The sequence below is a fragment of the Amphiura filiformis genome, chromosome 4 (assembly GCF_039555335.1).
Source record: "Amphiura filiformis chromosome 4, Afil_fr2py, whole genome shotgun sequence".
Lineage (NCBI taxonomy): Eukaryota > Metazoa > Echinodermata > Ophiuroidea > Amphilepidida > Amphiuridae > Amphiura > Amphiura filiformis.
Genome location: NC_092631.1, coordinates 79,706,060 through 79,827,955, shown reverse-complemented (window position 1 = coordinate 79,827,955; position 121,896 = coordinate 79,706,060). Strand labels below are relative to the sequence as shown.

The 121,896-nt window shown below is 34.9% G+C and overlaps 3 protein-coding genes and 2 long non-coding RNA genes across 5 annotated transcripts; all 5 read left to right on the top strand.

Annotated features, from left to right (window-relative positions):
• Positions 1-252: 252 nt before the first annotated feature.
• Positions 253-41,988, top strand: LOC140151483 (gamma-aminobutyric acid type B receptor subunit 1-like). The gene is made up of 17 exons (XM_072173834.1): positions 253-523; positions 14,180-14,320; positions 15,459-15,629; positions 15,739-15,840; positions 16,576-16,690; positions 16,980-17,122; positions 19,201-19,357; positions 30,110-30,207; positions 30,367-30,430; positions 31,299-31,391; positions 31,636-31,786; positions 33,284-33,416; positions 34,703-34,810; positions 35,084-35,206; positions 36,256-36,436; positions 37,436-37,584; positions 41,387-41,988. Exons 1-17 carry the CDS (start codon positions 287-289, stop codon positions 41,471-41,473), a joined length of 2,253 nt encoding a protein of 750 aa, XP_072029935.1. The 5' UTR covers positions 253-286; the 3' UTR covers positions 41,474-41,988.
• Positions 41,989-44,700: 2,712 nt separating this feature from the next.
• On the top strand, positions 44,701-66,601 carry LOC140149591 (gamma-aminobutyric acid type B receptor subunit 1-like). The gene is made up of 10 exons (XM_072171668.1): positions 44,701-44,949; positions 48,150-48,290; positions 51,096-51,266; positions 52,008-52,109; positions 55,836-55,950; positions 57,087-57,238; positions 58,194-58,344; positions 63,873-63,970; positions 65,963-66,026; positions 66,492-66,601. The coding sequence occupies exons 1-10, from the start codon at positions 44,701-44,703 to the stop codon at positions 66,599-66,601; spliced, it is 1,353 nt and encodes a 450-aa protein (XP_072027769.1).
• A 2,481-nt stretch (positions 66,602-69,082) lies between these two features.
• LOC140149950 (gamma-aminobutyric acid type B receptor subunit 2-like) lies at positions 69,083-73,455 on the top strand. The gene is made up of 7 exons (XM_072171959.1): positions 69,083-69,211; positions 69,384-69,494; positions 69,691-69,810; positions 70,415-70,595; positions 71,678-71,826; positions 72,018-72,200; positions 73,075-73,455. The coding sequence occupies exons 1-7, from the start codon at positions 69,089-69,091 to the stop codon at positions 73,264-73,266; spliced, it is 1,059 nt and encodes a 352-aa protein (XP_072028060.1). The 5' UTR covers positions 69,083-69,088; the 3' UTR covers positions 73,267-73,455.
• Positions 73,456-89,361: 15,906 nt separating this feature from the next.
• LOC140149949 (uncharacterized) lies at positions 89,362-92,096 on the top strand. The gene is made up of 3 exons (XR_011858782.1): positions 89,362-89,486; positions 91,556-91,726; positions 92,020-92,096. It is a non-coding gene; the product is annotated as an uncharacterized lncRNA (long non-coding RNA).
• Positions 92,097-106,345: 14,249 nt separating this feature from the next.
• On the top strand, positions 106,346-112,174 carry LOC140149948 (uncharacterized). Its single transcript, XR_011858781.1, has 3 exons — positions 106,346-106,505; positions 111,157-111,305; positions 112,062-112,174. It is a non-coding gene; the product is annotated as an uncharacterized lncRNA (long non-coding RNA).
• The last annotated feature ends 9,722 nt before the right edge of the window (positions 112,175-121,896 follow it).

Sequence of the window (121,896 nt, the reverse complement as noted above, 5' to 3'; positions counted from 1 at the left end):
CCAAATATCTCGTATCTGTTCTTGTTCATTTTGGTTTACAATTACCATCTCAAATCAATTAAAAAACATCAACAGATTTAACTATCATAATAGAATATCTCGTAATTAGTGTCAGTTTACCAGCACCTGAAGGTCATTCATTGCGTATTGTCATCACAGTGAGTTGCAACTATTATTAATTTAATATTGTCCCTTTCTGCAATGCTGTCGCATCTCATCGCTTCATTATTTTAACTTAGTGGCTCAACGACACACACGCAAAAATTGAACGAGCCGTTCTTTGAAAATGCGTACTTTTTCGTGCAATATGTACTTCATTATTTCTGGGCTATTTTGGTTTGGTCAAGTGCCTAGGATATTTTGCCGAACACCTATATATCTGTTGGGATTATACCCTATGTCTGGTAATTGGCCCGGTGGACAAGCGTATCTCCCAGCTTCACAACTTGCCATTCAACATATCAATGCAAATACAAGTGTATTGCCAGATTATGAACTTGTGCTTTTAGATCGAGATACACAGGTGAGTTGTCATAATTTCTATTCTATTTTCACATATTGCTGTACGAGGCTTAACAAAGTGCAATTAAAACAAAAATATAATATAACACCTCATGTCACCTTATCGTTTGCTTCACGATCATAATAGTATTATCGATGTATTCCATAAAGTTTATGTGGAATTAAATCAGGGAATTTGGCTCCTACAATGTATATACAGGGTGAGTCAAAAAAAGTGCAATAGAGCACAGAATCGATATTTATGTAAGAACCACGTTGAACTTTCCAATTATTGAAAGTTTCTATAAATGCCACACTCAATACACACCCGTTGTGAAAAAATGAAGTCAATCACATCTACCGTTTAATTTTTATGAGTCCTTTTGTTACGATAACCAATTTCATTATCTGTCCACGAGGTACCATGTATTTTGAATGAGAGCACACAATGCACGATAAAGGCACCAGCTCTAAAACTGACATTAACTTAAATAAAGTTGATTTTTGCGTTATTTCAATTTCTTTTTTCTGTTCAAACAAACTTTCTAACATTACATTAAGTCCTTCATACCTCACTCGACTTCAACGCCAGTTTTTTTAAATCCCAATATGTCCAACTTACTGGATATTTTATAATTCACACCACTTCAATTTGCGCTCATTTCATTTCGACATTTGAAAAACAATCCGCCTACAAATGTGCATGTTTTTGATAGAGAATAAACATCTTTAAAGTAAAGGTAAAATGAAAATAACAACAAATAATGTTTCTTTTCCTTAAACAAGACCAAGGAAAATAAAAATTTGGGTGCTCCATTTTATTTCAATGCCAATGAGGTTAAGAAAATAGCAGTTGTTCCAAATCTACCTTACACAGAGTGGGATGACATTCAAATTTTAGATGTTTCTTGGACAAATTGGGTATCGCTATAAAATGTGTCATAAAAACAAAACGGTAAATGCTAATTCCTTGTTTTTTTCACACAAGGTCACTAATGGATATATCATTTATAAAATGTTTTAAAACCTAAAAGGTTCAAATCGGTTCTTAAATAAAAATGGATTCTTTTCTCTATTGCACTTTTTTTTTTTGACTCACCCTGTACATGGTGTATATTCACCAGTTTTGGAAACATACATTTGTTAACAGTTTTACCATTTTAAATTGTGGGATAGGCTTTTACGACGGGAATTCATAACAATTAGTGAGTTTTTAGCGGGTTGGCCGTCGGACAAGTTTAGAACTGTCAAGCTTTCGTCAGGAGTAGCTCTGACTTCTTCAGGACAAAGTACCTAATGAGACATGTAGACCGCCCCTTGCCTACGGGGATTTGCCATTTGGTCTAATACCATTTCGTCTAATACCCATTTCGTCTGTATCCATTTAATCTAAACCCATTAGGTCTATATCCAGTACGTCCAATAATCATTTAGTCCTATAACCATTTGGTCCGATTACCATTTGGTCCGATAACCATTTGGTCTAATAACCAATAAGTCTAAAACCATTTAGTCTAACAACCATTTAGTCTAATACCCATTTGGTCTATAGCCAATAAGTCTAATATCCATTTGGTCTAATAACCATTTGGTCTACAAATCATTTGGTCTAACAAGCCATTTAGTCTACTAGCCAATTGGTCTACTAACCGATTGGTCTAATAGCACGTGTGAGGCTGCATAGGCGCAATAACGCTATTACACATACTGTGAGGTCATAGTTCAGGGTCCCCAGCAAACACAAAACGTTTTCGACATCATTCGCAAAAGGTTAGAAAAGGTTGTCAGAAAACGTTTAAATGTCGGGTTATATAAAGGGTTCATTAATGGTTTAAACGTTTTCATAACATTAAATAACATTTGTTGGTAATTTACTGCACAGCAAACACAAATGATTTACAGAAAACATTTAAATGTCGGGTTATATAAAAGGTATAAAAACATTTTAATAACATTCCAAAAACATTTTTGAAAACTTGGTAAAAATCATTCTAAACAGAATGTTATTTTGGGGTTGAAAAATATTTTGTAAAAAAACATTTTAAGAACATTTATGTGTTTGCTGGGTGCAAATATTTTATCATAATGTTATTTAAGTGTTGATGAAATATTTGGCCAAAAATTTTTGTAAAAATAGTTTACAATGACATTTCAAAAACATTTTAAAAATATTGTTGTAGTGTGTTTTCATACAAAACGTTTTAAAACGATTTCATGACCTTTATATAACCCGACATTTTAATGTTATTAAAACGTTTTGCCCTAACCAAAACCCAAAATATAACTTATTTAAACGTTTTAAAAACGTTTTTTGTGTTTGCTGGGTCACCGTGGTCTTAAAGGAGCGCGTTTCATAAACAGTGTAAACAGGTCTATATGCCTACATGTATTATCTACACATAACTCCATATGCAAATGACAAAAACATAAAACCTAATTTGTTTTAATGTTGGAATGGCAATACCGGCAAATGCCCTGCACCCGTGGTACCCCAGTGATGCGTATTGAGCCTATATGATCATATTAACCTTAAAAGACCGAGGAAAGAAGGATAAATAGTCCGGTAAAATGTCACTTTCACTCGAGTAGGCAATACATACAGGCTACGTGTATTAGTCTTCATTTTTGGATATATCAATAAACAATAACAATTATTCTACTAAGAATGCATACGATTTGATACATGTAGTACCTTTGTTTACATGTGCTTATCTCATAACACATGCTCGTATCATTACATGTATTTTCAGTCCGTAACCACTAACCAGTAGTAGACGAAATGGCAATTTTTTTAGACGAATTGGCAAATAGACGAAATGGTATTAGACTAACTGGTTATTAGACCACAAGAGTATTGGACCTAACGGTTATTAGACCAAATGGTTATTAGACCAAATGGGTATTGACAAAATATTAGACCAAATGGTCATTAGACTATATGGTTAGTAGACATACTGGATATTAGACCAAATAATATTAGACCAAATGGACATTAGACTATATGATTATTAGACTAAATGGCAATTAGCCTTTCTGGTAATAGACCAATTGAATATAGACGAAACGGGAATTAGACCAAATGGTATTAGACCAAATGGCAATAGACCTTGCCTACTGATGGCTCTGAAAAGAGCAGTTCACTGAAGACTGCCCCTTGTCAACAAGTCAACATAGAACAAGCAGATCTCGCCTATCTGCTAAATTTAAAGGTTTGGTGGCTCTGAAAAGAGCCGTTCACTGAAAACTGCCCCATGTCAACAGAAAAACAAGCAGACTTCGCCTATCTGCTAAATTGTAAGGTTTGTTGGCTCTGAAAAAAGAGCTGTTCACTGAAGACTGCCCCTTGTCAAGAGAGAACATGTAGACTGCATAATACTGTAATAGAAGTATACGGCTTACCAGGAACCGTTTGGTCACTCATGAACCGATCGGTCCATGAGTGACCAAACGGTTCCTGGTTAGAATGTTAGAATACAGCATTCCTCGCTGGTTTAGTGGTAACGGTCGCTCTATAATTGTTACGGGTTGATTGTTTCTTGAAGATTGTCTAAGATGATAGGTGTTTGATTGTTATTTTTCGTAGATTACTTGAAGTGGTAAGTTATAACAGATTTGATATCACATTAGACGTTGTGAAAGGGTAAAAAATCATTGGATCTCAACCATTATTTTAAATAGGTAACAGAAATAATGATTACCGATCTCTCATGATGCAGTCATGTCTACAGTAGAATTCATCTCGACCTTTGCAGGACTTAAACCCCATTAAAAGCTATTAAACCAAGATAACACTCATTGAAGCAGCTCAACTGATTAAATCAGATCTTCTCTGGTTGTGCACAAGTGTCTGTTTTACATGTGCGACATCGCAATAAAGCTGGTATTATAAACTCCTCAAAAAAAGTTTGGAAACTTACCAAAACGGCTTTATATCAGAACAATTTGAAATCTATTTCCATATTAATATTTCATATCAATACAAGCGTTGTTCTTTCCTGTCAAAATGACACCAAATTTGTGACCATAACTTATTTTATTGTTGAGTAACTGTCTTTGAAAGACAAGGAGGTCTCAAACAAAATGTGCCAAATCTGCCATTGTCTGCGACATTTGCATCAGTAAACATGAATAAGGAATACCACACTGTTTCATTAAGAACGGTTTTTGTACTGTCAGTCTCACGTACCGGTCTTCTGCAGCCGTTGTTTTTCTTGGATGGCCACTTCTGGGTCTGTCTTTGACATCTCCGGTCTGACGAAACTTGACTTTTAGCTTGGAGATCATACTGCAGGAAAATCCCAATGTTGCCGTGATTCTGAGGTATGCCAGCCTCAGATCTTCTCTGGTTGTGCACAAGTGTCTGTTTTACATGTGCGACATCGCAATAAAGCTGGTATTATTTAGCTTCAGTTGGGTAACCGATTATAAAGGAAACGAAAGGAAACAATGGTATGTGTACCTTTGTTCACGAAATGAGACAATGACCTGCTTTTTGTTAACCAGCATTCTTCAAAATGAGCAACATAATGATTGTTGACTTAACACGGTTTGGAAACGATTTCTTCATATTTTTGGTGTTATCTGTCGTTTACATATCCTTCCTAAAACACAAAAGTGCGACCCTCTCCAAACATCTAAATTAGCTAAAAATTTAGGACATGTTACAAAACTATATTTTCTAGAACCTATTTAGAATAGTTTAAATGTAGCTTGTACCGTTTTTTTGTGGCATCCTTCAGAACGGAGCGGTCCGTTACCAATATAGCTCAATATTTTCGGTCAAATCTCCATTCAATTAACACGGGGAGTTGGCTAGCTATGAGCTAGCTATGCTTTGCCCTCACTCATATTCTACGAAAGTGCGACCCCTTCTGAACATCTAACCTAGCTGTAATTTTAGGTCATGTTAGAGAAATATATTTGCTAGAAGTTTGGAGAATAGTTAAAATATTGGCCGGTTATTTTTCACACAGTGATGTTAACTAGGCAATGCCCATATACCTATAACATACACTGTTTGTAGAGGTCACGCGTCAATGGTGAGAGCACTGTGTATTGTGTATAGGAAAACGGACAGTAACTGCAGTATGTTCCTACTGCATAGTGTGGAGTCAGTGAGCATGTCAATCGAGCAAAATACCTGTGCATGCAGCATTTAAACACTTCGTAATTTATACAAAGTAGAATGCACAAATATTTCAGACGACAAGATGATTAAAACATTTTATGATTAAAATGCATCAATACTGATCATGCTGATCGCTTGATTGAAATTAATATACAATATCATGCATGTTGCGAGATTATCTATATATAGTACTAGTACAGTATAAATAATTAATCGTGAGCATATCATGAAATAATTTAATGTTGAATAGAATGAAAACACTCATATTGAGTTATAACTTCAATGTTTACATAATACGTACATTTTAATTCGCGTAAATTTTGATCAAGGTTTTTCATTTTATGTCTGATTATCTTTTGAAAAAAATAATTAAGACACGACGGTCATTCAAAAAGTTCTGTCTTCAACCTGCAAACACTCACTTAGACTTACGTGCAATTGAATGTTTCTCTTATCTTGTGCTCGCTTTTCGCTTATCTTTTTTATCCTTCTCCATTTTCTCCGCTTTTTCCTTCTTTTCTTTCCCCCTTGGGGACAGCCCCTATATCCCCGCCTTGTCTAAGGTAGCGGTTCCCAAAGAAAAAAGTAACAAAATATCCAATATTTCATTTCCTGAATGTATATAAACAACATTGTGTATTTACAAGCCAGGAAATGAAACATAATACACATTATGTAAACACAAGTGTTGTTCACAAGATGTAAACACAATTGTTGTTCACAAGATGTAAACACAAATATTGTTCACAAGAAGAATAACAATTCAGAAAAAGGGGGTCGATTTTATGTAAAGCAAATAAACATAAGACGCTATAATGTAGAACAATATATGACTCCATCTAAATAGCGGTTCTATGAAGTAATTAAGCCGTGTCCTCCTAGAAGATAACTATAATATAGATATATTATGCAGAAATCTTTGTTTGTTTAAACCGACAAGTTAAAATAGGTGTAAATATTCAGACAGCTAGCTAATGTATACCATTGCATATTTTGTACATGATATTCCAGAAATTTGGTTAAACAACGATGGCTTTACTCTAAGGTTTATTAAAAAAACCCACGGTAAGACTAATTAATCTGAAGTGTTTCATGATAATTACGTTGAGGTGTTACGAGCCGCAATGACTCAAGGCCAAAATCACCTTTTCCCCAAATTCACACGAATGCACAACACTAATCATGCTAATGCAATGTTTGAAGTTAACACAATCTAAGTCTTTAATTGAGAGTAAAATATGCTAGATACATGACAATATAATCAAAATCTAATCACTCTTTTAAGTAATTACTTCTTAGCCATCAGTCTTCTTGGTGATCATAGACTTCTATTGCAATGTTCTGGATGGCCGATGTGTATATCCTTATTCATTTGTCCTACGAAAATCACTATACAGCGAAGTCCACTGTACACTTGCATTTATAACCATTCTCGTATAAAATATCGCACAGAAATGACGCTGCTTTCTCCAATCACTTAACCCCTTGAGCAGTTCTCCAAATACGTAACTCCTCACAATTCTCCAAATACGTAACTCCTCGGGTAGTTCTCAAATCACTTAACTCCTTGTGCAGTTCTCCACACTTAACTCCTTTTTTCCGGAAACAGGCTTCTTTCTGCACTGCTCCACTTTATTGACAGATGTGTTGTTTTAGAAACCAGACTCTAGCAAGTCTTTCATACATTCAAAATTCTCCTTCGTTGCTGTATTAAAATAGCACATCATTTGCTATGCAAACTGGTTCCAAAGTACCTCCTTTTGAAGCACAGCGACAACCAACACCTAGAGCTTACAAACTCTCTTCATATTCCGCAAAGAGCAAACTCAGTTGCTTTCACCTTTATACTTATCAAAAAAACCCATGATCTGTTATTAGACCATTCTGTCACATTACATCACTTCCTGTGGGTATTCCATATGATGTCATATCCATGCAATTTATATTATCAGGAATTCCCCTAATGATGCAATACATAGTGAACGTTCTGGAAAAGGGAATTCCCATTTATCCAAAATTAGAAATGATTCAATTTGTTTTGATCAACTTGATGGATGAGAGGAAATTTCTCCAAATGTCTCATGAAATAGATTTTAATTGTAAACAAAGAAAAATAATCAAATTAAATTACTCATCACAGAGGTAATTAAAATTTTTGTGAGATGTTATTTACACTATTTTGGCTGTGATGTTAAACGGCGCAAGAAGATGCACCGGGCAATTTTGGTCGATTCTGCCCGATAGATGAAGCTGGCTTGTCCAGTGAAAGCTAACGCTCTGCCCCTATCACCCTCCCGCTCCTAATATGCTAATTACGGTAAAGGTCCTTGACCTGATCGACAGCCTCATTCCCCATTTTTCTTCATCAAGACAGAGATTCTGGTATCAGAAGAAAGTTCGTATTTTTCTCATTACCCCAGTAAAATTTAGCGCCCAAGATGTGTTTCGTACAGATGGCTTGAACAAAAAAATAATGAATTGTGGTTACCACACCGCACAGTGTCATCGCCCCGATATCTTCATGGCAGAAATCGCCATGGTAGATTGAATCCACCGCCACGCATGGCCATTATACATATCGACCTGTTTAATAGTTCAGTAGTCGCATAATAGGCTGAAGGACATCTGACTAAGGCTACTGACAATAGCCCTGATAAGCTCGGTGACTAACCTCGCTGTGTGTCAGTCAAGCATGGTATGCCATAGGTCATATTCTTTTAGACAACCTTCACGATTGGCCTATACACTGCGCTATATAATTCGGCACATATAAATCAGAATTATTGGGGAATTATCGTCAGTTTTTGACTCAAGACGCAAGCTACTGTCTCAAAGCGCACGCCAACGACTATCATATCTGTTCAAAATATATATTCATGTTCAAGGAACCACATCTGGTTTCTTTATACGAAATCATTTACGGGAGATAGTCATCATTTTCTACACCGGTATCCAAAGATTTTCTTCTCATATTAAACTCGTGCATAGCAAATTCACGTGTATCGATCCCGGGTATTTATTTTAGCATCCCTGCTGTACCAAGTAATTATTAGCCAGGCGATGTCGGTGTGCACCGGCAGGCCACAATCCAAGATCTAATACAAAATCGGACCACGCCCCTTTAATGTTATAAAACCGTTACACTTCTGCAGCTTGGCGAGGAATTACTATACAAGCCAACCAACAACAAATACCAGGTTATTACAGCTTTTAATGGGATTTGGGTTAAGGCAGTAGGGCTGTGTTAGGATTTACCGTGTCGAAAGCTAACACACATGTACAGGCAGTTATGAGTTAATCAAATATGGCGTAGATTTTACACGATTTTATTGGAGATATTGGAGGAAAATTAAATTTCATGATTAATACATTGCAATTGTAAGGAATTTGCTATAACACGAGGCTCCTACGGGCTCTATGAACCTGATAATATATAGGTGACCTTGTCCCACGTACTTTATTGAATAAATAACGATATATTAACAAAGTTGTACCAAAATTGACGTGTAATGATCTGACAAGTATATGTACTAGGAGTAAGTCAGGAAATCTTTATGGGCCGATTTATCGAAGCATGGCTAGTGGTCAGGCTACCTAAGCCATCAGGCTTACGCCCAACTTAGTACTATATTCCAGTGCTTATAATTTCACATCATACATGTACATCACCTAGAAAGATCAATCAATAAAATGGAGCTTTGTTGCAAAATCCCTTACATCCACTTTTGGCTGAAATTAAAATGTTGACAAGACATTATAGTGTGGGTAACAATACATATTTTGGTGGTTGTTTGACCTTCATACCACCTTCCCTTCCGGAAATATCGTATATTTCCCGTTTGGAAAATCTTCCGGAAATCTGAACTTAAAATGAATATAAAATTTTAGGAAAATTTTGCATTATAGTCATCCTTGTTTTAACCTGTTAAACCAAATTGTTCAAAAGAAAATGTGTTGATTTAAACAGATATTGCTTAAAATCGTAAACTATTTGTTGTATACAGCGCAATCTTAACTGAAATAAGAGTGTAGCAAAGAAGTACAGGAAGGATGAATAAAGAATATCTGAAAAATTGACATTGTTTTGTTTTACCATTACAAAATACGGTTAATTTTCTAAATAGCGAGAGAGGTTAGACACTGATAAAACCAAGACACTCCCACATGTTGAGGGGCCTATGAGGGCCAAAACAGATGACAAAATAATAATGTGTGGACCTTGATTTTTCAGATGCACTTTAACGTTTCTGTTAAAAACACAATGTTTTGAGGAATCCAAGTGGGGGAGAATATTGGATCCAAAACATAATAATGATAAAATTGGATGCTTTATGCCCAATATTTATTGGTCTCGCTATGAGTTTAAAAGTAGGGCTCGACTATGTCTCACTCAATTATAATTTTTGTAAACTCATAGCTGACAACAAATATGGGTCCGCCCTATATGTGAAGGGGGAAGTTCGCCCTGTGATTTCCCCAGGCGAACTCCCGGGCTGATTCAAACCATCGGCGTATTATGCAAAATATTGATAACAATACCTTTAAACAGGGTAAAACTACAGGCAGACATATTTTTTTAACTTAAGTGGTATCAGTATTACTCATACCACCCTTTATGTCCTAAAACCATAATCCTCATTGTAAATCAAGTATGAGATTTTTAACACAAATAAATAAAGCTTTTGCTCATTTTGGACCCCTACATTATTCCCCTCCAATAAATTTTGCTCCCGGAGGAGAATAAGTACCCAATATACCCTTTAACGTTTGCATTAAGTATATTATTGTTATGCAATATTATAACCTTTTCTTTTTATTAGGGCGAACTTACCCCACCCAGCGAATTATCTTACCCCACCCAGAACGGGCAAGTCCGCCATTGCGTGGTGATTTTTATTGGGTGGTGGACAACATGGCTGTATGCTTTGTTTCAAATTATCAAATTGTGGAATTTAATAGTGCGGTCAAGTGGATCAAAATTATCGCAAATTAATAAATCAAAATAAGAATGATTTGCATTGCTTTTGATGGTTTGTTACATAGCTAACATCCCAAAATACACCAGGCACAAAAAGAAACGCGCCAGTTATAGTCATCTTTGCTGTTCAACAACCTGATAATTTTTGGATTACTTTGAAATATATATTTTGGTAATTGGACTTTGCTTTCTCATTTGACACCCTGTTCGTGAAAATCGAGCAAGAATTGACCATCATGTGCGCTTCCAAACCCTCCATAATAAGTTGCAATTTTAACAATTCAATATTGTGCCTGTTACATTGTGTGCTTTATTAATTGGCCCGTGGTGCTTGTGTGCCATACAACGATGCGTTCCACTGAAAATCGTTGAAGTTGCAACTTTGATTTTGGAATTTGACGGTTTAGAGGTGCATATCTTGGTCAATTCTTTTTTGCTTTAAACAAACAGGATGTCAAATGAGAAAGCAAAGTCCAATTAACAAAATGTTTTTTTTCAGAATAGTCCAAAATTATCAGGTTGTTGACCAGCAAGGATGACTATAACTGACGAGTTTCATTTTGTGCCTGGTGTAGATAAATGTCAACATTCTTAAAAGGGATTTGAACTTTTTTGTCCGGTTATTTAATTAACAAAGTCCCTGGTAAACTATTCTTTGTTATTGCAAGTAAAATAATGTGAGAGCAATGTTATCAAATTATCAAAAAGCGCCTGCAAGACTTCCAATTAACTGTCAATGTAATAAAATACGTCCATCGAATTTGATTATTTCTCACCATCTTTATCATTAGGTAGAAACAATAACAAATATTAAAAGAGTACATTAAGGGGTCTGTTACCCAAGAAGGCATTTTGTGTTATTTTGTATTTTTTTGGATAGTCAATCATCACTGGTGTATACCTGTAACAATTCTCAATTCAAAAATCTATTTTTTGTCGCCGCATCCACCATTGCCATGGTAACGGCGGCCATATTGGATTTTTACACACTTTGTTATTCCGGTTTTTTACAACAACAATTTACTGAAGCCACTAATATTTACCTGTTAGAAGCAAAGAGAAATACATAGCCTTTTTTCACAAAATTTGCTCCGTTTGTGTTTTTCAGACGTTTTTAGATCGTGTTTATTGACAAAGTTCAAAATTTTGCAATTTTTGGGGGAAAAATCACCATATTTCAAATTTGGAGGGGTTTTGTTTAAAAAGGGCTCTGTATCTACTTTAAATACACCTTTCTGCCAAGTTTCAAGTCATTGGGACATATAATGGCTGAAAAATCCTGGAATTACTGATAAAATTACCATTTTGAAATAAACATGACTAAAAATGACTAATAATAGCCATGTGAGAAACTATGAAATATATTATAAATATACTAGAATATAAATAGTAATAAAGTAAAAATAATAATAAAGTAAATAAATGTAAATTATGATTGTAATTGTCAGGTAAATATTTTTTGTTAGTAATTCTTTTACATATCGCTTGAAAAACAATAAAATACATTAAAATTCAATTGCGTATAAGAATAGGAAACGAGCGAATGTTTCCATATTTCTCGACACATGTTCACTTCAAATAGCCCACACTTTGCAATGCAACATCCGATTTTAATGGGGTAAAAAATATTTTAAAGCTAAAACTCTGCTGAATTTACTAAGTTGAAAAATGTAAATTACCCATATATACTCATTATAGTCATTTTCTTGGGTAACAGTCCCCTTAAAAGCCGACATATTGGGCAGTCAATGATGCATTTTAAATGTTATCACAATGTCAAACATTAGATTTCGAAATATAATTTTCCCAATACTAAAATTAATATTAAAAGCGTGATTTCTGCTGTCAAATGTCCTGTCAATGATCAATTTAACAGGTGCACAGTGACAATGACCGTGCTTAATCTGATATTTTTAGTCAGTGGACGTGTTTTAGCTTGTGCGCGCTGAATTTCATTGGTTCCTGCATGTTCTGTATGAGGCTGTATCACACGTTAGACGGCAGTGTCTGAGTCGTCGTGGAGCACGCTTGTCGAGGTACGCACTAGCTACGCGTATATAGTGCGTTGTAAGCGTAGTATTACGCCACATAGTACGCGCAATTGAATCTGTACACAGGTTTTGTTCAATAATACTGCACCTGGCACAAAAAGAAACTCGTCAGTTATAGTCATCCTTGCTGTTCAACAATCTGATAATTTTGGATTTTTCTGAAATATACATTTTTTAATTGGACTTTGCTTTCTCATTTGACACAAAAATCAAAAGTTGTAATTTTAACGATTTTCAATGGGAACGCATCGTTGTATTGGACACAAGCACCACGGGCCACTCAAAAAAGCACACAATGTAACGGGGGCAATAATATTGTATCGTCAAAAATTGCAACTTTTGATTTTGGGGTTTGAGGGTTTGGAGGCGCATGTCAATTCTTGCTCGATTTTCACGAACTGGGTGTGAAATGAGAAAGCAAAGTCTAATTAACATGATGACTATAACTGACGAGTTTCTTTTTGCGGTTCTAATTATCAAAATAATATTTAACTGATTAAGAATGAGAATAAACGATATTAATTATGATAGACGACAGACAGGTCCATGAGGAATATCATCAAATTACGCACGGTCAATATCATGTGCGCATTTTAAACATGATAAATTTTTCAGTTTATTAAGAGGAAATTTGACAGCACAAATCTCGCTTTTGATATGGTTGAACTTGTTTTTGAAAAATATACTTCCAGAATTCCAGAACTATATAAATCACTTACAATGGAGGCCCATTTTAAAGTGATTTATTTAGTTCGATATTATGGGTTCCGACAAGAACCGCGTTATCTATATTTTGCCCTTTTTTCTGCTTTTTTTTTTTTGCATATTTGCTGGCAAATTATTAAAATAATCCAGGATTATTTTATTAAAATAAGTCAATTTTTCGCATATATCTGTTTAAAATGTGGCAATAAGACAAAGGTTTCAAGCTTCGTTGGTCTTTTAAATCCTTTACATAATATTATTATAATTATATAACTCATACAAAGAATCTTGTCATTTGATTGGCCAATTACATTTTAGATTATTTTTGTTATTTGTAGAAAAAGATTCCGCGCGGGTGCAATAAGTCCATTTTCCATTGCACTCACTCGCAGCTACTCTGGCAACGCCGACATACGTGCGTATAGCGATCGTGATGACCATTTCGACTTACCAATAATAGAGGTCTGGGTATCGCTTCTAAAATAAATACACCTTATATATTTTTAATTTATTTACTTTTCCTGGTGATTTATAAAAATTAATTAAGTGGAAGAAAAGGAATTTATATCAAAAATATTTTTTATTCGTTCAATGGACAGAATATTTTCATTCGGTGAAATATAAACAGTCCATATTTCACCTCTTGAAAATATACTTATCATTTTTTTTGTACTAAAACATTCAATATTTGTCTAATATGTTTTCAGCAAGTGAATAATAACGTATGTGCATTGAAAGAAACTGTTTTCTGACATTATACCAATCAGAAACACGTGTACAAAGAATCCAATATTGCCTTCCATTATGTCCATCTAGTGTCACACGGGTCGTGGTATGAATGCTATGTATGAAGAACTCTACAACATGTCTACCACCAAACTGATGATATATGGAGCTGGTTGTGCTGTAGTGACCGATGCTACTGCCCAAGCTTCACATTTATGGAACCTAATTCAAGTAAGTAGCCTAAACACAGAGAGAGATTGCGACGCTCTTTACGCATGGCGCCATTGAAATCGCAACGCTCCTTCGCCTCCGAAGGAGACGCTTTAAATATCTATGCATGGCGCGGTACGTGCGTTCATACATGCGGACATACAGAATGTATCAAAATGATTGGTACCCATCAGTTTTCAGTGATTATGGACAAGGCTACCACATGAAATGCAACCCAGGAGCTACCTTATTCATAGATGAATGTTATGAAAGGTCATAAAACTATAAATCCTGGGCATTTCTAGAGGATCCAATGTTGCATATTGAAGAAGTAAGCTTGCCAATAAACACCAAAACTGATGGGTACCAAACATTTTGATACACCCTGTATCGCTAGTCTCGGCTCCGATTTTTTTTTGTGTATTTACTTTTGATTTGACTCTAAAGCAGGGCTAACATGCGGCATAAAATTTATTTTATTTCAGTGCTTCCCGGAAATGATTGTTGCCAAAAAACTAAATATTTCCGTAATATTAAATAACACTTTTTTTTTTTTCAAAGTGGTACTTTTTTGTGGGGAAAATGTAGTCGCGTTGCATTATCCACGTAACGCAGAACAAAACTGTAAATTTCAACGTCCTCCGTGCGTTACACGTGGAAGTTTGTATCTAAAGATGCAAATCGCAATCTCTGTTTAGTACGGCCGATCTCACACGCATTTCAATCATAGACAGTAGAAGCTGCACATATTAATGAAGTCACGTTTTCACACCTCAATGTTGCTTTATTACAATGACATCTTTCAAACAAAATGGATCATTATTAATAGTTAGACTTTCTGTCGTAGGTTAAATATCATTGTCTTTAATATAGTGTAAAACGGATATATTTTGTGCATATCTACCTTGTCCGCACGTTTATTTCGTGCGTGCAGAATTTTCAATACTGGTTTTTAAAAAAAGCGTCATTCCTCAGTCACAGGAGTGGGCTTTTGAATATAAATTAGACGAGTGTACAATCACGGGGAATGGGAATTGCAACATGCTTACTATCATGACACGACAAGTTTTTTTTGTTTTTGTACAACTATGTGTTTGATTCTTCTTCATCTCTTCACTTCTTTATTGCACTATAATGAAATCACATATTTACTCCATAGATTTCTCATTCATCTGCATCCCCAAAACTGTCGGATAGAACCCTTTTCCCGAGATTGTTCCGTATGTTTCCGTCCTTATCCACACTGAATCCTGCAAAATACGCCCTGGTTAAACATTATGGATGGCGTAAGGTTGCTACACTTCATCACGCTCTAGACGGTTTTGCTCAGGTAAGATGAAGACAATTATTATTAAGCTTTCAAAATATGTAGTTAAATGTTTTTAAATAGCAATATATGTAGTTAAATAGCAAGTTCCTTTTCTATGTACTATATACAGCCTATTACCGATTTTGTTGCTGATGCCGATAAGTATGGGGTAGAAATTATAAGCTCAGAAAGTTTTGCGGATAATCCAGCATTGCAGGTTTCAAATCTCAAGGTAATGTACATGTAGCCTATACAATAATGTTAAGCAATTATATAAAAGTAATTTAAATCACAGGTCTACATCATCGTTGGGCTGGAAAAATCTCATGTAATGCTAAATGTCGAATGCAAAACTTGTCATATGTAACAAAAGGTCCCCATTTTTTATGTCAACTTGACCTTTAAATGTAAACTACACAAGTGTATGTAAATGACCGGCAAATAACCACACAATTTTCTATGTAAAGCCTGTTAATTCTGAGCACTTTTTTATGTGTCAGCCAAAATGACAAAATCATCACATAATTAGGTTTTTGTAATTGGGCTAACTTGTTACATATGAAGTTTTACTTTTGACCTTTGGAATTACATAATTATGCGGAATTTCCCGCCCAGTGACGTAATGCTGTATCAAAATGATTATCTCCCATTTGTTGAAAATCCCGCAATATTACACATGCATGCAAATACAATCAAAGGAAATAACCTGAATTGCAGAATTCATAATTTCATGACCTGTCCTAACATTAATCTACATGATCTTGTGTGATATTTTACGAGGTAGTTCTGCATTATAATCACTGAAAACGCTTGGGTGGCAATTCCTGCAATATTCGTAAAAACGTTTAAAGTGACACCCAATCATAACTTTATAATTCAAAAATGTCAAGTGCTCTCCGTTTTATCTATTGTATTGTTTACAAGCTAATTGTAAAATACTTTTTATGAATATAACTTTACATGATAGAAACAAGGAGCGAGAATAATACTTGGTAGTTTTTATGAAACCAAAGCCCGTCAGGTTTTCTGTGAAGCTTACAAGGAAGGGATGTATGGAGACAAGTATGTGTGGATTATATACGGTAAGACTATTATAAATATAAATATTCTATTCTCGCAACAAAATATTTGTAACTACATTTAAAAAAAGTTGTCATAAAGATGATTACGATAATTATTCATTTAAAATTTGTTAAATTATATTTGCTGATATAATCACATTATGTTTTGAGTCAGTTTCACGATTTCACCTGGTCCAAAACATATACATGTATAATGTGCATAATGGACTTTTATATAAGTGTCAAGTGCCGTTTTCGATACCCTGGTCAAAACCTCAATGCTATTTACCCATATTTGCCATTTATACAGGATGGTACACAGATGGATGGTGGAAGATACGTGATGAAGACATTGATTGTACATTGGAAGAAATGGAGGCAGCGGTAGAAGGGTATCTTACTGTAGATGTCTTGTCTTATGGCATCGGGTCTGACACAGGACCTGCCGGTATCGTAAGTACAAATAGGCAAATAATATACTTATTTCATATTTTGCAGCACATACCTTACTAGGACAAGTAATATAGTAGCATATTTATCTCATTATACTAATAAGTAAGATAATTTGATAATGCAGGTTGAGGGTCAATCATAATTTAAATTAATTTATCTAATTATTTACATTATAGCAAAAGGTATTATTGTTTCTCCCACCCGTTCTCCCGTTGCACACGTTATCGTATTACGGTATATACCTAATACATGTACATCCAGTAAGTATACTCAGTTTATAAGTCGCCATTGTTCGTAAGGGGCCGTCCATAATTTTTCACTTACGTACAAAGTGCTTACGTACGAGGGTGAAGGGGTTAACATTCTGGGTATGTGTATTTTAATTGGCGGCCATCTTGGATTTGAAGGTGTCAAGTTTCAAAACAGTCTATGGACCCATGGAAATGAGCTAGGAACTTTGAGATGAAAGCAAGAAATCTGACTCCAATATTTTTTGACAAATGACCTAACGTACATTTTAAACAAATTTCATAGAAATCCATTAAAAAAACGGGGTCCACTGACTATTTTAAAGGTTAAAAATCATCATTTTGGGAACAAATGTGTTGATATCTAGAACACTTTTTAATTTTTTTTTAATGCAAATTAGATCAAAATTTAGTACATGCAACTTCAAAAAATCAGGTACTTGATTTATGAATGAAATTTGTTTTGAAGATAACATGATAATAGCTTATTTGCTTTTTGAGATACAATTTTTTACTGTCCTGTCAAAATATTGTATAGGCCAATCGCCACTTGAACAACAATAAAATACATGATAAATATCACTGCTTGAAAAACAATAAAATACATAAATAATTCATTATTTTGATAGCGCAAGATGCTTTACTTCAAATTGTAATTTTTGTGAAATAAAAAGTATCTGAAAGAAAAGTCTGCTCTTTTACCATATTAACCCGGAATGACAATAAAAATGACTATAGACGAATCCAACGAGCCAAGTGATGGTCAGATTTCAGTCGGCCATTACTGGGTCCCGTCTGCACCAAACTGGTGTTATTACTGCCCAATTTGGTGTATTAAATCCCCTTAAAATCGATGTTGAATTGAATACCTGAGTGAAAAAAGGGCCCAATTCCATTTTTTTTACAAAAATGAGTTAGACCCAGCATGTTATTGCCAGCATACTTTTCTTCCTTGTGTGTCAAATATGAGCCAAAATTCACTCTCTAAATAGTCTTCCACGTACACTTAATCATAGTTTTTATGGAAGAAAGGCCCAACTCCATGGAGTTGGGCCCTTATTCTTCCACAAATATTGGATGAAAGAGGAATTTTGTTCATCCATGAAATCTGCTTTTCACTGCAATAAACTTTCTTGCTAACATATTACATGCTTCTACTTCTGTAATTAATAGATAATTAATAAATTTCTGTAGCTATTTATAACACATCTGCTTACGGAACGGGTACTTGCAGTATATTAGTGGAAGAAGGGCCCAACTCCAGCTCGCATTAAGACCTATACCGTTGCCATGGAAACATCATATATAATTTCGAATGTATGTAATACTGTGTGTTCATGTGTTAAAGGTCCCCTGAAGATGAAAACATTCTGTCTGTAAAACTTTTCCCAATATTAAGATTTTTCTTAATATCTCAAAAACAGTTTTGACGGAGGCCCTTCTTCCACTCGGGTATTCAATTGTATTGTGTTGTAAACTTTCACGGGTGAAGGAATGCAGTTTAATATCCCCGCCAAGGCCACATCATTTCACATTTTAGGTGGGATAGACCTAAGGGGGACCCAGCTATGGCTGCCATTGAGGTATATGAATGCGTGAAATTAGATCCGTCTATAAATGGGTGTTTTTCATGAGGGTCTTGTGTTAGCATCTCGTTGAAGGGGTAAGCAACCAAATGACATGGGTTAATCGTATCACCTTCTTTTGTTGTCGGGCGAAGATAAAGAAGTAAACAGAAATCCATTAAGAAGAAAGAAAATTTATATTTTACCATTAAAACATCAACTTTATTATAGGCTATTTATAAATTCGATGATACAAACATTTCAGACGCCATCGGAATTTCTCAAGAAATATCAAGAATTTGTCGGTGGGCAAGAAAAAATGTTGAAATTGACGGCGTATCAGGAAGCACCCAATGGCTACGATGGTATATGGACTATTGCTTTAGCATTGAAGGAAGCACAAAGACGAATGACAGCGAAATGTGAGTACGACTGTTTATCTTTATTACTGCTCCATTAGCGTTAGCAACTATTTTAAACTGTTGCGAGTTGGTAGTTCACAGCATCTTGCGAATTGTAGTGAGCTTTGGCAAAATTGCATTGATCATTTCATAGCGAGTGTGTAGAAGAATTCAAACATCACAGATATACTTTTGTAGGTCCCGTGGTTCTTGAGTTATGTTTTAAAGAGGTTTGAAACAACAACACTTTTGTAAAACGTACATAACTCATTAACAACAATAAATCAAGCAAGTTATCAAAGTATATGATTTGTAGAATGAACTTTTGCAAAACATCAAAGTGTAATTTTTCAATAATATATTGATTTAGATAATGAAATTTTGGCTGCTTTGACCAACAATAACTAGTCTACCATTAAATGATCCAGGCATAGTGATTTTGATCATAATAGCTAATGTATATTTTATAACAAATTACGAATAACTCGCGTAAGTATTTGAAGAGCTTGTTTACAGAACATGAAAGAAATTTACATAATATACAATTTACCTTTTGTTACACTTATGTATAATGTTCGGGTCCAAAGTTATGGCCCTCGGTATTCTCCGGACATATCTGAAAATAGTCGTTAATTTCAATAAAATCCACACTTTTTAAGCCAAATTATATTCCCTCAAGACCCATTATTCAAAATCCCACACTATGATTTGTTAAAACACATCAATTGCGAACTCTTTATTTGATTAGGACGCACATATGGTGCAATACGCGAAGGTTATGAATTAGAGAATAAACGATGTGATTTTGTTTTTGTTTTGTTTTTACTATTCTTAACCGTACAAGTCCAATATTTTGAGTAGTGAATGTTAACGAATTCGGTATCTACTATATTGTAACTGTCTGTCATCTATAACACAGTAGAGGATAGTAAACGAATGTTAACAAATTCGGTATAAAATATTGCAACTGTCTGCCGTCTATAACACATAAAAATGTATAGTTTGATATGTCTACGGGGACCTATAACCTGTCAATGTTGCATAAATTATACTCTACTGGGTTGTTGAACTTGGGCTCATGATTTTAGAATAAAGAAGACCTCTCATAATTATAGCAAATTATAAATTTCTTGTATTCATCATAATTAAATAATAATTTATTCGATTTTTCTAACATTTATTACAAAACCTAAGGTAATTTTAATCATATTAGTCTCTGTATTTCTATTATTTAGTACAGACGAATAATTTGACACCTTTTTCATTCCGGTTGAAGCATTTCGAAAATTTGACCTATGACATTGTTATTGTACCCTTTGACCCAAAACCTGATTATGCATCCCAGAGAGACACGACCATTGCCTTGTTTTATTTCCCGGGACCAGAAGAACAACTTGCGATATTTTATAACATGATCAAAGCATTTTCTAATTTTATCCCTCACGTGACCTTTGACCTCAATAACTCAATTTACTCAAGATTGCCTTTTTTTGGCAGATTCGGAATCTACATATCCTTCTATAATACTTGGAGAAGAAAAATGCCATTAGTACGCAACTTCATGCATGGTTAATGGTTATACTGAGTCTTCAATGAGCTCTATCCTCTATAGTTATAGCAGTTATTCACTTTAGCCTTCAAGCAGGAAAATGATATTGTATATATATTTTACTAGATTGAATTTCACAATAATGTAAAATGAATTGATTTGTTTGCTTACTATGTTTGTTGTTAACAATGGGCAATTTAAAATGGTTTATTTTATAATGAAACATTTTATTGCAATGAAATGCTTTCACCATTATATGGCTTCTCGTACGCAAACCATTATAGTCGAAACGTTACTATCTTTCTTTCTTTATTATTTATTTATTTATTTAGTAAATTTATTTATTTATTTATTTATTTATTCTTTCATAATAATAAATGAATATAAATTTCAGCGATTCAGGTTCAGTTACTAAGTTAATTTAAAAGTAATTAACTAAGTAATTACTAAAACGTATTTATTAGCTTAGTAATGACTTTGTAATTAACTAAGTGATTACATTTTTAAGTAATTACTAGGGAAGAGGTGTGTATAGTACATGTAAATCAATGATAGCTGAGGTTGATGAGTCTAATGGACTCCCCCCTTCGGGCTCGTGCATTAGACGCATCAACATCAGCGCGTGTGCATTATTTTGTCTAATTTCTCTCCCAACAAGTAATACGCGTTCATTAACCTATAATTGTGCAATAATAATTATGTTTGTCTTTTAACATGTCTGGAGTGACATGCACATTGTATTTAATTTTACAGCAGAATGTGAAATATTTACTTATCTTTTAATCTGTTTTAAGTGGGAAAAGAGAATCATTATAACTGTATCATTATAAAACAGTAAAAACAGTAACTTATTATTTTGTATTGTTGTGTAATTGATGCATTCGTTTGATTTCACGAAGGAACTCTTGAAAAACTTGATGCTATCAATGATTTACATGTACAGCCCTCTTCCCTAGTAAAACTTGTTTTACCATTACGTTGTTAACTAAACATATCTCGAGATTGAAACAAGCAAATTGAACAGAACAAACGGATGAGAGCTACGATTACGCCCTTGACGTTGATGTAAGCATTATGTTACAACGGTATTTTCTAAATGCCAAAGAGGGCGCTTTTCGCTTGCACAATTTTTTTGTATTTTTCTAACGCTTGCTCTGATTGGTTCTCGCTATCAAAGAGTGTATGAATATTTACAGACTTGACATTTAATATGGAATATTTTTTCGTAACATTCCAAGACTGGACTGTAAGGGGTCTGCATAAACCGCGCGGGCTAAATTTAATTGGTGTGTATCGGGAGACGATGTAAAATAATTGTTTGATAGAAAATGTGCTTTCCATAAGTTTACATTATGGTGCTCACAGTGTAGCGAATTTGCCAAAAATGGCGGATTTAGGGAGGCCGAATCTGAGCTTTGTGGGGAACACAATTTCGGACTTAAAACAACATTGTTCTGTTATTATCAAATTTATAGGGGTTTGAAGTGGTATTTCGTAAACTTCGTTAACAATTGGCATTCATCACAGCTGAAATGCACTTGCAATGTACCAATTATTTGAACATGGGAGGAGCTTAAAATGTGGCTCATAAGAGTTTTACGTACTCAGAAAGTTTGAATGGCCCCCCTGAGGTCAAATATTATAAACTTACAGTACAAAACAACTGCGTGGATTTTTGGTTGTCCAGTGAACTCACGCTGTTTCTTTGTGTACAGTAAGTTAATAACATTTGACCCCAGGTGGCCATTCAAAATTTCTGAGTGCGTAACACTTTTCAGAGCCATATTTTTAAAAGCTCCTCTCACTTTTAAAACTGGTAGATTACAAGTGCATTTCAGGTCTGACGAACACTTATTGTATTTAGGTTCAGTAAATATCACCTCAAACCTCAATAAATTTGATAATATCAGAATAATGTTCCTCAAATTCAGATATTTTACCCCCACAAAAATCAAATTCAGTATCCTTAAACCCGCCATTTTAGGCTAATTCAGTACATTATGAGCTCCATTATGTAAACTAATGGAAAGTACATTTTCTGTCAAACAATTACTTTACAGCATCTCCCGACACACCCCAATTAATATTTACCCCGTGCGGTTTATGCAGACCCCTTCCTTGAAATTTTGCGAAAAAATATTCCATATTAAATGTCAAGTCTGTAATATTATTATTGGCCGCTTAGACATATTGAGAGAGTTATCATGGGGACTTTAGTTGAGATTGCACAAGAACCGACTATGAATCTTGTGACCGGGGTTCAATTTCCGCTGAGTCCTCATTTTTTCTCTCTAATTATTAATTTGTCCGTTTGCTCGAGCCCCCAAAACGTCATTTAAATCATTATTTCTTGGGCTTGCATCGTTTATTTCCGATCCTCGCATATAAATTGTGTCTCACATTGTCTCACGCCCTGCTAGGGTGAAGCATATATGCCACCTCGTTCTTCATTATTTAATATTATAATTGGCCGTTCAGACACAGTGAGAGAGTTATCATGAGGACTTTGGTTGAGATTTCCCGAGTACCGACTGTGAACTCAGGTAGTGCAGTGATTAAGACTCTGGATCGGCAATCCAGCGACCGGAGACCGAGTTCAATGCCCGCTGAGTCCGGATTTTTTTCTCAATTTGCTCGAGCCCCCAAATCGTCATTATGTTACATATCAGTCACCGCATTAAAACGTGGATATCAAGAAATTACCTCAAAGTTCCATTTGCCGACATCCGCCTCGTTGACACAAACTATTCTGGTATCGGACCCTGCAAATTACCTTTGCTGTGCCAAGTCAATATAAACTCCTCAACGAAAGTTTGGAAAGTTTTTTCAAGCATCTATATCTCAGATTATTTGTGACCTGTTCATATCATGTTGCATATCAATGGATACCTACATTGCTCCCCTTTACAATGACATTAAAATTTGAAACAATCACTTCTTTTACGGCTGAATACACGTCTTGTGAATGCAGTGGGGTCTCAAACCGAATGTGCCAAATTGACCATTATTCTGTGCACCAAGCTGCAATTCCATATCTTCACAATTTGGGACCTAAGGCAATCATCCCAGATAACAAGGTTGCCCCCACAGAGCCAGGGTAGTCAATGACTACCTGCAGAATATGGGAGTAGAGAGAATGGAATGGGTTGCCATCAGCCCAGACTTCAACCCGATTGAACCCTTGTGTGACCAGCTTAGACGTGTTGTGCGTAACAGAGTAGCCAATGCAACCATATTGAATGACCTATGACGAATCCTGGTTGAAGAATGGAGTGCCATCCCACAGCAATGTGTGAGCAGGCTGGTGAGCAACATGAGGAGGAGGTGATGGCTGTTCTGGCTGCGTATGGCTTTACCAACCGCTATTGAGCACATTCTGTTTGAGACCTCACTACATTCACAAGACGTCTACTCAGCCGTGAAAAAAGAGATCGTTTCAAATGTGTTGTCATTGTAAAGGGAAATAATGTAGCTATCCATTGATATGCAACATGATATGAAAATGTCACAAATAATCTGAGATATAGATGCTTGAAAAAACTTTCCAAACTTTCGTTGAGGAGTTTATTATGAGTAATTACTTTTACCCTTGCTTAGAATGTAAACAGATCGTTATTTTTACTTCATCAAAATCAGAAACTGGTATAAATAGAGCAGAATCTTAGAATTGTGTTTTGACACTGACGAGTCATCAGTGAGGAACCATGTACAACAATAAGGTCTGAAAAATCAAAACATGATTCAAAGGGAAATATTATGGACATATTTTTAATGACCCAGAATTTTACTAATATCAAATGTTCGTATTGGTTTAATGCTGTTTGTGTCAATTTTATTTACAAAAAATTAAAACAAAACAGTGAAATGGTGCAACTGAGTGGTGAGCGGATACTTTATATTTCAAAGAACGAGCACTGAGTAATGAACTAATAAATGATATACCTGTATGTTTGAAAAAGTTATGTGTAAATGCATAGGCCTTTGAAGGCCTATGGTAAATGTAAGTAATCAAGATGCATTTGTTATAAGCCGACGACGGAACGTCGGCTTGTTCTGTATTCTTACAAGCCGACGTCTAACGTCGGCTTGTTCTGTCTTTTCCCAATTCTTTCTTTCTTTCTTCTTTCTTCTGGCAACACATGATTAACTGCATCTAGCTCCGCAAGAGATTGACAGATTTCAACCAAACTTGACCCAAATGACCACTGGGCTAGGCCAAACCTTTCATTTGACTTTGACTTTGGTCAAAAATGTGATTTCACAAAAAATGCTACTGCTTCCACAGATTTCATGCGATGAGGACATGGTTATGTCACGTGACTCGACTTTAGTCGGTGTCTATAGTGGGTGCTCAGATAAGGGGTCAAAGGTCATTAAGGGGTCATTTCCGGTCAAAGTCTAAAAAAATCAAAAAATCACTGTCTTTACAAATTACATAGCAGAGAGTCGCCATTAGCACACATGCATCGCTACTAGCCAGGGTCTTTAAGATGCCTACAGTTTTGGGGTCAAATGACATTAAGGGGTTACTTCCGGTCAAAAACCAAAATTATCAAAAATGTTCAAAAATATTTTATCTCAAAATATAAACAGACCAGAGTAATATAACCATCATACATAAATCAGTGTTACCTGATGTATGCATGGTATTTTTATTTTGGGGTCAAAGGTCATTAAGGGTCACTTCCTGTTTTTAGGTAAATAACTTCAATAATTTTTATCTCGACAACTGAACATAGTAGACTTTTTTAATTAAAATTGGAACGATGCATTTTGTTGGTGTACATAAGGGTTTTTTCATTGAGGTCAAAGGTCAATAAGGGGGTAATAAGGTCAATCAAAAATTTTTTAAAAATCAAATCCATGTATAAGTTCCGATTAAGCTGAAATTCACCAGGAATATTTCCTATGACATCCTAAGCACAATGCAAGCGCAGTTGACCCCATCCGTGACCCAGTGTTTAAGTTATAAGGTCAAATGTCAAATTTCGAAAATTGGCCCAATCGAGCTCAAATTCAACAGGAATGATTTTTACGAAATTCTAAACGTGTTAAAAATATTTATAACCCCAAAGATTTAGGGATCGAAGGTCAAATTGACCCGTTAACCTTATTTCCTGTGCGGGAGTCGGCTTGTACCCGTTCTATGGAACGGCGGTTTCTAGTTATTTGTTACCTTTTGTATTGAAAAAAGCATAAAGAATAGATTCCTATTTAAATGTAATGTCAGCTTTCACTGATCATATTGCCCATTTCAATTTCGAGCCAAACAAATGAGGTAAAGCGAAATTTCATTCCAACACCTACAATGCGTGTATTAGGTCGCCAATCGTATTATTATCATGAATTTTGGCGTTGCTTTACACAGCTAGGACGAACAAACAAGACGTAAGACGAATAGCGATAGGCACACAGTTTATACGTCACTGGTTCAATGATTCAATAATACACACAAACGCAACGTGTTTAGCCACCACTCGACCTGCGAACTCTGAATAAAACAGAAGATCTCCGACTTTATTATAAAAAACTTAATTTTACTGTAATTAAAGCACTTCATACTTATAGTCTTCCATATGGTATTTTAATACAACAAAAAGTAGAAATTCAACAATTCAGGGCGTCGCTGTGGACCAAATTATACATTATGGCTTTAAACGGTGCAGGGTGCTTACCAGTTGTGATTATCATGACACTCTGGGATATAGGGGTCGAGCCTCGAGTCTGGTCGAGTTACATGGGATTAGAGATTCGCGTCTTTGAGGGTCCAGTCGAGTCCGAATTGAGTCGCGTCATTCGATACGAGTCAAGTCAAATCTGGACTATGGCCTTAATGTTGAACTGCATAAATATTCCGACATGCAGATGAATTTAATACAAGTTGTGCTTAGTATGTGAAATTGCAAACAATTATTTTCATAATGTAACAACAACAATAAAAAGTTCACGTTAAATCATTGATACATCATGAGCAGAACGTTATTGTCGTGTTGTGTTGTGACCTACCCTTAGAAATGAATTAAATGTATAGTTATGTCAATAGCTAGAGGAATCATAAACAAAGACAATCATGTCAATAGCTAGAGGAATCATAAACAAAGACAATCAAATACATTTTGATGAAAGTTTATTCGATTTTTTAACATTTATCACAAAAACGGAATGTAATTTTAACTAGAGTCAACAGACGCTGAATACAAGCCGCAATTTGACCCCTATAACTTGACCCCTGGGTTACGGATGGGGTCAACTGCTCTTGCATTGTGCTTAGGATGTCATAAGAAATATTCCTGGTGAATTTCAGCTTAATCGGAACTTATACATGGATTTTGATTTTTGAAAATTTTGATTGACCTTTTGACCCCCTTATTGACCTTTGACCTCAATGAAAAAAAACCTTATGTACACCGACAAAATGCATTGTTCCAATTTTCCAAAAAATTCTAACATGTTCAGTTCTTGAGATAAAAATTCTTGAAGTTATTCAGCTAAAAACAGGAAGTGACCCCTTAATGACCTTTGACCCCCAAAATAAAAATACCATGCATACATCAGGGAACACTAATTTATGTATGTTGGTTATATTATTCTGGTCTGTTTACATTTTGAGATAAAAATTTTTTAAAGATTTTTGATCATTTTGGTTTTTGACCGGAAGTAACCCCTTAATGACCTTTGACCCCAAAACTGTAGGCATCCTAAAGACCCTGGCTAGTAGCAATGCATGTGCTAATGGCGACTCTCTGCTATGTAATTTGTAAAGACAGTGATTTTTTGAATATTTTTTACAAATTTTTCAGATTTTGACCGGAAATGACCCCTTAATGACCTTTGACCTCAATTCTTTTTAGAAAGTTTTAAGCACTGCCACATGTTGATTCATATGCATGAGTCAGATGATCATTGCATGTAATTTGTGGAAGGAGTCAGATGACCATTATAGCTAGGTCAAAGGTCACAGCGAGATCAAAGTCAAATGGAAGGTTTGGCCTAGCCCAATGGTCATTTGGGTCAACTTTGGTTGAAATCTGTCAATCCCTTGCGGAGCTACATGCAGTTGATTGCGGTTGCCAGAAGAAAGAAGAAAGAAGAAAGAAGAAAGAAGAATTGAGAAGAGACAGCACAAGCCGACGTTTGACGTCGGCTTGTAATCATATTCATTTGCGTAATTTATATTATATACCTTTTAGATGTTTGGTACAAGTTATGTTTGTTTTTACACATAAATATTTTGTGAGCGTACACTTCAAACGAGCCGTAAAGTCGGCAAATTGTATTCTGAGATGCAGTGTAAAATGTGCGTGTGAAGGTCGTATTTATAGGTACCTCAATTAGGCACAACATGTTTCTCATTTAATAGCGTTTAAACCAATTAATAATTATATTGCTGAAGAGGATAATAATCTTCTACCTATTTCTATAGAATCATTAATTAGCTCTAGTCTTTGTTTGCTTTGGCTAAATCCTGCTCAAGTAGTGGGTTACAATTGCATTGTATTTTGTTTAGGTATGTATAACCAACAATTAACTATGAGAGGACATTCCTGAACCTCGTTGACTTGGGGATGATTTGAAATGACCGCCAATTATGACTTTATTACCAGCAATGTGTAAAAAGAGACACATGTAGAACCGGAAAAGGTACCATTTTGTTGAAGGAGCACCCAGCTTCTGGATATCATTTGAAAGATATACCATTGTAAAGCATCTGATATATATTTTCTAAACTCGAAATAAAACAAAATTGACCGGGCCGACTTTACGGCTGATTCGTAGCGTCCGATCACATATTGCTCTTGTAAAGACATGGTAATATAAGAAAATCAACTACATTCATAACATAATAATCATTCAGATGATTTAAAACATACTCAAATAGCTCGCACATGACAAATGTCAGAGTGACAAAACACATAAAAAGCCAAATACTAACACTGAAAGTAAGATTGGAATACTATAACAGTAATTTGGTTGGTAATATTGATATATTAAAATATTCTTTACAAAACTATGGTGCAGCCTCATTTTGATTATTGTAGCTTATCATAATAGTCGTTTTAGATAACATTGTCATAAACTTGATACAATACAAAAGCGATATGCACTTCAAAAGCGGTATGCGCGGTTATAAAGCATGTTACGTAAATTTGATAATGAAACCAATTTATATTATCCATTGTTCATACATACTCACGATATAACAACGTTTCTGATTGGATTTTCGCTCTCTTTTGCTGGTCATAAATACCGTTTATGACCAGTACGCAGGGCATAAACAAGCTGCGTCACGCAGCGTTGGAACCCAATTAACACGATCCACGATTTGCTAGTGTTGCGTACACGCGCATGTCACCGCGCCCATCTCACGCGGAGCGCAAAAGATGACGCGTATCACGCGTTGACTCCCGGCCATTGACCTCATGAGCCGAGCTGCTTCCTGCAAGTAGGCCTACTCATTTTCTTCCAATTTATGAAGGAAAACGGTATGGAAAACGTTATTTAAACTTGTAAACCCTTATTATTTTCATCATCTGTATTGCCTTGCTAAGAATGTTGGGTATATGAACGGGGTTCATTCAGGATTTCAGGCATGATCGCTGTTTATGCCCTCGGCTTTCGCCTCGGGCATAAACAGCGATCATGCCCTCAATCCTATGAATGAACCCCTAATTAATAAACAATATATTAACCAAACAAATCAATCCTTTTTGACCTTCAAATACAATGTGCTGGAAATTTATTCGATTTTCCAATATTTATCACAAAAACTGAATGCAATTTTAGTCATATTCATCTCTGTGCATTTAGATAATTATTTAAGTCAAGTCAAACGGTCGAGTCTGAGTGACTGGAGTCTTGAGTTGATTTTGAGTCATTAAAGTGTCCAATCCGAGTCATTTGTGACTTAGAACTCGAGTCGAGGTACGAACCCTAAAATGTCGAGTCCGAGTCAAATCGAGAAGTGTCAAATCATTAGAGTCGAGACGTCACAAGACTGCAAACTAATACTCCACTTCCGTAACCATGTTGACACCTGCTTTGAGCTCTTCTTGAGGGTCCAAGTAGCCTATATCATGATATTATTTGTCAATTGAATTCCAAGAACGTGACTTATCTTGCATCAACGAGTATATATCAGAACACTAAAAACCGTTTCCTTTTAAACATCACATTATCAATATACTTCCTTATTTTGAGTATACGATTCGATTTTTCCCATGCAGATGAGAACAAGGATTTAACGTCTTTCAATTACGATGATTCCGAAACAATGGAAGTGTTATTTGACATAATTGAAGAGACAAGTTTTCGTGGAGTTTCGGTAAATAATTACATTATAAACAGGATAATAATAATTATAATAATGATGATAATATTTGACTTTTAATTCGCTTTATAATGAAACCCGCTTTGCTTGCATAAAACGATTATGCTAGTTTTTCATGCTTTTAAATATTATTATATTCTCTTCATTTTACAGGGGCCCGTTAAATTCACATCAACAGGAGATAGAATTGGCCTCATGGTTGTTGAGCAGAATCAAAGTAAGCAAACTGATTTACATCTAGTCCATTATAGTTTAAGAGTACCACACAGACACAGTTATACGTAGGACAACAATATATGTAGTCAAATCGTGATTTCTGCACAGCGAAGAATACAGGTTAATAAAACATGTCCCTACATAACCTGTCAGGTGGATTTCAATGTGACACTTAGAGAATAAAGATATTGTTTTTAGCCCCTGGAGTGTATCTATCGTCTCATATAACACAGGCGACATCATTATTTTAAGTAAAACAACGAGGCGAAGCCGAGTTGTTTTACGCCAACGTCAACGTATCACGTCAACGTATCGCGTTGATGCACACGCGCTGACCCGTGTGATATCGTGTCACATCACACGGGTAAAGAACCAATGAGATTGCAGGAACGTTCTCAAGTGTTTAAGAATCCCCTTTACACTCAGCATAATGCTACGGACTGTTTGTAGCTTTGGTCGTCGGTATGTGCGATAGCCACGACGATAATACGTACGCAATTGTTAAAAGACATTTTTAAATGTACTTACACATTTTAAAATAATTTTTGCGACCCAGCACCCTTTTGATATTTTGTATATACCTGAATACAAAATACTCACTATTAAAAGAGTTGTTGATTGTTATTTGAATATGTGAATATAATGTTCCGAAGTATTTCTAGCATCCCCTATTATACTGATTGTCCATTATGTGTACAAAAAAATAAATATATCGTATTAACGGTAATATTCTTAGCTTTTAACATCATCAGGCAAATTCGCAAAGTCTCTAACTGCATGTCTATAGAGTTTTTTTGGTATCCAAGCTTGCATTATGTGAACACTACAGTTAGAGATCTTCTTATCAGCGCCTTCATTCCAATTTCCAGATGGTGTTGAAAAGCGTGTAGCAATTTACGATACATTCAAGCCTGGGCAAGATAAATTTTCATGGTTGAAGGAGACGCCCATTTCATGGCATAGTAAGTTTCGTACGTTTTATCATAAGGTATACACAATAAAAGGTATATTCTATTTTCGATGGCAACTAGGTAGTAATACCTCTGCTTATGTCAGATAAGAGATATCAGTGCTTCTGTAATAGATTCACCAAAGTGTGAGATTATATGAATTTTGCAAATGTAGCCTATACCGCGGCATGTGTTTTGCGTTTTCTTACGTGGCATTCGACACCATGCCGTTTTGTGTATGTTTTGCTTGTTTCAGACGGAGAGCCTCCGGCTGATTCAGTTCGAGAAGAAGAGATTTTCATGGCGATTTCTACAAAGGCATTCATCTTCATGATAATATTAAGCTCCACAGGCATTCTGCTGGCTATTATACTTCTTATCTTTAACCTTGTTTACAGAAATCGCAGGTATTTAATATATCGATTTTCTTTTCTTCTTCTTTTGTTTTTGTCAAAATAAAGATGTAATTGTGTAGTCAATAAAATATTCACATGCGCACTCTTGGTAAAATAATGAAACAAATCTAGAGCTGGAACTTAGATTTATCATATATCATTTTGATCAATATCACAAAAAACGTGTTTCTAATGTAACATTTCCCTTATAATATAGCAATTTCATAAAGCCGAACATTTCCGTTTATCGTTGGGCTCATTAATGCAAAGTGTATCTTAATGACTGCACCCAGATATTTTGTAGAGATTATTGAAATCACTACTGCTTCCAAATGTAACATTCAACTCGAAATAGACCAAGGATGTAGCATAAATGCCTTTCATTTCAATTCAGCTACATTATTTTTGTTATTTAAAAGTGCCTTTAATGTTGCTCTTCAATAATATGAAGCACTTATTTCGCTGTGGATAGCACTTACTCATTTAGTATCACGTAATGTGACATTTACTTGTGACAAATGCTCCTTCACTATATGCATCTAATGTAATCCCAGCTGGCATGGGTATTTAAATGTATTTTTACATAGTGTTTTTATAAAGTATATTGTATTGTGCAATTCTATATTATTATCTGTATTTCTCATATTTTTATTTTAATGTATGTGTTTAAAAAAGTTTTTTGATGTATTTTGTTTTGACCCCTGGGCACCCCTGAAAAACAGTGCTTGCACTGATGGGGTTTCCCCAGGCAAAATAAGAACTAATAAAATAAAATAAAAATAAATAAAATTGCCGACTATAATCGCATTTTTGTCTGGTCTCAGGTCAGAGTTATTGTTGACCAATGTCTTTAGAAATAAATATTTCTATATATACTCTATATCAACAAATCATTATATTTTTCTTTTATAGAACCATGAAACTATTTAATTGTTGACCAACTGTTTAGAAACACATATCTCTACAGGGTGTTCCTGAAAGCTTAATTGTTTGGGCATTTTAATACCACAACTAAATATTAGTAAATAACTGGTGTTGTTGAGTAATAAATTAGCTATCACATGCTTTTTAAATTTTGACTCTTTACCTCACGGTTCTTGAAATATAAGAATTTTTGCGAAACTCCCTCATTGTCAAACCTTTTCACGGATTCAAATATCAATCGATGATCTGTATTCGGAGTGCCAATTACTGCGAATCATCAGCTCTTGAGGCGTCTATTGTCATTACTAGATATTTGACTCCGTGGAACGGATTGAAAATGATGTAGTTTCGTAACATTTTTTTAATTTCAAATATGGAGCTGCCAATTGTTAAAATTTGAAGAAAAAAAAATGTGATAGCTGATATATTAATCAACAACATCGATTATTTATCGATTATATATGTTTGGTTTATGCGTTAAAATTCACACCAAAAAAAACAACAGTTTCTGACGATACAGTTCCTTCTGGGACATCATGTATAAGGTACTCTCTATCAACAAATCATTACGTTTGTCGTTTACAGAACCATCAAGCTATCTAGCCCATATCTTAATAACCTTATTATTATTGGAGCTTTGCTGTCATACATATCCATTATAATTAGAGGAATAGACATCGGACGTGTGTCTCTATCTGTGTATCTTATAATGTGCAAGGTAAATATTTTGATTCAATTAACTTTATTAAAAACTAAAATCAAACATCTTCTGGAAATCTCAAAGAGGTTTTGTTCTTGTTTTCATCAAGATCCCAGTAAGAAATGTACAGAAATAAGAGTAAGAAAACAATATTTGCCTACAGTGCGTGGAAAAGTCACAAAACTAATGTATTTTAAGATCACTTAAAACTGGCTACGGACCCTTAAATATAGCTAAATAAAATAGCTGGTTCTTAGCATAATACAAAGAAGCTTGACAATGAGGCAACTTAATGCAGAATTAGAAATGCATGGCTATATGGTCATAACGAAGTGAAGACCTGAAGAAATTACAAAGCTTTAGGCATCACATCCAATTTGGTCCTATAGAACTATCGGTGCCCGGTTAGATACCGATGACTCTTAACATCATTCCCGGGAGATGTAGTAGACTGTATCAAGCATAATAATTAACTATTGCATAGTGTTATTGTTTTCCTTTCAAATAAAAACGAACGCACTGTACAAATGTTCAGGGTACGATAAAAAGTGCCATCGGTTCCCTTTTCGGGCACTGATAGCGCTATAGGACCAAAAAGATGTTGTGCTTTACTTCACAAGATATTCCTTTAAACAAGACAGACTGCTTCTATGTGTTCCTTTGAAGTTGTTACATATTATTGACGGCTTAGTTATTAGTTACTAAATTATAAATAATTTAATCTGGTCAATCAGAAAAAATCACTTTTTAGATTCAGATGGAATCACTGACTTAGCGACCAAAACGTTAGGTCTTCAGCTAGGTGGATGACTTTGGGTCATCCGAGGTAAGCCGGTGATGAAGTTGTTTGATGAGCCGATCCCAACCATACGACACGTTGATTCTAACGCCCATTCTCCTAGCTGTTGAAGGATGGTTAATGATCGGCTTGTGCCCATACTGCTTTTTGACTCCCCGTTCAAACCACGGGAACTAGGGTATTAAAGCTAACTTGTAAAATGGTTGTGATCGGGTCATCAAACAACTTCCTCGCCGGTTCATCTCGAAAGACCCTAGGTGAAGACTAAATGTTTTGATCACAATGTCAGATATTCTATCTGACCAAAATATTGAGTTTTTCTGGTTGACCAGATAAATTATTCAAAATGGGAACTTTTTCCAGATTACTGAGTATACTGTACTGTAGTGATTAGTTTCACTATGAGGGCATAAAGTCGAAATGATAGTGTGGCTAAATTAATCTTATTCGATTCAGATTTAATCAACGGTTATTGACATTTTTAAGAATATAATGTTACTTTCAGGTTGACACTTGGTGCTTATCGATTGGTTTTGCGCTTGCATTTGGTGCTATGTTTAGTAAAACATGGAGAGTACATAAAATCTTTACCTCAAAGACTGCAAAGAAAATAGTAAGTATCATAGTCGTCGTTGAATCTTTCTGTTTCAATCTTTGTAATTTTCTGCAACAAATGCTTGGTCGATTATGGCATTATTTCTGGTGGCTCCTGTCTGAATATTACCTACCGTCTTTTCAGCTACACCTCATCCTCTCAGACAAACGTAATACACTGACGTTAGAATATAGACAGAATTCAAATAATACTCGTCGAAGTTAATAAAAGCTTTATAAAAAAAAGGTATTATACTCCAGATAAATAATTGCTTACCATTATTTATTGCAGGTTATCAAAGATGTGCAACTTTATGGCTCAGTTGCTGTTCTGCTAGTCATCGTTATAATCATTTTAGTATTGTGGGAGATACTCGATCCCCTAAGAATAGCAAGACAACGAGAAGAAACTCAGGTACATAAATACTCATCAAAAGTTATATGGAATGGGATACAAGGAACTAAAGAAGACAAATCAGTAAATAGAAATGAACGGATGTGTCATTAACATGTTCCTGAGTTAAGTAAAGACGGGATAGAAGTATAAGAGTTTCCCGGAAGAGTTTGACAGAGCAATCAGTGGTGGGCGGAATTTAGAGATAGTTGTACCCAGACCTTCCGGTTGCAGTTGCAAGTGCTAATTTTAATCGTCAATGCAAAAAAAAAGGCGGTAGAAAGGCTAGCGTATTATGTGGTGTGATCAAGCAAAATCAGTCTGAAGTCGGATATATTCAATTTTCAGTTTTTATAGAATTAATGTAAACAACATTTGCAAAGCTACATTTACAAAAAACACCATTGAATTTTAACAACCAATTCAAAAGATACGAGCAGTTAAAGAGTTTCCAAAACAATAGGAAGAATAGGGAATAATTTCCTTTGTTTTGCTATATCTCAAAATTAATATTTTCGACTTCCGACTGATTTTGCTTGATCACATCACATATACATCATTGAACGAAATATGATAGCATTAGGATGGATTTTATACTTTCCTTATTGCTTTTGGCAATGTGGTACACAGAGGGCAGCAAACAGAATTTGCAAACAGCTCTTTTGAATTGCTGCTCGTCTTACATGCTCTTTAATATATAGATAGTAAATAATAGTAAACGGGTTGGTGTAATATTATGGCCACTACCAAAAGAAGCCCGCTCATAAAATATCAATATGGCTGGGAAGCTATTACATCTGGATTGTGATGGTTAAAATATAATGACTTTGTAACAGATGGATTGTTAATTATTGCTCGCCGGTTTGACTCCCCGCGTGGCAATAAGCGAGCCTAATTGTCGATCCATACTCGTCACGCAAGTTTTTTAAGGATCTTCGGTTTTATCTTGCTTTTCGAACTGCGGGCCTCTTTGAATATTCTTGTCCCGTCAAAACGCTTCTACTCGTTGATTTATTTAGTTTATAATAGACTTAACAAAACCTTCCATTGGGTAAAACATTTCTTTTCAGGTACAAGAGGTGGGAGGTGTGATATTAGTACCAATTCGTCATTATTGCTTGTCAAATTACCTTTCATATTGGAATGGAGCCTTGTTTGGTGTGGATGGCCTTTTGCTGATATTTGGTGCATTTCTAGCATACGAGACACGACACGTGAGAGTACCAGCACTTAATGATTCCAAGTATATTGGTAAGGCTACCAGCACTTAACGATTCCAAGTATATAAGTAAGGCTACCAGCACTTAATGATTCCAAGTATATTGGTAAGGCTACCAGCACTTAATGATTCCAAGTATATCGGTAAGGCTACCAGCACTTAATGATTCCAAGTATATTGGTAAGGCTACCAGCACTTAATGATTCCAAGTATATCGGTAAGGCTACCAGCACTTAATGATTCCAAGTACATTGGTAAGGCTACCAGCACTTAATGATTCCAAGTATATTGGTAAGGCTACCAGCACTTAATGATTCCAAGTATATCGGTAAGGCTACCAGCACTTAATGATTCCAAGTACATTGGTAAGGCTACCAGCACTTAATGATTCCAAGTATATCGGTAAGGCTACCAGCACTTAATGATTCCAAGTATATTGGTAAGGCTACCAGCACTTAATGATTCCAAGTATATCGGTAAGGCTACCAGCACTTAATGATTCCAAGTACATTGGTAAGGCTCAAAGGAAGTCATACAGCATCTCCCATAATATCCTGCATCAAATGAATCTACAAGCCAATAATACATTTTTTTTTTTTTTAAATGTAGATATTTATACAGCGCTTTATGCCGTAAACAGCCTCAAAGCGCTTTACATTTATTCCGCCGTCATTAGAATAATCGGAACCACGTTTGCAGCCTACAAATGGCGCAGGGTTCATCAGTAAAAACGACTGTGACTACCCCTAACAGCTTCCCATTGCACCTGGGTGGGGTGAGGCAAGCAAGGCAAAGCGCCTTGCCCAAGGGCACATGTACAACACGGTGGCGGGACGGGGACTCGAACCCACGCACGTCGAGCAAGCTCTCAGATTATGAGTCCAAGGCCGTATCCACTGAGCCACCGTGCCCTCCTCAGTCAGTCTCCTCTTAATAACAGTCTGTCGTGTTCCCATACGTTTTTCCGTTGCCAAAATGTTTTCAGTTTTTTTCCGCCCAATACCTTTTCTTTTTTATTTTCTTATTCTCAGGAATGAGCATCTACAACGTTGTAATTCTTTCGTTCATCGGCGTTCCAGTATCATTTGTTCTTGACGACATAGATGCACATTTCATCATTATCAGCATGTTTTTAATTTTTGCGACGACGCTTACATTGTGCTTAGTGTTTATTCCAAAGGTAAGATGGCCAGGCAATGTTTATTATTTTAATATTATATATTTAATACCAAGCTTGTGTGATGTGTCTAACCTACAACTATATATACTGCGCCAAAACAATATCCTTACACTTAATTTTAAAACTAAACCATATTTTGGTAAATTTATTTGAATGTTTACTTGATGCACTTTACTTCTTGAGGTCACATTGGATTCAATGTAGTGTCATAATGTGCATCTATTAAAAAAACAAATTTACCTCAAATTGAGGTTCAGTTTTGAAATTGTGATTATTTTTCCAAGTGTAAGGATACTTTTATGGCGCAGTATAATAAACCTACTTAATATCAAGCAATATGTTTAACCTACAACTACATACCTATTGAAAATTATGACCGGCATGGTCAAGTTCCAAAGAAATAGATATGTGCGATGCACAAAATCAGATGTCTATTATTATATATTGTGTGTGCTCTCTGAAAAAGCTGCTATAACGGCGCCATCTTTTACGAAAAAATATTTCCCGTTCCCACTCTCGAGGCGCACTATTATTTCGTGCATTTTACAGTAATGAAGTTTAGTGCGTTATAAACAAGAAAACGCTCAGCTTGACAACGCAACCTGTGTTACAGACCATGTACCTATATTGTCCATGGAGAGATAAACTGCTGGGTAAACCTAAACCTAAACAATGCGATTTATAAAGCGCCTTTTACAAAAGTAGGCAAAGCGCTAAAAGAGAGAAAGACAAGAAAGGAAAAAGAGCTAATGAGTGGGAAAGAGGTGGGTTTTAAAGAGATTCTTGAACGTGGTAATATTTTCTTGACCTCGGACAGTGGTGGGCAACTCGTTCCAAAGGCGCGGCCCACTGTTGAAAAGGCGCGATCGCCAGCTTGTTTCTTGGAACGAGGCACTTCAAATGTGACAGCAGGGTACCACACACTATAGAAACCACTCGCGCCAAGTCACTCGATGTAAGCCCTTTGATGTTCTGTCGCTTCTTCAGCGCCCCACTCGTGGTTTGCTGCTCAACCAGGTCCTATGGATAGTCGTGATCTTATCACTCAGAGGCTATTTTAACGTGCTTCCTGGGACGTTCGTGCAGTGAGATTAAAAATCCGTGCAGTGACAATTAAATGTGGAGTATACACGAAATGCTAGAGTCTTTCTTTCTTGCAATCACTTTCAGGTAAAAAATACCGTCAAAATGTTCGCACTTTTGACCGCACTTTCAACCTCATTTCATAGGGCCCAATGCATATAGAAATAGTTTGAGAACCGCTACCTTAAAGCAATCACGGACTCAGGGACCACCCCATCCCAAAAAAAGTGGGAGAAAAAAGGAGAACAAAGAGGAGAAATTGGGAAAGGAGAGAAAAGAGAAGAGACAGGGGCAAAAGGAGAAGATACATATTGAATTGCACGCAGGTCTAATTCAGTAGGCCCATGCCTATAAATAGGGGCGGATCCAAGTTTTTGAAGGGGAGCCATTCTTGAAACATTTTCAGGCTTGCTTCGTATGCCCAGATTGTACGGGCAAATACCCCCGGCAAATACCACCTAAGGTGTAGGCCTACCTCTTGGATTAAAGAAAATGTTGCAAACAAAATCATCAAAATTACCTCCATCGAGGTCCGTTTGATTAAAAAAAATTAACTTACCTATCCATTTTTACGATTTTGACACCACCATCTTAGAGCAGGCACAGACGCGGACGCAGGGGGCACCCTCCCAATCAGCACTTCAGCAATTAGCACTTCAGCACTTTTTCTTAAAAACCTCATTTCATAGGGGCCGATGGCAATGGAAATAGTTTAGGAACCGCTACTTTAAAGCAGGTACGGACACATGGGATATCGCGCCCAATAGAAACAGCACTTCATAAACACTTCAGCTCCCGTTTCCTGAAAAACTTATTTTATAGGGCTCGATGCATATAGATATCGTTTATGACCCACTACCTTAGAGCAGGCACAAACACAAGAAGTGTTCAGGAAAAAAATCTGGACGACTGATTGAAGATTATTTTGAATGAACATCATGAAAGTAAATCAAACCCTAAAAGTATAAGTCTAATTTTGTAAACTATAATAATTATTATTTTCCTCAATATATTGAACATGTTGAATGATTAATTGTCCATAATAAAACATTCTATACTCCTAGATTTAATCATGATTAATATAACGTATTCATTTTAAAACCTTTGAGCTTAATGAAGAACCTTATATGGATACAAATTGCGTATTATGTACCCAATAGAACATAAAACTCGATATAAATGCGTCTCATTTCATATTGTAATGACGCTATCCATTTTACGACAAATAACATAAATTACTTCATTATATGTTCATGATTCGTATGTTTTTACACTTTGCTGGTACAATTTAAATAACATACCATCTTCACGATAGATCTGTTATTTCACGTAATTTATTCTAAATCTGTTATTTATTCTCATCATATTTTTCCGACTCTGATATTTGAGATATTTGTATTAGTTGTTGTATATTATGCTTGCTAAGTGCCTAGATCGTATAAATCGTTATTGTAATGTGTTATCACAACCTTTAGCGTAGCGATGCTGCCTGTTGAAAATATCTGAAAGATGTGTCGCACAAAACCTCGAATAAATAAATAAATAAATAAATAAATAAATAAATAAATTCAAAGGTATTAAGATCTGGTATTTGTATAGGGACAAAATTAAATCAAATTTAGGGCATGATTATTATTTTCTCCAGGATCCTATTTGGTACAAAAAGTATGTTCGACTTCTGCGTTTCTTGACTGTGGTTGTTGTTTTTATCACTCCCTCCTGTCCAACTTTCTCCCGGCACCATAATAAAAACCATTGTGCTCTAATATTGACGTCGTCTGGATATTCTCTGGACCAAACGCCTCCCCTCTCCGCGTTTAGACGAATGTTTGCATTTCCGCTAAGTTCTCGCAGCCTAGGTATAATGACCATTCAAATTGAACACCCTGTTCGCCCTGTGACTAGGCTGGTGTTTACTGTTTTATGATAGGAAGCCTCACATCTATTAGAACAGCATCCGATGAGGGTTGTCACATTTTAAACGGAAAACATCTATATTTGGGATCTTCAATAATTATGACCAGTGTATATTAACATTAAAGTAAGAGATTTCTCAATATGAAACAAATAATCCTGGAAATAATGTAAAATTAGTAAAGTAGTACAGTATTATACTTGTTGTCCCCAGGTAAGTGATCTTCAAGGTGCAATTCTTATATCCAGACATTCAGAGGCCACGGTTCTATGGATTACGTAATTAATTATTATGTGTGCATCTTTGCATAAACGTCTTTCTTTAAGTGGTATGAAAGTGGAAGTTATCTTGACTTCTGAATAAAAATGGATTTCATTTCATTCGTTCAATTCATCTTTTTAATCTGGTAAATACTACTTTATAATACTACCGCCCATTCATAAAATACAAGGGCGGATCGTCTTGGCTTTGACCTGAGATATTCGCATACCGTTTGATTTCCAGGGGTCTGGAAGTTGGGTTTGCGTGGAATCTTTGTTTTTTGCAACTGAAGGGCTAGACCGGATTTTTTTCAGCGAAGGCGACGAAATTGTTTGTTTGTTTGTTTTTCCACTAGGTATTGGTCAGGATTTTTTTAATTGTCATGTAATATTGTATAGGCTTACACAGCTTGGTGGGGATAGCGCCTCTCTCTCTCCCCCTCCCCTGGAAGTCAGTGGAGAGAGTGGAGACTTGAAACTGGTAAAAAACATTCGGTATGTCTTAGTTTTAAATTCACACATCATCTTGTTCTCTATTCCACAGTTAATGACTAGAAATCAGGTGATGCCCTCAGGAAGTATGATGCAACAAGACGACCAAAGTCAGCAGGCTAGCCATATACCTAAATAGAAGAGGATAAGAACAATGACAATTATACAAGGGTGTGACACTGAATTTTCAAATGTAGTAAATTTCTTTACATGATAAAGCAATTTTAAACTACAATATATGTGATGCGATCAAGCAAAATATGTAGGAAATATTAAAGTTTCAGTTTCTTATAGGATAGTAAAAGGCATTTACAAAGCTGCATTTTGCAGAAAACCACATTGAAATTGAACAACCAGTTCCAAAGATAATGAGCAATTAAAGAGTTTCCAAAACAACAGGAAACAAAAGGAAATATTTCCTTTGTCTGGCTATATTTCAAAATCAATATTTCCGAGTTCCGACTGATTTTGCTTGATCGCATCACATATGTTTCTAAATACGTCACACAACAGCAATGACCCGGGAACAGTAATTACGATAAACGATTGACAATCACTAATTAATTACAGCGTTTGATCACAACGATTTGTCTCATTATTTTGCCAATTGGTCTTTGCTGTGATGACGATTGCTGTGTCTTTTTACTTGATCATTGGTCCCAGATACTTCAGGCTAATAATGAGCTTATATGTAATTGATGCCGATTTTACATTGGTTGATCGAAATAAATACAGTATTATGAAGACGGATCATGGTGTTGTCAAACACATGTTAGAACAATTCATGTACTTTTGTGATATTCTCGAATCTAAACGCATAATTATTTGTTCTGAATTATGTGTGTGTGTGTGATTCTCTCAAATTTGATAAATTTTTACTGCTTAAAAAATTCGGTATCTATTTTTTTTTTGCGCTCTAAAGCAGGTTTACATACAATTCATGTGTGCAAACTGCAAAGAGTCAAATCTTTTAAAATATCTATGTTTTATTATGGTAATTAAAATTGAGAAGAACAAACTTTTGCAGTATGTTTCGAATTATAATTGTATTCATCTCATCTCATCTCACCTCAGGTTGTTTCATCCTGTGTTGTATGAAACCCTTGTACATCCACAGGCGGCACCAGGAATTCTTTTCGGGTGCATTAGGGATCAAGTGATTTTTTTTTTGGGTGGGAGCAAAATCAACCAAATGCGATTTGGGTGTTTTCAACTGTTTTGCCTCAAAAGTTGCCCAAGTAGTGTGAAGACATTTTCGTCTTTGTTTTTCGTCTTTGTTTTTGTCTATCAATTGTCCTTGTTTCTTGCCATGTGTCATGTCAATTGTCATACCGCTTCTCCAATCTTTTCCATGATGTCTTTGACTTCTATTTTGCTTCATTCATATGTCACTGCTCCTGACTCTATCCTGTAGAATTATGTTTAGCATACGTCACTCTTGCTATAGCCGTGATGAGCTTTTGTCCAAGATCTTTAGTTGTAGACCAGGTGCTAGCACCTTAAGTCATGGTGGGTAGCACACAATGATTGTTTGTTCTTACGCCTCTTCAATGTCACTGGTAGCTTTTTATCACAAAGGGTGTCTTTGTAACCTACAAAACAATGCCAGTCTTGATTCTCAGTAAACTTCATCTCGTGTGGTTTTTTTTTTTACATGACTGTCTTGTACAGATACCTGTAAAAATCTGCCTCCATGTTCTCTCTCGGTTCATTATTTCAATGGACTCTTTAGCCTATTGCCAAAGTTGGTTACGTATTTCGTTTTCCCTGTATTTTCAGTCCAATTTTCTTGCTCTCGTTCAACTAACTCGTCCCTAACTGAAGGGGACGGGTACTTTATCTGCAAATATCAGATCAGTTCTCCGTCTATATTAATACCTCTCTTTGAAGTCTAGTTGCTTGAAAACTTGTTACATGGCAGCTGTGTATGTGTTTGGAGATATTGTATGCCCTCTTTATGTGGCTAGGGTTGGAGACATCCTTATCTATGTGGATTTTAGAGTTTGTATTAATATTTCCTGTCCTTCGTTAAGATCAATATTCTTTTTAAGGCTACAAAAAAGTAGCAATGCTCCACTGAATCAAACGATATAATTATTGTGGTTTATTGTATTTCCTCTCTAGTGAGATTCTTCTGCCCATTTGTTGATACGAATGTGAGCTGTCATCTTTATATCTTGCCACTATTCTTGGATACTGATGGATACTACTTCACTCCAGTTACACCCGGGGTTCAGTGCACCCATGTTCAGTGACGGCACTACAGGGGGTGGGGTGCTTTGGTGTTGCAAGAGGGGGTATTTGCGCCCCCAATATTTTTCTCTCCCCCCTCCATTCCCCCTTCCACACTTTTAAGGCTTAACCCCCAAAAGCACACAAATTTGCACTTTTTTAGCAATTTTGTGCAAAATTGTTGATTTTGCCCCCCCCCCCCTGAAATTCGCTTTGCCCGTCCCCGAAAAATAATTCATGGTGCCCCCACTGCCCATGTGTGAAGGTCGAGTATAGGGTGGTCCAAAACAAGTCACGCAGTCTGAAAGGTCATAGTTATAACTGCGGCAGGTCCCGGACAGAACCTGAATCCAGTCAGAAGCTATCTCATTGGGCGATGAAAATATAATACGAAAAACATAGAAATATCCAAAACTATGGAACAATTTAGAGTCTCATTTTTGTAAGGAATTTCTATCTGGAAATCCCTCGGGTAATTCTGGCTAGAAATACCCGAAATATCGAATCATGCTGTAAACATCTAAACATGTTAAACACCATCTGATCTCTTCACTCTACCGTGTACATGGTATAACAATATTGATTAATCGAAACAACTTTGTGAGAGATCAGTGTTACATGTCTTATTGGCTTTTAATGCGGCGTTCTGAAAAGTAAGCGTGCTAACTAGGAATTAAACAAAATATTAATTCCATACATCTTAAAACACATAGCAAAGACTTGCAATTAATGGAGTTCACATAAATCAGAAAATGTGTTTGCAATATAGCATTGTGTGCGTGAAAGTGAATAAACTTGCGCAACATCGTGACAATGACAATGAAAAAAATCGTTGATTCTCAGTACCAATAATCTATTCATATGATGTTATTGCATAAAACATCATGTAATTGAACATTTGTTCAAAAATGTTTTCCATATCTAAGCAATTTTTTTGAGCTCGGCTTCATATTTAGCAGCACTATCGTTGCTGGATTTTTGTACATCCAATGTTAACTAACAACGTTTTCTTTTAATGGAAATGGAAAGATACACGCCACCAACCTGAAACCAATACTGCTCACAACACAACAAGCAATTATCCACATTTCTTGAATCAATTATTTACTGACAGCATATCTATCAGACACGAAAATGATGTTACCCAATCAGAAAATATTATATAAAGACATAGTTTTCAGGCTCTTGGTCTTAGTCTTTGGATTTTGTGATTTGGCATTAGCCAAGACTCCGATTTACATACTGGGTTTGTATCCTATTACTGGTTCTTGGCCTGCTGGTGAAACTATTCTTGCTGCATCAAGACTGGCTGCTGAACATGTTAATCAAGACTCGAGGATATTACGGGACTATGAGCTGGTCATCATCCCTACTGATTCCGCGGTAAGTAAACTAAAACAGTTTTTAACATGCTTAAGGCTACGCTAAGTTTTTACAAAATATGTCCTCAAATTTGATGTACGTAGACTCATTCAAAATTATTGTAGGAAGATAAAATAAATGTAGGAAGATATTCACGGTGCATCTTTAAGGTGGCCCTATCGGCTAATGCAAAAAATTAGATTCTATTTTAATTTAAATATGTTAAAGCTCTTACCTTGTAGATTACAAACCTGAAAATTTTGTTTCAATCGGACATTCTGTTCTCGAGATATGGCCTGTCAAAATGGCGCAAAACCAACAAATTGGCAACAACTTTCTTTTTATTTTCTATATTTTTGACAAGTCCAGTTGCCAGGTAATTTTCGAATTATATATGCATTAATTATGCAAAGTAAAGTTTTCAGATACAATTAAAAGAGCTATGGTACTGAGGCTTGGTACATGGGTAGTACACACAAGGTGCTACAAAATTGCGGTTGCGTTTGGCAAATTTCAATTTGCATATTTAAATAGGGCCACTAATTAGACAAGTTGATTAGGGCCCTAATTAATTATGCAAATGGAAATTTGCCAAACGCGACCGTAGGTTTGTTGCATTTCATGTGTACTACCCATGTACCAAGTTTCAGTGCCATACCTCTACTAATTGTATCTGAAAACTTTACTTTGCATAATTCATGCATATATACTTAGAAAATTACCTGGCAACTTCATGCATATATACTTAGAAAATTACCTGGCAACACTGCATGCCGAAAATAAAGAAAATAAAAAGAAAGTTGTTGCCAATTTGTTGGTTTCGCGCCATTTTGACAGGCCATATTTCGAGAACCGAATGTCCGATTTTTAAAATTTTCAGTTTGTAATCAATAGAGCACAGACTTTCACATATTTAAATCAGAAAAAAATCTATATATCCGAAGGTCTAATCTTATTTTAATAATCATTTTATTCCAAGCAAAGGGAAACCTTTGTTGCTAGTGTTTGAATTTTTTACTATATTCAAGCACCATGCTTGCTTTTAACTTCGCCTCATTTTGGAAAGCTTACTATCAAAGGATTTTGGATACACGTTGCTAACACATTAGATAAATACTATTGATTGGTTCCTGATTTCCTTTATGACTTGAAGAACTTGGTGATTTTTAGTGCTCCACACCTATCAAAAAACGAATATACTAAAATGCTTTTATTTTCAATGTTGTGCTTCGGTTTACATTTTTAACCAGCGACATTTTTTTACTGAAATCTAATAGTTCAAAGTTTTCATGACTCTGATATAGGGTCGTGTGTCTTGAGCTCGCCACCAAAAAAAGGTGGCGACGTTACATTTTGCCAAAGTCAACTCAAAACAAATGACGATATCTCTGTCAAGCAAGAAGGTATTGTCATACTTGTGGTCTCATTTTATTGCTAAATAAAATGCACTTTCAACCCTGTAAAAAGAAATACTTGAACCTTTTTAATACTGACACTGTGCTTCATAGAATTCAGAATGGGCAGGGTGGCGGTGGTGGGGGATGTGGTGGTGGGGGATGTGGTACACACAAACTCTATGGGATTGGTATTTTAGTGCGTAATCTGCTTCTGTAAAGGCTGTAAATTGGATTTGGACTCTATTAGCATCTAAAACACTCATGGCCTTACAGCTAAACAATTCTACTAATTGTTTTTAATAATTTATGATTGGTTTAGTCTAGAAAATACAAACTTTTCCACACAAAACTACCCGTTGTCATATTAAACACTGCAGTAAGTAATGCAGATGTCTTCAAAATCTAAAAGTTAGTGTAAAATTTTAATTACTTATCCTATCATAGTCAAAGTATAGATTTTCTGAAAGGAAATTTGACGAGGAATCTAAATATGGACATATTTTTTCTGTATGGGTTAGGGGGAAACTGTTTAGGTTCAAAATATGTTGAATTGTAAAAAATCTAACATACTTTGGGACACCCTATATTCCTAGATTACCAAACAGCTGTGATTTTGGTTTCTTCCAAAGTCAGTTGGCTCTCCATATCCTCTAACCAAATGAATGTTGTTTACTTCCAGTTTATTACTTTAAGTTGGTAATAAGCAATGCATTGAGTGACCCATTTTTTATCAAAATCTTTTTTATTCCACCCTGTATAACTTGCAGGTCACCCTGTATAATGAGTTGAAATGTATATATTTGAATTGCTTATGCCTTTAGCTTTCCAAAAATGTATACTTTTGCTAGTTTAGGGTTGATGATTGTCGAGATAATCTAATTAGAAACCCGGTTGGTGTAAAAATTCATAATATTTGTCATGTAACGCTAAGGGTGGCGAGTTCAGGACACACGGCCATAGCCTAATGTTCTCATGTCCCACAAAAGAGTCTGTGCAAACGTTGCTATCCGATCACTTAATTCAGGAAGTTTTTTTTCACTAAAGAAGGAACCGAGCTCTGTAAGCTTTATCTGTAGGGTAACCAAAAAAGTAACAATAGCGAAATTATATTTAATTCTTTTTATAGCGCCGTAAGATGTGCTCTGAACTGAACTGAATTTCAGATAATGTAAGGTCAAACTTACGGTTTTTGTTGTACTTGCTTTTAATATAGACGGAATAAAATTCTAAAAGCTTTAATCTGTAGTGTAGCAATAGTAAAATTGATATTTAATGTGTTGAACTGGAGTTAATTTCCAAACGTTTCTTGTAGTACTTGCTTTTCATAAAAGGTTTTATGATCTGTAGTGTAACAATAGTAACATTTACATTTGATTTCTTAGTTACCTGTGTTGTTAGATGTGCAGTGAACTGGAATTATTTCCGATAAATATAAAGCAAATTATATTTAATTCTAGTCCCCCCCCCCTTACGAGCGCCACTATTCGTGATATAGGTTTGACCAGAGAAGATGAGAAAAGACAAACTCTTGACTATATGAATTCTAAGAGCAAATAAACTATGCTGAGAATAGACTGTGGCAAATTTGACGATATTTTTGCTAAACGAATTAATTTGCAAGACATTTTTGTACGACATAGGTCTAAGCGTTATGTAACCAAAGGTTGCCAGTGGTAAAATAAAATCTCAACTTTTTATTGAGAAAAGTGAGGGATGAGGCTGTGGATCACGAAATGTCCTTTTAATATGAACACTATCGATTTAACTGTGGAATCGCGACCGCTAAAAAGTAATTTCTCTCACATCACTTGTTTCTGTTAACAGTGTAATGGTGGACGTGGCGTTGATACCATGTACAAAGAACTTTACAATAGTTCCTTGAGTAAAATCATGATCATAGGAGCAGGGTGTTCCGTCGCTACAGAACCTACGGCAGAATCCTCGCACTACTGGAATCTTATCCAGGTAAGGATGATTGTAAGCAATCAAAGAAAATGTGAAATAAACACCTCAAAAAAAAGTAACTTACCCCCTTAAATCTGTAAAATGTGTTGGAAGCAGAAATTATTTCTACACATGTTGACACCTTATTTGTAACAATTGACTTAATATTGACGTCACAGTGTACATTTAAATCAATGTAGCCCAAGATTTGAAAGTTGCAGTAAATTATATTGATTTGTATTCAGTATGGAAGGAAATCTGTCTCTGTGTTATGATATCTGAGTGTTGTTGTATTCTTTTAAGTGCAACTTTCAAATCTGGACCTCACTACATTAAATTAACCGGTGTTTTGTTGTTTTATGGGCTATCGTATCAAATGAGGTGTAACAATGCGCAAAAATATATTCTGCTTCCAAGGGGGGTTAGTTACTTTTTTGAGATGTTTATTAACCCGACAGGGCGAAGATATAATAGTATAGTAAAAGAAATTATACATTTTAGATCACTTTTACGCTCCAGCGTGATTAATTATTTTAATTACGAAAAATACAAATTAAATATTAACAATTCAAGTTTAATTTGAAAAAAGTACCATTAATTAAAATCGTTACTTTTAATTCGCCCTAGTAATTAAAATATATAATGGCAAGCCAAATAATTACTATCTGCCTTACATAGGCCACGGTTTACAATAAACCCTAAGAAAATTTGTAAACTTTAATTTGAATGCTTTATTCTATTAAAATGCTTAAGGGTAGGTAGGGTCACTCTAAATAGAAAATTTTATACATTATTTTGTATTGTATCTTCAAAAGTAATGATGATAGTATAAGTATTTAGTATACATTTGATGATACAGGGTGATTTAAAATGAACTGTACCCAAATTCAAAAATTAAGAGAAAATACTTATCGACATTTAAATAATTTGTGTTTGTAAGCTGTAACAGGATAGTATGTTTCCTATTATTGGTGAAAAAATCATGTCTTTACCTCAAATGGTTTTGAAGAAAAGTACATTTTTATAAAACACACCAATTTTGTTACGGCGGTAGAGAACACGGGTAAACTTAGTTCCATGTGTTGGTCTAAAAATGGGATGATAAATTGAAAATGCGATATCTTCTGACTAAAACCACTTATTATCAAAATTTCTACTACAGAACACTTCTCACTGCTTCCTATGATAGTTTTTTGTAAAATCTCCGCGAATATATATAAAAAATGGGTAAAGTTGGGCACAGTTCATCACCCTGTACATATGATGCAAGGAATCCAGCTAGCACAGCAAATCTCTGAACACATTTTGAGAAAAGCGCCAAATTTGATTTTCAATTGCAATTTGTTTTCGTCCACCATAACCACTTACCTTGAATTTCGAAATCGAAAATCCCGTATTATACATGTAGTGCCATGTTAGATTTTTTTTACATGGTTGATAATTAACCAAATGTTTGTAAACCTATAAAGTACTAGAATTATTAAATTAATCAAAATTTGAATAGATTGTATGTTTTAAGTGACCATTTCCTAAAATGTTTTAAATGGTTGATAATTAACAAAATGTTTGTAAACCTATAAAGTACTAGCATTATTAAATTAATCAAAATTTGAATAGAATGTATGTTTTAAGTGACCATTTCCTAAAATGTGTAAATGTACATAGTTTTCATTGGATGTGTTGCTTATGATAAAAGATACATGTACTTTCATGTACTTGTAGGATTCTGATGGTATAAAAAAATTGGATTAAGTTCAGGAATGAGCAGTGATGTTGTTGATCACTAGGTGATCATTTAACATTTTTTTCTAAGTTATATATATACACACGATGTTGTTTTGCAAACACCTTATCTGATTTCTGAAGGAGCACTCAAGAATCCATATTGTATATAAATGATCACAATCTAAAAGGGTTTCTTTTATAACGAATTGTAAAAATATTTATTTTAGAAAGATTCTTTATATCCGAGGACAGCAATATCGATGTTAAAAAGGCATCAATCATTGCAGGTTTACTTAACACGTGGTACTGATGTAATGTAATAAACATACCCCCCCCCCCCTTAAATAATGGTCATTATTCAAAAACGGGCTATTGTATTACAAATCTGTCAAATGCGTTGGTAAAACATTTATTTCTGCACATTTTGCCACCTCATTTGTAGCAATTGACTAAATACGTCACAGAGTAGTAGCGTACATTTAAATCAATGTAACCCAAGATTTGAAAGTTGCAGTTAATTCTATTGATTTTTACTTCTAATTACTTCTTTTGAGATGTTTAGTATCGTTTCAACATAATAATTGTGTGTGCAAGTCAGCATCGAAGTGGTGACATAATTCTACATTTATTCCACCATTTATTCCACCATTATATTATATTATAAAGATGGGTTCCAGCCTCAAACCTTACACACAGGCCTTATCCCACGTCAGCCACGCTTGTATGTTTTGTTAAGTTTGTCGGATGGCAGGAGCTATATTTTCGCAGTTTTGGACATTTGACAGAAAATAATACGATGTACTTCAATTACTTGATCTCATAGGTAAATCGTCAAGGAAGCCAATAATCTTATTTATATATCAATATGTCTTATGGTTTCTGGGATAAGGCCGAAAATATACCAAGACAAACGTTTTGGGGGTTCATGGGTATAGGGCAGAAATGACAACACTTATATCAACTAGCCATTGGGTCTCCATTGAAGAGCGCAAACACCGCTAGGTCACGTTCCATACTGATTTACCATAAATAGTGGAGACTTCACCTTTTTCAGGCAATAAGACTGTATCTTTGTATTTCATGTTTAATTCTTATTGCCAGATATCCTACGCTGCCAATTCTCCAGAGTTATCGTATCGAGATATGTACCCTAGGTTTTTCCGCCTGTCGCTATCTGAATACATGTTTAATCCAATGAGAATTGCCGTTATAAAACATTTTGGATGGAGTAGAGTAGCAACAATACATCAGAGAGCCGATTTCTTTTCCTTGGTAAGATCAACAGTACAACATTCACGTGCTTTTAGATTCAAACGTTTAAATGATATAAAATTGAGTTGAAAAATAATGAAAATCACTCTGAAATAACTGAATGTGTTCACCTTCAATAGGGTAGAAAACACACTATTGCATTGGTGTGATTACTGTATTCAAACATTATAGTTGTAATTTTGTGTGTGTAGGTGTGTTTCTGACTCCGTTATCAAATTTGCCTTTCATTTTGCTTTAGAATTCAACATTATAGATATTATTTTTATTATTACATGTGTTGTGTATATTTAAGGAATGTAGAATTGCTTGTTGTATGTGACCTTGTATATGATACAAGCATGCATATGATTTGATTAAGTGTGTTGTACAAAATTGACGGGTATGATGTCCTTTATTACCCCAAAACTAAATGCAGAGTCTCAACAACATGTCAATGCAAGAAAAAGAAACAGAATACGTGTGTAGCATTGTTTATACGCAACCAGGTTGATTTTGGTGTGGTTGTTTTTTCAATCGGGAGAACACACTTATCATGCTGGGATACACTATAATCATGCTGGGACACACTATAAAGTTGTGAAGGTTTTTCTACCCTATCATGCCTATGTAACATTGATAAAAATCAATTTATTTCGGAAATGTGGATAGAGAACCATAATTACGACACTAGCCTCCAATTCAGGCTGTTTAACAGCTTTTAACTTTTCTAACACATCTATTTTCTGACACTTAAATATCAAGGGTGATGCCGATTTCCGGAAACAAGCAGCAGCAGTCGGAGTGGAAATAATTACTTCAGAGCCTTTTACAGATGACCCACTTTCACAAGTTAACAACATCAAGGTATGTTATTATGCCATTACATTTAATAAATTACACACATTACACACATCAAAAACTACAATCATCATAATCAGTAAAGGTTTGTAAACATATAATACAATAATTACATTGATGACGACTTTCAATGTCATTGATTTCCTCAAGCGAAGATTTTGTTAAATATGCTATGTGCTAAGTAGAAAAAGAACAAAAATCATCACCGTCATCATTATCGTCGTTGTCATCGTCGTAGTCGTTGTCGTAATCATCATCATCATCATTGTCATCGTCATCATTGTTATCATTGTTATTTTTTATTATTGTTATTATTGTTAATATTATTATGTTGTTATCATTGTTATGTGCCCACAAAATATTCCATTGTATTTATTAAAAGTCTTGTATTTTGTCATTAGACGTTATTTTTTACTTGTTCATCTCCATGATATTCCATCTCCATTTGTTTGTACATGGAATGTTCTGGAAATTCTAAAAAATACTAGTAAACAATCATACATAATGGAAACTAGTATTATGATCACGATTACCATAGTATAAGTGGTGGTGCTATTACAGTAATCATGATACAGTGCAGTACACAGGTGAATGATTCTGATTGGTTTGTGTTGCGGTAATGAGCTATTTTTAGAAATGATGTAATTAGAGTCAAGCGGTAGCATGACCAGCAAGTTTTAAAAAAACGACTGATAAAGAAGAATAAACAGATGCACCGCGGACTATATTTACACGAAACAAAACGCTATTGTTCTGTGATATTTTTCGCTGGGTACAAAATATATCTAAAACCATGCTAAATCTTATTTACTGTCCAAAGTGTAATATTTTAATAACTCATTAATTCAAAAGTTACACCAATCTTACAGTCAATCCGATTGTTTGATAATAAACAAACATTCTTGTATTATTTCACGCGGTATTTCATAGCCAAAATTAGTGTAAAATCATAGCTAATCATACTGATATCCAGAAACTTTCGTCACTGCTACAGCCATACATGGCTGTCACTGTCGCACTACTTTTTGAGATTCACTTTCAAAATATACCCTAGCATTTTCCTGGATACCCTACATACAAATTCTGGATCCCATTCGCCAAAAAAATCAAGTTTTTCACAATTCTTTTATGCTTTCCGGACCACAGCATACATTCATATTAATAAATACTCCACTTTCACAAGTCGTTATATCGGGACGTCCCCGTGGCAAAGTGGTTGAGGCCATGGACTTCTAATCCACTTATGAAGTTTTGCCCAAGTTCGAAACTTCCCACCACCTTTTTTTAAATATTTTATTAACCAATTTATTGTCATAAATCAAGAATAACACCATTTCGAACATCCATTGCTATTGTGATATTATTTTTTTTTTCATCAAACAAACATGTTTGATTTTTTATTCACATTTAGGCCTAGGCCTAGGGCCTACTTTCACCATCCAGATGCTTTCACCCCGGGCTTTCACCATGCCTGACTATCATGATATCTTCGTCATTTAAAACACATTAAGTGGCTCTGTTCACAGCTCAGACTGAAATTATATTTGGAATAAATATTATAAATTGTCACAAATTAAAATCACAAATAGCGAAAGATCGCCAACAACTGCCGCTGAATATTGTTATCCAAACAGATTTCCCCACAGGGCTATAAAGAACCACAAACCGCGAAATTTGGATATATACTAGATTGCCCTGCAGGGCTATAAAGAATCACACACCACGAAATATGGATATCCAACAAGCTTAAACTATAAATTAGCTCCCGATAGAGGGCAGGGCTTGATAAGGAAATTAAAATCACAAACCGCGAAAGATCGCCGACAACCGCCGCTTAATAGGGATATCCAACTAGATTGCCCCGCAGGGCTACAAAGAACCACAAACCGCGCAATTTGGATATCCAACCAGATTTCCCACATGCCTATCGATTATAAAGAACCACAAACCGCGAAATATGGATAACCAACAAATTAAGACCACAAACCGTGAATGATCAACAACAACTGCCGCTCAATATTGATATCCAACTAGATTGCCCGCAGGCCTATAAAGAACCACAAACCGCGGAATTTCGATATGCAACTATTGCCCCACAGGGCTTCAAAGAACCACAAGCCACGAAATATGGATTTCCAGCAAGCCAGATTATAAAGAACCACAAACCGCGAAATATGGATATCCAACAAATTAAGACCACAAACCGCGAAAGATCAACAACAACTGCAGCTCAATATTGATATCCAACTAGATTGCCCCGCAGGGCTATATAGAACCACAAACAGCGAAATTTGGATATGCAACTAGATTGCCCCACATGGCTACAAAGAACCAGAAACCACGAAATATGGATATCCAACAAGCTTAAACTATAAATTAGCTCCCGATAGAGGGCAGGGCATGATGAAAACCACAAACCACGAAAGATCGCCGACAACCGCCGTTTAATAGGAATATTGAACTAGGGGTACAAAGAACCACAAACATTAAAACACGATTATATTGCCTACTCGGGGCATTTAGACGCTTCCGTAGTATAGGCTTAAATATAATGCGCATTTACCAGTTCCGACTTGAAGTAGGCCTAAATCGGACTTACTCTCTGTGTCTCTCTGGCATTGTCAACATTGGGTGTGTGTTGTTCATATTTACATTTTCTTTACATATTTACGTTGCCTTGAATAATTAAAATATATTAAAATGTATATTGATCATTGTGTACGCCTCTTAACATTACAGTCACGTGTGACAAGCAAGTTTTAAAATAAACGACTGATAAAGTTTTGTTTAATTATTTATTGTCATGAATCCAGAATTGCAACTTCAAACATCTATTTTTCGTTTTATTTGTTTTATGGAGCAGTACATCCTAACCTGATGACTTTCCAAGCTTGGAGCTGCTTGGCTACATTCATAAAAAGAAAAGAAATCTACCAAAAAAACGTTGACAACGTAAAGAAATCAGCAAGTTTAAAAAACCCACCTCGGCTCACTTTTTGAAACTTGGTCCCATTTTAAACACCAACAGCAAATCAGTGTTTTTATTTTATTTCAAGAGAACACAGCGTTTCCAACAAGATTACAAGCCTGTAGTGTTATTTGTTTAATTCAATCATTAATCATGATTATTATAAAACAAAACACAATAGGATATTGGCTTACCGTGCAAGAACAAGATAATAACCTTTCAGGTCGTTCCAGAAAGCTTAAAAAATATCGCATCTGCACATTAAAGATACATAACACTTCTGGAAATGTTTTAAATTTATATAAATATGATAAAGTTTAAATCAGTACGTTTTACAAATGAGACCAAGTTTCAAAAAGTGAGCCGAGGTGGGTTTTTTTAAACTTGCTGATTTCTTTACGTTGTCAACGTTTTTTTGGTAGATATACCATATACAGGGATGATAAGAGGAACAAATAGTAAATGATTGGGGGAGCAGTTTAGAGTTACACAGGGAACTCTGTGAAATTTAGTCAACGGAATCTCATCAGAACGCCATACTGCACTAATTAATAAATAATCGAAAGTTGTTCTACGAGTATATAATAAACAGTGTGTTTGCGTGTTTGGTGTTGGGCGAACTCGGTAGCAGGTGATTTTGGCCTTGAGTCTTTCTGACTCGTAACATTATTATCATGATATTATAAACATATTTTATTCTTTGAATGATATGAACAAAACTTTAATAACTTTCATCATGATATTATATTTTCATTCTAATTCAGAGACTAGATGCAAGAATAATCCTATGCAATTCATACGAGCCACAAGCCCGTAAGGTTTTCTGTGCTGCATGGAAAGCAGGTCTGTATGGACGCAAATATGTGTGGATCATACCAGGTAATATGCTAACCATTAGTGCATTAGCAACTTGCTTCTTTTCATTTGCTTTACTTCTCTTCCGCTGTGATTGATCAAGGGCATTCTTTGATTTAATTCATGCGAAAATGTAATGCGATAATGTGATAAAATCACGAGATTGAACTTAATGGGAATTAAAGTGTCGTTTTTCTTTCGAACGTATAAATTGAAGGCCTTTTTCAGAAAGAAAAACAAAGCTATTGATTGCCATGCAGATTCAAAATAGATGTTTTAAAAAGTCAAGTTATCTGATGTGTCACATGATCAATTCTTGGTCGAATATTTAAGGGCCACATATGCTCCACATATTTAACGTTTATAACAAATTAGTATTATTTTCATCTTCTAACGAATATTTGTTGGCTGAAGATAAACATAACTGGAAATATAATGGAAATAAATTAAATAACGAAGACAAGTTGCATCAATATACTATTAGAAAAATGTATTTGTATTTTGGAAATTCGCGATTTGTATTGCCCTAAAAGTGCCAAAGTCAGCCTAGCCACGGTAGGTTGCACAAAATACCATGGTAAACAATGATTTCGGGCCGGGTTTTTTTCTGAAGAAAAAATTAAGGGTCACATTGTTTTTATACATTTGAATTTTCATATAGGCTATTTCATTTTAAATGTTTTTAATCCTAACCCAAGCATTTTCAATATTCAGGAGTACTATTTACGGCTTGAAAGTACCATTCACGAACGTAGTACTTTCTGCACTTCCTCACAGAATAGTGAGTTTATTTTTGATCATGTGACACACTTTTAACCAATCAATGAACAAGAATCAATTATTAAAGGATATAAAGTGTACTATTCAAAAAATGTTTTGTGTCGTTATATAAATCAATATGCTTGCCTTTATTGTGCATTGGTATAAATATATCACTCCGTCAATAGACTTTTCCATTTCAATCGATTGACTATATTTTACCACTGTGTGCACAGACATTCAATATTGGTATACTAAAGAATGCTTCCTTTTCTGTTTCTTTATTAATAAAACTGACTATTTATCAATAATGTACTGAATTGGTAAATTTAGCAATGTTGACTTTAATCATGTAAGTCTGACGTTGTATTTGCTTTCCAAATAAATCATATTGTATACAGCTTGGTTTCAAACATATTGGTGGCGGATACGTAATCCTGAAGAAAACATCGATTGTACTATCGAGCAGATGGACGAGGCTACGAAAGGCTATTTGGGAGTTTATCAAATTATTTTCTTGGAAAATGGTGGAGATGATACTTTAAGCGGCAAGGTAGAATGATACATGATAGAATTTGTATAAAGACTAAGACTAATGTTCCTTAATTAAGTGTTTTAAGTAGTCCCGGTCCCGGTATTAGTGTCAGACAGTACCAAACAACTTAGGAATTAGACTAAAGGTATTGCAAATGTGTCGTAGTGTGGCTCAACGAAACACTTAGTATAATAAGAATATTGCAATATTAATTAATCAATTTTTAAATTTCTTGCAAATGTCAAAATTCCCAATTGCTATGAAATTTACTTTTAATCCAATGCACAATGTGTTACTGATTGATTTTGTCCTATTTCAGCTCACGAATGAAATGTATTACATAACGATAAAATAGGTCAAGGTGTTCATGGTTGTTAATTATACGCATAAAGGTGTTCATGGTTGTTAATTATACGCATATAAACAACCGTGATAGAAACATTGACTGTTTTCGATCAAATATACAGGCTGTAACAAAAAGAATTATACATTTTTTGTTTCAAAGTACAAAATTAAAACAGTGTTTAGATTTTAAACACTTCTGTAAACACTAAATTGTATCACTTTCCTAAGCATATTTGTTCCTAAATACCAATGTTAATTTCAAGATGTCATAAGCGGGTTCCTCATAAGCCCTGGTCTATTTCAATGAACAAATGGTTTAAAAATTGTTAATACAAAGCAAGAAACATGTGGTCTTTTTTTCAATCAACATGATTAAGTAAATGTGGTCGATACAAATATCCTAAATGCGGTTACATAACACTGCTTTCGAGAAATGCAATGTTTAGCTAAGCCTGGTCCTAATCCGTAAAGCGCGGCACCCGGGCGCGGCACACAAGGCTAACGAAAAAAATTGTTCAAACTAATGTTAGTATTGCTAAGTTTCACTTTGTATTGTGGCTAGTTTTTGGTTTTTTTTTGGTCATCCAATAATATGATAATATGATTTTTTTTTCTGTTTCACCCTCAGTCTACGTCAGACTATATCAATGGATTAAAGGAGAAAATGGGTGAGGATGTGGAGTTTCAGTTTGGGTTTCAAGAAGCTGCTTATGGCTACGATACAATATGGACGATGGCACTGGCGTTGAACAAAACTGAAGCGCATCTCAAGGCAATAGGTATTGTTTAAACCAATCACGATTAAATGATAACCTGAGACACATCGGAAATCTGCCCAAAATACCAATATTTAAGAATCCAGGAACATTGACGAAAATCCAAATGTCAATCAGTTTCCATTAAAAATTTACAAAAATGGGCTATTCCGGTAAAAATTGTTTCAAAAAAATTTAGTTAAAGCCATAACCTTACAAAATGTTGCAATACACCAAGTGACAAACTTTAACGAGCTATGGCATCACCACCAAATTTACATCTCGTCGTGATTTAATAGTGTACTAATTTACTATGCAAATAACCACTTTCCTTGCTCCACAATGTAATGGGAACTAAGTCTTTGTTATGCTAAATAGCTTTCCCAATTTTACGTGCTGAAGGCCACACTCGCCATACCTCAGTAAACATCAAAAGAGGAGCTAGCTGTTTTCCGTGTGTGTGTGAATTTCTATTGTCTGTCCAATTAACTTAGACACCCAGTTTTTGTTACTTATTTGAAAAAAATTTCCACTTTCAAAGAAAGTCATGAAAGAAAAGTGTTAACATTTGCTGAGACCTCATTATACGGATGTGTAGGTATGGTGATGTTGGATAGTGAATGGATGAATAGTAAATTAATCATATTCCTCACCAAAAACATTTGTTCAAAATAATGATTCGGTTCATAAAATGCAGACAGTGTTTCTTATTGGCATATTTATTCTTAGTGTATTACAATGTAACTCAGTGATCCCAGCTGTCCCTCAGCCAATTACAACAATGCGGCGCGGTATTTGAATCTTTTTCTGTGCATGCTTGTGGCCTTGGCCCAATTCTATGATAAATATAAATTGTATGCCCTATGAGGTCTTATGTTATTGGTGAGGAGTATATAATCCACAATACATTCCAGACACATTGCCCCATCATTTGTTATAATGCACCAACTGTGACATCTTTTGAGTTATTGTTGTGTAGTAAAAGCATCTATTATTATATTGCATCATGATAAGGAACAAAGAAAAAAGGGTGGTATCACTGATCAATATGCATGATTACAATGTTCGAACAACCCTTACTGTAAATAGATTATCCCATCAAAAGTTTCAAGTCATTAGGAATATTCGCCTGGACCCAGATATTCAAAATTGAATAAAAGTAGACAAGGAAAAATATTTTTTTCATCGCTTTACTAAAAATTTCTGTTAGGTCTGACAGTGTTTAACAACTTTTCTTTCATGACTTTTTGTCAAAGTGAAAACTTTTTGAAATAAATAATTAAAACCGGGTGTCTAAGTTAATTGGAAAGACAGTAGCGTATATATTTTTGTGTATAATATTTGTGTATTTTGCCAATGCCAACTATGGGCATTATGACCAATATTTATAAATATTGCCGGATGATGTCCACATTTTCCTAGAATATGCCTTTATGGTCGATACTATCGAGTGAGTTTGATATTTTTATGAACGAACTGTAGTATTAATGGCAGGACGCCGTCATCCACACCCATATTCACTACGAAACAGTGAAATGCTTGTATAAAATTACATCAGGAACCTGTGTCGACTTTTTTTTTGCATGTAATATGAAGATAACATATTCAAATCAATATTAATTGTGATATTTTGGACTAAATACATTTGTTTATCAAGATACGGCTTTCGAAAGAAGTGGATACGTGCAATTGGCCTATACCCTTAAGAATGCAATTCGATATGTCTGATGTACTCTAATGTCCCACAATAAATACTGTCCAAACGTTCCTACCCCTTCCCTTAAGTGTGTGAGTATTACGTAGTCAATTCACCACACACGGCTGAATAGGAGATGTCTTCTAACTTTTTCTAATAATGTACGATTTCGATCAGATTTTTATTTTGTTATTCTTTACCCAAAATGCTGAAATAATATTAGACATAACTATTGGTAAAAGTGGGGTATTTAAAGTCAAAATATGACTTTATGTCAAAATTGCTCTGTTTACCTGACAAACACAACGAATTTGGTGTATTCCAAGTCCATTTAAGGTACAAGTTGGGACTTGTGTAAACATTACAAATATGCCAAAAAATGTAGGTCATATTTTTGAATAAAAGCCGAAATCAGAAACCCGCTTTATTCTGGTGTATAAACATTTTTGAGTAATTTTTTAATGCCTACAAGAAAATGTGTGACCTAAAATAAAACAGATTTGACCATAAATATATTTCGGAATATGCGAATAATTGAAACCCAGCAATGTATCTCTGTTGGGCTGTGAATTTGGTCCGGGAAGGTGTTCCATGTCAGTGTATTTTGCTGTTGTGTCAGTTGGACAACTGTTTGGTTACTGGATCAGTGTTTAGAGTAGAGTATTGAAGTAATCCTGTGTGCAATTTTTGTTCATTTTTATGGAGAGGATTTTAAGATATGACCTTGTGAAATTTTTGTTCATTTTTATGGAGAGGATTTTAAGATATGACCTTGTGAAAAATTATAAGTTTCTTTTTGAGGCCAGTTTAGTTCATTTTGTTGAAAAGGGGGGACACGTCCCCTGTACCCCCAGGATTGACGCCCATGCTTCATAGTAATTAGATGTCTGAAAGAATGTGACATTTATTTGAGTGATCAAAGAACTACCCAAGACACGAAGAACATAAAATTACTGTAGCTTGTACTATTGTTATAACATCTAATTGGTTGGGCCATTAAATAGAAGCCTTAGAAACTTGGGAAGCAGCAGCAGAAAATGTCAAAAGGTACAATAATCCACGTTATTTTCACAAACAGTTAATATGGAAGCATCATTCAGTCAGGTGTAGCATATCATGCCCCTGTACCGCTGGATTGTGAATATGTCTAAACAGTATCGAGATGTATTGAAACTTAAAGCAATCAATACGCATATATGAAATAATGCGCTATGATGGTTAAGGGGTTGGATATGAACGTTACGCAGTATTTGTTGTGAAACATGAGAGTACGTCAGACACATCAAATTGCATTTTGAATATGAGGAATGTCCTTTTGACATCAAATAATTTTGATTTTTTTTTTAAATTCAAGATATAATACATATTTCATGGCAAATTATTAAAAAATTGTTATTTTTGCTTATTTTTTATATTTAACAGTTCTCGAAGTAAACTAATAATCATAAGTATAAAAATTATCACTTTTAAAAGCCCATTCAGTGATTTGCTCATCCGGACGGTCGTAAAAATCATCGAAATTAAGATTTTGGTACCTTTGTCATTGTCTTTTAATGTTTTAACATAGCCTGCTTGTGGTTCAGTCGAAAGCCGTGTATTTAAGACAAAAATAAGGAATTATACTTGTGATATTTGAATCCTTCTACACACTTGCTAAGAAATGATAAATGCAATTTTTGCCAAAGCTCACTACCATTCGCAAGATGCTGTGAACTACCAAATCGCACGTGTTTAAAATAGTTGCTAAATTAAGCGCGCTTTCATGTTTACAATTTTCGAACAAATTATATAAAATTACCTAATCTTTTTCCATTGTTAGGTAGTTAACACATTCTGCGGACAGAAAATTGAATTAAAAGTCAATTCAAACCTCTCCTCGTTAACGATTCTATAATAAAATGAAAATCCTGATAGTTCATTATCTCAAATCCATTAATAGTACTGCCGATTGTACTTCAATATTGTATTGTAAATTTATTTTACATTGTACTATTTGGCAGGTCTTGTATACCATTTTTCAATAAAATGGAAATTTTAATATCTCTTACGATATTGTGATCCGAAGTATCTTTACTAAAGACCCGTTCAGTGATTTGAGCATCCAGCCGATCGTAAAAATCACCAACATTCAGATTTGTGTACTTTTGTCATTGTCATAGATGTGCTAACATAGCCTGCTAATGGTTCAGCCGAAAGCCGTGTATTTAATATGAAATAAGGCATTTTACATGAATCTGTAATTTATATACTGACAGTAGTATATAAGTTAGCTACATGTATTTGAATGGGGCTTCACCTTTGTCAATACTGCAGTTTTCTTTATTTTTTTGCCAAATTTTTCATTTAAAAATACCAAATGACAATTTGAATGACTTATCCTTTTTTAATTTTAATTTTAATTTTAATTTACAATTTTAATTTGTTTACACTCTCACCGGAATCTCTGAATGGGTCTTTAATGTATACCATTGTTTTCTACTCATCAGTGAGGCGATATTTTTTTCATCTCACTAGTGGGCGAAGTTTCTTTTTCTTCAAAAACCTCCAATGCCTCCCCTGGAAATTAAATGATACATTAAGTATTTTGTAATATTAAAATACAATGTATTGGATTCTACTGCACATAATTTGTAATAGATATATGTGACCGTCCACGGCGAATGAGCCGTAAATTCCTCCCCGGTCAATTTTGTTTTATTTCGTGTTTAAAAATAAACATCATAAACTTAAAATGGTATATCATTTGACTTCAAACGATATCCAGAAGCGGGGTTATGGTTTGTTAAACTTTGCTCCTTAAACAAAATTATAGCTTTTTACGTTTTTACATGTGTCTCTTTTTCCACATTGCTGGCAATATATATCAAACAGTCATAATTGGCGGTCATTTCAAATCATCCCCAAGTCAACGAGGTTTAAGAAAGTTCTCTCATTGTTAATTGTTGGTTATGCATACCTGTACAAAATACAATGCCTGGTAACCCACCACTTGAACAGGATTTAGCAAAAGCAAACAAAGACCAGAGCTATTAAAAGTTCTATAGCCGGCCATCTAAGGTAGAAGCTTATTATCCACTTCAACAATAGGATTATTGATTAGTTTTTGACTATCAAAATGAGTCGGATGTCGGGCCAGCTTAAGTTATCGATGAATACGACCTTCGTACACATTTTACACCGTAACACAGAATACAATTTAGGGAATTTACGGCTCGTTTGTGCTGCCGGGTCACATATTGTTTAAGTAAACTCTTACAATCTATATATAAATATATATATGATAAGCAATTTTGAGTACCTGTATTTTGTAAGTGCTATGTAACTTTTGAGTTTAAGGAAATTTTAAGGTAAAGGAAATCTTATAGTTTCAATGTTTGTATTTTTTTTATAACTTACTATTTCTGTGTAATTTTTTTTATATGTAAAGAGCTAGGACACCACTGCTTTGTTCACTGATTTGGGCTACCCTCTATAAAGATAAAAAAAAATATTTTGAAGTGGGCTTGACGAAGAATTCCAATATCACAGTTACACCGTTGTAGATCTTGCGGTTCTTGAGTAATGATGTAAGAGTGTCGAAACGAAACATCTTCATAAAACACATGTCTCATTAAGAACCGCAATACATTAAGCAGTTTTTGAAAGTGAATGTGTTTTATTCCGTACCCATTCAAACGTTTCATTAATCTCCTAATCTAGATAATAAAAATTGACTTTTTGAGTCAAACGAGCATGACTACGCCGACACGCTAGTTGCAGGATTCAGTGGATAGCTCATTTCATGACCTTCGTGGTCAATTTGTTATCTGTAATTTTAGTTAATTTATTTAATTTTCTCTCTGTTGATTCATTTCAGACCCGTTGCGCTCAATTGCAGATTTTAATTATGAAGATGAAGAAATAGGAAATATATTACTTGAAAAAGTAACCAATACGAAATTTCAAGGTCTTACAGTAAGTATTTTTGTACCAGCACTAATAATGTAAACCATTTTGTTCTAAGCGTTTATATTAAAAATACCATATAGGCCGAGTTCGAGCATATCGTTTAATAATAATTATTATAAACATGTAATATTAGTCTCGATCCTAGCCGGCTTGTGTTTCTTCTTCACTTAACATGTGGGCAAAGGAGCATAAGCAAACTAGAACTGAGATTATATACGGTACACTCACGTGGTTCACTCCCAACGCGGCTGGTGTTTAGTGAAGCGTTTCCAGACAGTTTGTGATCGTACAGAGTTTATACGCCAAAGTACATCATAAATAGACAATGTAGATAGCAAGACAACGTTGGCCCAACGTTGGCAATGGTCAAGTAAGTAAGGTCAGTTCGCCCACATTGGACCAACGTTGGGCCAACGTAGTGTTGCTATCTGAATATCTTTCCCACAAAATGTTATGCAATTACCAAAACTTCAGTTGATCACCAATGACTTTACAAAAGTGCCATTAAACATGGGGTCATTAATTTGACTAATTTGAATATATTGCCCTTACACTGAAAAAGCAGTTTATACCATGAAGCGTGTTTTAGTGGCAAGAGATGTAATGTACTTTGGTGTATAAATTATGTGCGGTTCGAAATTAGGAAACTCCTCCGCGATGATAACAACAGCAGTACCGGGAATGTTCCACGCATGTCCTTCTAAACAGCTGAATATTGGCGCGTTATAAATCGTTATGAATTCGGCAGAGTGACGAATCGAGCATTTTGAGCAAATTGAGTTACTGTATGCTTGTGATTATGTTTCAGGCGATCTTTCATTTCCACCAAAAATTAATGATAAATCTTACTTCCCGACGTAGATATTGAAATTGTGATTTGGACGAATCGCGCCTAAGTGCGATTAATGAATTTGACCAAAAGACGAATCGTATACTTTGCTGTACAAATCATGTTGATAAATTGTATAGTATAGCTGAAAACTCCTAATCTTCTATATTACATGTCATATACTGTTATTTTTGATACCAATGGATAGCTCTAGGTATCTTCTACCCAGTGATGCCAAAATAAGTACAAACATTCCCAACACGATATCGCTATGGCGTAATTATGTCAGAGCGCCGTCGCAAAATTGGGAAATTTATACACAAAATATAGGCCAATATTGTTATATGTACTCTAAAATCCTTGATTTCAACCGAAGTTTTCACTAAATATTACGGGGATGACTAATTATAACTGATATATACCAAGTTTAGAATCTATAGCCTTAGGACAACCAGCAATTTTTACATAAAATTCCCAAATCAAGGATGAGTGCTATAGTTTACACATAGTTGAATGCGGATTCGTCCCCGTATGTAACTCTTTTTGCAGCGGTTGACACTTTTTGGATTTAGCATAAAGCCGAATAGCTGTAAATACCTGTTTTGAAGGATATATCGATTGTTTCAGAACATGCAAGTATTGCAAATAATTAGTGCACATTCACTTCTATAATATGCATTTCAAATGAGTGCTCACGAATGTTCTCATATTTTAGAAGGGCCGATGGAATGGTACCAATATTTTCAAACGCCGTTTACTCAGAACAGCGATTTTGCGGATTCGTCACTCTGCCGTATTCATAACGAAATAATCGAGTATAAATTTACTGTATTGCCGGAAGTGATACATATAACATTGTGCATTCACTTAAGGGAATATTATAAGCAGTAAATTTAATTCACTATAAACAGCGCCAGTTGCTTGCGGTATCAATAAAAGAACTTAAATGACTTCACGAACATCACCCTAAACACGAAATGAGTTTGACGGATAATAGCAGATATACAAAAGAACATAAAAGTAACATTGACGAACAACAACGGATATACGGTAATAAAATACCATCCTACATTTCTTGTACCAGAGAAGATGTGTGACAGGGGCAAAAGTTCACATGATTACTTAACAATATTAAGGTTCAGCGATGTATTGTCTTATTTTCCCTATAGGGAACAGTACAGTTTCTTGACACTGGAGACAGACGTGGTATCGTCAAACTTACCCAAAACCACAGTAAGCTCGTATCTTGGCTTAATCATTTATTTTCTCATGATAATTTTTTCTTTTTAATAGTGAATAAGAGTGATTAAAGTGTTTTCTCTTTATTAAAAAGAGGTACTTTTAGTGCAAAATACCAAACCTTGCATGAACACACTGATCACTATGGCCCAAGACATACCATATAGGTATGAAACCAATTTAGCATCGATCAGCATTACATCTAGCATGTCTAGATAACCATAAGTTTTCGTACTGTTAAACCGAGACAATAAACAGTTCAGTACCCAACAAACACAAATTAAACGTCTATTGCTGTTGCCCTTTCAACATCGTGAGGCTTACGTCACTGTTGAGTGGCATTCAAAGCAAGTCAGTGTTGACTTGTGTAACGCGGCAAATTGTGTAAACACGTGATCTTGAATTATGCTTTAATTGTTGGTTTCTACTTCTTCTTCTTTTTGGCTGTGTTGTATTTAGATGGCAGTGAGGAGGTGGTCGCTTTGTTTGACCTTTCTGAACCGGAAGGAAATCAGCTTTCATTTCTCAATGAAACACAGATCATATGGAATGGCAAGTGTTTAAAATAACTAAACTGTGGTATAAATGTATAGATTACTAGACCGGTAACGTCACATGGTTAAATTCAGAACGCCCTCTGTTGATTCCTACAGGGCAAAATAATAATAATTTTTTATCTGGCAGTTGTCCAACTTAGACCAACAGAGGGCGTACCAAATGTAAACAAGTGTCACCTCATCTGTAAGAAATGAGTAAATATCAATTGTGACAAACACATTCTCTTAAAATAATGACCTTTATATTGAATCATCCGTTGTAGTGTATTAGTAGGTATGTCACAGTGGCAGCGCAATAATTCTGCCACACTGTGCATGCAAGCATAACAGTGAATTAAAAAGCGCGCGCATCAAAGTCGGCTGATTTTTGGAAAACATCAAATGTCAAAAATGAATTTCCTTAGTATGTTCCATTTATCCCAATTGTTTGAAATTTTAATATATGGTATATGAAACCTTTCTGAAGCTACCATTGAATCCGACAAAATTAAATTTTGCTTTGTTCAAGAATTACTGCCTGTTTAATGGATTTTTTGACGATCGCTCATAAATCAGTAAATATAGGCCTATTGAAATAGTCTGATCTACCACCATTTAGCTAAAATACTAATCTTTCTTAGCATGTAAATTATTTCCGTCTACATTGAATGAAACACTTGAGGAACACTAGTTAAAACATAATATTACCAAAGATATTCCATAGGGAGTAGTTTTCCAAACCACAATAGCTTTAAGCCATTGTGTGTGTCCAAGGCCATACTAGTTTTGTATACGCGCTAGAGTGAAACGGCGCTTCCTTTTACCATTTGCCCTCCTACGTTAATCCAGATAACAAAATGTTAATTTTAAGTCTCATTGCAAATGAATTTTTATTTTTACTTTTCGGATTTGGCTTTGAGTAATGGTGACACATACCATGTTGACAGTAAAAAAGAAAATTCTATTCTTCAGACACCATCAAAATGTCAAACTTTGTATTTTTTGTATTATTTTAAAGTAATTAACTGCTGTTTCTTTATTCAACATCATAACAGGTTCATACTTGGTGAATGAATAGACTTTCATTAAATATTAAAAAACACCTAAATTACTCATGCCTAATTTACATAATAATATCATGATTACATAATTAGCTGTAATTAGCTAATTTGCATAATTAATTACTTTTTGTGTATTTTTTGTTATCAATTGAAAGAACTTCGTATACATATGTGTGCAAAAAAACCCGCACCCTGATATCGTGTACGGTTTTCCACTGGCATCAATTTTGCATATTAATTAGCTGAACATAGTCATTTTTTCAGCTTTAATTTGTCTGCAGATTGGCCGAAATTGCTAAAATAGTACATTTGGTTAATTTCTTATAATTATTCAATGATAAATTTTTTAATTTTGTTTTCTTTAACGAAGTCAGGAAAGATAGGCATTTAACCTGTGATACTTAAATTAACGCTGCTTTTTCAAGCAAGCGTCCAAATAAACCGTCAAAATCTCGGAATGTGCCAAGTTTGTCATTGCAGCCATTTTGTGGCAGGTTTTTATTCCATTTACGAGCATCTTTAAATTGACGTACACTACATCACAATGCATTGACCGATTTCAATTCCGTTTTTCGATTTTTGATGCTTTAATAAAGCTCATTCATGTAGAAACATTAAATAACATGTTTCTGCTGCGCTTATTTTTGATGTGATATGCCTAGTATTAGATAGCACTCAGCCACGTTGGTCAACGGATATGTCAGATGCTTAATTACCAAAATACATTGTTAAACAAGTCATCGATCAATACTAACGATGTTACCCTGATATTAATTACCAGAATATAAAATCTCGAAGACATTTTTATTTAATTCAGGCGGAAGTCCACCATATGATGCCACTCAGATAACAAAGGAGCTTCAGACAATTTCACCTTCGATATTCATCGTTATAACCATGCTTTCGATTTGTGGTATCATTCTGTCGATATATTTCTTCTCATTCAACATTGTCTACAGAAACAATAGGCACGTACAAATTTTTGCTGCAATATCTTAAAACAGTGTCCTGTCCTGTTTTGAAAGAAAAATACCCGAATTTAAAAGTTACAGCTATTTGTAATGCCAAACGGGGAGAATAATAACCATTGATTGCTGTAAACTACTACTTTTAAATTTGGGTATCTCTCTTCAAACGCACTACTAATAGTGCCACGAATAAGTGGTAAAGACGCCTCCAGTCAATTTTATTTTATTTCGTGTTTAGAAAATATATATCATAAGCTTGAAAATGATATATCATTTGACTCCAATGATATCCAGAAGTGGGGTTATGGTTTGTTTAAATTTGCTTCTTCAGCTAAAGGATTCAATAGGATCAATAGGATTAATGATTGGTTTAAAACGGAAAACGGCAATACACGTGTAAAAAGTTCAATATGATGAGAAAAAATACAATTTTTGATTTCGTACTTTAAAAAAAAACATTTCCTTGTTCAACTTTCTATAGATTCATTAAAATGTCGAGTCCAAAAATCAACAACCTAATGTTATCAGGTGGAATATCGGTGTACCTGTCGTTGATATTTATGGGACTAGACTTATCGCTCGTCTCAGAGGAAAAATTTCTCGTAATGTGGAAGGTACGTATGCGGCTTGGCCTATTTGAAATATGGTTAGTTTGAAATTATCAGTTAAATATAAAAATATAAAGTTTTATAGTACATATTAAATTGCGAAAGGACGAAAAAGGAGGCAAATAAAAAGAAGCACCACCAACAACAATATAACAATAAGGCACTTGATTTCTTTTAGGGATTTTATTGGACTTTTACCATTGGATTTTCTATATTCTTTGGGTCTATGCTCAGCAAAACATGGCGAGTTCATAGGATATTTACCTCGAAATCTTTAATGCCCAAAAAGGTATGTATAAAACTAAGGATTGCTTTGGTTTTATTTCTTAAGTAAACATAACAACGTTCTACCAGGTGCACGTACTATTATTATATCATGCAATACATACTTGACAGAGAATAATGTAAACTGAAAAGTCATAAAATCTGATTTTAAATATCACACAATGAAGGTTTTACATGTGTACTCTTCTTTCTTTTTTCAGATAAAAGACCCTCTCTTATTTACTCAAGTTACTGCATTGGCTTCGTTAGACGTTTGCGTTCTTGTAGTTTGGGAGATAGTGGACCCCCTGTATATCGTGAGAGAAAGCAAAACCGCTCAGGTTTGTGTAACACCATTATTATCTTGCCACCAAAAAAGTTGAAGAAACATTATAATTATAAATACATCAAAAAATTATTGTTTAAACATTATGGTGCTCGCAATTTCTTTCTAAATTTAACTTGTTGACCCATGTTGCAAATTATAAATTATATACCGTACGCCAATGTTTGTTCATATAAACATTTCCAAAAGGTAAGTTTCCCAATACATTTGACCTCATTTTGACTAAAAATACTTATGCGATTGAAATGGGTATTAGCACACTTTATCAGGTGTGTCTATCAGGTGTATGCTTTCATACATGACATGACTGGGATTATGATCTAGACCTTATCTATCGAACTCGGTTTGATTTTTTGAGCTGTTACATCTCTTTACCAGGTGTGTGGATCACAACATAACAATGCAATATTATATGCCAATAGTATATGCCTATTAAGAATTGCAACCCATGTCATGTCAGTATTTCATGGCGCTTCAATTATGCCAAGTAACATTTATCAATGTAACGTAGATAAATTTATAAGCACATATACATGTCCTGGGCTACAATTCTAACAATATATTTATTGTCTTCATTCACCAACCTTAACTTACCTTAGGAAGATCCAGCTCATGACTCTATTGTTGTTTACATTTACGCTCGATGTATATCACGATGGAAAATTTATTGGACGGTGGCCCTATACGCCAAGCACGGTTTACTGCTTATGTTTGGGGCATTTCTGGCATGGGAAACAAGAAAAGTGTACATGCCGGTTCTCAATGATTCCAAACAGATTGGTAAGATTTTACTTTCATGTGAACAGTTTACAATCGTTCTTTTCGCTGATTGTTCATTTAATATTCGTTGTTTTCATCAAAAAATATTCATAGGTCATTAGGGAATCATAGAGGCTCTAGACAGTTTTATTTTTGTTTACACTTACAGGAAGAATGATAAAGATATTCTGATATTGTAGTGAGATTCATAGTAAATAAATCTTTTGAAATTATTCATATTTATTGTAAGTCCCTTACATTGATTATAATATGTGACCGTACAGCACGAATGAGCCGTAAATGTCCTAAATTGTATTCTGAGTTACAGTGTAAAATGTGCATGAAGGTCGTATTCATCGGTACCTCAAGTTGGCGCGACATATATTTCATTTGATCTATCTATCTGAAACACCAATCAATAATCCTATTGTTGAAGAGGATAATAAGCTTCTACCTTAGATGGCTATAGAATTTTTAATAGCTCTGGTCTTTGTTTGCTTTGGCAAAATCCTGTTCAAGTAGTGGGTTACCAGGTATTGTATTTTTATACGTATCTCCAACAATTAACAATGACAGAACTTTCTTGAACCTCGTTGACTTGGGGATGATTTGAAATGACCGCCAATTAAGGCTGTTTGATATTTATTACCAGCAATGTGGAAAAAGAGACAGATGTAGAAACGAAAAAAGCTACTATTTTGTAGCTATCTATTTTGTAGCTATCTATCTACCTGCTATCTATTGAAGGAGCAAAGTTCAACAAACCATAACCCCGGATATCGTTTGAAGTCAAATGATATACCATTTTAAAGCTTATGATTCGTCGTGTACAGTCACATATTGTTTATAGGCCTATGTATTAAATTGTATCATTGCGATAAAAGAGACAACATAACCCGACTGATTTATAACGCGTGATAACGATAATAAAAAAATATATGTAGTGGATAAAGTACTTGTATAACTCATTGTGCTATTATTGTTTGTTACTGGTGTCCTTGCTGTTGCCGTTGTCATTGTCATTGCTGTTTTTGTCATTGTTGCTGTTGTTGTTGTTGTTGTTGTTCTTGTTCTTGTTGTTGTTCTTGTTGTTGTTGTTTCAGGTACGAGCCTGTACGTCGTAATGGCGTCATCCGCTGTTGGGTTTCCAGTATCAATTCTGATGCAAAGTCCAAATGACAGTTACTGTATTCTTGCCTTGTTGATATTCGCCACAACAACGTTTACCATGTGTATTGTGTTTGTACCAAAGGTAAGACAGGGATATAAAAACAAAGGTGTAGACTATGTGGTGTAAAAATGCTGTGTAAAAACGGTAGAGCAATTCTATTATTTGAAGAAGTACAATTAATTTTGAGTGGGTTAATCTAACGATATTGTGTATACACGTCATACCATGATCTACATTACTCAAATCATTATTCAAAACATTTTTTGTTAAAGGTGAGAATGAGAAATGAAGTATACCCTCAAGGAACGGTATTTACAGAACGCAATATAAATCAGGAGTACACAGTACACGAGGTCAAAGCCGACAATTGTAGCAGTCAGACACAGAATTCTGTAAAGAGTAACAACAGGATAATCATACAGAAATGTGAGCAGAATAAAGACAAAGAACATGAAGTAAGTGAACTCAAACGACAGTGAGCAGGGTCAAATGTGTCATTTTGTTTTGGTTTGTAATTTACACCTTTTAGTAGTCCGATTTCGTAATGAGAAAAACCGGTCTACATCCGCCCGCTAGTCCTTAATTTTGCCAGTCATATTCGCTAATCCGAAATTTCGCTTGCACCCTAACACTACACATAACCTTAACCCTACACTTAAACCTAACCCTAAAATTAAACCTAACCCTAACTTTAATTTTCAGACTAGCGAATCCTTTTCATATTTCGGACTAGGGTATTATTTTCAAACTAACGAACCTTTTCGGACTAGCGAGTCCTAAGGTTTGCTAGTCCAAAGGTTCGCTAGTACCCTAACCCTACACATTACTATAACCTTAAATTTCTACCTAACCCTAAACTGAAACCTAGCCCTAACTTTCGGACTAGCGAACCTTCTCGACCTATTGAGCCTTAGAAATAGCAGTCAACTCTTAATAATCACACATGATATTGTAAAAAAACAAATTTTAAACCCAGTGCGAATTATTGGTCGACCTTTCATGGAATAATTTCATGTAAGCTAATCCTAATCCTAACCTAACCCTAATCCCAATTTCATGTCAAATTATATGAAGGAATAACAAAATTATCAGAATAAAGGACAATCCTGAGGATAACATTTTTGTTAATTGTGGACCTGAAATCTTTTTCCGTTTAAGAATTCGGACAAAACAGGTCTCCAAATAACCTGATTACTGTACATAGATTTAGCTTTTAAAATTCAATTCTACCAGATCATTCTTTTACTTCTGTGCAAGTTTAGCATTCAAATACTGATTAAATTAAGAACGCAGTTGATCATTTGTATTGTTTTTACCTTTTCATTGAAGGGCTTATCGGATGCAAATGAAGAAGATACAAAATCGCCATCTATTCACAAAAACCTACAAAAACCAAAACAGAATCCTCCTCGGGAGTCAACGGCAGAAAAAGCAGTCAATACGTCGTTATCTTTTACGCCAGCGCATTCACTTGACAAACATTTACGGCAGAGAAAATTGGTTACCAGTCAACCACACTGATGAAACGTTGATTTTTATAAGATTTCTTCGATTTTTTCCAAATGTATGTGATCGTACACGACGAATGCGTCGTTAGTCCTCCCCCGGTCAATTTTTTTCGTGTTTAGAAAATATATATCGTACGCTTTAAAATGGTATATCATTTGACTTCAAACGATATCCAGAAGCGGGGTTATAGTTTATTGAAATTTGCTCCTTCAACACAATGGTACCTTTTTTCGTTTGTACATGTGTCTCTTTTTCCATATTGCTGGTAATAAATATCAAACAGTCATAATTGGCGGTCATATTATATAATTTCCAAGTCAACGAGGTTCAAGAATGTCCTCTTATTGTTAATTGTTGGTTATACATCTCTAGACAAAATACAACATGATTTAGCCAAAGCACAGACCAGAGCTATTACGAATTCTATAGACATCTAAGGTAGAAGCTTATTATCCTCTTCAACAATAAGATTATTGATTGGTTTAAAAGTTGTTTGTTCAAAATGAGATACATATCGCACCAGCTTGAGGTACCTATGAATATGACCTTCTTGCACATTTCACACTGTAACTCAGAATACAATTTAGAAGATTTATGGCTCATTCGTGGTGTACGGTCACATAGTCTTATATTGTCAGGGTTTTAAAGATATTTTGTCTCGGCTCTACTTAGGTTGACCAATTGCATGATGTCACAATGATTTACAACTTATCCAGTTCGCCACAGTCTGCACAAATGTAATTTCATGATACGATACTCAGCTGTATCTCACATTTAACATGTTTAAACCTTTACTGATAAGACCAAAATTTCAAAGTGTTTTGGGAAACATGTATATCGTCAATACAAAAGGTCAAATGTATCTCACATTTAACATGTTTAAACCTTTACTGATAAGACCAAAATTTCAAAGTGTTTTGGGAAACATGTATATCGTCAATACAAAAGGTCAAATTTTTCATAATGATTGTCGGCTTTCCTCCCAACTACATACAATTTTGAGAACATATGTCATTAGCCAAAGTAGGCAATGGTGTCTCCAACGGACGAGGTACAAACACACCAAGGATCAAAGGATGATACAAGAGGATATTTAGAAAAACAGAAAGATTTGAGCCAGGTATACCAAATTTATGTGGGAACAAGACAAAGACAAGAATAGATAAAAAAAATAATGCAGTATGTACAATGACACCGTACAGGTAAAAGTCCAAAATTACAGGGATAGTAGAGAAGAGTAAACAAAAATACAACCAACGTTTCGAGCAGATAAACTGCCCTTCGTCAGGGACAAACAACAAAGATATATTATGTAGGTAGCAAGCATAAACAATTAAGCAACTTAAGCAAATAATATAACTTAGTAGCAAGCAATATATCAAAAACAAGGAGCGCCTTTACATGCTGGAAGAGAGCTAACTTGCTAGAGTAATATTACTCAATGAGGTATGAGGAAGGTTGGGGAGGTATCGGCCGTAAAAAGCAAAAGGGCTCAAAAACAATATTGTTCAAGGTTTCCCCGCAGGGTCACAAAGAAAAAATATTGCTCCAAGACAATAGCGATCACATTTACACTATAAAATAATAAAATAACAAAAAATAACATTTTGGAATACCAATAGTTGCAAGTCCTCACTATGGGAGTTTCCAGGCCCAGCCATTCCGAATTCCGGGCTTGTGGCCTTGATGTTTTTTGTTGTTACTGGGCTTTAAAATGTGTAACCTTAACCCTAACACTAACCTTAACATTAACTTGTGAATGCGTAACCTTAACTATCACTGATGTGTTTTTTTTATATATTTTACGTAACCTTACAAATGTTGGGTTATAATTCAAAAAAACCTTGTGTAACCTTAAGTTATCGACCACCTTACAGTCAGTCTACTCTGAAGTACAAAGTACAGACGAGGACGCACAAATTGTCCCGACTTTGAAGGCACGCATACCTGCAGCAGAGACGCAGCACTACGCACTGTTAACGCGCTGTATATACGCGCTTTGTCGCATTGTCACAGAGTGGACAAACTGTACTCATCACATTACATGTTTTTATATTCTATGATATTAAATATAGCTTCAAAACGTTTTATATACGGCATAAACTTAATATTAAATATAGCTTCAAAACATTTTATATACGGCATAAACTTAATATTAAATATAGCTTCAAAACGTTTTATATACGGCATAAACTTAATAACAACAGATGGCGCTGTCACTACACTAAAATGATTGATATGATCATTTTAAGACCAGTTCTAGAATGATTCATATGATCATTGTAGTGAGGTGACTAAGTTGTATTCCCATATGCTTTCTTAGAAAAAAATAAATCACTGACGCCTAATGTAGCCACAGCAGTTGACCAGGGTGTGAAAGTGCATAACGACAATATTGGGTCAGTGGTGATAAATGATGTTCGACCAAAGACACATCATCATTCATTCATCGTTTTATCATTATAACTAACGCATTGTCTGTGTTTGTTGACGTTTTCATCGAAAAGACCATGGCTAGTCTAACAGCACCTTTGATCATGCGATTTAAATTCATTAGCTAAATCCTAGCTAAATCAGGAAGTTTTACGGTATGCTCAGATATCTCAAAGTCACCATCGTAATTTTGATCTATATTTAACTATAAAAGTGCAATAGAGCAAAGAATCGATATTTATGTAAGAACCAAGTTGAACTTTTCCATTATTGAAAGTTTTTATAATTGCCCCACTCAATATCCACCTTCTGTGAAAAAATGAGGTGACTCGCTACTACCGTTTAATTTTATGATCCTTTTGATGCGATACCCAATTTCATTATTTGTCCACCATGTATTATGAATGAAAGCACACAATTCACGATAAATGCACCAGCTCTGAAACTAACTATAATAGTTAGGGGAAAAAGTTCACTTTGGTGACCACTCTCTGGCTAGTAAGGTTTGACGATTGATTCGACTTCTATGGACCATTTAGAAAAAAATAGCCACCATGTCCCTCGCGAAAATCCAAAATGGCCGCCACCACCATTTTGAAAATTTAAGTTTTGAACCAGAGCACCTATAATCATGCACAAAGACACTTTTTCGGATATGTCGAGTACAAGGATTCCGATTCTGACATTAGTTTGACATTACGGCATCATTTTCACCCAGAAATCCAAGATGGTGGCCGGCACCATCTTGAAAAATTTAGTTTTGAACAAGAGGACCTTAAATCGTGTACACTTATGCTTCTGCTCTCATTCAAAAATCACATTTACGCTCTACCAAATGGGGGCCATCTTGGATTTCTGGGCAAAAATTATTTTGTAACGTCAAATTAATGTCAGATTCGGATTTCTTGGGGTCGAAAAAACTGGAAAAAGTGTCTTTGTACACGATTTTAAGTAATCTGGTTCAAAACTTATTTTTTTCAAGATGGCGCCGGCGGCCACCATCTTGGATTTCTGGGTAAATATGAGTTCGTAATGTCAAAGTAATGTCAAATTTGAAATCCTTGTGGTCGACTTATCCAAAAAAGTGTCTTTGTACACGATTTAAGGTCCTCTTGTTCAAAACTAAATTTTTCAAGATGGTGCCGGCCACCATCTTGGATTTCTGGGTGAAAATGATGCCGTAATGTCAAACTAATGTCAGAATCGGAATCCTTGTACTCGACATATCCGAAAAAGTGTCTTTGTGCATGATTATAGGTGCTCTGGTTCAAAACTTAAATTTTCAAAATGGTGGTGGCGGCCATTTTGGATTTTCGCGAACCTTACTAGCCAGAGAGTGGTCACCAAAGTGAACTTTTTCCCCCTAACTATAACTTAAATAAGGTTGATTTTTGCGTTACTTTAATTTTTTTCTGTTCAAACAAACTTTCTAACATTACTTTAAGTCCTTCATACCTCACTCGACTCCAACTCCATTTTTTAAACCCCAATATGTCCAACTTACTGGATATTTTGTAATTCACTCCACTTCAATTTGCGCGCATTTCATGTCGACATTTGAAAAACCAGTCTACAAATTTTTATGTTTTTGATAGAGAATAAACATCTTTAAAGTAAAGGGAAAATGAAAATAACAACAAATAATGTTTCTTCTCCTTAAACAAGACCAAGGACAATAACACTTTGGGTGCTCCATTTTATTTCAATGCAATGAGCTTAAGAAAATGCAGTTGTTCCAAATCTACCTTGCACAGAGTGGGCTTGGGGTCATGGTAGGAGCGTCCGAACCAATAGTTCACGCGGCCCTGGATAACCAACCAATCCTGCTACCACCAAGCGCAACTTACCATCAAGAAGCTTTTCATCATGCCCAGAATCGCCAAAGGAAGTCCAAGCAGACCTTTTCTAAGGCCTGCTTTGACAGTTATATCACTGAATGTTGAAGGATTCTCTACCGCCAAGCAAAATATCATCAGCGGATTGTGCAACAATCTCCACTGTGATGTCCTGTGCCTACAGGAAACCCATAGAGGAGCGACTAACCACCGCCCAACCATACCAGGTATGGTCCTTGCCGTTGAGAGACCACATCGTCAATACGAGAGTGCGATATTTGTGAAAGAAGGTTCTGTGATTGAAGCCACTATGGTGCCTGACGACAACAACATTGAAGTCCTCACCGTTGAGCTCAGTAACGTAACAATAACATCAGTCTACAAGCCACCAGCAGAAGACTTCAAGCTCCCTCTCTTCACCTCTAACACTGACACCAAGCCATGTATCTTCATCGGCGATTTCAACAGCCACAGCACTCAATGGGGTTACAAAGAAACCAACAACGATGGAGCCGCAGTCGAGGAATGGATAGACAAACACCAGCTGAGCCTTATTCATGATTCCAAACTTCCTCCTTCGTTCCATAGTGCCCGTTGGAAGAGAAGATACAACCCTGATCTAGCTATTGTCACCAACAACATCTTTGACATGTGCAAGAAGATTGTACTGGATCCAGTTCCCCAAACACAACACCGCCCAATTGGGATCCATGTTAACACCATAATCTCACCAAACAAAGTGCCTTTTCAGCGACGCTTCAATTACAAGAAAGCAGACTGGAACGGATTCTCAAAAGAGCTAGATCAGAAGGTGAAGAGAATTACTCCAACTCCAGACAACTATGACATCTTCGCCCAGCTAGTTTCTAAACTGCTCGTAGACATATACCAAGAGGCTGCAGGGAGGAATACATACCAGGCCTTTCCCAGGAATGTGCAGAAGAATACCAAGAGTATGTAACCATGTTTGAAGCTGACCCTTTCGCCGAGGAAACAAGAGCAAAGGGTGAGGCAGTTATGGAATCCATCTCCCATGAGCGTAGTAAGACCTGGCATACCCTCATAGAGTCAACAGACATGACCCGCAACAGCAAGAAGGCATGGTCCACCATCCGCAAACTCCAAGGTGACCCTACAACAGCCCCACAGCAGCCCAAAGTCACACCCAACCAGGTTGCCCACCAACTTCTCCTGAATGGAAGAAGTGGCAAGAAACATAAGAAGACCAAATTAGACCGCAAGAAATACAGCGGAGATCCCGGCTTCACCAATCCATTTACTATGCAGGAGCTGGAAGCAGGAATCGCCAAACTCCAACCAGGGAAAGCAATTGGCCTTGGCAACATCGTAACTGAGCAGCTGAAGAACTTTGGTCCAGAGGCAAAGAAATGGCTCTTACAGCTCTACAACTCCTGTCGTACCAGCCACAGACTCCCCAAGATCTGTAAGAAGTCTCATATCATCGGTCTGCTGAAGCCAGGGAAATATCCATCCATCCCAAAGAGTTATCGACCAATATCGCTTCTCAGCCATACCTACAAGCTATTCGAACGCCTCCTGCTCAACAGACTGGCACCTGTGGTAGACGAACAACTCATTCCAGAACAAGCAGGTTTCCGCCCTGGCAAGTCAACAACAAGCCAAGTTCTCAACCTTAGCCAGCACATTGAGGATGGATTTGAGGAAGGATTGGTAACCGGAGTTGTTTTCGTCGATCTGTCAGCAGCCTACGATACCGTCAACCATAGATGTCTCTTCAGCAAAATCCTGGAGCTAACCAAAGATATCCACCTGACGGAGCTCATCGAATGCATGCTTGACAACAGGATGTTCTTTGTTCAGCTTGGAGACAAGAAGAGCTGGTGGCGAAGACTCAGGAACGGGCTACCCCAAGGCAGTATTCTCGCACCTCTCCTGTTCAATATATACACCAATGATCAACCGAGAAGTGAAGACACCCAACGCTTCATATATGCAGACGATCTTGGCATCAGTGCACAACACACCGACTTCACTGTTGTGGAACAGAGACTCTCCAAAGCCCTGGATGAGCTCACGCCATACTATGAGGAAAACTACCTCCGTGCCAACCCATCCAAGACACAGGTGTGTGCTTTCCACCTCCGCAACCGTGAAGCTAAACGTCAACTGAAGGTGACCCGGTCTGGAACCACACTAGAGCACTGTGAAACACCCGTTTATCTGGAAGTCACTCTCGACCGCACACTCTCATACAAGACCCACATTGAGAAGACAAGGAGCAAAGTTTGTTCACGAAACAACATTTTGAACAAGCTCACTGGATCCAGATGGGGAGCTCGACCAGACACTCTCAGATCAACAGCCTCGGCCTTATGCTAGACTATGGAACACCTGTTGGTGTGTCCACAGATGGGGCAACACTGCACACTTGAGGACCTAGCTGAATTCAACGATTCTGCTCGTCACTGCGTCAGCTATTGGCTCGGGCGCATTTGACCCTGTGCTTGGACACGCTAAGAAGAAGAGAGTGGGCTGACATTCAAATTCTGGATGTCTCTTGGACAAACATTAAAATTGGGTATCGCTATAAAATGTGTCATAAAAACAAAACTGTAAATGCTAATTCCGTGATTTTTTCACACACGATCTCTAATGGATATGTTATGTATAACATGTTTTAAAACCAGGTTCAACTGGTTCAACTGGGTTCTTACATAAAAATGGACTCACCCTGTAGTTCGTAAGTTGTGGTTATATTTAGTATTATAATTGAGTACAAGTTTAACAAATTAAAACCTTTACCTGCCTGTATTAGTAAACAGGTAAATAATATTAGAGAGAGTGCCTGAGTGACCTAACAATACTAAACCTTTGATGTCTCCCATGTGAACTCTAACCTTCCTGCAATATGACACCTATTCTCTAGACCTAAGATACCGTATATCATCGTAAATTATGACATAATTTCAGTCGCATGGTAAAGTTTTCCCTGAGTTGACCTGTTTATGGTGTCCCTAACAGGTTATATTTTGGAATTTTGGTTTTGGTTAAAACGTTTTAATAACATTAAATGTCGGGTTATATAAAGGTCATGAAAACATACTACAAAAATATCTTTTAAATGTTTTCAAAACGTTATTGTAAAATATTTTTTGCAAACATTTTTTGCAAACATTTTGTCAACACTTAAATAATATTATGGTAGAATATTATCAAAAAACGTTTTTGAATGTTATGAAAACGTTTTATACCATTTATACCCTTTATATAACCCGACATTTAAACGTTTTCTGGCAGCCTTTTCTAACCTTTTGCGAATGATGTCGAAAATGTTTTGTGTTTGCTGGGCCCGCGACCTTCCCAGAGGGCGTTTTTACTCTCTTAAACAGGCAAAGTTAGTCGCTCCACCACCGACCACTTATTTGCTCGGTAAGATTTCAGTGTGAATTATTCATAACCGATCGATTATTGTCCCACTTTCTAACACTGGGTACATTAATCATAACTGCAATTAAACAAACTATAGTTCGAAAAAATTATAACTATCAGTACGAAAAGCCCAAAGCGATTTTAAATTTATTTAAAAATTATTATAAAAATAACTTGTTCCTATAACATTAAGAATTTCATCGGATCAAGACCAGTTAAAACCAGTGTTGCTGTTTTGAAGTGCTGTGTAATATTGAACCGGCAACTCTAAAAGTTGGAGCAGCATCAACGCCTGTGTCAAAACAGCAACACTGCTGATGAACTCAACCGATGGTTGATGAAACGTCCAGAAAAAAGTTTTGTTCTTGATCAGATGAAATTCTATGTTATGGATAATCTACAGACCTGATGAATTTATTCAATCACTTGATTCTATCTGGTGCGATGTTCTTATCATGGCAAAATAATATCATTTCTGCAGAAATTGCCCTTACCTGTGGTTAAAATGGATACCCAGTGGCGTACCGTGGCCGCCCCAACCCCGGGGGCTGAAGAAAATTCAATTTTGCCGCCCTTCCTCAACAGCCCGAAAAGGTTGACCCAATTTTTTCTCGGTCGTTTGAAAAAGTGAAGAGCAAAAAAAAAAAATCAGGCGCAAGCGCCCTAAAAGCACCACATTTCCATGTATAGTACCATTTTTTTCCGCCCTTTTTTATTTACTCATTCTTTTTGCCGCCCCTTCTTCTTCCGCCGCCCCTTCATTTTGGCCGCCCCCTGGTTTTACCCCGGGGCTGGCGCCCCAAAGCCACCCCCAAAATACGCGCATGATACCGTACCACATGGTTATTAAATATTAAACTGTAGGCGAAAAGGCGCGTCACACAATTTTGGTAATATGGGGGGGGGGGTGCTTTTGTTTTCTATTGATTTTGCCAATTTTCCTTTAGGAATTTTCGTCTCAGCTTTTTATCATGTTTATGTGGTATTTTTTCCTGCAACAATGTTTTGACCTATAACCATTTAAAATGATAGGTCAGCATAAAATAAATAAAATGTTCTCAAACGTTCCACAAAATACGTATACTATAATAGGAAGATTGGCATCGGATTTCTTTATATATTTCACTTATCATCATGATCATAGCTGATCATACAGTGGGAAAACAGTTGTCATCATCTGACATTCCTTGCCCTCATCACCAATTTCCCTGGCTTTATTAATCAAATAATCCGAAACCAATTACTGGGGCTCGTAAATTACCATGTTTTAAATAGCTAATTATGGTAGCACAATTAATAAATAATTAATAACAAGTGCGCAACTTTAGAATCTGGAAACCTATTATAAAACCAACCCATAAATAACAGCAGTGCATTGTATTGGTCAAACGCCATCATTTTCTTTGACGAAAGGTTAGCATAGTTGTGCACTCAAATTAGTGTGCACAAGGTGTTCATACTATAGTCAGCATTAGCACGAACAGGCGTATCAACAAAATGAATCAACATGGTGCTCTAAATGTGTGGATATTACTCCAAATCCTTGGATTTTGTGATGTGTTATTAGCCAAGACCCCGATTTACATACTGGGTTTGTATCCTATTACTGGGTCTTGGCCTGGTGGTGAAACTATTCTTGCGGCATCAAGACTGGCTGCTGAACATGTTAATCAAGACTCGAGGATATTACGGGACTATGAGCTGGTCATCATTCCTACTGATTCCGCGGTGAGTGAATTGAATCATTGACAATTCCAACTAAAATCCATACACCCCTCCATCTCCCACACAGGGAGTGTGGATTTCAAATGGGGCTACCAGAATGGGTGACTCCGTTTACAATCTACACCTCTGTGTGGGAGATTAAGGTCAATTCTTCCATAGGGGGGTGTGGATTTCAAATGGAATAACCCATATATATGTTTATATCAGAGCATAATGATGATGTTTCTGTAGCAGCATCAAACTTCAGATGTTAAAATTTATTTTGTGATACGAGGGGCGGTCAGTTAGTAATGACAGTCTAGTTGTCTTGTGAGCCCATATATGGATTATTTTCAAGGCATTTCTCTATGATCACAAACATTGTACCTTTGTCTTTCAAACAAATCATGGAAAATGATTTCGCACTTGATTACGTCACAGCATTAGCATAAAAACAATGACCTACAATGACTGGCTGAAAAAGAGTCGATTTATTAAAGCAAATAAGATGCTGGAATGAGGTGTTCTTGTATTTATTACATTTTCTCAGGAATTAAAGTATTAAGAGGAACTATCTGTTATTTTTGAGAATAAAGTTGCCACGGTCAAAAAATAGATTTTCTTTATACTTTCATATTTGATGGACCTTGGCCTCAAACTAACACACATGGGATAAAAAAAAAAAAAATATCCCCGTTGCCATGGTAACAGGCAAATTTCAATTTTAGGCCTATTTTCCCATTTTTGCATTTTCAGCAGTCAAATTGTCAAGTTTTGAAGCCAGTGTTACTAGTATACACAATATATATATAATTTTTTTCTTTATAAGGTATGAATAGGTCAAACCTTAGATGCCGCAATGAAAGTATAAAATAATCACCAGATGTCAGGGTGGGTTATACCATTTATTTGAAATAGGGGTGTTTTTCAATTTTTTCAAAGTATGAAAATACACCAACTTTGTATAGCTCATAAACCATATGGTAGTGTTCCGATTTCAACATCGACCACAGCATGTTGAGATGATACATTGGTCTTATGAAAAAGTTACATTTGAGCTTGGGAAAACACATCTGTATATACAGTGTTGCCAGACATTTTCCTATTTTTCGAAATTCAACACAAATCTCACCTTAAGTTAAATGATGTGAAAATGAATCATCTTCCTTTCAAGGAACATTTATTAGAGAAAGAGTTTTTATTCATATCAAATTTGATCAGTTATAATGGTCAGTGTTGTTCTAAACCACATGGGTGTTGCCATAATTGGGGTTTAATTGTGACTTGTGGATATTTTCAACTTTTTACAAGTCATAAAAATACCAAAATGCATTTCTATAATAAAGAAAGAAACATCGACCTCGTCATGTTGAGATGATATATTGGCCTTATGAAAAAGTTATTTTGATCGGGGGGGCGGGGTAAGACATCAGTTTATACAGTGTTGCCAGATAAACCACATGGGTGTTGCCATAATTGGGGTTTAATTGTGAGGTGTGGATATTGTCAACTTTTTACAAGTCATAAAAATACCAAAATGCATTTCTATAATAAAGAAAGAAACATCGACCTCGTCATGTTGAGATGATACATTGGCCTTATGAAAAAGTTATTTTGATCTGGGGGGGGGGGTAAAACATCAGTTTATACAGTGTTGCCAGATATTTTCCGATTTTTTCAAAATTCAACACAAGTCTCGCCCTAAGTTAAAAGATATGAAAATGAAACTTCACCTTCATACGGAACATATCTTTTTAGAAAGAAAGTTAATTTCATATTCAATTTGATAATCTGGGATGGTCAGTGTTATTCTAAGCCATATAGGTGTTGCCATAGCTGGCATTTAATATGACAATTTAGATATTTCCAGCTTTTTACAAGTCTTAAAAATAGTACACATCCTTAAAATTATTGTGGAATGAACGCAATATTAAGGTTAAAAATTACCCTAAGAACACTTAGTATGTGAATTTAAATTTTAAATTTGAGTCCGGAAAATATTTCCTTCTATACAGTATTGCCAGTTATTATCACATATATTCAAAATTCAACGTATGTCTCACTTTAGGATTTATATTGTTTAAATCGCTGCCATAAATAAACCACATGGATGATGCCACTATAAATGGAGTTAATAGTGAAATGTGGATACATTTTCAATTTTAAAATGACACCTTATTAAAGTTATAGCTATAGTATTCCAATTTTTCACAAAAAACATCCAAAAAGCACACAAATTTGTCCTAATTTGGCGCTTTTATGGGCACTTTTGCCTTAATGCAGCCAATTTGGCGTATTGTCTCCACTGCAAACCCACCAATCGACATACCTAAATTGCTAAGGTACCCCCAAAACCGTGGCACATCCCCGTATACCTTTAACCAGGGAGAACCCCCTCCGGGGGCATGTCATAGGTATACTGTGCCCAGTAGTCCTCTTTTTCTACTTGAAACGGATATTTCCTCAGACAACTTTTATCAACATTTGGTGATTTTTTATTTTGCTTTAACCCTGCAAGTATCTGCAAAAGTGTTCATATAAATCTCCTTCAGTATTGAAAGCTTGATTTTAGTTTGCTGCTTCCTTTTTACAAGCTCATACAAATTCATGTCATCAATGAGCAGGGGATGCTTGAATGACAGAGAATTAGCAACAATATCATGCAACATTTCAATGGTCATTTCTTCTTCAGCATGACTTTAAATGTCATACTTTCGACTCTCCTGCGAGCTCCTCTCGGGAAAAGTAACTGGACATTTGTCTGGCTGTGAAAAGGTTCTGTGCATTATTGTCTTTGACTATTCTCATATCTTTCGAGACATTTGCTGGATCTATATAGTTTTTTGCCCATTTCTTCCCCATATCTTTTTTGCAAGTATAGTTGGGATGTGTGCTTTAATAATATGGGGTAGGCGTAATTTAAACATTATCTTACTCTTATATGCATCAAAATAACATAAGATTGTTACATTATGTAACAATCTTATGTTATTTTAATTTATTTTAGCCTAGCTAGTATGTGTATATTGGTAAAAAACATTATGGCTTTTATGTATATTTTAAAGTATACATGTTTGATGTTTTCTGTGTTGTATTTTAAGGGGTTGGTCACCCACCTTTGCACAGTATTTTGTCGGACCTGAGAGCACATCAGACATACCAAATTGCATTTTGAATACGAGGAATGTCCTTCTGATATAAAATAATTTTGATTTTTTTTTAATTCGCGATACAATAAAATTTTTAGGGTAAATTATGTATATTGATTTTTTTAAATTTTTTGACATATTACAGTCCTCAAAGTTAACTTAATAAATCTAATGATGTGTACTTAAAGTGTATGTAGCTGGGACCACTAACATGACTAATCAATTAACTAATGTTAATTGAAAACTTTGACCTTTCATAGTGAAGATATAGATTTTTTCCCAAAAGACCTACATTTTTAGGTGTTTTGGTGAAAAAATCTATATCTTCAATACGAAAGGTCAAATTTTCATATGGACGGCTTTTCATTTCAGCTACATATACTTTAAGTACATATCACTAGATTTATACAATTTACTCTTGAGATCTGTTAAATTTCAAAAATATCAATTTTTAATCATTTGCCATAAAATTTGGATTATATCGCAAATTTCAATATATGTCTGATGTGCTCTTAGGTCCACAAAAAATATGTGAAAACGTCGCTATTTGAACCCTTATGACTTATAAAAATATGCACATCTCACTATTAAACCCTATAATTATAGCAACACCCATGTGGTTTGGAACAACACTGACCATTTATACAACTGATCAAATTTAATATTAAAAAGTAAATTTCATTTTTAACTTTCCTTGTGAAGGTGAAGTTTCATTTTCGCATCATTTAACTGAAGGTGAGACTTGTGTTAAATTTCGAAAAAAATAGGAAAATATCTGGCAACGCTGTATAAACATATGTTTTCCCCAAGCTTAAGTGTACATTTTTCATATGACCAAATATGTATCATTTCAACATGGTGAAGTTGATGTTTCACTTTCACATATTTTTAAAGGAATGCATACCATGGTATTTTGGTATTTTTAAAACTTGTAAAAAGTTCAAAATAACCACATCTCACTATTTAACCCTAATTATGGCAACACCCATGTGGTTTGGAACAACACTGACCATTTATACAACTGATCAAATTTAATATGAAAGTAAATTTCTTTCTAATAAACTTTCATTTTCAACCTAAGGTGAAACTAGTGCTGAATTTCGAAAAAATAGGAAAATATCTGGCAACACTGTATAAACAGATGTTTTTCCCCAAGCTCAAATGTAAATTTTTCATAAGACCGATGTATCATCTCAACATGATGAGGTCGATGTTTCATTTTCACATCTTAATTTTAGGAATGCATGCCATTGTATTTTGGCATTTTTAAGACTGAAAAATAGCTGAAAAAGCTGAAAAAAAAGCTGAAAAAAGCTCAACATACGTTGAATTTGGAATATATGTGATAATATCTGGCAATACTGTATAGAAGGAAATATTTTCCGAACTCAAATTTAAAATTTAAATTCACATACTAAGTGTTCTTAGGTTAATTTTTAACCTTAATATTGCGTTCATTCCACAATAATTTCAAGGATGTGTACTATTTTTAAGACTTGTAAAATGCTGGAAATATCTAAATTGTCATATTAAACGCCAGCTATGGCAACACCCATATGGCTTAGAATAACACTGACCATCCCAGATGATCAAATTGAATATGAAATTAACTTTCTTTCTAAAAAGGTATGTTCCGTATGAAGGTGAAGTTTCATTTTCATATCTTTTAACTTAGGGCGAGACTTGTGTTGAATTTTGAAAAAATAGGAAAATATCTGGCAACACTGTATAAACTGATGTTTTACCCCCCGATCAAAATAACTTTTTCATAAGGCAAATGTATCATCTCAATATGACGAGGTCGATGTTTCTTTCTTTATTATAGAAATGCATTTTGGTATTTTTATGACTTGTAAAAAGTTGAAAATATCCACAAATCACAATTAAACCCCAATTATGGCAACACCCATGTGGTTTAGAACAACACTGACCATTATAACTGATCAAATTTGATATGAATAAAACTCTCTTTCTAATAAATGTTCCTTGAAAGGATGATGTTTCATTTTCACATCATTTAACTTAAGGTGAGATTTGTGTTGAATTTCGAAAAATAGGAAAATGTCTGGCAACACTGTATATACAGATGTGTTTTCCCCAAGCTCAAATGTAACTTTTTCATAAGACCAATGTATCATCTCAACATGCTGTGGTCGATGTTGAAATCGGAGCACTACCATATGGTTTATGAGCTATACAAAGTTGGTATATTTTCATACTTTGAAAAAATTGAAAAACACCCTATTTCAAATAAATGGTATAACCCACCCTGACATCTGGTGATTATTTTATACTTTCAATGCGGCATCTAAGGTTTGACCTATTCATACCTTATAAAGAAAACAGTATATATATATTGTGTATATTAGTAACACTGGCTTCAAAACTTGACAAATTGACTGCTGAAAAATGCAAAAATTGTGAAAATAGGCCTAAAATGAAAATTTGGCTGTTACCATGGCAACGGGGATATTTTTCCCAAATTTATTTCATGTGTGTTTGTTTCAGGTCAAGGTGCATCAAATATGAAAGTTTAAAGGAAATCCATTTTTTGACCGTGGCAAACATTTAAAAAAAATTCTCCAAAATTACAGATAATGCCTCTTAAATTTCATAGATTTCCAGCATGTTATATCGATCATCCCACCTACGCATGTGTAGATTGTTGTTTGATTTTCATCAGTTAACATTGTCCTTAGTATCCGCTCTCATACGAAACCAGTCATTGGGATCTTATTGGCGCACCTTTTTGTGATGCAGTAAAAAGCCCACAGCGGAAAAGAGGGCAAATTGACCTATACAATGAAGTCCATTTTCAAAAAATCAGAAAAATATGAAGATCAAGAGATCACAAGCAAATTTTGTCAGTTCTTTCAGAGAATTACCTCTTCTTTGATGAAATGCTATTCGGAGAGTCTGGTGACGTTGTAAAAATGTGCGAAAATAGGAAATTTGACATTTGACCTCTATTAACTATGTGCGCCATCGAAATCCCAAAAACTTCAATTGCTGAAAAATGAAACTTACCATTGAGGTCTTTAATTTCAAACTTGTTCGGACTTAGGATCTTGATGGCGCAGCCCCTTACGATGCTTTGAAGTTTGCACGAGGGCGCTTTTCATCAAATCATTGGATTTGCTGATCTTGTGCGCCACCAAGATCCCAACTTTTTTCTTGGTTTTTGTAATGTAACCATTTGGTACTTCAAAAATGCAAAATGCAGGTTGGGATAATGATTTTATGCACCTCCAAAGTTTACCATTTGCAAGTAGGGCTCAGACAGGCTGACATTTAAAGATTGAGACGAGGGCGCTGTGCACGCACATATTGTGCATTGTTGGTGTTACTATGTACCAAAATGATTTGTTAGAGAAAATTCTCTTTTTTTTGTATCACAACTCCCCCTTATTCATGTACATAATAACTGGCTTTTAATATATGGGCTTAAATGTAAGATCGAAAATTGTATTATTGTATAATACAACGGTTTTTTTTTAATTTGGCACAACATAATAGTTTATTAAGTTTTAATATACTTTTTCTCACATTATTTTAACAGTGTAATGGTGGGCGGGGCATAGATGCTATGTATAAGGAATTATACAATAACAGTGTGACAAAGATGATGATAATAGGAGGAGCGTGTTCTCTTGCTACTGAACCTACGGCAGAGGCATCACACTACTGGAATCTTGTACAGGTGCGCATTAACCAATACATTAGTTTGTTATCAAATCCAAGGTTACAGATCTTATTTATGGCTAAGAAGCTCCTGACCTCGACCCCCGTTCTCGCAATGTAATGAATGTAATTAAATATCGCCAAAGCGGTCCCGATGTAGCATCGCTGTACAATCAAAACCAGCTACTACACATCCCTTCCATTAAATAATGCCATTATTCAAAAACGGGCTGTTGCATTACAAATCCGTAAAATGCGTTGGAAGTAAAATTTATTTCTGCGCATTTTGACATATCATTTGATACGATAGCCCAGAAAACAATAAAACACTGGTCAATTTAATGTAGTGAGGTCCACATGTGAAAGTTGCACTTGCAACTACAGGGTGTCCCAGAAAAAAATTGAATTTGGACGTAAGTCGAGAAATAGATATCAAAATCCAAAAATCTAAAAATCAGCGTGTAGCCCGTTTTATTCTGCATCTTATATGCTAATTTTACTGGAATTGATTGACTGATTGCGAAGAAATCAGCGATTACATAACGCATGCGTTCATTTACTTTATTCCAAGTTTTAGAGAATGATAATTCAACACAATGCGCACTAGTGGTTATCTTTCATGGGCTTCATATTTTGTTCGGTGAAATCCTTTTCGTTCTTTTTAAACAATCTGTTTCTTGCAAAACATTGAATTAGGTTGTGTTCAAATTTGAAAACCTGCACGATATTGAAAATGAAAGCTTGCATGTAAGATGATGCTCGGTACATGTAAATATCTTTTTCGTTAATGTTGATATAACTTTTGCATGAAGAAATATTGCATAAAGAATTCCAGCTGGCTTACAAAATTTCTCACACACATTAATGTTTTTGGAATATTTCCAAGAAATTGTAATGCAAAGTTTAAATCTTTTAAAACTTCAAAATTAATGTTGTATGGTATCAAAAATCACACGTAAAGCTGTAACCACTTGATCATTGTAATTCTTGGCTCAAATGTTCCTTGGAAAGTTAAAATATAACATGCCCCGGTATTTGCACCTGTATTGGAAAGCTAGCTTCCAATTGCAGAAATCAACGTTTTCTCGGACAAACTGTTATTCATCTTCAGTGAAAGCATGAATAACATAACACCATCGGATTATAAAATAGATAATGTGGACTAAATTTAATGAGATAAACAAACTTTAGGAAACGGTGAGCGAGTATGAAAAAAAGCACCTGTTGATCAAACTTGGAATGAACTGCATTGATGCGCGCATTGTGTAATCTTTCATTTCTTCGCAACCAGTCAACCGAATCAAATAAAATTTTTGTATGTGATACACAATAAAAAAAGGCTATGCGCTACATTTTAAATTGTTTGATTCTTATGTCTATTTCTCGACTTACGTTCAATTTCATTCACTCGGTAATTTTTTCTGGGACACCCTGTATACAAAAACATTCGATATCATTACACAGATTTCCCTTCCATTATACTGAATACAAATCAATATAATTTACTGCAACTTTCAAATCTTGTGTTACATTGATTCAAATGTACGCTGTGACGTCAATATTTAGTCAATTGCTACAAATGAGATGTCAAATGAAATAAATTCTGCTTCCAACGCAGTTTACAGATTTGTAATACAATGGCTCGTTTTTTAATAATAGTCATTATTACTTTTTTTGATACTAGTATGTTTATCTCAGGCGTGCGGACTCGATGTAGCGTCCTATATATGTGATGCCATAATCGATGGCATAATCACATATGTGAAATGTGTCCCTTTTCGGCCAACCCAAACCACATGACATATCCTTTATATATAGACACATGCGCCAAAAAAGATTATAATACGATGTTCTTTCATGCACAAATAATCAATATTAAACCATTTTTGTGCATCTCCAATTCCGTTGAAGAGATGATAATTTTTGATCATGTGTCAATACACTTTCCACTCAAGAATAACGCATTATTTGTGAACATTGGATTATCCCAATATGTTCATAATAATTTACAAATCTAAAACTTAATCTCTTATTTATTTGGTGTATTTCTACCATTTTCTGTAATGTTTGCCATGGTTTATTCATCAGATATCATACTCGGCATCTTCCCCAGAATTATCATATCGTGAAATGTACCCACGATTCTTCCGTCTTTGCTTGTCTGATTTACTGTATAATCCACTAAAAGTCGCTATTATGAAGCATTTTGGATGGACCAAAGTAGCCACAATATATCAAAGAGTTGACCTTTTCTCATTGGTAAGTGTGATTAATTTAGAAACGAATATTGAAGCGTTGATGTTGTTCGAAGAATAAACTTTAATTACATAATTTCTTGATATAACAACCTTCAAACTCATTGACATCGTCATCACTAAGTGTTATTATTCATTGTAATACTTATCATCATTATCAGTATTGATAATAGTATTACAATAATTGTTATCATCATCATCAACACCATATTCATAGTATCCATATTCATAGTATTGTATTATTATTATTGTTAACATTGCTATTATTGTTGTTGCTCTTGTTGTTATTGTTATCAGAGTGACACCGATTTCCGAAAATATGCAGCATCAAAAGGATTACAGGTTTTAGCCGCGGAACCTTTTACTGATGATCCTACATCACAAATTAACAATATCAAGGTAGTTCCACATTTGTTTTTATTGATTATTTATTTACTACATTTGTTTATACAGATACAAATAAAAAAATAATTGAATGATTTATGCAATTGAAATAAGCCACGGAGATATCCTCTCATTTTGAAGGTGGTGTACGCCCACTAAGTCGAAGGTTTGCTATATCGAAATATAGTTGGTTAAGGTTTAGTTTAGGGTTACATTAGTAAGGTTACTGTTGGATCGTTGGATCATTCTCATTCTTGAATCAATATCCATTTGCTTGACATTATTGCCACTTTTTATGACCACCTCCCGAATACAATCTACCGATAAATGAATCCAACTTAAAGACTCTTTCGTATTTTCGCTGCATTTTTCCAGAAATTGGACGCACGAATTATCATTGGTAACTTCTACGAACCGCAAGCACGACAAGTGTTCTGTGCTGCATGGAAAGCTGGTTTGTTTGGAGCCAAATATGTGTGGTTTATACCGGGTAAGCCAACATTAGGCACCACGTCTAGTTTGGACCTGTATCGCTATCTGTTCCACGATAGTTACCGGTGCTATTTCTATCGTACCTTGACCATTTGCATAATGCTATTGTTTTTTAATTCAATAAATAACGATGATTCAAATGTTCAGTATTATGTTCAATACAATTGGTTACATCTCCAGGTATGATAGAAAGAATCATCGGTACCTATCGGGCACCGCCGCACACCGACATCGCCTGGCTAATAATTACTTTGTTAGCAGAGATACTAAAATAAATACCCGGGATCGATACACGTGAATTTGCTATGCACTAGTTTGATATGAGTAGAAAATCTTTGGATACCGGGATAGAAAATGATGAATATCTCCCGTAAATGATTTCGTATAAAGAAACCAGATGTGGTTCCTTGCATTTGAATATATATTTTGAACAGATATGATAGTCGTTAGCTTGCGTCTTGAGAGAGTAGCTTGCGTCTTGAGTCAAAAACTGACAATAATTCTGATTTATATGTGCCGAATTATATAGCGCAGTGTATAGGCCAATCGTGGAGGTAATCTAAAAGCATATGACCTATAGCGTACCATGCTCGACTGACACACAGCGAGGTCAGTCACCGAGCTAATCGGGGCTATTGTCAGTAGCCTTAGTCAGATGTCCTTCGGTCCATTATGCGACTCAAAACTAAACAGGTCGATATAAAATGGCCATGCGTGGCGGTGGATTCAACCTACCATGGCGATTTCTGCCATGAAGATATCGGGGCGATGACCATGACGACATTGTGCGCCGGATAGCGCTATAGTACTAACCCAAACGTTTGATTCGCATTTATTCGCTAAATTGGTGCCCAGAAGTAGGGGTAGGAGTGTGGTTAAGTGGGTGGGTTTTAGTGGCAGTGGCGGTGTCAATTACCGTGGCGGAGGCGCTGTGGTCATTGGCGTGCCTCGACTTTTTTCAGGGAGCAAAGAAAAATGCCCAGTGAGTATTAGTTCGGCTCAATTTTATTTACCGGGATTGTCAGTTCCATACTATTTGACGTGAACGTAAGATTTTACACTGTTTTATATCCAATTCAAGGTGTTTACTGATTGTGTGCGTATTTTACGTTTTCAGTGGGAACTTTTCCCCAGTCAGGCCACTGGTGTTGGTAACGTTGGCTGTGGTGCTAAATGTCATTACATCGATAAAGCTATACCAGGTGATTCAAATATTTGTGACCCGATTAAGTAAAATGGGGACAATGTAAATATTTATATCTGATAAAGAACCTTTCAATCAGCTTTGATTTGATTGCAGCTTGGTACCAAAGGTATTGGTGGCGAATACCTGATGAAAACATCGATTGTACCATAGACCAGATGGATGCCGCTATCAAAGGATATTTTGGAGTATATCAAGTTATTTTATTGGGAATAGATGGAAAGGACACCTTGAGTGGCAAGGTAAAACGTGCATCCTCTTTTTGTAGATAAATGCTCCCGATAAACAGTTTTGTTCGGTGTGGGGCGTCACGTGGTTGTTGTTTTTCGCTCCATTATTTTTTGCACGGATGAAACAATATAAATTAAACATTTTAAATTAAATTGGTTGCATTAAGTCTTAACTCTTAAAAGAGTGAAATTCATGCAACCGTGGATACTATCACATTCAAGGTCTCATAACATAAGAAGGGTTATCATGGAAACTGAATAATCAAATCCCGTGCAGGTGACAAAACAAACACATTTTGTGCACGCATTATGTGTCCCTGAAACGATCAGAAATACACTCTTAAAACGATCTAATCATTTTTGAATAGAAACTTTTCAAATTTGACAAGGGAAACCATTCGGATGGGGATATAATAGATTTATCTTCAAAATGTACAGATTGCTCCTCAAAATGAATCGGATATTCTCATCAAAATGACAAGAAACTCATCAAATTTGATAAGATTGCCATGTCATTTTTAAAAAAGGATAGGTTTTTGTCAAAAATGAATAGGTTCTTAAACAAATATGACCAAAAAGTGAAATTTGACTTGTTCAACTTTTCCAAGGGGGTGTAATACAGTGTGGGCCAAAAACAACTTTACCAAATTTAAAAGGTTCATATCTCAAAATTGAAAAGTCTGCTTCAAACTGTTTTCACATATTCGTAAAAAACATCTTCTTAAGAGTATTTGATGAAAAAACTATTTAAAAATGTATTAAAATAAAAACGTGACGCTAGTTTGAAATCAAAGGGTCAAAATTAACTTTGTCCACGCGAAGGCCTACTAGACGTCGCGTCGCATCGTTTGCAATAGCGAGTTCGACAGAGAATGAGAAAAACTCAGTATACGCACAAATTTGTTCAGCAATTTTATATAACACAATCAAATAAATCAAACATAAACTACCGTATTTAAATGTCAAGCTACGATATTTCGTCATGATATGCAGCTTTCATGCTGCAAAGATATAAAAAACAATGCTCTTCAAATATGCGCAAAGCAATTGTAACCTCAGACCTCATTTTTTTGTCATTACGAAATTTTATCTACAAGAAAGTTTAGTTATTGCATTTATTGCGTTCTAGGTAGGCCTATTTTCGACAAATTGTTGCGTCGACAACTGACTCTGGGGTTAGCTGCAAGTTCCCTTTGAACCGCTGCAATATTTGCAGCTGAACGGTCAGTTCTTGGACGTCCGCTCCGTGCTTTGCATATTCATCACACTTCCGAGGTGGTGAAAGTTTTCGTAGTATAGTTGTGGTAAGTTTCGGCGGGACTCTTGCGTTCGGGAAACGAATCCGAAATTGACGCTGCACTTCCAAAAAGCTTTCTGTTCGTAAGTATAGCTCTGCAAACAGATCTCTGTTGTGTTGTGAATTGCCTTATCTTGACACCTTGCAAACCTATTTAGAAATACGCCACGCAGTCACAAAATGCACGAAGGCCTATTTTAAATTCAAGAATTACGCCAGATGAAACCTTTGTAATTGTGTAATTTTTGTGCTAATTATTGGTCAATGACAGGAGAAATTCGAGTACATGACAAGTAAATGGGGGTTAAAATCGATTGTATTTCTTTCATGCATGTAAAACAATCATCACTTTTCAAAGACAAGCCAAACGTGTTTACCAAGTACATGTATGCCTAACGCATATGTATGCCTTACTCTTAGCAATCGGACACATCCCATTGAATTACGTGTGGACAAAGTCATTTTTGACCCTCGGACGTAAAACTAGCACCATTTTGTTAATTTAGCTTTTTTTGCTTTCATTTCTTCATCACATACTTTTAGAAAGATATACATTTAGAATATGTAACAATATCATGAATAGCTCTTCTACAATTCGAGCAACCACCCTCTAAAATTGGGTAAAGATGTTTTTGGCCCACACTGTAGAACCTTTTCAAATTGAAATGTACAATACTGAGTTGGAGATCTTTTCAATTTAAATAGTTACTTGTTAAAATAAAACCGAAACTATTCATTTTGATAAGATTGTGGGTTCAAAGTGATAATATACCTAATCAAAATGAAAAGTATATCTCATCAAAAACGAAAAGTTACGGGATCAAAAATAAATGAATAGGTTTTCTATTCAGAAAAATGAATAGTATGAAATTAGAGTGTCAGTTTCTTAGCACTAGTAAACTTCTTTTTCAATCTGAAAAAAAACCCAATCATTTCAAAAGACCCTTTCTCCGAATAATCTTTATTCAACCCATTAGTCAGCGGCGGCTTTCATCGATGGATTGAAGAAGATGATGGGAACTGATGATTTAGAATCATATCTTGGTACCGCAGAAGCTCCCTATGCGTATGATTCGGTATGGACAATGGCATTGGCCTTGAATCAAACAGATGAAACTCTCACATCACTAGGCGAGTATTATAATTGCTGTTCTTATTTTATAATTAATTAATTTGTGCTTATTTCTAAGCATTTCCTGGCTTTTTCTTTCTTGTCAATTTTTTGTATGACTTTTGCATCTTAGATATCGTAGAATCTCGCGTGATGCTTCGATCACAGATTGTGACTTACGTGTTTTATTTTCAGACGCGTAAGCCCAAACAAAATTAATTCTTTGTCTCACGTTACCCGCGCACGTTGGTAAAATTATCGTCAAATTCCTGCATTGAATTTCTTAATTTTCCGATTTTTTTTCTAGAATCGTAATTCAGATTGTTTAAAATCATTTTTTTAGAAGACGACTGGAAAGCGAGTCTACATCAACATGATCGTCTCGTTCCAGTCGAGTTTTGCTTGTTTCTTTACTGTAAATGTTACGCTAGCGATCACAAAATGCCGTGTTAGAGGTTGATATCGTGACTAGCCTCTACACAATACTTCCCGTTCTCCCTACCGTCCCTTCGGCGAGAGTGACAGGCGGAAACAAGACGACGAGCTGAGAATACTATCTCGGGTGGATTTTTTTTTTTCTACGATTTTTTCAACTTCTTTTCATTTTTTGCCAAATATGGCGTCAGATACAGCTATATTGCGGGTTAAGATACTGTATAAAACGATTCAATCGGATGGGTTCTGCATCAGAGCAAAAGCAAATGTACTTTTGCCGAAATTCTACAGCAAATTTTTGATGGACAAAATCCATGTGTTAAAGAATTCGAAGGATTGAACTTGAAAGTTACAGAATTAGATGTGTAATGCAGTATCAGGGTAGAAGAAGTGTGGTCAACAGCCCCTCTGATGTATCCGTTGGACGGTGTTTGGAGTGGACGTGGAAAGGAGATAAACAACACAGTACATGTGACGATCAGTACAAAAAAGACCTCAGATTTCTGATTCAGCAGCGGAATAAAAAAAATAATAACCGTTACATTACAGCGCACGTTATCTTGTGTACGCTGAGATTAAAGAAGGCAAAAAGGAGAAAATGCAATGCATGGTGTTTATATGACGTGCCTCCTCATAAAGATCCGTGCTTGAAATATGCAGTTGAGATGCTTATAGTAGATGATTATTTTACAGGCAGTAGCGTAGCAAAGGGGCAAGGGAGAGCACATGTCCTGAGTGCCGTCAAATTGATAAAAGTCATAATTTTGCGCGCTTTTTTCGGAGAAAGCGGTCACTGGGTTTAACAGTTCTTTGGATATAACCAAGGTCTATGATATAGCGCGGTTTCTGGATTGCCACGGTCTATTCTCAGCATACGATGTTTGCTCTTAGAATTCATGAAGTCGAGATTTTGTCTTTTCTCATCTTCTCTGGTCAAACTAATATCATGAATAGTGGCAAGGCTCGTAAAAGGGGGAGAGAATTAAATATGTTTTGCTTTATATTTATCGGAATTAATTCCAGTTCACTGCACATCTAACAACACAGGAAATTAAGAAATCGATTATAAATTTTACTATTGTTACACGACAGATCTTAAAAGCTTTTATGAAAACCAAGTACTACAAGAAACTTATGGAAATTAAGTCCTGTTCAAAGAACATCTTTCGACACAATTATAAAGTAGCTACAAAAATTAAATATCAATTTTACTATTGCTACACTACAGATAAAAGCTTTTAGAATTTCATTCCGTCTATATTAAAAGCAAGTACAAAAACCGTAAGTTTGACCTACATTATCTGTTTCAGTTCAGTTCATAAATATAATTTGCTATTGTTACTTTCTTGGTTACCCTACAGATGAAGCTTTTAGAGCTTGGTTCCTTCTTAATAGTGAAAAAAAACTTGCTGAATTACGTGATCGGATAGCAACGTTTCCACAGCATTTTTTGTGGGACATGAGAACATATCAGACACATCAAAATTCTAAATTGCATTCTAAATACGAGGAATGTCTTGATGATATCAAACAATTTAGATGTTTTGAAATTTGCGATATAATACAAATTTTACGTATGTCAAATTATTAAAAATTGACATTTTTGACATTTAAGAGTCCTCATAGTAAACTTAATAAATCTAATGACGTGTACTTAAAGTGTATGTAGCTGGGAGGAAAAGCCGTCTATCATTTGAAAATATTTTATTTTGACCTTTCGTTTTGACAAAAAATGAAGGAGAAAAGTGCCCCTTTGACAAAAATGCTGAGAAAATCGAGGAGATATAGGACAAGAAAAGGGGCAAGGAACCTATTTCCCACCAAAAGTTTCACCGATCATGGGGCAAAATTGTGTAAAATATCAAACTGTTGCACATTGTCCTACTAAAGTCTCTTTTTAGAAGTAAAAACACTAAAAATGTACAGTCTCATTTGTAGGATCAGAAATGTTATGGAATAATATTGCTCGGTTAAATTTCTAACGTATACGATATGCAATATGTCGTTGACATGATTTTAATTTTACAACAGAGTGTGAATATTTGTTTGTCGTTTAACTTGTCTTGAGTGACAAAGAGAACAGTATTTACCATGACAAAATCATTGACATGTTTATGTATTAAAATTTTACAGCACAATGTGAAATAGTTATTGATCTTTTAATCTGTTTCAAGTGGAAAAGGAGAATCATTATACCTGTATCGTGATAACACAGTAAAAATAGTATAAACAATTTTGTATTGTTGTGTAATCGATGAATTCTTTTGATTTCACGAAGGAAATCTTGATAAACTTGATGCTATAATTGATTTACATGAACAGCCCTCTTCCTTAGTAAAAGTGGCACAATTGTGATTTTACCCTTTCGTTGTTAACTAACCATATCTCGAGATGAAAACAAGCAAATTGAACAGAATAAACGGCATTTGAAAATTAAGACTGTGCCCTAGACGTTGATGTAAGCATCATGTCACAACAGTATTTTCTAATTGCCAAAGAGGGCGCTTTCCATTTGCACATTTTTAGACATGCTGTAGTTCACCTGTCACCTGTTCACTTAAAAATGAAATCCACACAGGCGTATTGTGCTATTTAAAGCTATTTTTGGCGAGCCGAATTGTTTTGGCCAATTCAATCTGATGGTGTGAATTCGGACTTTTAAAAATGCTATCTATTCTTTGACCAAATAATTATTTTAAACATTTATAGATCCGCCCCGATCTATTGCCGAGTTTGATTACGACGATGACGAAATGGGAAGCATTTTACTGGCAAAAATGACCAATATAAAATTTCAAGGTCTTACAGTAAGTTGCATTAATTTGTAATAATAATTTACTCCTACTATACACTCAGAACAGTAATCACTCGATGGCTATTGTTATACAATGCTCACTTAGTCATTCATATTAATTAAGCACTTGAACCCGTTCAATTTCGGTATTGAAATGCTTCAAATCAAGGTGTTAGTGTGTGTGGGGTGGGAGTGGGTGTGTGTGTTTTCAATCAATAGGCAATGGAAATGTATCACTGAGTTGAACGTGTCATAGTGATAAGAATGTACGTGTTAGAATATGGTTTGTGGCTCGGTTAGATTTAAATGTAGAAAAAGTATTATTATCAATTATGACTGCGATATACCATTCATAATATCGCTTGTTTCGTATTTTGACGTTCCTTGTTTTTCAGGGTACTATACAATTTTTGGATACTGGTGATAGACGAGGCATCATTAAGCTTGAACAAAACCAAAGTAAGAGAATTTCATATATTCTTGTATTACTGTACTAATTGAAACTACACTCTTGCTTTTGAACATTTCTTAAAACGAAGCCTTCACATCTTGCAAATATGAATTTCTTTACATAGCTAAAGCGACGAAAAAAGGCCTGTTCTCTAAGCTAATTTTAAAATGCATACAGCAAAAAACGATATCCCAAAAACGTCTGTCAGGCCCGTAGAACATTATTTTTCTTCGTCGCGTAATACTTTGGAGGTCATGCAATTTACTTCAGAGGCCGATCTCTCGATCAGGAGACTTCCCTGATCAGGGAAGTGGCTGTGTTGATATTCCAAGCTAGTCCTAATGAAAGGAAAATATGTTTTTTCAACCACATGAAATGTACATGATGTAATAATATGATATGAAGTAATAATAATTATTTCTCGTTATTTCATTTTAAATAAAAATGGTACCAGGTGTTTTGAAGCTAATTTGTGTCTGCTATTGGAACCAACTTAATCAACTGGGCCTGTTCTGAAGGACTAAATTAACTAATTGATCGGTATTTAATTAATTCCACGGCAAATTATTGTTCTCTTTTGATAAAAAGTTGCATATCAAGAATCTCAATTTGATAACCATTTTTAGGGTACCCGCTATCTTATTTCCATAATCGCTATTCACTTTAGTAAATAGCCCTTTACCAAAAGAGATAAATAATTTGCCGCATAATTAATTAAATACTGATCAATTAGTTAATTTAAACCTTCAGAACAGGCCCAGTATTTTAAATTGATTCCAACTGAACACACAAAGGAGCTTCAAAACACTTGGTACCATTTTTATTTAAAATGAAATAACAAGAAATAATCATTAATACTTCATATCATATTATTACATCATGTACATTTGGTGATTGAAAAAAACATATTTTCCTTTCATTAGGACAAGCTTGGAATAGCAACACAGCCACTTCCCTGATCAGGAAAGTCTCCTGATCAGGAGATTGGCCCGATTGTTCGAAAGAAAATCACTACATTACTGATTTGATTACGAACACAACTAATCATCTCTATTTCACGAAGAATGCAATATTTATTATTTCATCTTGTAGATGGCACTGACAAATTGCTTGCATTGTTTGATCTTTCTGCGCCGGAAGGAAGCCAGTTTTCTTTTGTCAATAAAACAAAAGTCATATGGAACGGTACGTTTCGCATACTTTACTGGTGTGACCAAATACACTGTAAAGCACACTATTTTCGTGACACGAATTTTTCGCGATTTGAAAGAACCAGCATTTTTGTGGCATATAATTTGTTGTGATTTGATACATTTTCTTAAAGGATCGGTCGCGTACCTTTGCACAGTATTTTTGTGGGGCCTGAGAGCACATCAAACACACAAAATTGCATTCTGAATACGAGTAATATCCCTCTGATATCAAATAATTTTGGTTTAATTTATCTTATTTTTTTAATAAAAATAAATTTATATTTTTGCGATGTAACTCGAAGTAACATAATATCTAATGATATGTACTTTAAGTGTATGTAGCTGTGTGGAAAAGACGATCATCATATGATAATTTTGACCTTTCGTGTTGAAGATACTCATTTCTTACCCAAAAGCCATCAGAAGGAAATTCCTCGTATTCGGAAAGCAATCTGGTATGTCTGAAGTGCTCTCTTGTCCCACAACAAATATTGTACAAACGTCACTATCCGAGCCCTTAGACGCATATAGATAAAAGACACATTATTGTGAGCGAGAAAATCAGTGCGAATCCATGTCATTCACGAAATTTCCATGCACGTGAACATTTCCTGCTGTACAGCCTAAATTGGAATTTTTGGCTAAATTATATATCGGTAATTTGATTGCTAAATTTCTCGTAGTTGCTGAATAAGGTCAATAATATTATTTCCTATTTTTTACATAATAAAGGCGGATACACACCATTAGATGGAATACAAATATCCGAAGAGTTACAAACCATATCAGTTCCGTTATTTGCCGCCATCACAGCACTCTCTATCGGGGGCTCATTTTTGGCCATTTTATTCTTTAGTTTTAATATTGCCTACAGAAACAACAAGTAAGTTTGTCACTTTTAAAACTGGACCTTCGTCTAATCAAATGCATGTAACTTTGCTTCTTGAAGTCACATTAAATTCAATGGGGTGTCATAAAAAAACTTATCCCAAAATTGGTTCAGTTTTGAAATTGTGATTATTTTAAGTGTATGGATACTTTTGGCGCAGTATTTAACGTCATTGTGTTTCATATGTCAATATAATGATGTTACACGGGAATGCGCAGTAAAACTATAATTTACAATTATATTAGATCCATTTTCTTCTATTGATCACACGGAATCCTTTGTGGAGCTGTTTCCAACATTATTATATATTATCACACTCGCGTGAAAATCGAATGGTGGCTAGAACGGCGGTGAAGGTGAAAAAGTGGACTGCAAGAGCGATCGTATTGTGAATCGCCAGAATTGAGGAAATTTAGTCAATCACCATGTTTCTGTAGCTTAATCAATGAAGGATACTAGCTTAAATTCTATCTTCTATTGCAAATAAACCATTTCCTAGGTTCTTATAGTAAACAAGATAGACAACATTTTCCTAGGCACTTATAGTAAACAATAATACTGCGGACAGCTGCAGCATAATTCTACGGAACTAAATATTGTAAAATACTACACATGATAAGTGACAAATATCAGTCTACATTTTGAAAACCTCACACCCTAAATAAGCCAGCCTTGTTAGCGAGCCTGAATACCATTAATCACAGCAGTTGACCCAGTAAATTATATTTCGAAATTTTGAGCAAGAAATATTAAATTATCTACACAATAAATTATTCATTACTTCCATTAAATATAACATACAATATAACCGTGAATAACGGATTTTTGCATTATTTTGTAGGTTTATTAAAATGTCGAGTCCAAGAATTAACAACTTAATGTTATCAGGTGGTGTTCTGCTATATCTGTCGTTAATATTTTTGGGCCTGGATTTATCGCTGGTAACGGAGAAAGTTTTTCTATTAGTGTGGAAGGTATGTAGTTTGTTAATGATGAAAACAGTAATGCTACTACATTATAATTGATCGTGATAAAATATTTCCTTTCTTGGAGTGAATCACTTAAATGATTTGTAATCTCACTCTACCCCACTCTTTCCAAAAAGAAAGTATCCAGTTTGATTTTGGTCCATAAGTCAAAGATGTGGTCTTAAATCAAGATCAACCGAAAGTATGTTACAGATAAATTTATTCCGCAGAGTTTGATACCTCATTTGTCCAAATCGATGCAGAATTGATGACACAATGACCATTTGAATGCAATCACCTCAATTTCAGAAGTTGGAGTAAATTCCTATTGATTTGGTAGTGCTACTCAATATGGGCAGCGATAGATCAAGGCCAGGGCGCATCAGAAGTCTCGCTGAGAGCATGGGCCGCAGATGTCTGGCAATCATTGATGCAGCAGGAGGACATACCAGACATGGACTGTGAAGAGTGAACGGGAAAACATTGAGGAAGGAAGAGTATAAAACACATGAAGTGGAGTCAAACAGCCTTTAGACCGTCACTGTTATTGTGTACCTTTATGAAGAATCTTGAAAAGCAACTTTAAAAATTGAAGTGACTGCATTGAAAAGATAACTGTGTCATTAATTCTGCATCGATTTGGACAAATGAGGTATCAAACTATGCGGAATAAATTTATCTGTAACATACTTTTGGTAGGTCTTGATTAAAGACACCCTTCTTTGATTTATGGATAAAAATCAAACTGGATACTTTCTTTTTGGGATGCGTTTACTTTAAACATACGTATATATATTGTTAATGGACTTTTGTTTCTTCTAGGCTTTTCTTTGGAGTTTTGCAATAGGTTATTCAATATTCTTTGGATCTATGTTCAGCAAAACATGGAGAGTTCATCGAATATTTACTTCAAAATCTGTAATGCCGAAAAAGGTAGTATAATTACAAGTAACATATTAATATTCTATTATGGTTGTTAAAACAGATAATTATACATGTATATGTATATGCAACAAGGGGAGAGTAACTTTGCATATGTTTCAATACTTTGAATCTAAATAATAATCTGATTCTGAAAAGATGAAATGTAGATCTCTATTCGGTTTCAGCTGGTAAATTGTTTCAACCGGAAGATATTTAATTTACTCTACTATTTATTTATAAAATATGTTTTTCTCAAACAACTCGTTCCTCATCAGATTAAGGATCCTCTTCTCTTTGTTCAAGTGGCAACACTTGTCTCATCTGACGTGTGTGTTCTGTTAGTATGGGAAATAGTAGATCCTTTGCATGCTGTAAGAGAACGTGAAAATGCAACGGTGAGTGCAATGGGATATTCCTGGTGAAATCCATATTCCCCTGTCTCATTGGCAATGTACTTGTAATGTCCGTACAGGCAAGATATTTCCTAGCTTGGTGTGTGTGGTTTTTCAAAGAATGATTGGAATCATGCAAAGTCATCCTCATTACTTTCGTGTTACATTTTAACCACATTTCACATTTGTGACCGTCCACGGCGAATGAGCCGTAAATTCCTCCCCCGGTCAATTTTGTTTTATTTCGTGTTTAAAAAATAAACATCATAAACTTAAAAATTGTATATCATTTGACTTCAAACGATATCCAGAAGCGGGGTTATGGTTTGTTAAACTTTGCTCCTTCAACAAAATTATAGCTTTTTACGTTTTTACATGTGTCCCTTTTTCCACATTGCTGGCAATATATATCAAACAGTCATAATTGGCTGTCATTGCAAATCATCCCCAAGTCAACGAGGTTTAAGAAAGTTCTCTCATTGTTAATTGTTGGTTATGCATACCTGTACAAAATACAATGCCTGGTAACCCACCACTTGAACAGGATTTAGCAAAAGCAAACAAAAACCAGAGCTATTAAAAGTTCTATAGCCGGCCATCTAAGGTAGAAGCTTATTATCCACTTCAACAATAGGATTATTGATTAGTTTTGACTATCAAAATAAGACGGATGTCGGGCCAGCAAGTTATCGATGAATACGACCTTCGTACACATTTTACACCGTAACACAGAATACAATTTAGGGAATTTACGGCTCGTTTGTGCTGCCGGGTCACATTTGTTCTGTTCAATTTGCTTCTTTTAATCTCGAGTTATGTTTAGTTAACAACGAAAGGGTAAAATCACAATTGTGCCACTTTTACTAGGGAAGAGGGTTGTACATATAAATCAATGACAGCTGATGTTGATACGTCTAATGCACCGCTTTCGGGGTTCGTGCATTAAACCCATCAACATCAGCGTGCAATATTTTGTCTAATATTTCTCTCACAACAAGTAATACACGTTCATTAAAATATAAGTGTGCAATATTTGTTTGTCTTTTAACATGTCTTGAGTGACAAAGAGAACAGTATTTACAATGATAAAATCATTAACATGCACATGTATTAATTTTACAGCAGAATGTGAAATATTTATTTATCTTTTAATCTGTTTTAAGTGGAAAAAGAGAATCATTATTGCTGTATCATGATAAAACAGTAAAAAGAGTAAAACCAATTTTGTATTGTTGTGTAATTATTGATACATTCTTTTGATTTCACGAAGGAACTCTTGATAAACTTAATGCTATCATTAATTCGCATATACAACCCTAGTAAAAGTGGCACAATTGTGATGTTACCCTTTCGTTGTTATCTAAACATATCTCGAGATTAAAACAAGCAAATTGAACAAAACAAACGGCATCTGAGAGCTAAGACTACGCCCTTAACGTTGATGTATTTAAGCATCATGTCATAACGGTATTTTCTAATTGCCAAAGAGGGCGCTTTTCACTTGCATAATTTTATTTTAGACAGGCTGTATTTAACTGTTATGTTCAATTTTGCAATTATGTGCATTTTTGGTTGCTAAAATTCCATTGATTACAGAAAAAAGATCTTTAACCATGTTGACGTGATATACTTTTTACAGGACTTGACATTAAGAAGCATATCAAACGCTTTTTCTTCCTTTCTGAAATTGGTGCCATGGTTTTGTTGTACTCACGTGTACACTTGGAAGAATGTATTGTAAACGCGCGAATATTACACTTTTTTCAATACCTTCACAATCGGTAGATCAATATGCATCATTCCATAATCATTTCATACATCACACAACATAATTACAGGAAGATCTTGACGACGATTTTCTGACAGTATATATCTATACTCGGTGTGTTTGTAAATGGAAAATTTATTGGATGGTGGCGCTATACGCAAAACATGGTTTACTACTTATGTTTGGAGCATTTCTAGCATGGGAAACGAGAAAAGTCCATATGCCAGCTCTTAATGATTCGAAGCAGATAGGTAGGTACCGTATTGTGTTTTAAGATTTTAAGATATCGTATAAATATGTAATTGTCATGATTTTGATTTTAACTTTTGATCCAAACACAATGAATTAATATCTACCTCATCCGTACCTCGGAATTTTCAGATGGTATTCCATCTTTCATCAGCGAGTGAGTGACTGTATCAGGTCGTGATCTTTTGACCTTTGACCTGATAATAGACTGAAAGTTTAAACCGGTCCCCGTCTTTTTTTATGGTTGGTTGATTGGTTGAAAATTCCGAGGTAGAAATTAATTCCTTGTGTTCGAAAGTTTAAATCAAAATCATGATTTATATCAACACAGATGAACTTTTACGAATGTAATTGTCATGCGTAAAACAGGAACCCTTATGAAGAAGAAGATGGTGATAAATAACGATTAAAAGGAGGAGAAGATAACAGGACAATAGCAAAAAATATAAGCATAACATTTCAATATATAAGCTGCTTTACAACATCTCTACTCAATTGTTTTTGGGCGAAAATCGCGAAGCGATTTTCGTCCTTATTGCGATGGGTTTTGGCATACTTATTTCCTCACAGCGTTGCAGAATAAAAATAAAATAATCGTGCTGTCTATGTAATCAGGAAACTACAGAGGCGATAGTGTACATTTAAATTTGTCATTACTACTTCATGTTGATATTCAAACAGTGCTATAAAGTTGTCTTACCAAGGAATGTGTTTGTATTAAAAGAAATAATTGTTTTACAACTTGGATGAACTAGAATTACTTTTATGCAAATCCGAAAATTGCAACAGATATTTTCATTTCTTTAAGATTTAGCGGTATTGCCAGATTGTACGTACAGTTGGGCTACATTAATAGCCTCATTATAGTTTTATTGATACTGGCAAAATACTTGCCTGTATGTGCTTGTTGTTCTGTTATAGCGTATAGAATCTGTTAATGATACCACACAGTCAATTAATTTATGTCAACATGACCTTTTCACGAGGCTGTGTTTATATAACTGAATCATTTATACAAACACAACCTTGAGTAAATTAAAGAGAGTACTTTAAAAGGGATCTGGAATGGGCGTTTCGATAGTATTTTTTGTGGGACATGAGAGCACATCAGACATATGGAATTGCATTCCTAATACGAAGAATGTCTTTCTGATATCAAATAATTTTCATTTTTTGAAAATCACGATGTAATAGGCCTACAAATTTTATGACAAATTATTAAAATTTGATATTTTTCATATTTTTGATAACAGTCCTCGAAGTAAATTTTATAAATCTAATGACATATTCTTAAAGTGCATGTAGCTGGGAGGAAAAGCCGATCAATTGAAAAATGTTGACCTTTCATATTGAAAATATGGATTTTTTTTCCCAAAATGACCTAATGTTTTTGTGTTTTGGGAAAAAGATCCATATCTTCAATACGAAAGGTCAACATTTTCAATTGATCGTCGGCTTTTTCATCCCACCTACATACACTTTAAGTAAAAATCATCATTTGCGAATTTCAAAAATCAAAATTATTTTATATCAAAAGGACATTCTTCGTATTCAGAATGCAATTCAACATGTCTGATGTGCTCTAATGTCCCACAATAAATACTGTCCAAACGTTCATACCCCATCCCTTAAATGGGGAAACTTAGGCAGGCGATAAAGAGAAAATATATTTACTTTAGCACTGAGCCCTGTGCAATACAAATCGCCCGGACTTATTTGCTCTAGTTGCAAACCTTATATTCCAAAAGATACCCTCATCATGCTTGCTAATGCAATTGTTATGCCTAATTTTGATTATTGTAATACTGTTTGGTCTAACTGTTCTGTTGAGCTCTCCAACTCCCTCCAAATTCTTCACAATAGGCTTGCTCGTATTATTCTTTCTGCTGATATCAGAACACCAATTGATGACATGATGAGTACTCTTCATTGGAATAAATTAAATGATAGGTGGTTCAACTATATGGCAACACTGACCTTCAAATGCCTGAAAGGAATGGCTCCTGGTTACCTTTCCTCTCAGTTCACTTTTATGCATGATATGCACTCTAAAGGAACCAGGAGTCAAACCAACTTTGCTCTTTTTGAACCACCATATAATATTAATGCAGGTAAAAGAACTTTTCATTCACGTGCTACTAAATTGTGGAATAGCCTTCCAAATGATAGTAGATGTAATTTTAAAGAAATGAGTATTGCTCAATTTAAGCAGTTGTTTTTGATAAAACCAGTGTAATATGTCTTTTATCTGAATTTACATGTTTTCCCAATTGTTCACAATTTCATGTGCCATTTATAATTATGTATTTTCTGATTTATTACTGTATATATATATATGCTTCTTGTTCACATTGTAAATGCAGGGCCTCCTTGGAAATCAGTGCTTGACATTGAAGGAGCTACCCTGGGTAAAGAAAGTTTAAATGAATAAATAAATAAAAATGAGTGTTTGCTAATTGACCAATTACCAGGAGAAAAGTCAATAACTGGTTGCCCTTTATCTGCTAACTTGGTTGAACCTGGTATGGTGGTATACAGTTGTATACGTTGAAGTCAATGTTCAATAAATGCCAAATGTTGCTAGCAGTAAAATAATTAAATAGGCCTACTGCCTGCAATGACAATAAAAAAAGTTTATGATGTCGTCATGCATAGATCTTAAGGTGGTATTTGCGGCATATTCTAGAAATTAATAAATGGCTGAGACAAAACCGTTTGTCTTTCAGAAGATTTTAAGGTATGTAATTTGAAAATAAATTATTTGAGTTTGATTTGTTATATGTCTAATTCGTTTTAGGCCTAAATTTTTCATTAATAGTATACTCTTTATAATATAGATATTTTATTACTTTCAGAAGATTTTATTTTCATTTTGATTTTGAGTTAATAGTATGATCGCCACATCTCTAACTTAAAAGACGGAAAATAAAGTACTGGTTTTAATAACCAGAGTGACATAAAAAGTAGAAATACAATGCATGGGGAGGTACATTATTGGCATTCAACATGTTCAAAATAAAAGAATTTTATGCAGAGGGTGAACTTGTTCAACTGATAAATAAATTTTGTAGATGTCAGCATGAAATTATTTTTAGGTATAAATACTTTCGTTAACTAATAACCGGAGCAACATGAAAAGTAGAAATATGGGGGAGACTCACTATTGGCATTCAACAGAATGAACTAATGGATGTTTTCATTCAAGTGCAAATTATGTTAGCTTAAACTTTAATAATTGACAAGAACCTATTCATTTTTTTAATCAAATTTGATTCTTTTCTTGTCATTTTGTTGAGAATATCCGATTCATTTTGAAGAGAAATATGTTCATTTTGCAGGGAAATCTGTTATATCCCCACCCGAATAGCTCCTCATGTCAAAAGTTTCTATTCAAAATTAATTAGATCTTTTTAAGAGTGTAGCCATAATATTCATATTATTTTTAACATGCATAGAGCACTTCCAAAATGCCTCAAATACCATCTTAATGCGAGAGCTTTTAAAAAACGACTGGTTTGGAGATTATGGCAGCGAACGAGGAAGAGCGAGGTTTATAAACAATATTTTTGAAAATATGATTTTCACTAATCACACTGATTTAGCCATGTCAAATCGGTATAGACTACATTTACACTTTATTTAGTATTCATTGAAATATTTAAACAGATTTAATGTAACACAAAAAGTCGGGTCAAGTGGGGTATGAAAAGTCGGGTATGAGAAGTAGGGTCACCAATTGTACCAACCCCATTAAGACATAGATGTAACAAATTGTTATACGTTTATAAACATTAATAAATAGATGTATAGAGGATGTTACGCTTATGAACATGATTTTCAATATTGCTAGTATGTCAACAAATGAAAGTTCTGTAATTTGTTGAAATTCTTCAATGCTAAATTATTTTGAGAGTCATCAAATTGTAAATCTCTATAGTCACATTTTCGATGTATTAACAACTAGCTATGTAGCAAAGACGTTAACTTCATGTACAAAACATTAACGCTCTTATTTTGTAAACATTGTATACCCATAGCTACATTAATCAACAATACATGTTCTGTAATTGTTCCTTATCCTTCATTTCTATTAGACTTTCAGTGTATTAGCAAGTAGATGTATATATGTATAACAGATGTTATTCGTTTGTAAACACTTTATTTCATAAACATAGGAGAAGCTACTTATTATGCTAACAATGAACGTTCATTGACTGTTAGGCTAAGTAAACGTTACAGGATAATATGTATTCAAATTTTGCCTCGAGGTTCCTGCTTAAATTGTGTTCAAGAATCAACTAAGATTTATTTGGCCCACCTTTTGCCAGTAAATAGGCTGTCATGAATTATCCAGTGTATTTTTGTTATACGTGCCCGGTCTTATCACTTGGTACACAATAGCTCACCAATCTGAAAGCCTGCTTTAATCACAATGGTCAGAATTAAATAGCCAAAATGATTAGACAAATAGGCCACACTGTCCATACACTGAGTACAGTCTCATTGCAAGATCATAGGCTAAGTACCGTAGTCCTTGTCATTTGAGGTACGTAAAAACGTAATAACTACACCTTTATCTTGACACTTCCTCATTTGTTCGCCCTGTTCCTTTTTAAAGGAATTAATAATGATGAAATGTGTCTCCTACATTAGGTACCAGTGTGTACGTTGTTATGGTATCATTCGTCGTGGGGCTTCTGGTATCTCTGCTAATTCGAAGTCCAAATGGCAGCTATTGTATTCTTGCCTTATTGATATTCACCACAACAACATTTACCATGTGTATGGTATTCATACCTAAGGTAAGGACGATAACAGAAATCGGCAAATCTGGATTCAGTGGTACAAACGGTGAACTTCCAACGCACCAAAATGCTCGAGCTTTGGCGTTGTGGTGTGCAGAGGGTGTGTGGTGGGTGGTGGGGTAGTTATGTGTGCGTGGGGTGTAAGGATGGTATTGGTGTTAAGTTTATAGAATATGTTTACGAAATAACACAGAGCAAACAGAGAAATTTGTTACATAATGTTATGACTTAAAGCCATATTATAACATTTTCAAACAAAATAGATTAGCATTTATTTGCCATTAAATGTTAGCTTTTACTGTCAGATATATCCCTTTTTATTTTTGAGCCGAACAACTACGGCAAAGCAAAGAAAATTGGAATTTACTACCAGCGCACATGTCGCCAATACGTACCACTCCTTCGGTCATGTTGTGGTACGACCCTTTGTTGTGTATATCACCGTCCCGCACGCCGTGTACGTACTGTGTGTTATGAACATCGTGTATGCGTTCGACTAATAATTCCATCGTAATAATAAAGCATTCAAAATCTCGGATTTTGACAAAACTACAGCACCTAGAGTCTTGATTTTTGCAGGGTATATTGGTTTAATAAAGTACAATTTAATCGTGTAAAAAAGGAATTTTAAAAATCCAGTGAGGGCGTCTTCCTCAGCAAATGTTATAATATGGCTTTAATTGCCCTCACACAACATAATGAGCCTTTCACATACAAATAAATTGAATACATTATAATTAATCTTCTATTCAGGTGAAATTGAGAAATGAAGTTTATCCTCAAGGAACAACATACACAGAATACCAAGAGAACACAGCGCAAAACGATGCATCTGAGAATGATAGTAGACCAAAGCCAAGCATTGAAAAACAGATACCCAACAGCGTTATTCAGGTATATTCAGTGTGGTCTTTGTGTGGGAGTATGTGTGGGGTGAGTTTAGGGAGTTAAAGTTTCCCAAATGTTTTAGTTTGCTAACCCCGAAAATTAGATCCCTTAAACATGAAATATCACCTCTACTTTGGACTAAGATGTTATTTAATCTGTAGGCTCATAACTTAGTCAAATTACAAGAAAGTAACAATATTATAAACTTATAAATGACAAAACAGGAAAAAAGAATTAACACCGCGACAAAAAAAATGGTCGCAGTAACACGGCCAAAATTGATGCCCACTGGAAAATGTTTTATCCTGGTCTTCTTGGACAACTAACCCTGATAAACCACTGAACATGTTAAATACAGGGGATTCTTGGACAACTAACCCTGATAAACCACTGAACATGTTAAATACAGGGGATTTTTATAAAGACCACACTATCATAAAGTTCTAAGTTCCCTTAAGACTTTTTAAAATAAATCTGAAAGTATTTTACAAAATTTAGGAAAAATAATATAACGGTTATTGTTATCACATTTTATTTTACACATTGTTGTGTTCGGTCACAATGGCTCATTATGTAAGAACAGAATCAAAAGGTGCTGTTTTGAAAGTTGCACTGCGGTCCGTTCAACTCTAGATAAAAATTCCTTTAAAAAGGAACAGGGCGAACAAATGAGGAAGTGTCAAGATAAAGGTGTAGTTATTTTATTGTTTGAACTGTTTCTATAATTCGCATCGATCATAATGAGTATGTTTTTACGTACCTCAAATGACAAGGACTACGGTACTTAGCCTATGATTTTGCCTAGAGACTGTACTCAGTGTATGGACAGTGTAGCCTATTTGTCTAATCATTTTGGCTATTTAATTCTGACCATTGTGATTAAAACAGGCTTTCAGATTGGTGAGCTATTGTGTACCAAGTGATAAGACCGGGCACGTATAATAAAAATACACTGGATAATTCATGACAGCCTATTTACTGGCAAAAGGTGGGCCAAATATATCTTGGTTGATTCTTGAACACACTTTAAGCAGGAACCTTTAGGCAGAATTTGAATACATATTATCCTGTAACGTTTACTTAGCCTAACAGTCAATGAACGTTCATTGTTAGCATAATAAGTAGCTTTGGGTATCCTATGTTTATGAAATAAAGTGTTTACAAACGAATAAGGAACAATAATACAGAACATTTATTGTTGATTAATGTAGCTACGGGTATACAATGTTTACAAAATAAGAGCGTTAATGTTTTGTACATGAAGTTAACGTCTTTGCTACATAACTAGAGATTTACAATTTGATGACATTCAAAATAATTTAGTATTAAAGAATTTCAACAAATTACAGAACTTTCATTTGTTGACATACTAGCAATATTGTTAAGGGTACTACACCCCTGCCCAATTTTGTGCCCATTTTTGCATTTTTCTCAAAAATTATAGCGCATTGGGGACAAGTAAGATATGTATATTATAGGGCAATGACTACAACTACTGCACTGGAAATTTTATTTCAGCACAGACAACAGTTGTGGAGTTACAGTCAAAAATGAGGGAAAACCAATATTTGATCAATAAATCAATAACTACTTGCTTTGAGTTGCTGAATTTTCAGTACAGTAGTTGTAGTCCTTGCTCCTATAATATACATATCTTACTTGTTACCAATGTGCTATAATTTTTGAGAAAAATGCAAAAATAGGCACAAAATTGGACAGGGGTGTAGTACCCCCTTAACAATGTTGAAAATCATGTTCATAAGCGTAACATCCTCTATGTTCATAAACGTAAGTAATCCCATAACTGTTCAAATAACAGCCCTCACTTAACAGACATTAAGTCTCAATTGACAGGATCCATAAGTGGTAAAGTAAATATATTTTCTCTTTATCGCCTGCCTAAGTTTCCCCATTTAAGGGATGGGGTATGAACGTTCGGACAGTATTTATTGTGGGACATTAGAGCACATCAGACATGTTGAATTGCATTCTGAATACGAAGAATTTCCTTTTGATATAAAATAATTTTGATTTTTGAAATTCGCAAATGATGATTTTTACTTAAAGTGTATGTAGGTGGGATAAAAAAGCCGACGATCAATTGAAAATTTTGACCTTTCGTAATGAAGATATGGATCTTTTTCCCAAAACACAAAAAAATTAGGTAATTTTGGGAAAAAAGTCCATATTTTCAATATGAAAGGTCAAAATTTGTCAATTGATCGGCTTTTCCTCGCAGCTACATACACTTTAAGAATATGTCATTAGATTTATAAAATTTACTTCGAAGACTGTTATATCAAAAATATGAAAAATATCAAATTTTAATAATTTGTCATAAAATTTGTAGGCCTATTACATCGTGATTTTCAAAAAATTAAAATTATTTGATATCAGAAAGACATTCTTCGTATTAGGAATGCAATTCCATAATGTCTGATGTGCTCTCATGTCCCACAAAAAATACTATCGAAACGCCCATTCCAAATCCCTTAAGTACTCTCTTTAATTTACTCAAGGTTGTGTTTGTATAAATGAATTCAGTTATATAAACACAGCCTCATGAAAAGGTCATGTTGACATAAATTAATTGACTGTGTGCTTAAAGTATCATTAAAAGCAGAACAACAAGCACATACAGGCAAGTATTTTGCCAGTATCAATAAAACTATAATGAGGCTATTAATGTAGCCCAACTGTACGTACAATCTGGCAATACCGCTAAATCTTAAAGCAATGAAAATATCTGTTGCAATTTTCGGATTTGCATAAAAGTAATTCTAGTTCATCCAAGTTGTAAAACAATTATTTCTTTTAATACAAACACATTCCTTGGTAAGACAACTTTATAGCACTGTTTGAATATCAACATGAAGTAGTAATGACAAATTTAAATGTACACTATCGCCTCTGTAGTTTCCTGATTACATAGACAGCACGATTATTTTATTTTTATTCTGCAACGCTGTGAGGAAATAAGTATGTCAAAACCCATCGCAATAAGGACGAAAAATGCTTTGCATTTTTCGCCCAAAAATGCAGTAGACCTAACCTACTCACTTTTTTGTTTTTTGTGGCAGTGGTGTATCGTCATAGGGTCACGTGTAAAAATTCCATAGGAAAATTGCCGAAAAACGGCTAGTGCTCCTCCCCATCGGGCCCGGTGCACACCCCACCCCCCACCACACATCATGGTCAGCCCCCCCCATGATGACCTACGCTACGCCACTGCTTCGTGAGAGTTGAATATTGACAAAAGGGCAACACATTGTAAATTCAACCTGGTGTATAAACCAAAATAGGCTATAACTTTATAAAGTATTCAATGTATTTTAAAAAGTCTATAAAGAGGGAACTTATAACATGTATAATTTGTGAACCCTTTGTAATGAATATCATGATAATTGTTGTTGTATCAGTTTCGTATTATTTTGTATATTTGACCTATAATTATAATTTTATATCTGTTTTCATATAACAGCAATCAGATCAAACCGACACGGAAAAAGTAGCACCATCTGATCCAAAGGAAAGCAACTGAAACAATTCACGCTAATTCGAACGTTAAAAACCAGTGATATAATCGTCTACAGAATGCGTATAAGCTTAATTTGTTCGTCTTCTACATGTAGGATGGAATTTTTTTCAGACACATTTGTGATCAAGTGATCTCCAAGAAACCTTACAACTATTTGACGGGAGTCGTTATTTAAAACTGAAGGAATTTAGTCAATGGATTCTTATTGTGTATTTGTTTCAAATAAAATATATTACGGTCCATTCATGTACATGTTTGCGTATGGACACAACCCCCAACATCCACTAAAATTTAAAAATTGTATGTGGGTGTACCTGTGGAGGTGCCTGTGATTAGTGATCTAGTCTATTTTGCATTAGCTTTTAAAATGTATTAATACTCTTCAATAGATAGTAGCATGTACGACGTATGGTGATAATAATAATTATGCAGAAAGACCTTGTAACAGCCATCATTCGTAAATGCACTTGATTTATAATAAGATATATTACAATATTAAGATGATATGGAATAAACTTTGTTAGATTGCATGTCAATCTGGTAATATTTTAAAAATGAAAAAGGTTCATGTACCAAAATACATTAAAACTCGATGATAATTATATATTTAGTTTTATTCAATATCTTTATCCAATCTTTACTTTTATTCTTTGCATTGTATATTTATGTAATTATTTATTTATTTATTTATTTATTTATTTATTTATTTATTTATATATTTATTTATTTATTTATTTATTTATTTATTTATTTATATATATACACACTTGGGAATGTGAAAGAATATACATTCCATGGTGTCAACACAGCCAAAGTCTATTCAGAGTCAGTCTGTCTATCGGAGATAGTCAGAAAGTGCTCAACTGCAAAACAGGAGCGTATTAACAACATTTTACTCAAGTTAGACTATCTTTTGAATAAAGTGCTCAATCCCGAAAGGGAGAGCGTATAAAAATTCAAAGAACAGACCTTCCAGAATAGGTAGTCGTTACTCTGAGTTTCATGCCTAAAAGGCAATCGTCAGACGACACGATGAAATGCTTTGGGTGGACTACCATCACTTGGGAATGTGAAAGAATATACATTCCATGGTGTCAACACAGCTAAAGTCTATTCAGAGTCAGTCTGTCTATCGGAGATAGTCAGAAAGTGCTCAACTGCAAAACAGGAGCGTATTAACAACATTTTACTCAAGTTAGACTATCTTTTGAATAAAGTGCTCAATCCCGAAAGGGAGAGCGTATAAAAATTCAAAGAACAGACCTTCCAGAATAGGTAGTCGTTACTCTGAGTTTCATGCCTAAAGGCAATCGTCAGACGACACGATGAAATGCTTTGGGTGGACTACCATCACTTGGGAATGTGAAAGAATATACATTCCATGGTGTCAACACAGCCAAAGTCTATTCAGAGTCAGTCTGTCTATCGGAGATAGTCAGAAAGTGCTCAACTGCAAAACAGGAGCGTATTAACAACATTTTACTCAAGTTAGACTATCTTTTGAATAAAGCACTTTCTGACTATCTCCGCAAAGATCGCGCACGCTAATCTGGTCTCTCGTGTTGATCTATGGACATCCGTCACACATCCGTCACTATATCTTGCGCATAAAAGTCGGATCAAGGAAGGACTTCGAAGCATCCGTCGGTTCTTAACGCTTATTATTAAACGCTTTTTTCATGATAAAACCGACTCGTCACGAGTGCCCACGACATACATGGCATATTGTATTTGAGTATTTACTCCTGATCTTACTAGTACTCACTCTCATGATTATAGCTAATCACACAAGCTGTAACTTCTTTTTACAAAACGCCAATGAATGTATTCAGTTTTTACCAATTTACACTGTATTATCTGTAAATTTGGAGCCGCCTCTAAACGCCTCTGAACATATTTTGATCATCTTTCAATAACCTACTCATTAAAAAGGATCATATTTTCATTTTTTATTACTTAATCATCCCTTTTATATTGTAACGCTTTGAAATAATGTCTCTAAATAATTGTCGAATCAACTCGAACCATTACAAATTTATTAAAAGTGATATTTTACTAAAATAATGATCCATTGAATATCTGCTCTACGTAAAAGTTTTTGGTTTATACCAAGTTATCAACATCCGTCAAGAAATCATGTAGGTTTCAATGAACAATATTGAATTACGTACGTTCAAATTGAAAAATAATGTTTTTACATAGTGACGGATGTGACAGATACGCCATACAATTTAGTTGTTTTTCCGAGTAAACGGCGTTTTACATAGTGACGGATGTTTAGATACGCCACTATGTAAAACGTCGGGTAATGTAATATATCAACATCCGTCATTTGTCATTAATTAAATAACTAATTAATTATGCAAACTTGAGCTTCAAATCTTGGTAATATTATACTACTCACTATTTAAAATACATTCGCCATTTTTCATAAAAATGACAAAAATCAACATACGTCACTATGTAATACACCGGACGACATGTCCCAACTTATATGGAATCAGCATAATGTGTTTGTACAGAGCAAGTTTGACAACAGAGCAAAATGACAAAATCATAATAGAAAAAAGACCAAAACTAAGGTTAAAATGAACAGAAAGCCTTCCTGGCAGTTGTTACTAACATCATTTCCGCAATTTGGGTTAAGAATAACAAAATCAAAATTCAAGAAACGGAGCTCAGACAAACTGGCCTTATAATAAAGGAGAGAAAAAATCAGAACCGTTCGGATTCGAACCAGCGTGCACTAACGATTACATGTCGTATAGCTCACCACCACACGCCACTACAGCTCATGGCGGATCTACCGGCGAATTGAACATGTAATGATTTTATTCTCTCGAAAATGTCTCACGGCCAATGTAATTTTTATTATAATTAGAGAGGGCGGCCTATCTGTTGTGTCCTGGCAGAACATCAGTCAATATGAGACATTAAATATCAAATGCGAGGATCCAGAGGATACATGCCTGAGAAAATATATAATAATTAAAGAAACGGAGCTCAGACAAACTGGCATTATAATAAAGGAGAGAAAAAATCAGAACCGTTCGGATTCGAACCAGCGTGCACTAACGATTACATGTATGTCGTATAGCTCACCACCACACGCCACTACAGCTCATGGTGGATCTACCGGCGAATTGAACATATAATAATTAAAAAAACGGAGCTCAGACAAACTGGCATTACATGATGCAGTCATGTCTACAGTAGAATTCATCACGACCTTTGCAGGACTTAAACCCCATTAAAAGCTATTAAACCAAGATAACACTCATTGAAACAGCTCAACTGATTAAATCGGATCTTCTCTGGTTGTGCACAAGTGTCTGTTTTACATGTGCGATATCGCAATAAAGCTGGTATTTTTTTTTTTTTTTTTTTTTTTTCCAGTGTACATTTTACAATCATAGTTTACTCAGATAAATACAGAAATTACATGATGCAGTCATGTCTACAGTAGAATTCATCACGACCTTTGCAGGACTTAAACCCCATTAAAAGTTATTAAACCAAGATAACACTCATTGAAACAGCTCAACTGATTAAATCGGATCTTCTCTGGTTGTGCACAAGTGTCTGTTTTACATGTGCGATATCGCAATAAAGCTGGTATTATTTTTTTTTTTCCAGTGTACATTTTACAATCATAGTTTACTCAGATAAATACAGAAATTTTGATTTTTATACACCAGGTATTTTTAAATATTAAACAATACATAAACAGTACCAGCACACACACACTCTCACATACATATTTATATAGCATTTGAATTGTCTAGCTTTTACAATAAGAACAAAATGTTTAGTTGAAAAGTCCCTTCCAAACCTGCCATTTATTTTGATAAACTCGGTATTTTGAATCTTTTAAAAGAATGAATCTTTCCAATTTATGATAATATTCTATTTCCTTCTGAAGAGGGATAAAAAAAAGGGTTGAATTTTGGCATCTTTTTCTGTATATATAAAACTTAGTTAGAATGAGAATTAAATTGATAGCACTATTTAGTTTTCCTAAATCTGTCCCGAAAAGAATATGATTTCGGTTGAATGTGATAGGTATACCGAGTTTTGTAAACACCAGGTTTCGAGCTGAGACCAAATGGGTTTAACCTTTTACAATCTGATAAAAGATGAATTATCGTTTCGGGTTCCTCGTTGCAAAAAGTACATATATTATCATTTCTTTTGCCAATTTTAAACATAAATGTATTTGTGGTAAGAATTCCATTTAAAATTCTGTACTGAAACCACCGTAATTTTGTATCCATTGTACATTTAAATGGCAACAAAGAATATACCTTCCATTCATCATCTGAAAAGCTACTATTTAATTTTACTTCCCATTTTCGTTTTGCTCTTGGTATCTTTGAGGACATAAGTTGTTTACAGATTGATCTGCAACTTTTTTTATCTTTTAAAATAAAACTGAAATGAAATGGGATAAACGGCTTAGGAATTGCAATAAATGTAGCGTTTTCCTGAAATAGATGCTTGAAATTACTCTTAATTGCGCAAATTACACTGTTGTATTCCAAAAAATTTAGCCGTAATCCATAATTTGTTTCAATTTCATGAAGAAAGAGAAAACGGTTTTGGTTAACATGGACAAGGTCAGAGACAAAATCAATACCTGCTGTCCGCCATTTTTTATGATTTATTTCTTTACCACCAATCTTAAACCATTCGTTTTCCCATAAACATGATCTTAACACATCATCAATTGTATTAGGATTGTGTTTTTCTTTACCTTAGACCAAGATAAAGAACTTCTTTCCAAAAAACATTTTGGGAATTTTTTGCGCCCTTTTCAAGATCATTAATATGTATACCAGTTAAAATAGAAAAAAACATCAATCCTTTAGCATCAATACATCCATTTACAATTCGTCTAATCCATGTACATTTCAGTGCTTCAAAGAATAAATCTACTTTAACCAATCTTAATCCACCTTCAGAATAATCATTTGACAATTGATCTCTACTTATTTTATCTCTTGTACCTTTCCAAATTAAATTATAGATTTTCTTTTGTAAATCTTTTATAAAGTCTTTTGACGGGTTAGGAATTGAAAGAACAAGGTGGTTAAACTTTGGTATCAGTAGGGATTTGACTATAGTTATTCTTCCAAAAACTGTCAAGTTTCTTTTAGACCAATGATGCATTACCTTTGTCACCGACTCCATAACCTTATCATAGTTCAAATTAACCATTTCAACCAAATTGGTTGAAAATTGTACTCCCAATGCAGAGAATTTTCCGTCTTCAACCCACTTTAGATTTTTATTTGTAATGCCAGGGTTTGGTTTTCTACCTCTAAGTGACCCAATATACACAACATTTGTTTTATCCTCGTTTATTTTCAACCCTGACAAACGCTCAAACAAATCCAGTGTTTTTAACGTTTGTAGTAAACTTTCATTACTTCCATTTAAGATCACAGTCGAGTCATCAGCGTATTGGGTGATTTTACAATTAATATTTTCAACTGTAATACCACATATATCAGTATTTTTTCGGATGAGACAGCCCAACATTTCAGCACAAATTAGAAAGATATAGGGGACAAAGGGTCCCCTGTCTGCAACCTCTACCTAAATCGAATTGTTTTGAGGAATTTCCATTTACCAAAACTGAGGATTGACTTTTATTATAAAAAGTTTGATCCATTTTGTAAAAGATGGACCGATATTTAGAAAATCTAATGTTTTAAAAATGAATTTATGAGAAACGGAATCAAACGCTTTTTCAAAATCTATAAGCAATAGCATACCTGGTTGGTCATGTAATTTTGTGTATAAAATTAAATCATAAAGTAATCTTATATTTTCTCCAATATATCTTCCTTTCATAAAACCTTTTTGATCATCATTTATTAGGCTTGGTAAAATCTGTTTCATTCTTTCAGCAATACACGATGAAGCTAGTTTATAGGTTATAAGCCTTCCTGGCAGTTGTTACTAACATCATTTCCGCAATTTGGGTTAAGAATAACAAAATCAAAATTCAAGAAACGGAGCTCAGACAAACTGGCATTATAATAAAGGAGAGAAAAATCAGAACCGTTCAGATTCGAACCAGCGTGCACTAACGATTACATGTCGTATAGCTCACCACCACACGCCACTACAGCTCATGGCGGATCTAGCGGCGAATTG

Bases quoted from the DNA above. Each gene is read 5' to 3' on its own strand.
- LOC140151483 (XM_072173834.1), top strand. From the start codon at position 287: ATGCGTACTTTTTCGTGCAATATGTACTTCATTATTTCTGGGCTATTT. The intron at 15,841-16,575 runs GTAATGTACATG...TTTACATGATAG, and splicing joins TGCAGGTTTCAAATCTCAAG to AAACAAGGAGCGAGAATAAT. The intron at 19,358-30,109 runs GTGAGTACGACT...TTTCCCATGCAG, and splicing joins AAGACGAATGACAGCGAAAT to ATGAGAACAAGGATTTAACG.
- LOC140149591 (XM_072171668.1), top strand. From the start codon at position 44,701: ATGATGTTACCCAATCAGAAAATATTATATAAAGACATAGTTTTCAGG. The intron at 48,291-51,095 runs GTAAGGATGATT...TCTTATTGCCAG, and splicing joins ACTACTGGAATCTTATCCAG to ATATCCTACGCTGCCAATTC. The intron at 57,239-58,193 runs GTAGAATGATAC...TTTCACCCTCAG, and splicing joins ATGATACTTTAAGCGGCAAG to TCTACGTCAGACTATATCAA.
- LOC140149950 (XM_072171959.1), top strand. From the start codon at position 69,089: ATGTCGAGTCCAAAAATCAACAACCTAATGTTATCAGGTGGAATATCG. The intron at 71,827-72,017 runs GTAAGACAGGGA...TTTTTGTTAAAG, and splicing joins GTATTGTGTTTGTACCAAAG to GTGAGAATGAGAAATGAAGT. The intron at 72,201-73,074 runs GTAAGTGAACTC...TTTTCATTGAAG, and splicing joins ATAAAGACAAAGAACATGAA to GGCTTATCGGATGCAAATGA.